Raw genomic sequence first — 144,179 nt, forward strand, 5'->3', positions numbered from 1 at the left:
ACCGTGTGTCGCTGTTCATTTCTACAGAATATATATATTATATATATGAATATATTATATATTATATGATGTCTCCTACGTACTTCATGAGTCCATCTGGAGAAATTAAAACCCAGACCTTTAATGTTCATTCTTTGATAGTTTACAAAAAACGTGGTGGGAGCGGGTGATGTGTGAGACACATGTCTGCAAATACAACGAAAACACTTTCCCTTCTGCTGGAAAAAAACAAAGTTGCCTGTAAATGGCTTTCTCCTCCTCTGGCTACCTGTACTTTCCTGGGAATGGAAGTTTCGTGCCCAGTAAAGCAGCATCACGTAATTAAATATTCTGTAAAACTCTCACTGACTCTATCAATAGTTATGGGAGCTGAGGAGGCCAACCAGCCCCTCTCGGAGTCATCATGCTGTTTCTGAACTCTGGTCCTCATGTATTTTAATGCACACCAACTCAGAGAAGGAGGTAAGATGATTGATAGGAGATGCTGTTGGCCAGTTCTCCAGAAGCTCCCCCACCCCACCCCGCCCCATCCTGGTTGAATTTCTTTCAGTGAAGTTTGTTGGTGCTTCTGTCAGCAACAAAGTCTACATTTCCCATTCTGTCAGTCCAGTGAGAGTCATCCATGGGTGTGGGCTGAGGCCTATTTGGTTTTCGTGCAGAGCTGCAGTGGGGAGTGGTAGATGCAGTGACTCTGGAAATGCCAAAAACGCTGGAAGATTTTTAAGAGACAAGACTTTTAAATCTCCTCATTAGATAATGACTATGGGGGGTGGAGGCCAGGAGGGGAGGAAGCAAGAGATGCTGAACTTAAAGGAAAGGAGAATTGGGAACTCAGTCAATGTTCTAAAATGTCTCATTTGCTCATGGTGGAAATAGTTTGGGCTTGTTCTCGGCAGAATGACTGAAGAAGAAAAGGTTAGAAAGAGCGTTGGGGTGAGAGGCTTGTGTATTTCTGAGGATGAAATCCACCACTTCTCTCTGCCTCTTTCTTGACACGCCTTCTGGTCCCAGTGGAAATCCACATTCAGGGCTGGGGAGGAAATAAATTATTCCTGGGAGAAGGGAGCAGGGGAGAAAAGTCTTTCAGAGTCCCCACTGGGTTCCTTGGAGCAGGCAGGCTTGTGGCTCAGTCTTTGGACTGCTAGAGGAAGTGGCATGTCATCTCCCGGAGGTCAACTTTGCCCACAGTGTGCTGGAGCCTGGGATGAGGTGTGGCAGGACACTCCAGGTCTGTTTTGCTAGGAACAGCTCCCTTGTCCTTGGCTCCTGTGAGCACGCCCAACTCTGCAACAGACATCTGGTTTTCATGTACTTACCAAGCTGCTATGGAAATGCCCAGGCTGCATTGCATGGCAGAAACTGGAGCTGCTTGCTAGGAGGAAACTCCTATTTTGCAAAGCATCCTAAAAGTTGGGCTAGTTTCAGAGTGCTGGGTGGCCCCTCTCCTCTAGAGTGGAGGCTCGACTCCTCCCCATTCTGTTTGGTCAGAGCTTATTGCCCCTTAGGGGAAAGTATCTCAACCTTGGTGGAGGAGTATGAAGACCCTCCACAGCTAACTGAATGGTGACAGGAAATCTTTGACAGCCAGCTCAAGGATCTTAAAGTTTCACTCCAGTGAAAGAGATCTTCCAGGCTTAACCCACCTTGCTGCAGAGGCAGATCTCAGTAGGAGAGCTTCATACAGTTCATGTGTGAGTACCACCACTTTTCTGCCACTCCTGAGAGCCCAGAGCCCCAAGAACTCATTTCCTGCTGACCTGGAGCTTTCTCCTCCCCCTCTCCCTTAATACACTCTCAAGAAAACAACCAGAGGCTGGGTAGAAGCGTCCCTAACTGCCAGTAGTTTAGGACCTGCCTCCCCCCCCCCCCCCCCACCAAGTTTGGCATCAGAGGAGGGGAGAGGGCAGGGCTTGGGGACTAGGCTAAGAAAAAGCTTTGTTCCTTTTTTTTGGATCAACTACAAATAAGCTGCCAAGACAACTAATACCTGTGAGGTTGGGATGGGTGCAGGGCTTCTTTTTCTCTGACTATCCTCATGGGCTCTTCGCAGAAGGAAACCCAAGTCACACTGCCCCCATGTATCCAGATGCATTGGCTAGGATGTGGGAGGGGGATAGCCCAGTCCATTCATTCCCTGTCCCTCCCCTTTCCTCATCTCACAGAGGCCCACACTCCCGAGGTAGAGAAGTAGAGGGGAAAGTTGAGGCAAGGGGTCTCCACTTAGAATTTGCTGGAAAACTGGTGTATAAGAGCATGAAGGCAGTGCCACTCCAGGTCTCCAGGGCATCAGAAAAGATCCCCTGCTAGGAAATCCCCAAGATTTCCCACCCTTATGGTCCCCACACCTTGTTCACAAAGTCACAGCAGCTTAGAGGTGGAGGTTGGCCTGTCCCCTGTACCCAAGAGGCAGATGAGTTCTGCCTCTTGAAAAGAGATATTGCTGGGTGGAAATTTTCCTGCCTGGAGTCCCTGTGGTTCTCAGTGAGCCCTGCTCTCAGCAGCCACAACCCACCTCCACTCTCTTTCCTTTCTTTGTGGTTTAAGGCTGCATTCAAGGAGGGGCTCTCTAATGTTGTTCCTGTCATGTGCAAGAAGTGCTCCTGTCCCCACCCTCATCCCCATCTCCCCATGTGCAACTGTAGTTAGAAACCACACACACAAAAAAATTCTTTGAAAATTGTTCTGCTATTCTTTCTGATGAGAAGAGTTGACAAGACACAGACACATTAAGTTGCATGAAATACAGTGGACGGATCAGCCCAAATGCATCTCATTTGCACTTGTATGTAGCTGGGTAGGGGCTGTGTCACTCAAGCCTCCCTGCCATGCTGAGCTGACTAACTGAATTTTCCTAACAGGCCCCCACTACTGGCCACTTGCAAGGTAAGATTTACCCCAGGCCAGGCAGGCAGGGGCAGGAGAGCTGGAATTTGCCTGGAAGCTAGGCCAGTGGCCGGGTTTCATTTTGCAGGGATGGGGTGCTTCTGCTCAAGAGCACTGAGTGAAGAGGTCTGGGGGTTGTGGGGCTGGAGTAGCCCAGCTTGATGTCTGCTCCTCTGGGCTTCCCTGGTTAAAGTCAGTTAGGGTGAACACAGTATAATGAAGAGTGTCACTGGCCACGTTTCATGCCCACTTGTCCTCTTTTTTTTTTCTTTTTGGGTTACTCCTGGCAATGCACAGGGGTTACTCCTGGCTCATGCATTCAGGAATTACGCCTGGCGGTGCTTGGGGGACCATATGGGATTCTGGGAATCAAACCCGGGTCAGCTGCATGCAAGGCAAACGCCCTACCCGCTGTGCTGTCGCTCCAGCCCCTCACTTGTCCTTCTCTTTGGAAGTTCTGTTCTCATGGTCCACTTTCTCAGTGGGGAGAAAGGCCTCTGTCTATGGATCCCCCTGCTTCTAATCCTGAATCCTGGCCCTGAGCTCCTAGCTTCACCCTGTCTACACAGAGGCCCAGAGAGGAGCTGATGCCCCAGTACTGCTGTCTGCCCTGTGACCCCCCCTCCCCCGCCAGCTGCCCACCCAGTGCCCTGACGCTTCCTCTCATCTCTGCCTGTCTCTGCTGCTGGGCTGCCACTTCCCACTGCATGGGAGGGTGGGAAGCCCAGATACTGGCTCTTAGCTTGAGTTCATTGTGGCCAGGGACGCAGAACAGAGAAGCTGAGGATGTGGGGTCTGCAGGGACAAGTGCCCAGAACCTATGGAAAACCTTGTGGGGTTCCATGAGGGCTTCAGCATTGTATCTGGAGCTGGGGGGTAAGGTGGAAGGGGGTTGTGCTTTCCTGGGCTACCTGCTTATAGTCCTGGCAAAGGTGACTGGGATGCCCACCCTTACCCCCCTAGCTTACCTGCCCAGCCTGCTAACTTTCACCTGCTGGGAGAATAGGGGTGCCCAAGCTGACCACTGCCCAGGTCTTCAAGGAACTGTCACCACCCAGGCCGTATGGAACCAGCTGATGCCTCCAGCTGCCTGCAGTGGTGGGGGAGTCAGCCCTAGGAACCCAGGGCATACTTACTAGGTGTGTGATCACTTAAAGACCCCAGGAGCTCCTTCTGCAGAAGTCCTTTGTTGAAAGTGTGCAGGCTCAGCAGCAGATCCTGTTCCCCCACTCAGAACTCCACCCCTGCACAGGCAAAGGGTATCAGCTGTCTTGCTCCCCCACCCCCCACCCCAGATGCTCACCCCTGGGTTAAAATCAGTCCTTATGCTTGGGTAGGCAGGTTTGCTCTATCAAAGCTTTGGGAGGTAGGGAACGGGGTAGAAGACACTGTCCCTGAAGGTGACCTCATCATTAGCAGGGGTGGTGGATCCCGCCAAGTGCTGGGGTGACACATGGGTAAGGGGTACCTGCCACCCCAGGTAAGGGATTCTGACAGCTAGAGGTGTGAGGTTTCTGTGTCCTCTGCCCCCAGCCCTGAAGGTGGGCGTGACTAGGCAGGGAGGTGCAATAAGGACAGCTGATGGGAGCTCAGGCTTCCAGGGATCATCCTGTCCGGCTACAAAGCTCCCCATTCCCTCCTCATCCTCTTCCTTCTTCATTTGTCTGCATTCGTCCTTTCTAGTCTGTCTAACTTCACAGAGTCGTTTTGCAAAAAAAAAAAAAAAAAAAACCTCCCTGCAGAAGGTTGCGTGCCTTATGTAACCCTCTTACACCGGCAACTCCTCAAGTTATGATTCTGCTACCAATCAGCCGGGCTTTCTGGCTGGGGTGAAGTCGGGTATGGGTCTCCTATTGATGCAGATGGAGGTGAAGGTTTTATTTCCATGGGAGATTTGTAGTCCTCTTTCTCCCAACCCCCAGGTCAAGGCCTGGGAAAAAAAGAGGGTAGGGAACTGATCTTTTCATCTACCACCTAGTCACCTGCAGACCCTCCTCTGTGATAAATGGAGAAAATCTGCAGGGATTAGGCTCATATGTAAATAGTGCTGACCTCCAGTGCCCCTTCTCATTGAAAAGCAGAAGGTCCATTTCAGGTGCTGGCTGCCCAGGGCCTTAGAGAATCCCTCACCCCAGACTTCACAGCAGCAAGGCTGCTTGCATAGCTTTATAAATGCCCGAAACAACTACTAAATAGTTCTAAATTGTCTAAATAGTCAATAAGACATTTCTCAGGTTCAGTCATTTTAGAATCATGTTTGTAAGAAATTTTTAGGGCATAGAGGATTTAGGACTCAGGATTCAGGACTCAGGATTGCCTGAGCAACTTTGAAAGATTTCCTATCCACCCTCCTTCAAATGTTAATTAACACTAGTAAGTAGATGTTGTTTTTCCACTGATGGGATGGGCTTTACTCTGTTGTAATTTATAGAGCCTCAAGACAAAGCTCCTATGATATTTATTTTCATTTCGTTAGTTTCTGGGTGATGCTATACTTTCTGATTAGTCTTATTTAATTTTCCAGACTCTGCAGGCATGCTCTCAGCCTTGAACCTCTAAGTAAAAAACAGACTCTCTCCCTCAGAGACTTCTTCCTGGGCAGTGGGGAACAAAAGTTCAGTCTTACACTCACCCTTGCCCTATCTGAACGGGGTCAAGCGAGGGTGGCACACTTCAGCACCTTTTATTTCAGTGCTGGCACAAGACAAGTTCTTTGAAATGAAGCTATGTTCTATTTCAGTATACACTGTTTTAAAACTATGGTGAGTTTTCTACACAAAATTCAGTCTATGCCCAGCCAGCTCAGTTCTTTTCACTTATGTTCACACATACATGCACCTGCATATCAACTAGGATTATATTACCAGGATTATATTTTTGCAAACTTATTTTTTGAAGAGTAAAAGACAAAAGTATCTTAGAATGCTCTCAGTATCTTTTAAATGTCTGTTTTATTCTGCTTAATGCCCCCCACAGATAGGAAATAACCCCACATCCTATGTGCTACCCCACAACAGATAAACTAACCAATCCTTCTCCTTCTCTTCCATCTTTAATATTTTCCTTCGCCCTCCTTTATATTTTTAAAGGCTAAAATTTCTTTCCAAAAGGAGAAGGAACAAATTCGTTCAAGAATTATGTACACGAAATGCTACTTGTCTAGGGCAATTGCATTGGTAAATAAATGGCTTCCTGTTTATTATATATGTTTTACTGAGAAAATAAAAACGAACTCTAATGCCTCAGAGCACTTCATAATGCAAATATGTCAATTTTTGCTTTGCTGTCCAGCTTCCCACTCCTTGCTACTCACTGGAAATAAATCAGGTTAAGTTGGGATGGAGGTGTTAGTGGGTTCATTGTTAATTATCCCCCCTTCACCCGCCTGACCTGGGGAAGAGTCACTTCCAAAGTTGTCAAGAACTGCCTGTCGGAGTGGCAGGCAGAGAGGCTGTGTCCTCCTGGGGAAAGCACTCAAGTCACTCCGGGATTTCTCAGGTCGCTCAAGTTGCCCACGACTTCCTGTGTCGGCGTCACCAGTGCACACTGCTTGCTCTTCTGTACAGACACCAACCTGCAGCCACATCCCTGCTTATTCTCACCACCCCTAACCCCTTCCCGCAGGCAGGGCTCGGGAAGACGACCCAGACCCGCGGACACCCCCAGGCAACCCCCAGCCCCCAGGGTGGGACAGTCAAAGAGGCTCCTCAAACATTCTAATGTCCTCCTGAAACTTGGGGGCGCCTTAACACACTGACCGCCAATCCCGCCTGCCCACCCCACCCCACAATTTGGACCTAAGCAGAAAGTGGGGCCCCCTTGGCTGGCCAAAGAACTGGACACAGCGCCCCAACCGTCTTTTGAAGATCTAGAGGTCCTGTGCCATCCTTCCTTTCCCTCCAGGCTACAGGGGTCAACAGTCAGAGCCTAGCTCTCCTGAGTGGTGCTCTCTGGAGGGGTGAACACACCACACTGAGAGGAGGACAAGCTGTCCATCTCTGAAGCTTCCCCAAGGCCTTCCAGAAACTTTCCCCAGCACCCCTTCGATATAGGCCCAGTGTAACCCACAAGTTCCCCCATCTGCTCAGAAAACTTTACCAAGGGCCCTCTCTGTTCTCAGTGTCTTAGATCTGGTCCAGCTACTTGCCCTGTCACCACTCCACCTCCCCTTCTGCTCTCCAGGGCTGCTAGGGCCCAAGTGTGTTCGGAGAAACAATCACAGCATCAGAGCCGGCCTGAGCAGATCAGAGGACAGGAAGTGAGGGGAAGCGCAGAAAAGGGAAATTTCCACCTGTTTCTAAAAGTTTCCCTTGACAATTACCAGTAATCCCCATAGACAACTCCATTATGCATATGAAATAGAATTTACTACTGTTCTTGAAAAGCCGTTGTTATTATTATTATTATCTATTTTGATGTCGTTCCTAGGAAGATAGATGAACCATACACCGCGTTCCAAACCATTCTGATCTGTAATTAAATGGCAGGATCGGTTTGTATTCTCCTACGGCTTTTACAGAAGTTGCAGTGATCCAAAGTCGGTTTGCTGTGTCAGAGTGGCATTTTTATTAATGAGAATACAAAAAGCTTGCATATTCTTAGCCCTGCTTGAATTTAGTTGCTAAGCAACCGGTGTATGGTAATTCATCCGCGAAATTTAAATCTTGGAGAAAGGAGCCTGTGGGGTTTTTTTTTTTGCTCAATGGTCGCCTCCACGAGGAAAATAACTCTTGGGGACAGGCGGCAGGTGGGGCGGTCGGGCCAGTGCCCCCAGCACGGCGCTCAGTACCTCGGCGCCCCGCAACCCGGCGGATCCCCGCAGCCCAGCGGCCCGGCAGATCCCCGCAGCCCCCCTTGCTCCCAACGCACCGCTACCAGGTCTGCAGACCCGGCCACCGGCAGTGCAGCTCACGCAACTGCCCCGCCAGCTGCGCTGGGGGCGACCCTTTGAGCCCTGCCCGCTCGCCTCTCTCGGTGCAGGCCCGAGTGCGGGGTGAGGGAGGTAATAATCAGTGGGCCAGAGCCAGGTTAAAGAAGCTTGAGAATCCCCTTATTCCATTTTCCTGCTCGGCGAGACCCGGGAAAGTCGGCGCTTCCCCTTCCGAGATGCAATTAGGCGGGAGGCGAACCCGGAGCCCCTGGGCTCTCCCTACTAACACCCGGACCGAACCCGCCCCGAAGTTATGCGCGTGACCTTCAGGCCCGCGGGGGCTGCAGCGCCCAGGCACCGAGGTGTCCCGGGGACTTGCAAAAGACGGAGGCCCGTAGGGGTCCGCACACTTGTAATGCGGACTCCGCAGAACACAGCTGCAGCAAGGCCGACATCTGTCCTGGTGACTCAGAGGGAGTGACCAGAACACAACTAGGGGAAAGGAGTTCCTTCCTCACCACTGTTCCATAGGCTTCCTTTTCTTTCTTTCTTTCTTTCTTTCTTTCTTTCTTTCTTTCTTTCTTTCTTTCTTTCTTTCTTTCCTTCTTTCTTTCTTTTTTTCTTGCCTTCCGACCGGAACACAACTTCCTATCCTCTGCACCTTGCTTCTGGGTTCCTGATAACCTCAAGCTCTGAACTCTCTTTCAACACCCTTCCCCAGCAGAGATGCCTGAACAAGCCAGGTATTCGGTTTTATCACCCATGCACAGCATCTGTTCTCATCATCTCAGCCAGCCACGTGCATTTCACAAAGGAAGAGACTTGCTTTCATTTGTATCCTTCTGCCTAGAAAAAAATGGAAACAGGTCCACCTTCTAAATCATTAATTTCAAGTTCACATCCAGGGCCAATACTTGTTGCATCTAGTTTACAGTTTGATTAATTACCCTGGAACTTGGGCAAACTCAACTCCATGAGGAGAGACTGTTTCTTCCCTCAATTTAGTTCTGATGGTTCTTACAAGTTATTGATGGATCTTACTCTATTTACATACAAATTGCTGCAAATATGTCCATCTCTTAAAATGCATTTGGTATAAATATATAAAAGTGTCATTTTTGATTTAGCTTGAAGAGGTCGATCATTTATTACAAAAATAAACGAATAAATACAACAATATATTGTTGCTTCCAACAGGATAAATACTTTACAAATATATAATTTAAAAACAAATTTAATTGTTAAAATTATTTAAAATATTACACTTATCGATAAAACTATCAATAATATATACTGCATTTATAATTAGAACCAACTCTTTTCTGAATGTTGAAAACCATCCATACAAGAGATAATGGGCATGGTGATGAGCAAACACCGGAGGCGACAGGGAAGCAGAGAGAATCTCTAAGATCAATAATGAACAGTTCTATTATTTTGGAACAAAGGAGTCGTCCTTGGCTAAATACTTAAAAAAAAATAAAACAGAGCAACAACAGCAAAGTGACTATTTAAAATGCACCTTGAATGATTTATCACCCAGACTTGCAGAAGAAGATGGTTGGGTGAAGGAGATGACAGGCTTGGACAAGTGACTAAGAGCCACAGGAGACTGTGAACTATAAATGGGTCTAATTTGGGATTAGGCAGATTGGTAGAACAGAACTTTGTAGCTGCTTTCCTTTGGGTTGGGGGGTGGGATTGAAATGAAGGAAACAAATGGGTACTTTACGAAGCACAAGACACTTGCGCTGCAAGGGAACACAATGACCAAATTCATTAAAAAGATCTGGCGAGATATAACAATATTTTCATTATTTACATGTGTAACAATGTAAGCCTTAGCACAAAACCTCTGTTATATCTACCCTCTTTTGTTTTCCAACCATGAATTTTATTTTGTAAATACATTCAAAGGGTGATTTTTTTTTAAATGAAGTGCAAGCATGAGTTCACTTTAAAAACTGCAAAAATAAGGAAATAAAAGTGTTCTGGCTTTCCCAGCTTCTCCAAATAAAAGTTACTCTAGTTACTCCTAAATCAGGACTTCTTTCAAAGTAATCAGCAAGATTGCTTTTTAACAGAAAACAGTGTAAAATCTAATGTTAGTTCTTTTGTTGTCAGCCAAATCAAGTAAGCAAACACCTCCTAAAAATTTAAATTCTCTGTTGACTCAACCGCTACCATTCCTGCAGGGAAAACAAGATTTCATCTGACTTACTAGTAGTAACCGCCACAGAAAAATAACCACACCCAACCCTTAGTTTTCCAATAAGGCCCTCTTTGCTGGCCTCAGTAGACCCCCTCCCCAATTGTGATCCTTGTCCCCACCCCCAGCTCCAAATTGTAAATTTGCCTGGCAGAGAGATTACAATAGCAAGAGAACTAGGAGACAAGAAAGCAAATTGTGGTTTCTTGTTTTCATTCTTTTCCTTCTTTCTGTTTAATAAACAGGGTCTTTTTCAGATTTCACAAATCAAAATGATTGTGATTTTTAGTAGGATTTGGTGTTTAAAATAATGCAACCCAATACATGGCCATCTGGCTGGACTTGATTTATGAAAGTGACACAGGGTCTGACGGAAAGAAATAACTTCCTTGTGGCTCTCACAGTTTGGGGGTGGTTTTTAACCCCTGCATGATATCATAAGGAGAGGGAGTGAAGATGAGAGAAGGCAAAAAGTGACAGCTAAATGAGATTAAAAGAAAATTAGTTTACAAAATCATTGCTCTATCACCCCTACCTTTTTTTTCTTCTCCTTCTAAAAAAGTTCAATATGAAAGGACTCAAGTTAGAGCCTTAAGCATCTTTAGTATTCAGTACCTAAGGCACAACACTTTCATTTTCCCACGCTGTAAATATTAATACACTAACTTGATCAATCTGACCACTCTGCAGGTATAATCAAGAGTGATCAGAACCCCAGCATTCATGAAGAAGTTATAGAATCACACAGAAATGAGAACTTTAAGTCTGAGCTGGAGGGTGTTGTGGTGTGGAATAGCAGGATTTTTAAAACTACATTCTTTCATTACAAAAACAATTTCAAAACACCCTACCCCAACAAAAAAAAAGCTTCCTAATGTAAACTTAGTTCCACAGAGCAATTAATGGGAAACAATAAATATAAAAGATGTTTTGGTCTTTCAAACTATTCTTCCCACTATTAGCCCTTAGGAGAGGAGGAAGGGGACTGTAACATGGTGTGTGTGTGTGTGTGTGTGTGTGTGTGTGTGTGTGTGTGTGTGTGTGTGTTGGGGAGGACTAGAGGGCAAAGAGACTAAACTTGAAGGGGCTCTGTACTAATCATTAGTAATCAGTTGGCAAATTTCAACTGCTGATGCAGTCTGATCTGATAAAGATGATAAAGGACACAGGTTTCTTCAAGGAAAGGGTATCATGGAGACAATCTTACCTACAACCACACACTAACATTAAGGGAGAGAAAAACACTGCAAAAATTACGGATTAACAAGGACTGACTATTAGGTTAAATTACTAGAAGTTTCTGTCGCTTTTTCTAGATTTCCAGATAGACCTCAGTTGGGGCAGGTTCCACTTTTCTCAGCTCTATCACTGCAAGATTTGCATTTAAACAATTTTTTCCCCCTAAAGAACTCTTTTCTTCCCACACAGGGTGTATGCATCAGACACAGACTATTTCATTCTAACAAATTTATTTTCTCGATCAGCTCTTACGGAGTCACTACTCAAATTAAATTACAATCAAATGATCACATCAAAAGATACCCTTATTACCTAACAAATGTCCATATTTTCATTTCATTTTGATTTGTGCTCGTCTGAAAAAAACACGTAATACAAGATCTGGGGAAAAATAAATTACCGTTTTGCAGCAGTTCATAAGTATTCTGAATAAAATATTAAAAGAAGTCATTTAATGAAAATATAAAGCAAATATTTTTAGATCAACAATGGATCTAACAATTCTCTATTGCCGTCTTTTGAAAAGTCTGTTTATTAAAACCTACCAAAAACACTGCTTGGAAATGGCAGTATTATATAATCACATCCACGGCACCCATTCAATCAAAGTTGGCAACGGATTGAGGAGAGAAGTCCAGACAAGTGCAGAGGCTGGTGCTTAAGTCTTTCTAAATTCCTTTATCTGAATCAGTCCAGAAATAAAAAATAAAAATATTAATAAAAAAAATATTAGCGGTTGGATCTGTAGGCATCGTCCCCCGGAAAGGCAGCCATGGAGCCAGGCCTGGGGGCCGGCCTCGCTATGCGCCCAGTTCACTTGCTCGCGCCCCTGCTCGGTCAGCCTAAGCCCTCCGTGGCTGGCGACCCTCTTCCGGGCCCAGCCCTCTGCTCTTTTGTGATGCTTTTCTTTCCAAGATTATTTGGACGATACTTCTTTTGGCGTTGCTATTCAGTCTGTTCATTTCAGAAGCTGTGGATTATTATTTTTTCTTCTTGTTTTCTTTGCTTCAGCCTCGCCCCCCCAGCCCCCCTTCTTTCCATTTCACGGTCGATTTGTTTGTCCCCAAATGACTTTAATATGACCAAGAAAAACAGGGTCCCAGAGCACAGAGTCATCCCCTGGTAAATCCGGTGCCTCTGCTGCTTTGCAGGTGGCTCCCAGGAAAGTATGCTTCTGAGAACCGTCGTGGGCAGCCCTTGTTGGCAGGAGGGCATGGAGGGGAGGCTAGGCGCTTCTTTATTTGAGACTAGAGGATGCGGCGTTGGCGGTGTCCCCCGTGGAGCGGTGGGGAAACCGCACGCGTGCAGTTTTGGACCCCCAGGAATCTTCACCCTTGTTTAAAAGCAGAAACGAAAACGGAAACGAAACACCACCACGGTATAATTGCGATTTTCTTTCTTTCTTTCTTTCTTTCTTTCTTTCTTTCTTTCTTTCTTTCTTTCTCTTTCTTTCTGTCTTCTTTCCTTCCTTCCGTGATCTATGAATATAAAAGTCTGGGTACTTCGGGTATGCGTTCCCCCCTCTTTCCTTGGATTAAACACACACACACACACACACACACTCACACACACACACTCTCTCACACACACACACACACATACACACACGTCTCCTTGGTCCGTCTCTCTCTCTTTTTTCCCCTCCGAAGGGCGAGCGTGGCCGGCTGTGGGCTCAGAGCAGGGCAGCGGGCCAGGGGCGGGCTCCGCTGGCTGCGGCGGTGGCGGTGGCGGCGGCGGCGGCGGCGGCAGCGGCGGCGGCGGCGGCGGCGGCGGCTGTGGCGGGCGGTGGAGGCTGCGGGCAGCGGCGGCCCTCGAGGGGGCGCGGCAGCCCCCCCGACCTCACTGCACACTCGTCGGCAGCCCGTGGTGAGGCGGTGGCGTGTCAGCGCTCACAGTGCCCACCTGTGAGTAGACGTCGTCGGGCGTCTGCTGCTGGATGCCGGGCGGCGTCATGCGCTTCTCCTTCTGGCGCCGGTTGCAGAACCACACCCGCACCACCTCCTTCTCCAGCTGCAGGCTGTCGGCCAGGTTGGTGATCTCCTGCGCCGAGGGCTTGGGGCACTTGAGAAAGTGGCTCTCGAGCGCGCCCTTGACGCTCACCTCGATGGACGTCCGCTTCTTGCGCTTGCGGCCTTGCGCCGCGATCTTGTCGATGCTCGTGGGGCTGCCGGTGCTCGAGTCCGCCTCCTCCAGCCACTTGTTCAGCAGTGGCTTGAGCTTGCACATGTTCTTGAAGCTCAGCTGCAGGGCCTCGAAGCGGCAGATGGTGGTCTGCGAGAACACGTTGCCGTAGAGAGTGCCCAGCGCCAGCCCCACGTCGGCCTGCGTGAAGCCCAGCTTGATGCGCCGCTGCTTGAACTGCTTGGCGAACTGCTCCAGGTCGTCGGACGTCGGCGTGTCCTCGTCCGAGTGCGGGTCGTGGCTGTTGAGGCCAGGCCCCGCGCCGCCGCCGCCGTGGTGCGGCGGCCCCTGCGCGTGGTGCGGGTGCGGCGGGTGCGGGTGCGCGTGGTGGTGGTGGTGGTGGTGGTGCTCGGCCAGCTCGGGAGTGTCCCCGCGCACCAGCCCCGGGTGCACCAGGCTCTGGGCGCCGCCGCCCGCGCCGCCGCCGCCGCCGCCCGCGCCCGGGGGCGCGCTCAGCATGCCGTTCACCGTGAAGCCCCCGGGTTGCGAGTAGAGCAGGCTCTGCGGCGGCGGCTGCTGGCCGCCGGCCATGGACGGGAGGTGCGCGGCGGCGGCGGCGGCGGCGGCGGCAGCGGCGGCGGCGGCGGCGGCGCCCCAGCCTCCCGGGTGGCCCTGGTGCGGCGGCGGCGGCGGCGGCCCGAGGTGCGGCGGCCCGCGGTGGTGCAGCGCGGTGCCCGCGTGCAGGTCGTCACGCCCGGCGCCGCCCTTCACGTCGGGGCCCTGCGGCGGCGGCGGCGGCGGCGGCGGCTGCTGGGGGCTGCCGGCCATGCCCACGGCGCTGCCCGACCACGGCGAGCTGGCCTCCACGGCGGCGGCGGCGGCAGCGGCGGCGGCGGCGGCGGCGTGGGGCAGGGCCGTGACCCACTGGTGTGCGTGGCTCAGCATATGGCCGCCGTTGCTGGCGGCCATGGCCCCCTGCATGAAGTCGCTCTGGACCATCTTGACCGAGGCAGGGTCCCCGCGGTAGGCGCCCGAGGTCACGGCGGCGCTGCCGGGCTGCATGCCGCCGCCGCCGCCCCCCGCGCCGCCGCCGCCGCCGCCGCCGCCACCGCCGCCGCCGCCGCCGCCGCCGCCGGCGCCCGCGGCGTCCGAGTGCACAATGGAGCCGGCCGCCAGCAGGCTGTTCCCCGGCAGGTAGGGGTTAGAAGCCGCCGTGGCCATGCCGCTCCGCTCCCGCCACCCCACCGCCGCCACCACCGCCGCCGCGGCCGCGGCCGCGGCCGCCGCCGCCGCCGCCGCCGCGCACCCCCCTCCCCCCCGCCGCCGCCCGCCTCCGCCCCCCCCCGCTTCCCCCGCCCCCGCCCCGGGCCCCGGCCTGCCCCGCAGCCTGCGCCGCCGCCTCCGCCCGAGCCGCCGCCGCCCCCGCCGCCGCCGCCCCCGCCGCCGCGGCTCCCGGCTGCAGCTGCAAGGCCGCTCGGCAGGGCGCGGGGGTCGCCGGCCCGCCTCGGTCAGCGACAGCCGCCGCAGCCGCCGCCGCCGCACCAACAGCGCTCTGGGGAGGGGGGCTCGCTTCCCGGGGCGCGCTCCGTGGCCGCCCCCTTCAGGGGGGGTCGGAGCCGCCCCCCAGCCCCTGCGCGAGCCGCTAGCTCCAGCAGGGCGCGCCGGGCGGGGCGCGGGCCTGCGCTGGGACGGTGTGGCCGGGCGCGCCGGCCCCGCGGCTCCGTGCTCCCCGGGGCGCGCGCGGGCTCGGTCCACCTGCTCAGCGAAGAGTTGCCCCGCGACAACAAAGGACGCAGCCGCTCCTGCTCCTCCCGGGCCAAACTACGGCTGGCCGCGGGCCGGCTCCGTGCCTGCCCCGGCGCGCGCTGCTCTCTCCCGCCGCTCAGGCACGCATCTCACGCGCTGCCCCTGCGAGTAGTCAAACTTTTCCAGTCCTCCAGGAGTGGTGCTGCGGGCTGCTCGCGGGCGCTGAGAGGAGAGGCTGGCTCCTTGCTCTCCCCCTGCGATCCTCTCGTCTCAAGTTTTGTGCAGTCCTAGGAAAACTTCTTGCGATGGTGCATTGCTCAGAAGTTGCTATTGCCGGAGCTCCGGGTTGCCTCTGAAACAAGAGTCCTTTTTCATTCTCCTCGCAACAGTCACAGTCTGATGCGACATCTTTCCTTTTGGGCAGAAATTAGGAAACAAATATAACAAGGAGGAAAAAAATTTTTTTTGAACAGGAAGGGGGGGAAGGTCGAATTGCCGTTACCTTGTTGCAGACAGTTGGGGTTGGTGTTTTAATTTTTTCCCAGCGGTTGTCTGGAGGAGGAGGAAGAAGAGTGCATTGGTGGAGGTGGCAGTGTGTGTGTGCATATAGGGGATCCTTGATTCACAACCAACTCCAAGTGGGCACGTTGCACGGCTCCAAGAATGCCCCGACGGCGCTGGCGCTGGCCGTGCCGGAGCAGAGTTGCTGTGTCCTAGTCCGCGCTCGCTCTCCCTCTCTCACTTTCCCCTCCTCTCTCGCTCTCTTTCTGTTTTTTTTTCCCTCTCTCTCTCTCCCTCTCTCCCCTGCGCTCGCTCACTCTCCCTCTCTCGCCAGCCCGCTCTCACTCGGATCTGACAGTTCGCTCTCTGTCCCTCCCTCTCTGAGCGGGGACTGTCGAATGTTTACCCTCCGCCGAGAGCGCGCACCCACCACCACACTTTCCCAAATACAAGGAAGTCGAGCACCAGAGCCCCCGCTGATTGGCTACCCGCTGGGTGATTGGCAGGCCCGGAATGACTGGCTCAGGACTCGAGGCCCCCCTTCCGGCCGTTCCGATTGGTTGCTTTTTAATTTAGGCAGCGCGTCGTAGAAGCTGGAAATCTGCCGTCCACCCCCCGCCCCCCAGCCTCCCTCCCCCTGGCCACTTTCTCCTCCCCGCTCCTCCCCCGCCACCCCCTCCGCCACATCTTAACTCTTAGTGTCCGGCCAAGCTGTTGGCGTTCGCGCGGAGGCTCAGAGCATTCGCAATAGGTCTGGGAGCGGGGAAGTGGGGGGGGGGGGGGGAGGAGGGGAAAAAGGGAGGGAGGGAGGGAGGGATGGGAGAAATGGAGGAGGGGGGAGAATAAGGAGAATGAAGAGGGAGAAAATCATGAAAAATAGCAACCTACCACTCCACCTAGTGCTGCGTTTGGTGACCGCCCTCCTCGCGCCCCCTCCTCCCCACAAACCCCCCCTCCATCCCACCCCGCCCCCACCCCCAGTGCCAGAGATTTGTAAAGCTCGCGTCTTTGATGCACTGTATACGCTAATACCTATAGGCAGAGGTGTCTGTTCCCAGTGGTTTTAAAGTTTCCTTTCTTCTTCACCAGCGGGCCCTGGTCTCAGTCTCGGCGGCGGCGGCGGACAGGGGGAGCTCCTGTAGCTCAGAGCCCGGGTCGCCGCCACGCTCCTTGGAAAGACGCCACCGCAACTTTCCGAGGCCGCTTCGCGCCGGCGGCGTCCCCCTTTGTTTAAGTGCTCGGATGCCATCGTCTGGGAGCGCTGCAGCCCGAGACCCGCGCGCCGTCCGCGCGTGCGAGACCCACCGCTCGCCGCCGCCGAGGTTCCTCTCCCCCACCCACTCCGCGCCGGCTCCCGCCCTCCCCCACCCCCGGGATTCCAACGAGCAGCGTGTTTGCCCTTGTGAGTTTGGAGGGTGCCGGTCAGCGGAGTCAGGAGGTGTGTTTGAAAAGCAATCAGCCCGACCTTGCCCCATAGCTACATCGTAAGTGTATCCCGCCCGGGCGGTTGCAGGCCTTCGGGGCGCAGTCGGCTCCGAAAGCCGGGATCCCGCTGCCGCCGCCGCCGCCGCCGCCGCCGGCAGGCGTGCGCAGACCCTCGCAACTCGAGCGACGCTTATTTCAGCGCTGCGGGAATTTGGCGCAGACACTCGCGACTCGGCGACGCTTATTCCAGCGTTGCAGTTGTGAGCGCCGGGGCGGCGCGAGCTCGCTCTTCTTTAGGCACGGTGCTGCTTTTTCTTTCTTTCCCGTCTCGGATGCCTTTGACGAGTGCATGAGCTGGCCTCGATTTCTGGGCCCCAGCAAGCCCGAAAGGGTTAAGGGGGGACGGAAGGCGCGAGGGGGGCAGGGGTGGCGGGAGGCGGGGGGGGGGGCGGTTGGGGGATGCGGCCAAGCGGAAAAGCTACACAGAAGAACCTCGGCGAACCAAGAAAAAAGAGAAAGTGGCAACGAAAACAAGGGCAAATTGAACCCTCCTTGGGGATTTCCAATGAGCTACCCCAACTCGGACCTTGCGTAAATGTACCGTCCCTGCTGCGTGTGCTTGTGCGCGCACCCCGCACGCATCGCGGCGCCCAGTCGTGGGTTCGGCGACACCGGTCGCACGGGGGGCCGCCCTGGAAGTGGCCGGCGCGCCACCCGCGGGTTCCGGTGAAACTGGGAACCTAGCCGCCTTTCGTTGCCACGCATGGTTCGGATGCCGGGTGCGGCCGGGCGAGCTCTGCGGAAAGCCGGACCTCTGTGGCCCAGCCGCAGCCACGTAACCTGTGCGTGGCCTCCAGAGTAGTCGTGCCCGGGGAATTTATGTAGGATCTCGTCCAGATCCCGCCTGCCCGCCGGGTGAAAGTCACCACCGTGGGTAGGTTTTAGCAAAGCCACGTAGGCGAAGGCAGCGGAGGAAAAAGCAGCGGTAGCCTGACCCCGGACAGAAGGGATTTCCCCCTCCGCGTGCCCCCAAGGTGCCTCTTTATATTTACAAATGCATTTATGTATCTATACAAGATGAAACACAGATTTCATTGAGGCAATCTGAGATCTCCAGGTGCAGACGTTTGAAGAGTCGCTGCCAAGCACCCCATGTTTTCTTTTCCTGCCGATTTCGCTTGGATCCGACTCAAAAAACCGAGAGAGTCTCGTGGTTTTGTTTACACTGAATGGGGCGCATAGGAACGGAGCCACGGGGCCGCCTTTCATTAATATACAGTGAGGATTTTGTCTAAATTACGGCTATGAATTTCACAGTGCACGCTTTCAAAAGCAGTCTCAGGTGGCCGCCTGGAACGCGATCGTGCCTTCGCGAACAGATCCACTTTCTTCCTTTCTGTTCAAGGAGGGTGTGTGCGCTTTCGGGGAAGCCCCCGGAAAAACGAGGCGCTCCTCGAGAACAGAAATGCCCGTTTGTGCCGAGGTCTGCGGGCTCGGCGCTCACCCCTTTCCCAGTACTTAGTTCTCTAGGCGCTCCTCAACCTCCCCGCCCTCCCCCACCAGCCCCACCCCATTCTCCCCCTCCCTTTGGGGAGTGTGATTGTTTTGTCTGGTAAAAAAATCCAAAGTATATAACAAGGGGAGAACAGTTAGTGCTGATTTTCATTTGCATACATTTTCATATATTTTGGTGAAAATAATAGACTAGTGGAGAGCTGGGCTTAGAGGACTCAGCGTAAGGGGAAGCTTAAGGACGCGTCGGTTCTGGGGAAGTTGAGAATATGCCTTCCCCCCGCCCCCCGTCACCCTGTTTAAAACAATAAAACCTCCTTTATTTTAAAATCTAACCCTGGAAGTTTGCTCGGTAAGTGTTTTTTGGTTTTTTTAAAAAAAATTTCCTTTCCCTGCTTTTTCTCTTTCTCGCCCTCCTTTCCGGTTTATTTACGCTCCTGTAGGTTTGGGGAGCTTATTGTAGTGGCTGGAGACGAGAGAAGGTTCGCAGAGCAACTGCTCTGTAGGAGGGAAGCGAAAGTGTGTTGGGGTTGGGAAGAACAAGTACCTAAACCCGGCTCAAACCTTCCGTGTAACCGGTGGACTCATTCCAAAGCTCGCCACAGCAAGACACTTTACTGTGGGGCTGGAGGAGCTGGGGGAGAGGGAGGAGAGTGTTATTCATTTCTCATGGCTGATTGTGAAGGGGAGAAAGTCGGAGAGGAGAAAGTATGCAGTCTGAAACATATTTCTTGTTTGTTTGTTTTTTTTAATTATTATTATTTTTTTGCCCTGGGTGGTCAGGACTAGAGCGGGGAAGAAATCTCCCTACTGTAGCCAGTGGTTGTTGTGTTGGAGAAGTGTGTGTACTGGGCCTGGGCTGGGGGTAGGGGGTTCCTGCTGAGAGCAGGGGGGATGGAGTGCTGCGGAGGGGGCTTGGCAAAGGGCGGAAGAGAGTTGGAGAAGGAGGAAGGGAGGCGGGGGCGGCAGGAAGGCCTGGCACCCGGGTGAATGCGGCGTCCGGCTGGGGCAGGCGGTCACTTGCAGCCTCCCAGCTCCATGGAAGAAAGTCCACCAGAAAGCGGGGGATTCATCACCGCTAAGCAGACCATCCTACACTTTATTCCCAAGGGAGACTGGAGCCTTCATGTTACAAACTAGAGGTGACTGTTTTTCACTTTTGACTGCCAGTGACCCTTCCCTCCTCAATTGCTGTTTTTTTTTCAATTTTTTAAAAAAGAGGGGTGCGGTTAGATAAACGTGGAGGAAAAGAGCTAGGCCAAATCTAACACTGCCGCCCCCCCCCCGCACCCCAACACTTTACCTTATTGAAATAAGGTGGAGAAAATTCTAAAAGATTCTCAGTTTTGTTCTTTGCCAAATTTGGGGTGAAGAGGGGGTGGAATCAAAAGGCTGGATATCTACTGCTGGTGGGTAGCCAATACGCCTTGCAACTAAAAATCTGTAATTTCTTGGAAAGAGTTTGTGCCATATCAAGGAAATGGCTTGTAAGGAGGGAGGAAGAGATTTAGTTGGGGAGGGGGTAGGAACCCCCAGTTTTCCACCCCTTGTTTACATGCTTGTCAGCATCGCTTTTGACTGGGGTTAACTCTCTGTGCTCCATTGGACCAGATGCCATATAGAGCTGCTCCCTGAAGATCATTTGTTTCCTTGATGGGGAACATTTCTGAGCAGAGCATATTGGTTGCCATAGAGAAAGAAATAAAAGGAAGAACAGTAGTCACATTAAGCTATATGTTTGTGCACTGGGCTTTAGATAAAAGGACCTTGGTTCAGTCACAGAGAAGCAGTCAAACTTGAGGTAGCTAGTGCCACTAAAACTAGCTTTATTTTGTTTTGGACTTTTACAGTTGAAACATATAAACTAATTTTATTGGTTGTTGTTAATTTTATATGACACGGTTTACTGAACAAAATAAACTTTGAAAATGCCCAAGAGTCGCACCATTGACTTGTCAGCAGGGGGCGCACTGACTCGCTTTAGAAACTACTGGGTAAAATGTTTTAAAAAGCAAATCTGCGGCTCCAAACTTGCCCAAGGATCTAACATCCCTACCTTTTTATGCATATTCACAATGTGGACTGGATTCATTGCATAAAAGGTTTAAACCAGGAGAACAATTACCTCCCCATTTACCACCAACCTGTGATCGTGAAAAGGACCCTGAAAAATTTACAGTTCAAAGTGTTCATCCATTACTCTCAGTGAGATGTATATGGGGTTGGAAAAAGAATTGGTCAGTGAAAGTGAAAACACTGTACAAATTAGGAAGTATATATAATAGTACTGATACTAAAGAAGCTGCCTTTCTAGATTTATTGCTTTTTACAACAGAGAAGAAAACAAAAGCGCTTTACAAGGGATTATCTATTAAATCATGAATATTATTTAGCTCAACAAACGTTTGAACTTCTAAATAAAACCCAAACTCCAGATCCAGGATCTCTTTTTACTCTGACCTTTAATGGCAACTGTAATCCTTGATAGGGTTCATGATCTTAGGAAGATTTTGTTTTTATCTTTGAAGGACTTCCGCTGAGGGAAGAGAAGGTACAGAGTGAGGGGAACTGTGGGCTGGAAACTTGTAGGTCCAATTTTGCTTAGCACCGTGGAAGAAAACAGAGAACAAGGTTTTCACCTGGAATATTTTTAGGTGCTACCAATGAAGACAAACTTCATTGTGGAAAACGGTGGAAAAGTATACTCTAGGAAGATTCTAGGAAGTTTCCTAGAATGGTAAAGGGCAAATCCTGGCTGGTTGTGAGGACTTAGTTTTTCCTTAGCAGTCTCTTTCCCAGGAGACGTAGTGAAGCTTTCTTGACCAAGGGAAGCCTTGAAGGGCTGGAAAGGAGAAGCTGCTTTCTGTGGCTCAGATATGAAACATATCTTCGAGTGTGTCATGGAGCCTGCCCAGATGGGGGACATCTCCCCAAGACAACCCTGTTCTCCCTATGCAAGAGGAGGAAAAGACCCCATATTCTGCTTTATTCACCTCCTAGAGCTGATCATGCTCTAGTCCATGACAAGTTTTATCCTGAAATTAAACTTTTTGAAAAATCAGATTAAATGGTATTTAATTCACAAAGGTTAGAAGATTATGGGAATAACATAAGCAGAGGTGACAGCCTAAAATTATTTAAATCCTACGATTTTCATCTGGGAGCTTTTCCATTCAGAGGCACGAAATGTACTGTCAGGTTTGTCTAATTTTTTTAAAAAAGTGGAAAATTGAGGAAAGTGTCATTTGAACCCAAACTTTCATTTTTCTCCTTCTTCTTTAGCTCTCTGAATATTTCAGACAAAAGACTTCTGGGGCAGATCTACATTGCCCATACGACTACCTCAAAATTCTGGCTTAATTTGTGTGCCTGGGGCCAGTAAATGTATTTTAAAATTATAAATGAAAAGGGAAACTTTTTATATTCAGCAAGTCAGCTTGCAAAAACACTACTTAAGCAATTATTGTATCTATTTAGAGTATCTCTCTCTCTCTGTCTCTTTCTTTTAATGAGATCTGTGATTTTTACTATCTTGGCTCTGACTTACTTTCCAATTTGCTGGGGTTGTTTAAAAAAGTAAGAAAAAATTTTTGCTTCTCTTGACATCTATAGTCTTAGGCCACCTCAAGTCAAGAAAACAGAAAATAATATTTCTGCTTAAAGCAACAAGTTCATTTTAGAGCAGATATGGTACAAAACCCACGTTATTATTCTGTAGTGATTTGGAGGTGAACATGTGCAGGCTGGATGTGCAAAGATCCAAAGTACAAGCAGAGCTGCAGATTTTTTTTTTATTGTTAGGGATGGCAAAATTTCCTTCTTTTTTTCAGAGAATGAAGAACATTACCTGGGTCAAATGTGCAAAATACAAAGTGGATATAGACACCTTTGCGCTCAGTTGAGAGTAAGGTGTTTAGCTGCCCAAACAGCACAAAAGCAAATTTGCCTTAGCATGTACGACATAAAATATTAATTCATACTAATTTTAAAATATGTATGTTGGGGCATATTCACAGTCCACAGTCCACACAGGGTGCTACAAAGGAAGGAGCTCTTCAATGGATAGCTTTGGAAAGGAAATAAGGAATTGTTGTTTGGACAGTGGTTTCTTGTTTTTGGTAAGTTTTTTTTTTTTAAGTTTATGGATGGTACCACTACCCCCATGCCTTCGTTATCAGTTTGGCAGTTGATTTAGTTGATGTACAGAAAATGAAGCAAATATAGTTTCTTAGAATGGTTGGAAGGAGAATGATGAATTCTGACCCTATGATTTCTCACCCTAAAGTAACAAGCTTTCTTTTTGATGCTGATAGGACAGCTTTAAACTCCAGGCTATTTCAGATTGTGGACTCTAAGTGAAGTTACTAATCAAGAGCATACTTTTAAAATGACCCGTTTCCAGCACTGCGCTCACTCAGGTTGCTTCTGTGCACCTGACACTTCTAGCAAAGAAAGCTGCCAAATGGCGTGGGAAGTCTTGGTGGCAGGCACTAAGTGAGGGATCGTTCTTGCCTGCCCCTTTAGCTGCTCCCCTGGCTCCCCCCCCCCCACCACCACGCATCGCACATAGTTAAGTGGTCTTCAAAGTCTTCAAATTTAAACTCACAGGGTAGGGAACAGAGAGCTCAGATTGACCAGGGTGATACGGGAATTTATTAACAAAAACCTGAGAGAACAATGTTCCAAGGTCAATTTGTGTGTGTGTGTGTGTGTGTGAACAACAAAGCCCAGATATATTAATTCGGCTTCACCAGAGGGTGGATTGGATTTTTGGATTTTGTGCTCCTAACAGAATTGAATTCTCCATCTTCCCTTCCCCAAACATTTCCTACATGGCACCCCTTTTTTTGGGTTGAAACCAAGTAACTGAATAAGAGTTATTGTGGTGTACCAGAAAACAATTCTTTCGGTTTTGGTGAGAGAAACATCTTCTTTCTCCTTTTTCTTTTCTTTCTTCTTTTTTTTTTTTAAAAAAAACTTATTTTGTCTGTAAAGCTGGATGCAGATTGCTGCTGATCTTTCAGACAGGACAGCTTTTTTTTTTTTTTTGGCTTTCTCCCTAATAGGTCCTAAAGTGGTGTCTTCTCTCCTATGAATGTCAAAGCTCCCAGCACTTCACTGCCCTGCTCCCTCCCATAGCCCACCCACGAACCAAGGAGGGGGGATCTTCAAGAATGTGTGACCATTGTTCCTTTTTAAGTACAGTGCCAATATGCGCTGATATTTGATACTTTAAATACTCCCGATCTGCAGCAATACCCTTCTCCTGAGGAAGTATGAATGGCCTTGCTCACTTCATGCAGCTCAGATGAAAAGTCCCCAATTAAAAGTTACTCCTGGGCTATTGCTCTGGGCACCCACCCCGCCTCTCCAGTTTCCTGTAGGGAGACTGGTTAGCTTGGTAAAACTGAGGGCAGGACCCCAGGCTCGCAGCGACAAAAGTCAGATCCTCATTGAATATTATCGGATGCAAAATGCCCCCTTAAGTCAGTGTATGAATTGTCCAAAGGAGAAGTCAGCAAAACTTTACTTAGAAAACATGTCTTTAAATATCCTAATTGGAACACGAAGATCTCATGGCGGGGTCTGGCAAAAGATTTCTTTCTAGAATGAGAAAGTCAGCTTGGAACTTTTGCTCCAAAGGTGCCCTCTCGGGAATGCCGTCGCTCCGGGTCTCTTCTCTGCACGCTCCCCACCCCCCGCCCCGCCCCCAGGGATTTGTGGTCTTCATAGGCAAGTTCTCCTTGAATAGGCGGCGACTTGAGGGGGCCTAGGGCCAAGGCCCGATTCTTTAGTCTGAATTTTATTTTATTTCTCGCACGGTTTGCATAATAAACTTAAAAGGATCCCATTACTTCCCTTTCTCCCCGAGCACTGCCCTGTAAGCTCTTTCGGGCGGCTATTTGAACACCCAGAACGGGTTTCAGAAGTCGAATTAGCATTGCTTTTCTTTGGAAAAGAAAAATGGAAAGAGCTTTAAAAAAAAAAGCACTGGGAAAAGAGGATAAGGTAAAAGAAATCAGTTAGACACAGAAGCTGGAAAAGAGGAGATGGGACACAGGGGAGTAGAGAGGGAGCTGGGGTCGCAGGGCCACGAAGAGAAAAAAGCCCAGGCACCCTCAAAGGTCACAGTTAGCCGCGCGTGGCCCAGAAAAAAATCGAGTGCGAGTCGCACCTCATCTTTGCGGCCTCACGCCCGCGCCGCGGTGGGAGCGCAGATTCGGAGCTCCGTGTCGCCCGCTCGCCTTTGTCACCGGCTGGGAGCGCGGACGCGGGCTCCCGCGGTGGGCTTTGTTCGGGCGGAGCAGGGCAGGACCCCTCACCCCGCGGTGTTCCTCCCTCCCCGGGCTGCGGACGGTGGGGGTTGGGACAGGGCGACAGGGACAGGCTCCAGAGGAGACCACAGGAGCCCGACTCTGGGACTTTCAAGTTCCTCCGTTCCTAGGCGTAACTGAGCTGCTTTCCCTTCGCCGGGGCTGCGCGGGACCTGGGAGAAGCGGGAAGGGGGCGCCCGCCTTCAGCCTACAGTCGGTCGCGGGGCAGCTCATTGCCCGCGCTCGCGGCGGCTTGCATGCATGCACGCATATGTTTGTCTGCATATGCAGTGTCTGCATGCACGCGTATGTATGCATGCATATAAGTGTCTACATGCACGCATATGTGCTTATGCATGTGCAATGTCTGCATGCACGCCTCTGTGCGTATGCATAAGCAGTGATTGCATGCAAGCATACGTATGGACGCACATGCATTGCATATGCAGTGTATGCATGCACGCGGGCTTGCATGAATGCAGGAGAAGGACCTTGCATTTGATCCCGCGTTCTAGGTTTCCGGCCGAGGGTTTGGCAGCTGCCGGGTGCCGAAGGTCGGTGCTCCCTTCTCCCCCAAGATCTGCATTCGAGGTGATCGGGGGCCGCGGGTGGGCGCTGTGGGCCCACCCTGCATCCTGGGGCCGCTCACGGAGAGCGAGCAGACCCTGCAGCGGAGGCCTGTGGCGGGGGACAAAGAGGCAGACACTCGGAGCGGGCAGAGGGCAGACGCGCACGTGCGCCCACGCGCGCCCCCCCCGCGGCCTCTCCCCGGAGCCTCCTAGCCGGAGTCCTGGGCTGCGCATCTGCCAAGTGGGTCTCTCGCGGAGCCCGCGCCCGCCTCCAGCCTCTGCGTTCCGCAAACGTCGTGTGAATAGGTGTCACCCTCTCCACAGCCCGCCGCCCCCCAAGGTGTGGGCAGATTGCAAGAGTTGCAGCTCGGTTATTGTTTGTCAAACAGGCCCTTTCTCCGGCGAGAGGGGCGAGGGGGCATGTGGCGGAGCCTGGGCGAGGAGCACATTAATCAAAGCATTATTTCCCCAGAGAAGCCGAGCACAAATGAGAGTAAATCCTAATAAAATTGGATCGCGAGGCAATGGCGCGCTTGAAGTCATCTGCGCGGCTCTGAGCTAACTCTCAAATTTCGGAGACGTGGCTCTTGAAAGAGCCCGCGCGTCCGGGGCCTTGGCACCGCCGCGGGGGTGCGGATCCGGCCTGGAGCACGGTCGCCGCGCACGGCTTGGCTCAACTCGCGGCGGGAGACCGGGGCCCAGACACCTCGGAGAGCGGAGAGGCGGTTTTCATACCATCCGCTGCGCTCAGGAAGCACCTTGGTCGGGCGCCCACCCCCTGGTGCGTCCGAGGGCCGGATCGCGAGCCCCTCGGGGCTTCTGCCGGGCCACAGCGGCCCCCGCTTCCCTTCTTGGGCCAATCCGCCTGGTGGCCACGGCCCCGTGGGTGGTGCCCCCGCACGGGAAGGCGAGCGCATCCATCCTGAATCCTGGGACTCCGGCCCGGATCCGCCGCGCTCGTGGGGCCATTTCTTGGGCGGCCCGGGCTCCCTGCGGCCAGGGAAGGGGATGCTTTTGCGGGGCACTGCTGGGGCAGCCGAAGGCGCAGGTCGCCAGCTACACTTAGGGCGCTTTCGGACGTCCGCTCCGGAAAGCTCGGCCCGCACGGCTCCCATCTTCCCGCGCCCAGGGGCCGAAAGTCTCCACCGTAGGCGCAGCTCTCGCGCTCACCGCCACGACGCCGGTCAGTGGAGCCCTGGCGGGAGGCGGGAAAGCGCGCCGCCCCCGGCCCGCTCGAGGCCTCCTCCAGCGCGGAGACTGGAAAGCGGACCGCGACGCCTCTCGGGCGACCCTTGCGACCGCCCGGTACCAGCGTAGCCGGTGAGCACCGTCTCCCCCCCACCCCTCAACCCCCCACCCCCTCCAGGCTCCGGCCGGCCCTCGGCGAGAGGCGCGCAGACACCCGCCGCGCTGCGGGCGCTGCGCGGGCTCCTCCTCCTCGCGCCGCCAGGCCCGCTGCCCGGCCGCCGTTGGGGTGCGAGCGCCCGTGAGAACGCGCGGGCGCCCCCTGCAGGCCCGCGCCGGGACGGCTCGTCCACGTCCACGCGCGCCCGGCGCACCCAGCCTTGCCTCCCGCGCGAGCTCCGGGCGGCCACGGCACGGAGGGGACGGAGGGGCGAAGGCGCGGAGGGCGGCGAGGGGAGGGGCGCCGCCGCTTCACTCATTCCTCCGTGCGCTCCCAGCACCCCCCGCCCCCCCCCCGCCCGCCCCGGCTCCCCTTGGGCCGACCCCGGCGCCGCACCCTGGCCCCCGTGGGCGCGCGCGCCTCCCTCTGAGCCGTGGGGCTCGCCCCGCAGCGCTGTCCGCCGACCGGGTCAGGGTGTGGCGTGTCTCGGGGTGCGTGTGCGGGGGAAGCGGCGGCGGAACGGCGGGGGTTGCTATTTGGAGCCGGGTGCGTGTGCCGGAGGGTGTGCTTAAGGGCGTGCGTGCGTGGGAGCGCGGGGCAGGAGGCGATCCGAGGGGCGCTGGTTCCCGCCGAACCTTTTGATCCATGAGCTCTGAATCCGCAGCCTTTGAGTTTAGCACCCCCGCCCCCCTCCTTTTCCCACCCTCTCTTCTATCCGAGGGTACCACTCCTTCCTTTAGCCTAACTCCCGCCGAAGGCCAGAGCGGTCCCCCCTTGTGGTCGGGGCAGATTCGCTCAAGGTCCTCGTGCATTGGAGAGCCAGGGTCGGGTTAGACCGGGTAACGAGCTCTGAGCAGTGCCAAGACGCTGCCATCGTACAGCTGCTCCCTAGACGGGGCCTCGCTCACGGGGAAGCCTTGTTGCAGGGCTCTCGAGCTGCTGCCTCGCTGTCTTGGCCTTCGGTGTTGCTTCCTGGAGGTGATTTTCGTTTCTGAAGGGCTTGGGGCCAGGTAGGGCGCCCTAATCAAGCCCTCCTAGGTGCTTTGATGGAGCACTGTCCTGAACCCCTTCCTTCAGGACTCCTTCTTAAGCTTGGGGAAGAAGGGAGGGGACTAAAGGGAAGAAACCCACTTTTCTGCTCTGAAATAATGGAACCCCCCCCTTTCCTCCGACCTAGGAGTCCCCCAGTTTTCAACAAAACAGGGCTGCTGGTGATCGCTCACTAGAAAAAAATAAAAGACTTGCGGAAGAAAACTTTGGCGGAATGAAATTCCTCCTGCTTCAAACATTAACTTGTCCTATCCAGGATGTTGAGGGGAAAACAGGGCAGAGAGAATTCACAAAACAAAACAAAATAAAACAACAAATTCTTCCTTGCATATTTTTCTGTCGCTGGGTCTCTGGACTCAGTCACCAAACAGTAGTTTGGATGACTTGAGATTTAGAGTAATGCAAAAAGAAACTTTATCAGTGCTTTTTTTCCCCCTTTAACTCGAATGCTTTGTTCGAGGACTTAAAAATATTGGATATACTAGTGGCATATATTTTTGTTTCTTGGATTTATCAATGTTCAATGATTTGACCGCTGACCATAAATATAAGCCCTCTGTTCCCGGGGATAATACAATTCACATACACCTCATCACCAAGAAGTGACCCACATCATAAGCCAGTATCTTGATTTAATTTTGGTCACTTTTAAAATAAGATAATTTGGAGGCAGCTAAATTTTTAATAAAGAACACCAGTGGTAAAATGTCAATGTTTAACTAGGTAAGCTTTTGTTTTTAGAATCAAACTTTAGCTGTTCTTTGAATTATTTATCATGCTATTTGCCCATAGGCCTTCCGAAGAGAAGGGGAAGGTGAAGGGGCGGGTATCACTCTAATTTATTTAAAGCATATGTTGGCATGAGATGATGAAATTGGTCTTTTGGAAAATGGTGGCGTGGATAAGCAAATTCTTTCAATAAACACCTTTGAAACTATTAAAAAACTAAAAATAAGAACAACTACCCAGTTTGATAGTAAATAACACTGTTAACTAGAATATTGTATAGCAATGCACAGAAGCTCCTCCTCCTTGAGTATAGTACAGTTTGGTAATATACACATATTTATGCATCATGTAAATATACATATGCACAAGGGTAGATGTTTATGTACATAACATAACAACATATATACATACCCCAACTGAATACATTTACATAGAACATGCCCATGTGTGATGTATCAAACTTCTATGATTAACAATACATTTCATAGCAGATAGTCTTAAAATAAGAAGCTAGAAAACCAGTAAATTTTGGTCTTATTAAAAATAAAATTTCTTTGAATTCTGAAGTGTGCCAACTTTAGGTATCACAGAAATCAGTAACATTACTATTGTAGGCATACATTACCCATTAAAAAGTACTATAAATACAGATAATCTTTCTAACATAAAATTAGAAGAACATCATACTTTCCAGTACACATTTAAAATATTAATCTTCTGTCTAAAGTCAAGTATTCATTGATTCCCCCTTGCAAATTAAATAGTGTTGTTTTAGAGCAGAAATTAACTTGCAGATATGTTTTTAAAAGTGTTTTCATTCTATTATAAAAAAACACTTAAATAGTCTAACTTTATGGGCCTTTACATTCAGCAGTCTAATGAAAATAATTTGAACTATCAAAGTAATTTTGAAGCACATATTTGTACTTGAAATGATCTGTATAGCATGGAATGATATATAACTTATTTTCTTATTAGATAGTATTTTGGATATTTATATTTTCCAAGGTTTTTTTTTGGTTAAAATAAGAATTACAGTTAAAATGAATATATTGGCAGGAGTTCAAATGCTCATTTGTGCTGAACAAATGTTCAGAAATGTTATATCTGAATGTTTTACACTGAAAGCTATTTGTCCTACTTGATAAAGGAATCAGAATAATAAGTTTTGAAATTTTCTTGAAACTCATGATAGAAGGAACTCTTGCACATAATTACAGTTATTTTTATTGACATTATAAACTGTTTATTGCCTTTTATGTTTATGTAAATGTATATTTCTTTACTAATATATATATATATATATATATATAGTCTTTATGGTGGCATTTTCCCCAATTTATTTTAATTCATTTCAGAGAATATTTCTGAAATAGATGCTTTACAAATAGTGTCTAAATATTAGTGATGAGCTTATGAAAATCAGTTTAGCTTTTGAGATTTGTTGATTAATCTCTTTAAAACTTTGAAGTTAAAGTGATGGAAAAACCACAAGAGAAAAAATTTTGAAAGACTGTAACTTGGCAGACAAAACAAAACAATGTTTTACTCTAGAAATAATTTACTGCAAAAATAAGTTAGTATTCTGTTTTATAAAGTTTTCTCAGTGCTATGGCAGAGTATAAGTAGACATAGATTATTCAATAATTAAAAAGTGTACAATGTTCATTCAAAAATTGTTTGAGGAGTTATTTATTATAAAAATGTAAAATAATCTTTTCATCACTTTAAAGGTTTAAAGATTATTAATGAAGTGGGCTAAAAAACTGTACTAGAAGACTCAAGTTACACATAGGGAAAGATTTGTAAGAATAAATAATTTGGCTTTCTGTGGCTTCAAAATAGGCAGAACTATAATATAGCAAATAAAAATCCCCAAAATGCAGTCATCCAAGATTCAATTTCATTAAAAAATTTGGCAGTTAAGGAAAAGAAAGAAAAATGCTTATTAAATCAGGGCAACTATAAAATGTTGACAGATCTCAAGTTTCATATCCAACTAGGCTCTTAGAAAACTGCTAGAATATTGGTAGAGTACAAGTTACTCTGTCAAACCATTTTTTCATGGTAAATTATCTTTTCAATATCTTTAAACTTAAGCTCCATAAACTAACCATTTTCTTCCTTCCTTTCTCCTCCCTCTCTCTGTTTAATCCGCCACTCCTTACTCCCCCCCCCCAGCAGTTGGGTGAAGCTAATTTAGTGAGGTTCACAGACATCCCCAAGAGGGGTTTCAGGGATCCAGCCTCAATGTTTAGACATTATCAATGACATACATTGAGGTGGGTTGTATCCGTGCTTCCTCAAAACATTTATTTTCTTTTCTCACCCAGTACTTTTAAAAGAGAGAACCAGGCTATATCTACTGAAGGCAAAATAATTAAGAGAATTGAATTATTTGGAGTATTCTCACATTGCTCTTCTTCCTTCCTTCTTTCTATTGAGAAGAAAGAGAAATTTAAAATTTGAACAATCTGGTTATCTCTTGTGATTAAATTTGTAAGCTATTAACTGATTCTGTCTGAGATTACTTGAGTCCTCCTTCTACCAGTTTCATGAGAAATGGTATACAGCCCTGAATGAATCTCTAGTAGAGACACTTAGCAGATTTAAATAGAGTTGAGGAGGCTGGCTTGCCAGGTTTGGCGGAGTGCATTGATTGAAGGTTATTAGATAATTGTTCATCTTTCTACTTAGCCCCATGAGAGGAGACACATACACATATGATAAAATACTCTAAATTAATGTTAAATAGTCCAACTGGGTTCACTAAAGTTATTTACATTTAGCAATGGATTAAAATGTTTGCATTATAGAGGCGATAAATTAGGAGCTGAGTTTTCTTGGATGCTCAGACTTAGAAACAATTGCTGAATACATTTTCAAGGGTTTTCTAGGGAGCACAATTTTCTCAGTGTAATTTGATGAATTGAAAAGTACTATTTTTTGTGGGGAGGCAGAAATTAAGAGAAAAAGAGAAGATATAGTATTATGTGTTATAGGTGCCTACTTAGGCCCATAGAATATTTTATAGTCATTTTTGATAGAGGAAGGAAGATCCAGCATGATTTAGGTTTAGGTTTATTCTAATGACATTAATAAACTAATTATATGTAAAAAAGGTAGCAGTTGCAAATGTTATTTTAAAAATGGTACTTAGAATCGATATTCATGTTTTGCTTTTAAAAAAATCTGGAAAATTAAGTCACTGCATTAAAAAATCATCAAATTAAATAAACTTTATAAGCCCGAGCAGGAAAAAATAAAAATTAGTGCTTAGACAGAAAGAAAGTATTGCTGATTTTGTATTTGCTGTTATTTAAGAAGGGAGTGACCAGGTGAGAACCATGGACTAATTATGGTTTATATTTGTTTATGAAGTCTTATGATAACTGAAATAATGTTTATTCTATTTATATTAGAAAAAATGTGATAATAAGAACAACTTGATTCCTGTTTTTTAGAGGCACATAAAAACATGGAAATAGTAGTTTTAATCTTTGCTTGCACTGAAATTAAATATGTAGACAGATACTAAATAAAAAGTGTTTAACAACTGGACATAAAGACTTAAGATTGTGCTTTGAGTAGGAACAAATATTAGTCATCGTACTAATTCCCTCCCCTACCCCTATCCGCCAAAAACATATACAATGTGAAATTTTTACAGGATCACTAATCATTCCTCACCTCAGACCCTTTTAAATGACATGATACCATTACTGAATATTTATGGCAAAACAAAATAATAGATTTCTTCGTTAGGAAGTTCTCTTATTACAAAAATTCTGAAGATTTTTGGGAAATAATACTTATAGGAACATTTATTGTGCTTTCTTTCCTTTCTCATTTTAGAGTTAGGGCCTAATTCTCCATGTTGGCCATTGATCACGGTGGAGGCTGTTGAGAGGTAGCCATGTAATTTCTTTATCTTTCACCTGCAAATTACACACATTATTTTGCCGCTCAAAATAAGCATTCCCAATGAGTTGCATTCAGTAAATGCCTTTCACAGCATTAGTACAGAACTGAGATACAAAAGAATATTAATCTAATACATTCCAAAATTCAAATACTTGTGATTAATAAGCATTATTATCTATAAATAAGGCCCTAATGATACTTTGGCAGTGTTGTAAACACAAGAATCAGCAGCAATTATTGTCATTATTGTTCGGCAAGTACTTCCCATGAATACCAATGGGTATTGCTGGCCAGAGACTTGGCAAGTAAGGTTCCTATAAAGAAACAGATGTTGGCCTATCAGGACTGGCTACTGTTAACTGCCCTTAGGTACAAATGCAGAGTCCCTGAAGAAAGACAACCCCCCAATACATCCCAAAAGTGCTGACATGAATTTTTTTAAATGTTTAAAATGCTTGAAAATATAAAGCATGTTGAAAATGAGGCTGTTTTCTGGTACCAACTTTTGTAAACCATTGTATTCAGTGGAAGTAAAGGTCTCATTTATGAGACTTTGGACCCAGGTTAATGAGGAACTCTTGAAATAAAATCAATAGACAACAAAAAGAATTTTCAGCAACACAAATAATCTTTCAAAGAGAACGGGCATATCATTATCTTTTTTTTTTTTACCTCCTCAGGCCACACTGAGTTCATTCATGTCTAAATTGGACCCAACTCTGCTCCAACCCAGTGTGTGTGTGTGTGTGTGTGTGTGTGTGTGTGTCTGTGAGTGTGTCTGTGTGCATGTCTGTGTGTGTGTCTATCTGTTTTGAAACTGTTATAGTGCAAGTTAGAGCAAGTTACTTGCTCTTAGAAAATCTCTCATCGGTCCCTAGCCTAACACATCTATTCTGTACTCTGGGTCTTAGAAGTCAGTGAGGTGATTTCCGCTTGCAGTCTTAGTAATGTCAATGGTTTTCAGCAGCAGCCAAGTTGGATTTTGTGGTGAGGGGAAAAATAAAAACCGACATTTTTCTATTTTTTTCCCTAAGGGATAGATGCATTAAACATTGAATACAAATTTTGAAATGTTATTGACTATTTTGAAATGCTCTTGTGCCAAGGCTTATGCTTTAAGAATATTGTAGGTCTGTATTGTAGCGGTTGAGGAAGCGTTGTCTTGCTTTTCCAAGCCATTCAGAGAAACTCAAAGGAGGAGTGGCAAGGAGACTGGTGATGTGGTGAAGAAACTGCCTCTGTCAGCCACTGTTGTTGGCTGCTGATTGTCTCATGCCACATTCTTTATGCAGAATGCACTGTGGATCAGGGGATGCATGCATGGAGACAGTTGCTTTGGAGGAGACCCTACATAAGCCCTAAGAGATGCAGCTTAATGGTCTAAGGGTAATGGATGTTTTGACTTCTTTTCCTATTTTTTAAAAATTGAATCACTATGAAATACACAGTTGCAAAGTTGTTCATGATTGGGTTTCAATCATACAATGTTCCTGTGCCAGTCTCTTCAGCAGTGCACCAATGCCAGTCTCGTTCCCAGCGCCACTGTTCCCAGTTTCCCTCCCTCCCCCCAAACTGCCTCTATGGCAGGCACTTTTCCTCTCTCTCTCTCTATCTTTCTCTCTTTCTCTCTCTCTGGGCATTATGGTTTGCATTACAGCTACTGAAAGGTTATCATATTTGTCCTTTTACCTACCGTCTTGCTCTCAGAACTGAAACAGACGGGGTTCCATTGTCCACGTGATAGGTAGTAAGGGAACCAATGGGGGAGTATCAATCTATGAGACTTCTCTCTGGGTCTTTCTGAAGATGTTCTTCAACCCTGGACCCGAATTTAGCTACTGAAATAATTATATAGCAAAGTATCCATGCTCAGGTATGCAGGTATATGGAGTGCAAAACCGTTATCAAAAGGAACATCTGGGGTTCCACCCTGTGCCCTTGGAACTCTCCACTTCCATGTGAGGGTGTTCTGATTGGCTGGAGGGAGTTTAGTCCACCACAGTTTTAGTAGTATGTGCTCAGTGTCTAAATTGAAAAGGATAAGAAGCTAATCTCTTCCCAGCTAATCTTTTTTTAAGTTTCCCAGCATAGTGACTCAGGAGAGTGTCTATAACAACAGTGATGATGAATGATGACAATAAAAATAATGACCACATTCTGCTAAGATATTGTGGGCATGAAAGCATTTACCTATTTAAGCTTCTGAAAGTCCTTTGAAGCACCATCAGGGGGACAGATGGGCCCACCAGGGCAACTGGGTACTCAGTTACTTTCTCAAGATACCTGGTAGTAGTATACAGTTTGAATTTTGCGGCCATAGGATTTTTTTGTTTGTTTGTTTTGGGGCCACACCTGGCAGTTCTCAGGACTTACTCCTGGATCAACATGCAGGAATCACTCCTGGAGGGACATGGGGGACTATATGAGATGCTGGGGATTGAACCCTAGTCAGGGTACAAGGCAAGTACCCTGCTTGCTGTACTGGTCCAAACAGTGGGCTTTTATGGACAGTATTTACCTGCTTTTCAAGTCCTGGGAAACCCTTCTCCTTCTTCCTAATGCTGAAGTTTCTGGACACCATCCTGGTTTGTTATAGCTCTGTCACAGTTTGCAAAGCTGCCCTGTGCTATTTGGAAGTGCAGAGTTCTCACCAGCCTCCTAGAAAAGCTAAGGCCTTTTTAAACCTCTTGATTTCACCTGTCCTGCAGCAGACTCATCTCCCAGCCCTCTGTGATTAGTAGAGCAGACCAGAACTCGGCCTATTAACCTGAAACGATGATTACAATTTGGTTTCGGTGGTTGGATGAAGTACTACACATTTGCTCAGGGCCTCAGAAAGTGTGAACGTATGTGGAACTATCAACTCCTTTACGGAATAAGGCTTCTATTTCTCTGTAGAAATGCCGTTGGGAAAAAAAATCACTTACTCTTGGGAAGCACTGTCCTTATACATGAGCCTGATGGTTGTTTGGCTACAGATACCAGAACCTTGTCCCTCGTGTTGTAAAGATTCCACGCCAGTCATCTGGAACCTCCTCACACATCTTGGGGTTCATCTGGAAAACTATAGGGATGAGGCTGGATTAGGTGCCCTGCAAGGGAGGTATGTGAATCTGGGCATTACTCCTGCACTGACCAAGTATGCCAGAGCTTCTTCCGGCTAGAGCAGAAGTATTAGGCTTGCCTCGTGTCTAGGAGGGAAAGTAGTTGGTTCTGCAACTTTGAGGAACACAGTTTATACCCCCTCCTAAAGTGGTGGCATGAAGGTAGGAAAAACCTTTCAGGATGACTTTGCTTTAAGGGAGACTCTCTTTGCTACCAGTCTCCAAAGGGCAAACCCTCATTTGTAAAGGTCAAGCTGAAAAGGAGACTTGGGTTTCAGAAAACAGTTAGTTAATTAATAAGTACTTTACCTCTTTTGAAGCAAGTATTTGAGGCAGTGATAAAAAAAAGTACAGGATGCAAAGAAACAAAGGTCAGCAAAAGAGTCGGAGCAAAGTTAGCATGAATTCATGCTATGCCTGTGAGTGCTGAACTCTGTGGAGCCATGTTAGAAAGTGGCAGAAAGCATCGCAAGATGGTGTTTGCATTCTCCTCAGCAGAAAAAAAAATAATAACTGCAGTTCCAGTAAGTTTTATTAAGCTATTTTAGTTAAAAGCACATTGTTTCAAAGATAACTCTCAATTTTATATAATTTAAACACATATCCTGAGCATCGTTGGTATATTTTACGTCAAAAAATGTTTCAAGAGAAATGTGCTACAATATTTTTCTGTGCTAACAATAATTTAAAAAATGCTAATCTAATCTTGAATTCACTAGAATTTTGTATTCAGAAAGAGCATTGTAGAATACACACACATACACACACTATACATATATATATATATATATATATATATATATATATATGTATGTTTTGATTAGGGGCCACACCCAAGTGGTCAAGCTATATTCCCAGTTCTGTGTTCAGGAATCACTCCTGGCAGTGCTCAGGATACCATATGGAATATGTAATGCTGGATTTGAACCAGTGAAGTTTGCATGCAAGGAGAGTACCTTAAATAATATACTGTTTATCAGCCCCTACACACACACATACACACACACATTTTCTTTTGGCCCACACATGATATGCTTGGGGACTCCTCTAGGCTTTGTGCTCAGGGATCATTCCTGGTGATGCTTGGGGGACCACCCAGGGCCAGGATGGAATCTGAGGAACTGGCATGCAAAGAGCCCTCAGTCCTTTGAGCTATCTCCCTAGCTAACCTTACGCTATCAAACAATTCTCAATTCTGGAAACTGGCATTTTTGTTTTGTTTTGTTTTAAGACAATGCTTGGTGGTGCTCAGGGCTTACTCTTGGCTCCACAGTCAGGAATTACCCCTGACAATGCACGGAGGATCATAGGGGATGGAAGTGATCCATCCCAGGTTGGCCTCATACAAGGCAAGCACTCTACCTACTATACTATCTCTTCAGCTCCTGGAAACTGGGATTTTATTTCCTATTCTTCACTGTCACTGTCACTGTCATCCTGTTGTTCATCAATTTCCTCAAGCAGGCACCAGTAACATCTCCATTCTTCCTAGCCCTGAGATTTTAGCAAGTGCCACAGTGGAGGCTCCTTCAGGGTCAGGGGAATGAGACCCATCATTGTTACTGGGTTTTGGCATATCGAATGCACCACGGGGAGCTCGCCATACTCTGCTATATGGGCAGGATACACTCAGTAGCCTGTCGGGTTGTCCAAGAGTGAGAACTAGACAGTAAGAGGTTGCGGGGCCACAAATGTGGCCGAGCGCTTTGGGGAGCTGGGTTTTATAGTCCCTGGTTCTTGGCCATTGATGGGATAACATGGTGCTGGGGGCAGTTGGTGGGTATAACGTGTAGGTACTGGAAGATGGGGGATCTGGGTGGAGGAGGCCCAGTCTGGATCCTAGCAGGCTTGGAGATCTCAGCCCCGGATCCCGTACACCTGGGTTCCTCTGCCGCTTCCTTCATGCGTGAGGCTCGTCTGAACGTGGAGAGTGGTCTTAAGCATGGCTGTGGCTGGTTCCAGAGGTCTTCAGCTGCTGGGGCACTGCTCAGGGTGGGGAGGGAAACTCAACCCACCCCCCTCCAAGGGGCCCTGGTTAGGACAGCCAGGCATGGGGGCAGGAGACTCTTATTTCCCTTAATAAATTGGAGAGTTTGCAAAGTATGCTCATGTCTGGTTTTTTTCCTCCAGTAAGTTCTCGGAAATCAATATATAGTGTGTGTTCTCCCTTTTTTCTTACTGGGTTAGGCAGTCAAGACGTAGCATATAGATGGCTCAGTAAAGTTTCTTATATTTAAGACTATACAGATTCTTCCATCACTAAGTCACAACTGATTTAGTTACTTGGTTGCTTTCAGTTTTCTCATCTGTTAAATCAGGTTATGAGACTAGGTTGATTTTTAAGTTGTCTGACAATTAAAGGTTTTGTGTTTTAAATTTTATGTCCTCTAAAAACTCCATAGCATAAACAAGATTTAAAAATATCTAGTCATATTTCAACTGATGTGGAACTTGCATGTAAAGACAAGTAAGGGGCATTCTATTATTCAGTGTAAATCAATAACATGAAATTGTACCTATTGATAACATTTGTATTTTCACCTATTACAGAACTGTGCCATCTCTTTGAATACAATACACTTTTATGCACCATTAAAGCATGCTTGACATTGCTTTCAACTACTTGCAAATGCTGAGAAGTTGAAAAACATAACATTTACAAAAGATACATCTGGTGCATATTTATATGTCTTGGTAAAAGGAATCATTTAAATACTGCTGAGCCATCTCCATATTAGGAGAAAAGATATTCCATGTCCATATGTGAAGCTGGTAGTAAAATACATGTAGGTTTAAATTTTTCTTTTGCCCTTTTTACTTGTACATGTTAAAATATGGAAATAATGATTAGTGTTAATTCATGTATGGAAATTGTTGAGTTGTATTTCCTCTGAATTTTAGAGATTGCATTTTAAATGTAGCTTACACTCTAGAAGAGGTTCAGTTTTGAAAGGGGTTAAAAGTGTCTAGCTCCTTTTGGTACAGAGGGTTTTAATCTGGTATCGCAAATTCATTAACAATCTAGAGACGAGCTTCAGGGATTCTGTGAAGTTTCTGTGTTATATGCAAACATTTATGTGTGTGTGTGCATGTGTGTGCTTGTGGTTGTGCATATGGTCTTTTATTTCTCCTGGAAAAAAGCCCAACTTACATCCATATCTCAAAGAGGTTTTTGACTGGTGTATTAGAAAGACTTGGAGACATAAGAAATATTTGGGATTATTCTATTAGTTGTTTAATTTACCTTCTGTACCTACCTGCCTTCTGCAAGTATCTTCTATAAAATAAGACAATTAAACTGGATAATTTCAGAATCCTTGTTCAGCACTAAAATTCTGCATTTTGGAGTCATTAGCTTCCCTCTATCTACCTAAATAAGTCATTAATGTCCCCAGAAATCTTTTCTGTCCATTGCATTCATTTTTACGTCGCCATTGCAAAATTTCTGTGCAGGACCCAGGTGAGGGCATGCTGAATAATGTGCAGAGCTGCATATGCTTGAGACTGGGGGAAAAACACACCTAAAAATTGTATGGCTCTTCGAGGGATGCCATGTGGTACAGCATATGAAATATAACTTGTACCCTCCAGATCACACATGCTTTAATTAATGTTATGGGCTGTGCTTTAAACTGAGTGAAGTGAGAAAATGAAGGTTAAGGACACTCTGTTCTTTGCTATGGAGAAGGAAAAAAGAGCTATGTAAATGAAGGATTCCATATCTTGTCAATTTCTTATCTCTTGTCAGTTGAGTGATTTCTAAATCAGAAGAAAGCTGAGGATCTGTTTTCCCATCAGTTTTGAATCTTAGGAATTTGGAACTGGGTTCTGAGCCAGGGAATAGTCCTGTTTTGAATTCAGACATTTTTCTATGGAGCACAGATGCCAGGCTTACAATAAATTCCACAAGGTTCAGGTTGATAACGAAACCCCAGAAGTTAGGGAGAATTCCTTCTTGGAGGGAGGAAATGTAGCAGTGACTTTCTGACACTACCGCTGGGGAAGAAGACCTTCCAGGAAGCCCCCTGAAACCCATGGTGTTGGGATCTGTTAGGGAAGATCCAATTTAGCAAACTGAATATTATTATAGGGCACTGGTGGCCCCAGGCTATAGGAGATTTTAAAATTTCTCTATATTTGATTTGATGAAGGGCTAATATGTGGAAGGTTGTCTGATAGTTTTATTTTCCACTTAATTATTATGGTATTTTTATAGATGCAACTACAAAATCTGATACAATCTGGAGTGAAAGAACTCTTAATTTGAGAGGTATTAATTGGACAGATTATCTAAGATTTGTTTTATGATCAATCATGTCAGGGTAGCAGCTGTGTATGATACAAATCAGATTTTAACCAAAAATGCAGGCACCCTCTCCCACCTTTTTCTCTTTCCTCAGTTATTTGTATTATAGATCTATTAAAACCCATTGTAACAAGAAGTTAAAGCACTTTCTGAGTGTGACCCTTTAGGGAGACTATTTTTGAGGAGAATTACTTGAATGGGTTATGTAAAAGTTATGATATTTACAGTAATTTCTTTTAAGTCTGACTTCAATCCACATATTCATTATGATGAATATTTATGACACTAGGAAATTAGAGAATAGAGGGATTTATTTATATTAAATAATTAGCCTAATGGTTGACATAACTTTCTATGTCCAAATGAAATGATAAAGACTTAAATATTAAAATATCACAGACTAAATTTTGATGAGGAAGTAGACAAAAGTACTTTTCCCCTGGAAGTACACTTGGTACTCCAGAGATCTAAAGCAGATTTTATCTGAGTTCTCCTGACTGTGGCCCCTTTTTATACTTGTTTCCTTCTTGAGACTTTACAGTCTCAAGCCATGTCTCTCATTTATATGATTTTCACCTTTGATTTCCCTGGGACATTTTTGTTTACCCATTGGGGTCCATGAAGTACCTTGTTGAGGAACTAATCTATAGCATAGTCAAGATAGAAAATTTGTTCTGCATTGAATAATTCCTTAGCAATTAAATAATTGATTATCTTTTACTATCATTTTTCCTTTGCTCAACTTGAATCTCAGTCAACCCCAGGAATAAATCTGGCAAATAATTGTTGCATTTTCATCTTTGAAAGGTAGGGAAGTAAAAGGTTGACTACTCCTGGTGCCATTTTGTTTCCACTGGAGATATGAAATGGCAGATGGTGTCCATGAGAATTCTGAATTAAAATCTGTCCCCTCCATTTCTCTAGACCCCCCACAAAGTGTGGTTCTCACGTCGTTTGGTTATTAACATCTGAGATTTTCTCTATTGATATTCTGGTTGGAAACTCTGAGCATTTCATTGAAAAAGCAAGCATGGTGAAGTTGACTGATTAACAGCCAACTTGAATGTCAGTAACATTTTGTGGTTTAGGTTTACTACAATCCTCTTTGTTCAGCAATAATCTGTTTATTCACATGTGCATTTGATTATGCTTTCTTAAGGAGTAAGGATGTCAGGAATCAAAATAAAACAAAACCTGTGTATCCTTAGTAGAATCTGCCATACATGTCAAAGATACTGTCATAGGAATTCTGTCTTGCCATGAAGTAGGCATGAAATGGAAGGGGATAGAAAAATAACCAAAACCAAAACAAACCAAAACATAAAACTCCAAAAAACATCCAAACACAGAAAGGAACCTGGACAAAATCTTTAGAAATGCACTTTATTCTGACTTAAGGTTCCATCTTAAAGTCCTGGTATTCATATTGCACTTAACACATTATTTATTTGACTGGAAAACTTCACTCATTTATCCTAATTTTTCAGTGGGATTTATTTCAGTGGGGGTATATTGGATAATATTTTGAATAGAATCTATTCTATATAGAACTGGGTGATGGAATTCAGTTGATGGAATCTCACCTTTGAAAGGTTATGCATTTGCATAGATGAAAACGGAGAGCTTTCAATTTGAATTTTAACCTGGGCTTTTCCTAATGAACTTTTATTTTTTCTTTTTGGTGTTTGGACCACACGCTGCAGGATTCAGGATTTACTCATGGCTCTACACTTAGGGATCACTTCTAGTGGGACTTGGAAAACCATATGCGATTTTGGGTACCAAACCTTAGTGCCAGGCATTACCCTCTTTACTATTTCTCCAGCCCTCTGTCTAGGGAATATTTTCAATGTCTTTTGAACTTTTGTATTAATTTTGTTAATTATTTATGTGGATTCTGGGGCCTATTTTAGTATAATAATTATATAACAGGCATGTAGATGGAAATACTTAAATTTCCTGCCACCACTCCTCTTACCCTAAGACCAGAAAGCAAATGATCCAGGACAGGTTTTATAAACTATATCTTTACATTGGGGATGATTCCTTTGCCCCTCTCGGAGAGCCCAGCAAGCTACCTAGAGTATTGAGCCTGCATGGTAAAGTCTGGCAAGCTACCCGTGACGTATTTGATATGCCAAACACTGTAACAACAAATCTCACAATAGAGACGTTACTGGGCCTGCTTGAGTAAATCGATGAACAACGGGAGGACAGTGCTACTCCAGTGCTACATTATAATTAAATTACTTAATTAATTAATTTTTTGCTTTTTTCAGTCACACCCAGTGAAGCACAGGGGTTACTCCTGGCTTTGCACTCAGGAATTACTCCTGGCAGTGCTTGGGGGACCATATGGGATGCTGGGAATTGAACCCAGGTTGGCCGCATGTAAGGAAAAATGCCCTACCCCCTGTGCTATTGTTCTCAGCCCCAGCATTATAATTTTAAATAAGAAAAATGTTCTGCAGTACTTCTAAGAATCATAAAGTTTCTTAATGTCCTTCTTCCTTCCTTCCTTCCTTCCTTCCTTCCTTCCTTCCTTCCTTCCTTCCTTCCTTCCTTCCTTCCTTCCTTCCTGTGTAGAAGTACTGATATTTATTCAGCCATTGGTTAAGCTGATTCAATTGGACATGAACTCCACATTACTTTTTTTTTTGTTTGTTTTTTGGGGGGCTCACACCCAGCAATGCACAGGGGTTACTCCTGGCTGATGCACTCAGGAATTACTCCTGGTGGTGCTCGGGGGACCATAGGGTATGCTGGGAATCGAACCCGGGTTGGCCACATGCAAGGCAAATGCCCTACCGGCTGTGCTATTGCTCCAGCCCTTCGACATTACTTTTTAATTTTTTTTTTAAATTTAGTATTTGTGAGATAAAAGGTAAAGGTAAAGGCCCTCCCGTTGATCGTCGATTTGCTCGAGCGGGCCCAGTAACGTCTCCATTGGAGACTTTGTTGTTACTGTGTCTGGCATATCGAATACTCTCGGTAGCTTGCCGGGCTCTCCGAGAGGGGCGGAGGAATCGAACTCGGGTCGGCCATGTTGGCCGCTTGTAAGGCGAACGCCCTACCCGCTGTGCTATCGCTCCAGCCCTATTTGTGAGATAGACGATTACAAAGCTGTTCATAATTGGATTTCAGTTATACAATGATCCAGCACCCATCCCTCCATCAGTGTACATTTCCCATCACCAATGTCCCCTGCTTCCCATCCACCATCCCCCCAGTTCCCACCACAGCCTCCCTCTATGGGAGGTACTTTCCTTCTTGCTCTATCTATCCTTTTCCTTTTATGCATTATGGTTTGCAATACAGGTGCTAAGAAGTCATGGCATTTGCTCAGAGCATCAAGTATTTTTATTAATACAGTAAGGCTGTAGTAACTTTTTAATTGGTGGCAGTTTTAGGGTGTGGATGTGACTGCTGAGGCTTCCAGAAGTACAGGGAGGTGGGTGAAGTAGCCAATCCTGACTCTGAGAAAGCCTGGAGATTTAAGTCACAAAACCCGTATGCCAGAATTATCAGCAGATAATGTCTTGGTGAGGTTTGTCCTGAGATGGTGGAGTCAGGCTGAGAGTATAGCAGCGATTTTGGATTCTGGGAGCAAGTCTTGGCTGCTGGGGGCTCTGTTTGGGCAGGCACCAGGCTGCTGCACCCCCACTCTGATTTACCATGGTCTGTTCAGCCTTGTGAAGGTCTAAGATTAACTGCAGCTTTTGATCTCTTTTGAGATTTATTTATGTGTCTCTGAAGCAAGGCCAGTAGTAGAGCTTTCATGGTGGCATTGGAGTTGGTTTGTCGGGGTGACTGTCAGTGCTTCCAGGAGTACTGGGGGGAGGCAGCACATCCCAACTCTGAGAAAGCCTGGAGATTTCAGTCGCAAAACCCACATACCCAAATTTTCAGCAGATTATATCGTGGTGAGGTCCATCCTGAGATGGTGGGGTCAAGCCAGGAGTATGGCAATTTTGGATTGTGGAAGCAAGTGGCTGCTGGGGGTTCTGCTTGGGTTGACATCAGGCTGATCTACCCCCTTCGATTTACCCCAGTCTGTTCAGCCATGTGCGGATTCAAGATTAATTGCAACTTTGATCTCTTTAGAGATTTATTTATGAGTCTCTGAAATAAGGCTGATAAATGAGCTTGTATATCTGTATATCTGAGCTGGAGCTGGTTTGTGGGCATGGCGCCCACATACCTAACTTTTGGTCATTTAATTTCCTGGTAAATTTGGTGCATGATTTTGGGGCCTGTCCAAAGGCCTAGTGGCAGTTTTTTAATTTTTAAAATTTATTTGTTTTGTTCACTTAAACATTTTATTTTATTATTTTATTATTTTTGTTTTTTATTTTTAAAAAATTTTTATTAGTGAAACACCATGAGGCACAGTTGTAGATTTACCAATTTTTGTGTATGGGTTTTGATTATACAATGATAAAGTACTCATCCCTCCACCAGTGCCCATTTTCCACCACCATGGATCCCAGTATCCCTCCCATACCCATCCCCCTATCCCACCCTGCCTCTATGGCAGGGTATTCCCTTTTGTTCTCTCTCTCCTTTTGGGTGTTGTGAATCATCATGAGATACAGTTACAGACTTACAAATTTTTGAGATTACATTTCAATCAAACAACGTTCGAGTACCCATCCCTTCACCAGTGCCCATTCTCTACCACCAATGTTCCCAGTGTCCCTCCTGCCACCCCACTTCCCACCCTCTGCCTCTGCGGCAGACACATTCCCTCTTACTCTCTCTTTCCTTTTGGGTGTTCAGGTTTGCAACATAGGCACGAAGCAGCCATCATGTTTGGTCCATACTTTCAGCTCGCATCTATGATCCCTCCAACCACCATTTGCTTAGTGGTCTCTTCTCCATCACACCTGTCTTTTCCCCCAGCTCATAAGTTTGGCTTTCAAGCCATGGGGCCACCCTCCTGGCCTTTATCTCTACTATCCTTAGGTGTTATTCTCCTATTATGTTACTTTATATTCCACAAATGGGTGCAGTCATTCTGTGTCTGTCCTGCTCTTTCTGACTCATTTCACTTAGCATGATACTCCCCATGTTGATCCACTTATCAAATTTTATGGTTTTATCTTTTCTAACAGATGCATAGTATTCCATTGTGTAGATTTACCAAAGTTTCTTTAACCAGTCATCTGTTCTTGAGCACTCGGGTTTTTCCAAATTCTGGCTATTGTAAATAGTTCAGCAGCAATTTTGGGGTATCAGGAAGCCTGAAGGAATCCTGAAAAGTATGGAAAATTTTTCTGGTGGAAGAGATTACCGAAAGAGATTAAGAAATGTTCTTTTTAAATATATGACTTTTCCCCCTAAGGGACAAAGCTAGTAAGTTATCCAAATGAAGTTATGTGAGATTGAATTATCCCTTCGCCTTTGGAATTTATGGATGGTTATTCACTGGACTGTACTAAATGTTTATATCATAGATCCAGGATTTAGAAAGCACAGTTTAACCAATATTCTGCTTTTGAAAAATTGAACAAGAAATTGTACAATTAATTGAGGGAGGAATATTATGTGTCTCTATCCCAAATGGCCAACCTATTTGGATTAAAAATGAGAGATAATTCAGCCTCAAATTCCATTTAAGTTGTTAAGCCGATACTCAGTAAACTAAGAATGCTAAATTAAAAAATAAATAAATTGTATCACTTAGCTGATAGCTCAAAATCAAATATGCCATAAAGAAGTATGAACACTTATCCCAATAAGGAATTTTTCTTGTGATAACATTTGCAAGGAGTTAAAGAGCTAAAAAAGAAAAAAAACTGGGGGTAATTATCTGAGATGAATGTATAACATTTGGAAATGTAAAGTAGGAAAATAAAATGGTGAAAAATATAAAAATTACATTTAAATTAAAAATTCAAATTTATTATTTTTTGGGGGGGAGGTTTTGGTCACATAGATTCTGTGTTCAGGGGACCATGTCTTGTTGGGGATAGAATGGGTGTTGGGTGCATGCAAGGTGAATGCTTTTAACCTGTACTATCCCTCTAGCACTGTATGAAAAATTGTATATATATTTTAGAAACCTGCATTTTTTTGTTGTTGCTTTGGTTTTGGGCCACACTTGGCTCTACTTAGGACTTAGTCTTGGCTTTGTGCTCAGGCATCACTTTTGGCAGGGTTTGGGGGACCGTATGTAGTGCCAGGGATTGAATCCAGGTAGGCTGCATACAAGGCAAGTGTACTCTTGGGCCCAGTGGTTATAAGCATTTCTAACCAGAGTCAGATAATTTGGTCCTGATGAGTTTTCTGGTGTTTTTGATGCCTATATCCACTTGCTTTCAGAGACAATATTCATTTTCTTCTGCTCTTCCTTCCTTCTCTTTCTTTTCTCTTCATTTTCTCTGTTTGCTTTTCTTTCCATTTTTCTGTGGTGCAAGGGATCACACCTACAGTCTCATGCCTCCAAGTCCCATCCCTGCCCTGTAGGTATTTACTTTTTTGTTTATTTTTGGGGTCACACTGGGTGGTCTTCAGGGTTTTCTTCTAGCTCTGTGCTCAGGGATCATTCCTGGCTATGCTCAGGGGATCTCAGGTGGTACTAGGGATTGAACCCTGGTTAGCCATGTGCAAGACCAGTGCCTCCACTGTAGAATCTCTCCAGCCCTTAGCAGTTTTTCTTAGTCTTGGTCTTTCTTCCCAATTGACTCAGGTGACATATTATTATTATTATTATTATTTTTTTTGAACTTATCAATAGGTTTTTTTTTTTTATTTATTTATTGAATCACTGTGGGAAAGGTTACAAAGCTTTCAGGTTTATGTCTCAGTCATGCAAATATCAAACACATTTCCCTTTACCAATACTTATTTTTTACCATGAAGAACCCCAATAAAACCCCACCCCCCACCCCTCCCCGTCCCTGTGAAGCAGATGAATTCTAGTTAACACTCTATCTGCTTTGATTAGATTCATTGTTTCAATAAAAGATTCACCACTATTATTTAGAGTTTACCCCCCCCCCCCCAAATCAGACATGCTGAAAAAGCATTGTGAAGTGATTTGCTTTCTACGGCTGGGTTCAAGAATTAAATGTTGGTTTTGGATTTCTGCTCTTTTACCTATTGACCCTGGAAGTATTTCTACTGAAAGTCAGATAGTTAAGAAATTGGTTTCTGTGTTCTGGAGTCCTGGCCATGCTGGAGAGCCGCTCACGGGGGGCAACCGGTGGCCTCGGTAGGGCGTGAAGGACGGACCGGAACGCCCCCCTTCCCATGAGGTTTTAGTCGCCCCCACACCCCCGGCTCATACCTGCTGTCCACAAGGCTCCCATGTGGCCGCCATCTTTCTTTCCAGAGGGAGGAGGGCGGAAGGGAGCAACACCCTTTCCCCTCTGGGCAGAAATGATTGCCTGGATTAACGCATAGTCCTTTCACTTTTCTGCTCCAAGCTGCTGGGTTCTGCATTAGGTCATTGTGCTTCTGGGGCTGTGGCCGTGCTGGAGAGCCGCTCGTGGGGGCAACTGGTGGCCTCGGTAGGGCGTGAAGGGCGGACCGAAACGCCCCCCTTCCCATGAGGTTTTAGTCGCCCCCACACTCCCGGCTCATACCTGCTGTCCACAAGGCTCCCATGTGGCCGCCATCTTTCTTTCCAGAGAGGAGAGGGCGAATGGGGCAACACCCTTTCCCCTCCGGCAGACTTGATGGCCTGGATCAATGCATAGTCCGTTCACTTTTCTGCTCCAAGCTGCTGGGTTCTGCATTAAGTCCTTGTGCTTCTGGGGCCGTGGCCGTGCTGGAGAGCCGCTTGTGGGGGGCAACTGGTGACCTCGGTAGGGCGTGAAGGACGGACCAGAACGCCCCCCTTCCCATGAGGTTTTAGTCGCCCACACACCCCCGGCTCATACCTGCTGTCCACAAGGCCCCCATGTGGCCGCCATCTTTCTTTCCAGAGGGAGGAGGGCGGAAGGGAGCAACACCCTTTCCCCTCTGGGCAGAAATGATTGCCTGGATTAACGCATAGTCCTTTCACTTTTCTGCTCCAAGCTGCTGGGTTCTGCATTAAGCCCTTGTGCTTCTGGGGCTGTGGCCGTGCTGGAGAGCCGCTCGTGGGGGGCAACTGGTGACCTCGGTAGGGCGTGAAGGACGGACCGGAACGCCCCCCTTCCCATGAGGTTTTAGTCGCCCCCACACCCCCGGCTCATACCTGCTGTCCACAAGGCTCCCATGCGGCCGCCATCCTTCTTTCCAGAGAAGAGAGGGCGAAAGGGGCAACACCCTTTCCCCTCTGGGCAGAAATGATGGCCTGGGTTAACTCATCGTCCGTTCACTTTTCCGCTCTAAGCTGCTGGTTTCTGCATTAAGTCCTTGTGTTTCTGGGGCTATGGCCATGCTCCAAACTTAACTCTGATTTTCAGGGAGAAAGATTGGGTGGTTTACTTCTCATTGATCACTTTGTATATAGAGAGATGTCGCGCGGCCGCGTAAGCGGCCGCGCGGTTTTGAGAAAAAGTCCTCGTTCCCGCATACTCGAGCTGTGTTTGTAGAGGCTTCTGGTCACCAGGGTTCCATCTGGGGGAGGCGGGATGCGGCGCCTACTCCATCTGGAACTTGCCGGTGCTCTCGGCTCTTTTTGGAACCTGTTTTTTCTTTTTTCTTTTCCTCCGGGATCCCGCACCCTCCATGTGTTCCTTCTCTTATTCTGAACCTATTATTATTTTTTGAGGTGGGGTGTAGGTAGGGGGAGATTTTTCTGAAGCAGTGGTCAGTAGAGGTCCAGGAACCACTCCTGTCAATACTTGGTGTCCAGCCTAGCAGTTCAGTGCTAGGACTCGAAGATGTGGTACTACTTGGGCCTTGAAGTCATGATGCTGGACCCTCCAGAGCTATCCAGCTGTGCTTAGGGGCCTCTAGGACCATACTCAGTGCTATTTGGTGTGTGTGTGTGTGTGTGTGTGTGTGTATGTGTGTGTGTAGAGGGAGGGGGCTAAGCTGTGTGGTGTTCTAAGGTTCTCTGGACCCCAAGATCCCAACATTTCTTTCTCACTTGCATGCTTGGTAACTCTTCAGTTGAGATTGCTGTATCTCCCACATAGCCTGGGCAGTTTAGTGCATTAATCTCAGTACGCAGCACCTCTATCCATTATTATGCAACAGAGTTGACTGGTAACAAGAAGATTCCTTCCATAGGAGGTGACATCTGCATGAATGCTGAGTCAGAGGCAGACTGAAGAATTCTGACTAGAGGTCTCTGCTCAGACAATTTGTGTCACCCTGGACAATCCACTGGATTCTTTGTATCTTTATCCTATGATTTTTGTGGAAAATTTTCACTTGAAGGATTCTTGGACTTAGCTATGTAGAGACCTGGAAAATGGCATCAGAACAGGTTAACTACAACACACGTGGTATATGGAAAAATGTGATGGAAACTAGGCCTGCTAGAAACCATGCTGATTATAGAGCACTGTTTTGTTTTAAAGCACAGTCATAGCATCCATTTCCTATTATTTTCACAATGACCCTGAGGTTTAGTGAAGACCCATGGTGCCTCCGTAGGCAACTGTAGTATATCTTTGGACCAGTTACCAAGAGTTTAATTTTGGGGGAAGGAAATACCCAGGAATATTTGGAACTTAGTGGTTCCTTGATCATCTTGAAGGCAGAAAATTGGAGCCTTGCAGTCTCATAGAAAAGAAGTTTTATGTTTCAAGGCAAGTTTGAAGCAATGAAAACTTTTTCCTTCTCTTTCCACTGTGCTGTTGTTGGCAGGGCACTGTAGACTGCAGCTTGCATAGATGACACGCGAGGCCACATTTTCAAAGAGCCTCTGTCCTTTACATATACTAGATTTTTTTTCCTGCAGGGCTTCAGTTCTGGGTGGTGGAAGAGTTATTTGGGTGGAGACACAGATGGGCTTTTCACACTTGCCACCTCACTTTGAATGTGGACATGAGCCAATTTTTGTGAGCTGGGTTTTTCTGAACAGCAGAGGTCCTTAAGAAGGCTTATGTCTTGAGCAGTGCCATCTCTAAATGAACACTGAAAACAGTAAGAAAACTGGATCTGTTTGCCTAGATAATGGAAAGAAAGTGGTTTATTGTTTGAAATAGATCTCAGCAAAGAGAGAGTTCTTGGTGACCTTGCAGTTTGTGGAAGCCTGAGTGATGATCAGCTGCTTGCTAATCATGACATTCCTTTCACTTGGGAATATTTATTTATTTATTTATTTATGTCTAGCATAGACTTGCCCTAAGTAATGATTAAATGTCTCAGAGTTAGTGATTTGGTAATTGAGAAGCTTGAGGGACCTGTGTCTCCACAAGAAGACAGATTTCTTCCTGCCAGTGCTACCACCATTGACTTTAAACAATCTTGTTTTGGCTATTTTCCACCTTTCTCCTTTAGGGAAAGAGAATATTATGCTTTGTGAGAGAGAGAGAGTAACCCTAAATCCCAGAATTTGAAATGGCTGGAGCCTATTTCTTGCTCCCACTGTGTGTTCATTGCAGGTCAGAGGAGGTATGTGCCATTGTCAACACACAGAGATTCTATAGGAGGAAGGTGCCCAACTACACCTGCATCCACCCTTTCACAGCAGAAAGAAGAGACTATGATGTGACATTTGTCCTGGTGTTTAAATCTCCTGCCCACTAGTGGCATCTACCACTGCTCATATTTCATTGGTTAGAAAAGGCCCTATGATTAATTAGAGTGGCAGGTAGTATATCATTCCACTATGATCCTTGAAGGAAGAGAATGAGTTATAACTTGCCCATGACTGCTTCATTATCCACTAAAAGTAACCACAAGGGGAAGAGATTTCTCTCTCTCTTTGATAATTAGTATTGCCTGTGTGAATTTCTCTACCACAGACATTTCTTCACATAAGTTAAAAGTGTTGCTTTATATTTCCACATATCGGCATATATCCCCATGAACCAAATCTTCAACATACTTGGGATCTTGTGATAAGCAGTGCCTCAAAGAATAGTGATGCTTTGAAATGCTTTTAGTCACAATGTTTATGATGGAAATAATACTGAAAAGTTAAAAATCACCCACAGAGAGAAATACATCCTGTACGAAGTTGCTATAACTCTGCCTATCTTTATCTTTTTGAAAGTGCTTTTTAAGTCTTAAGTATCAGGGACACCTCTGATCAGATTAGTTGACTTTGGATGGATAAAGACGTTAAGACTCGGGAAAGACAGACTTCTCAAATATTTTATATGAAAAGTATTTCATTCATTTTGGGGGAATCTGACTATCAAAACAACCTCCCCACCATTTCTACCATCATAATTACCCTTATCATCATCCTCACACACATCACCTGTGGCACCATATTACCAAATGTCCACATTGCCACCACCATGGTTACCCTCATCTGTCATTACACACAGGCACACACACCACACTCACTTGTGTGATGTAGAATGTTCTCTTCAGTCTACAATGTGAGAGGTAGAGCAATTAAGTATTTTATATACAATGCATCATTCAGGAAAAGGTCACAAGAGAAGGAGCAACGTGAAACTGTTTTGCAAACTAGATTAAATCTAGTATAATAAGCCTTTCCTTTTCCATTGGTCTGTTTGATATTCCTTTCCGTGTTTTCTGTGGTAGTTTCCCTATTTACTTAAGCTTGAAATAGAACCCCTAGCTAAAAATGGACATACTTCTCTATCTTTGGTTTTCCTGCAACACTTCCTTGGACACATTCACCACACAGGTGTTCCAATTTGGTGTACACCTTTGATATGCTTGGAAATGACCAGGATTTCAAAAGTTGGGCCTTTTTTCCCCTGCCAAATTCTGCTCAGCAACCAGCAGGGGAAAACTTAGATGGACCAGTTTAAAGTGATGGTACTCAGTGAATCAGAGTAAATTGGTGGCATCATTGCAATCAGCAAACCTTAGCCCAGGAATTTACCTCTTAGCTCTGATTTTGGTGTAATGCCCCAGGCCTCAAGAAATAATGTTTCTAGTAGGCTTTGGATTTTTTCCCATTGCCCACTGAGATCTAGAGACCAAGATTCTGTATGGATTCTGGCTTGTTTGAAGAAGGGTGCCATATTGTACTCTTGCCCATAGTCTATGTCATTTTAACTATTCTGCAAGTTCCCCTCCCCATTCTTCCCCTGCCCCCTATGCATTTGTATCTTTAAACTGTCCTGTTGACTGAAGAAATAATGAAGAAGAGTAATTCTTGCCCAAAGAGAATACCCTTGGGTGTACCCCCCACCCCCACTAAATACACAGAGATGTGATTAAGTTACCAATCCTGGCTCTAATTGAATATTTGCCAGGAATTCTGTACTTCCACCTCATATAATATGTTTTATTTTCTTTGGGGGATTTGTTTTCTGAATCAGTATCCTTCTTCGTGGTCCAGTAATCACCGAATGGAATTCTCTCCATCTTTCATCCTTCAGCATTAGGGGGAAAATAAAGTATCATTTTTCTGGGAAGAAATAAATATCTCAAAAATGAAAGACAATATTTAGTGACTGAAAGGAAAAGAAATCCCCTAAGAATATGACTTTTCTGATGAATCAGAACTGGAAGTAATTAAGGGCTCAGACCATTAAAACAATTGGTACTCATGCCTTGACTCCATTTTCATAAGAAAACCAAACATCTTTTTTAAGTAAATGGGGTGCTGCTAAGCAAACCTTTTAAGTGAGCCATAGATAAGTCGTTTGAGGAAATGCATAAAGGGAATTAAAATATTTATTTTATTGAACTAATATTTTTTGCTGCAGACTAAAGTAGCAAATGGAGTCCATAAATAGAAGATAGATACTATAATGATTTCGTTTTTATTATTTCTTCAGTTTTTAACTATTCATTTTCTAGAATAAAAGTTACCTGCTTACTAAATGCTTATAAGGGCATTTCATGAATATAAAGTGGTGTTGTCTCAGGTTGATTTTTCAGATGAAAACATACTTAGTTTTATTTTACTTGCATTGGTGGATATTATTTTATATATTCAGAATTTGAAATTTCAGGGGATTTTCAGGTCAACTAAATTTTGGCATGTTGTAGAGAATTATGCCTTGCACGTGGCCAGCAGAATTTGATTCCTCTGCCCATCTCGGAGGGTCCGGCAAATTACCAAGAGTAACTTGCCCGCATAGCAAAGCCTGGCAAGCTACCCGTGATGTATTCGATACACCAAACACAGTAACAAGTCTCACAATGTTACTGGGACCGCTCGAGCAAATCGATGAACAATGGGAAGACAGTGACAGTGACAATAGAGAATTATAGTTTTAAGATGATACAATTTAATCATGCTGCCATAGAATTTCCTTATGTCATTTAAAAATGTATTTATCAGAAAGGATTTTAAAAGGCATTATTTAGAAATCAGGGCTTAATATTTTTATTTTACTCTGATGCTGCCTCTTAAATATTTGAATCAAATCAGACTATTTAGTTTTGGTTGTATTCAGTTGACTCATATCTTCCTCAATGGGTGTATCATTGTAATCCTTAAAATAAAAACTTATTTTTGGATTTAAAATGGGAGAAACATCTAGAATGCAGACATATATTCAGAGTGTTACATTTTGCTTAGGGTTCAAGTAGCAGGTACAACAGTAGTTCCATTTTAATGAGTATTTAGTCTATTGCCTGCACAGTTACTATGTGCAGGCAATAGACTAAAGAATTTTTTGTCCATGGTTTCATATGGAGACACTATTGTATTGTAACTGTAATTGCCCTCATTTTACAGGCAGTGACTTTGACAGCTCAGAGAAGGCGTGCAGACTCAAACTGGCAGTGGACAACACTGGGGTGTTTCTGGAACTTCTTGGGGGTGCCCTACATGAGATGTTGTGGTGCTCTCTTACAAAGGTCAGAGACAGGGGTACTTAAAGTTGGTCTCTCAGTTCTGGTGGAATGAGGGGGTGCATAAGGCTATAAGCACAAACCAATTCTAGATTCTCTTCTCCCACACCAGAGAATGTCTCCTGCAAAACAAACCATGCCTTTCAAGCAGACTTTATCGTGGAAAAGCAAACCTGGGCACTCAGTTCAACCCCCAGTGTGCCTTCCCACAGAGTACTTCCAGGAGATCACAAAGACTGGGAAGCTGGCCCATTATTATTAATATTAAACAAATATTCTGACTCCTTTCAGGGCCATATCACTTTCAAAGAGCACTGGTGGGGTGCATGCAGCTGAAGTTGAAGTGGTCTGAATGCTAAATGTAGCCTTGGAACGGAAACCTCTTCTGAGGTTGAAAAGTAGGTAGAATATTCATAGAAATGTAATATGAGAAACGGATACCAAGACAGTGTCAAGACTTAGTTCCCAGTCATAGTTACTCTTTGTGGAACAGCTCCTGGAGGGCAGGGCAGAGGGATAAGGTGAGAGGGCAGAGTAAGGTGGCTTACAGCCTGCTTTGAGAAAGCGCTGTGGGGTGGGGGCGCCCCTTCCCTAAGGAGGAAGGACCAGCTTTCACTAGAATGAAGGGGTGGAGGGCAGAAGGGGGAGGAGTGCTAATGGAGCTTAGATTCTCACTTTCTAAGACCATTTTTGCCTCAGAGACCTGCACTGAGATTGTAGCAATAATAATCTTGATGGAAGATGTCATATTCTGCAAAAATCGAATAATATCTTTTGCATTTTTCTTGAGAGTCTCTTGATCAGGATATCAGTTACAAAAAACAAAACAAAACTAACAAAACAAAACAAAACAAAGAAGGCATAGGCCTCAATGAGTATCATCTTCAGATGCTAGAATTATATCATAAAACTAAACCAAAGGAACATCTGATGACCTAAATTTCCTTTTAAGAATGAACAAATCTCTCACCCACTCTCCCCCCCCCCACTCATGAACGCCAACTCATCTGTAGTTAATCTAAGAATTAAAATTGAGCAAACTGCTACTTAGTTCTTTAAACGAAGTATGTGGCTGGTGGCTCACAGTTGATTGGAACCCTGTGCCAATGAGGTAATGATTTCAGTCCATAGGAGGCTGGTCCACTTCATCACATTCTCTCTCTAAAACCTACGAAGGAACCCTGAAAAAAAATAAGCACTGAGCCCAGTGGCCTTCTGGGGAAGAATCTATACAAATTCCTTACCAGTTGTGGGGCAAAAATGGGTCAGCTGCCTTGACCTAACTTAGACTACAATAAGGATCTCAAGGGGTGGTAAGGAAATGGTACCCAAGAGGCTGTCAGGACCTTCTGCAGAATGTGGAAGTTCTGGCTCTGTGCTAGGAAAAACCAGCTTTGATGTGTATTGGAGGTTCCAATTCAACAAGTTCAAGGGAAGTGTCAGCTCGGAACCGCTGGAGGTTGACTGCTAATTCCAGAGGCAGATTCAGAAGGACTCTTGAGGGGAATTTTGGTGAATTTTTCCTAATTGATTATTTTAAAAAATTGAATTCGTTTAATTCTTGAAGTTTAACATCTGTAATCATACAGCTCCTGGGATTGTCTCTTCCCCAGTCAGACCCTGTAGTCATTTGTCTCAAGTTAGCAGGAAACAGTAGCCAAGAGCTTCAAGAGCCTTGATGTTTCTCACTCGTACTTGTCACATCCTGCTCTCCCTTGTTTCCTATTCTCAGAAATCAGTCTTTTCCAGGATCAGCTCCAGTTCCACGGACAAATCTCACCCAAACATGACTGACACATTGATGTCCTTCCAGGTCACTTCTCGAATTTAGGAAGGAATAATGCCAGTTGAGCTCCAGCCATGCCTAGTGCATTCATCTTTGAAACTGGCTACACCTACTGCCTTTCACACAAAGATTAAATGCCCCTTTCAAGGGCATAAGTCACATCTAACTTTAATAATAATAATAATAAACAGAAAAAAATTGCAGTACCCTTATACCCTCATCACCTATTAGAATGTTTGTACGCATTTGTGTTCAATAAATATTTGTAGAGGACCAGAAGAACGTGCAAGGTAATAAAACATGTGTAGAGTTAGTTCCATTTTTGTCAAGGGCAGTATAAAAATTAAAAAAATGTAGTTTAGAAAACATGATTATAATAGTGTTAATTTGTGATACTTATGTAAAAAGTCACTGCACCTCACCTTCACCAAAGTGCCTGAAGACTCTTCACCACTGTCCCTATGTCAGTGCTTTTCATTTTGCCACTGCTTAATAATCTGAATTTTGTGACCTGGCTAAGGTTTTGTCGCCATTTGATGTCAGTCTTTATAAAGCATCTTGAGGGGCTGGAGATATAGTATAGTGGGTAGGGTCATTGCTTTGCATGCGGCTGACATGGATTCAAACTTTGACACCCTATATGGTTCCCTGAGCCAGGCCAGGAGATTTCTTGAGCTCTGCCAGAGGAAAACCCTCAGCACAACTGGGTGCAAACCCTCCCCAAACAAAAATCAAAACAATAAAACATCTGGAAAAACCTACCATGAACTTACATGCTCTTCCACATTATCATTTAAATTTTTCTAGAGCCTTTTATTGCACAACTTGACTTTAACACACACACATACACACACATGTATTTTTTTCCTTTTATGATCACACCCAGCAATGCACAGGGGTTGCTCCTGGCTCTGCACTCAGGAATTACCCCTGGTGGTGCTCAGGGGATCAGATGGAATGCTGGGAATCAAACCCGCATGCAAGGCAAATGCCCTACCCACTGTACTATTGCTCCAGCCCCAGAAAACGTATATTTTTTAAAATAATTTTTTTGTTGTTGAATCACCGTGATATAGAGCATTACAAAATTGTTCATGATTGTGTTTTAGTCATACAATATTCCAACAGCCATCCCTTCTCCAGTGTAATTTCCCAGTACAAGTGTCCCCAGGTTCCCTCCCACTCTCTATGGAAGGCACCTCTCTTTTCTCACTCTCTTTCTCTTTCTCATCATGTATATCCATTTACCTGCTTTCAAGGTTTAGTTCTTATCCAGAGTGATAATTTCTAACTAGTGTTGTGATAATGATCCCTCTATCTTAACCACCACCCACCTCCCACACCTTTAACCAACCATTGACAAGTCCTCCTGTCCTGTGTTCCCTGGCATAGGGTTTTAGTGCCATACTTTTTTTTTAAATATCTCACAAATAAATGCAGCCACCCTATCTGTCTCTCTCCTTCTGACTCATTTCATTAAGCACGATACTCTTCAAGTCTATCCATTTATACGCAAATTTAGTGACCTCATTTTCCCTAACAGCTGTGTAGTATTCCATTGTGTAGATGTACCATAGTTTCTTTATCCATATGTCTGTTCTCAGGCATTCAGGTTGTTTCCAGCTTCTGGCTATTGTGAATAGTGCTGCAACAAACATAGAAGTGCAGATGGTGTTTCTGCTGAACACACTCATATATTAAAATATCCTGGCAGCTTTAATTTCTAGTGGGCTTTGCTTATTTTCTTGGGTAAATTTCTATAAGAAGAATTGCATGACTCTGTGCTTTTCAAGTTTGCTTATATTGGTCAGTTTTGCAAAGGAGATGCTCACCTAGCTGCCCCAGTCTAGCATATCACCAAAGCTTTCCTCTGATTGTTGGGAGCTCACATTCTTTTAAATATTTGATAATCCATAAAATTCAGAGGAAAATTTATTCTTTAAAACTTCTATTTTTTTAAAAAATTTTATTAGTGAAACACCATGAAGTGCAGTTGTAGACTTACAAATTTTTGTGCTTGGGTTTCAGTTATACAATGATTGAGTACCCATCCCTTCACCAGTGCCCATTCTGCATCCCTCCTACCCCCATCCCCCCCCATCCCACCCTGCCTCTGTGGTAGGGCATTCCTTTTGCTCTCTCTCTCCTTTTGGGTGCTGTGGCTTGCAAAAGAGGAATTGAGTGGCAGTCATTTTCAGTCTATAGTCTACTTTCAGCATGCATCTCCCATTCTTCTCTATCTGAGCTGCCTTTCCCCCCCCTAGCATGTGCGGCTGGCCTCCAAACTGTGGAGTAAACCTCTTGGTACTTATCTCAGCTATTCTTGGGCGTTAGTCTCTATTTTGTTACTATTTGTTCCCCAGATGAATGCATTCTTTCGATGTCTGTCCCTCTCTTTCTGACTCATTTTGCTTAGCATGATACTTTCCATGTTTTATTAACAGTGAAACTTTGGGTCCCCTGAACCCTGCCAGGAGTCATTTCTGAGCACAGACCCAAGAGTAAGTCCTGAGCACAGCAAAACAAACAAAAAAGTAAAACTTAGAGGACTGAGAGATAGCTTAGTGGACTAGATCACATGTCTAGTGATCACATGTCTAGATTAAATCTCTAGACATTTAAGAGTCTAGAGCTTGATTCCTGGTACCTCATGATTCCCTGAACTCTGAGCTGGGAATAGTTTGCCAGTGTGGCTCCAAAGCAATACAAGTAAAACTTAATATTTTTTTCCCTTTATTTTATTTTATTTTTTTAAAATTGTAGATTTACAATTTTTTGTGCTTTGGTTTCAATTATACAATGATCAGATACCCATCCCTCCACCAGTGCCCATCTTCCACCACCATGGATAATATCCCTCCCACCCCCATCCCCCCATCCCCCCGTCTCTGTGGCAGGGCAATCCCCTGTGTTCTCTCTCTCCTTTTGGGTGTTGTGGTCTGCAAAAGAGGCATTGAGTGGCAAACATGTTCAGTCCATAGTCTACTTTCGACATGCATCTCCCCTCCTGGGAGGATCCTCCAAACATCCTTTAAAACTTAATATTTTTTATATGACAGTTTCAGTCATATGAAAAAGTCTTCTTTGCAAAATGTTATTGTTTATTACTATGTGTGTGTGTTTGTGTCTTTTTTTGCATTACACTTGGCGATGCTCAGGAATTACTCCTGGCTCTGCACTTAGAGATCACTCATGGTAGTGCTCTGGGGACCATATACGGTGTTTGGGATCAAATCTGGGTCAGGCAAATGTATCTCTACCCACTGTACCATTGCCCTGCTGCATTGATGCATATATTTTTAAGGACGATATACTTCTATTTCATAGGACTATAGTAAGAGTGAGTTGAAGTAATTTATCTGAATGGTATTAAAACCTCCAAGACAATACACAACCAGGTTGATCAAATTTGTGACCTGGAAGGATGTGGGCTGGAGGAATTGGTACCTCAGCAGAACCCTGCACTGAGTAAGCAGGCACTGAGCTTTGTCAGAGGAGAAATGCGGGGACCTGTGGTGAACAGGTAGGAGGCCATGGCCTGGAGATTTGTTTCTTGGAGGCAGTCAATGAAAATAGAGGTTAGAGATGCACAGGCTTCAGTTCATAGTCTGAGCCAACTAGGACAGAGGAAACAAGGCCAGGGACCCATAGGAACTAAAGGGACAGAACTCAGGGGTGCTTTGTGAGTCAACCAGGACAGTGCTGTCACTATACACAGGGATGTTCTCTGACTGTGGCATACTTGTGCCTTCTAATAAGTCTGGCAGTGACCACACCTGAAAGTTGAGCATACGCCAACTGTGACAAAGTTAATGAGCACAGTCCTTTTGCTGAAGGATTGCAGGAGGTGCTTTGGATCACCACCCTTTAAGGCAGGCTCTGTCCATGGTACAGATGAGGAAACAGACCCAGTAAAACAAGAAAGGTAGAAAGACCCAGTGGTCACTGTCCACTGGCCTGGGAATGTGTTTCTCTGTTCTCAGCTTCCTGTGAGCCCACGAAAAATGGTTATTGCCAAGAGCGAGGCATTGCATATGCTCTTTCCACTATCCTTAGTGGGAGCAAAAAAAATTGTGCCAGTGACCCCTCACCCCAGAGCCCTCTACCCCTGTGTCACTGTTAGGCAGCTGAGGTTAACTCAGGTTAGCATACCAGAGAAGAGACTCCCTAATTCACTACATGACCCAAACATCCCTATCCTAGACTGAATTAGGGCTCTCTCACCCTGAGACTGGGGCGAGGCCCAAGGACATCTGTGGAATGTCCCAGTTCTTCCATCCTAATAGATGGAGAAAAAATAGAGAATGTGACTTAGGATGTTCTCCTTTTCCACAGGTTAGTCTCAGAGACCTCTGCCAACCTCTTTGTCACTGTCTTTGTCCTCACCTTTGGGGGAGTATTCAGTAAGCACTGTAACCCCTCTTATTGTCTGAGGGTCAGTGAGTGATGTGACCAGCATTTTGGGACATGACATTCCAACTTGTTTTCTCTGCAGACACCTTGGATTCTGCACTTCCTGACAGGAATGTGCGGTGGACAGTTTGGGTAACATGGTTCTCAGCAGCTGAGCAGCGGGCAGGTGGAATCAGCGGTACTTGCGTTTGCATGGAAGGAATGTGCACACACTTTGGAAATGCTCTCTCTCCAGAAAAATGGCAGCTTCTCTAAGATGTTGATGTCTGAAGTGGGCAGAAGCTTGGGTGGAGGTGGGAAATAGAGAAATGGCCCTGAGCTTGGGACTGGTCACTTGGGAGTGATGAAGAGTAAAACCCATTTTCTAGCTCTAAAACAAGATAAACAGGAGAAAATAGAATGGATATTGGTGTGGGTTAGAGGAGAATGAAGGCGTCTTACACACAAGAGAGAATGCTTTTTGCTTTTCTGTAGTCTCAATAATTTGGTGTATGGTGAGTCTCCTTTAGAAGAGAATCCCACAATTTTTACTTGTTTATTTTTATTTTTGTGGATGGGACATCCAAGAGGACATTGAATTCCTTTGTTGACTTTGTGTTAAGTTGACTCTATGCTTTAAAGGGGAAAGGGAGGAAACCTGTCAGTACCTCAAACAATGAACACTTTTAAAGTCTGTATTGGAATAAAATTTCAAAGGGTGTTCTTATTAACATTCTTTTTGTTTTATAAATGGAGCCCTGCTCATCAAATATTTATAACTAGTAGCCCAAGAAGCCAACTGGGTGCTTATTGAGACCAGGGAAATTTCCCATGTGTGCTGTGGGATGGCTAGGCAGGGAGACCTTAATTTTGTGACATGCTTTGGGGCTCGGGTGTGAGTCTTGGCATAGTTCTTCCAGCTTTCAACCTCTTTGGGTGCCACTCAGGACTCCCATGTTTCTGGTCCTTCCAGCCAGTTCCTTTGAAGTCCACAGGAGCTCTTTGAGTGGAAAACACACACAATGGGGTGTTGATGCAAATAAGATTCAGGCCTGATGTACGTGTGGGAATAAAGCTGCTTCTCACCCCAAATATTAGCAAAAACTATGTGTGATCATTAAGTAAGAGAGCCCCCTCCACCTTGAAACCCTACAAGCTCCTTACTACTGAAGCTCTAGCATCCATTTGCCCTGGAAATGACAAGCCTATTAATTACCCGAGAGCTTTAATTAAATAACAGATACAGACAGTGCTGGATTGGGACTTTGTTTTTTCCTTTCAACGCAACAATAAAATAAGTATTCTCAATTCTAGGGCAGCTGGTTAAAGGAAAAAAAGTGATAAACATTCCTATCTTTTGAAATATCACTTATCATGTGTGATGATTCAGAAAAGTATCTCTATTAGGCATTGTTAGAGATATTTTTTGGTTGGAAATCCAATGGCTGTTGGAGTATGGGCTGTAATTTGTAGACAGGTTAAGTAAATTAAATCACTCACTGTCTTATTTTTTTTTCTTCCAATGGTTTTGAAAGTTAAAGGCAATTTGCAAAGAAAATGCTCCTTTTGAATTGGTTTGTAATATCTGTTAATGATCTTTTAAAAAATCCACTTATCACAATCCTCTTCCCTAGGGAATTCCAGTGTGCTATCAGAAAAAAAGTTTTGAAGTCTGATATGTTATTAGCTACTGATTTTTTGGAAGTGAAAATCCCTAAAAAAATTTCATAAGGTATACAAGTGCTCAGGACAATCACTTGAATGAATAGTGTCTGTATTTTTCAGGCCTAAAAAGGCAACAATTGAAATGCAGGCTGCCAAATTAGAGGTGTCTTTGAATTGCCTGTCTACCTGCACTACTTATTTCACATGTATATTGAATTTTTCTATATATTTATAGACTGTTGATAAAAACCCCAGTAATGTGAGGAACAATTTGATTATGTGTTTCATGTTTACTTTTTGAAAACACAAGGTGTTACCTAAATACAGGCCTACAGGTGTCCCCATCGGGGAATGAAAACAATGGCTTATTTGAATCCCTGCTGTATCCTGATCTCAGAGCTGAGGCCACTAATGGGAGATACAACAACTAGCAGCCTCTGCGAAGGGTCAGAGTTAGATAACAGAGCAGTGAAACACAGCATGGAAGGGAAGAGCATCTCCTAACCTCCTGCCTCACAGATTTTGCTTGGGAGCAGGGGCGTCTTTGTGATGCGGTATTAGTCAGAGTGGCCGCTGCTATAAATAGCTAATCTTTTATTTTTGGGGAGGAGTTGGGTTTTACTAAAGCATTGGCTACAGGTTAATTATACATTTCATAAGAAAGCATTCCCATGTAGCTAGCTGAAATTTGTTACCTTTTAATCTTTCTTTATAGAATAAGGCTAGAAATGTATGAGCCCACAGTGGGTCCCTAATTATTGCCATTATTGTCATAATTTTATACATTAGTCCTTTAACTTTTTTCTCCTCATGCATTACTCACCTCTTACAAAACTGAAAAGGCTTAACTGAATAATCTCAGTTAGATTAATTTTTCCTCTCTTCTAGGTGAGCTGACTTATTGTCATATCTGTGATTCCTCCTACTTTCTGCCTGGTGACATCAGGAAAGCAAAAATTGAACACATTGATTTTTTTTAACACACAAACTGCATTTAACACACAAACTACTATTCTGGTAGTTTCTCTGTTTACCCAAGATAAAAGAAGTCAAGCTTTGAAATTTTGTTTGAATCCTCATAAGGATGATTGGGAAGAACTTATCCCGAAGCCAACAAATCCTCTAAACTCCATACCCCACCTTTGGGCAAGCAAGAGAATATAGCTAACTTCCCTGACAGATGCTGTGCTGGGAATTTCTGCTTCTTCCTTAACATAACTTGGTTTCTGATATTAGTGTCCCCTTCCTTCCTCTCCCTTGCCTACCCATTCCTTCCCCCCCTCCTCCCTATTTTCCCCCTCTTCCCCTCCTTTCTCCTTTTCTTCTCTTTACTTCCCTCTTCTCCACTCCCCTGTCACCCTCCCCTCCCATCTCCTCTTCCCTCTCTTCCTCTTCCCTCTCCTCCCCTCCCCTCCCTTCTCCTCCCCTCCCATTTCCTTCCTACAGCAACTATTCTTTCATGTCTGATTTTATTCTCTGAACGTTAACTTTGTGAGATATGTCTATATGACTAGGTGTTCTAATTTTTCTTGTATTCTCTTTCAGTTTATCAACAATACATAACACAGTTGGCCCATTTTACCCTAAATTGGCTTGATTTGAGTTTTCAGTATTAGGTTATTTTAGAGTATGCAACTGTAAACTTTTGGGGGGGCACATCTCTGTGTGTGCGCGTGTGTGCACATGTATATCTGCTGGGTATAGACTAAGGGGGAAATTGTTATTCTCTCTCAGGTTTTATTTTAGGCATGGTGGTTTGTAATACTGTTAATGGCAGGATTTCATGCCTGGGTTACTCCTGTCTCTGCACTCAGGAGTTATTCCTGGCAGAACTTGGGGGACCATATGGGATTCTGGGGATTGAACCCAGGTTGGTTGCATGCAAACGCCCTACCTGCTGTACTATTGCTCCAGTCCCCAGAATGAGATTTTTTTTTTTTGCTTTTTTTTCAGGTCACACCCGTCATTGCTCAGGGGCTATTTCTAGCTCTGCACTCAGGAATTACTCCTGCCCATGCTCGGGAACTTTATTGGATGCCAGGGATCAAAGCCAGGTTGGCCCTATGCAATGCAAACACCTCCCCGCTGTACTACTGCTCCAGCCCCATATTTATCTTTTCTGGTTAGTGTGAGATATTAATATACTCTTGATATATAATTTTTATTGAAATATGTATATTACAAATGTTACAAAAAGATCTATTGTTATATAAATGTTACTATTATTGTGACTAAATGTTACTAAATGTTATTATACTAAATGTTACTATTATTGTTAAATATATTCTTATATAAATGATCTATTACTCTGATCTTCACTTTTCACTCTATTTTTTTTTTTACTAAGAGGTCATGGTGTTTGTTCAGGGCATTCAGTATTTTTACCAGGAAAGTAAGGCTGGAGTAGCTTTTTAAGTGGGTGCAGTTTTGGGGTGTGGACGTGGTTACCGTGGCTTCTGGAAGTACAAGGAGGTGAGGGGAGATAGCTTATCCCGACCCTGAGAAAGCCTGGAACTTTCAGTCACAAAATTCGCATACCCATATTTTATCTTGATGAGGTCCGTCTTGAGATGATGGAGTCAGACCAAGAACATGGCGGTGCTTTTGGATTGTGAAGTAAGTGGCTGCCAGAGGCTCTGCTTGGGCTGATACCATGCTAACCCTCTTCCCTCTGATTTACCTCAGTCTATTCAACCTTGCACATGTCTGAGATTAACAGATGCTTTTGATCTCTTTTGAGACTTATTTATGGGTTTCTGAAGGTAGGCTGGTAGAAGAGTTTACATGGTGGCACGAAGTTGGTTCGTGGGGGTAACTGCCAGTGCTGTCAGGGGTATTGGGAAGTGGGGAAAGGTAACCCATCCCAACTCCAAGAAAGCGTGGAGATTTAAGTCACAAAACCCAGAATTTTCAGCAGAGTATGTCTCAGTGAGGTCTGCCCTGAGATGGTGGAGTCAGGCCGAGAGTATGGCAGCAATTTTGGATTGTGGGAGCAAGCCTCTCTGCTGGGGGCTCTACTTGGGCAGGCACCAGGCTGACCCACCCCCCTCTGATTTACCCTGGTCTGTTCAGTCTTGTGCAGGTCCGAGATTAACTGTGGGTTTTGATCTCTTACAAGATTTATTTATGGGTCTCCAGCATGGCTGATACATGAGCTTGTATAGCTGAGCTGGAGGTGGTTTGTGGGAGTGACTCCCACATAACTAACTCTTGGCTGTTTAACTTCTCAGGAAACTTGGTCCCATGTTTTTGGGGTCTGGCCAGAGACACAGCAGCAATTTTGAGGTATCAGAAAGCCTGAAGGCACCATCAACCAGGGTACTGATGCACTTGCCCTGAAGATGCAGATACAGCTTGACCTGTTGGTGGCACCATATCCCTGTATGTGTGTTTTTTTTTTAATGAACCAAAGGTTTTAATTTTAATATAGCTTAAATTACCAATGTTTTATTTTACCAATGTTTTATTTTATTATTACTATATTTTGTTTACGAGCCACATATGGTGATGCTCAGGAATTACTTCTGACTCTGTGCTCAGGGATCACTCCTGACAGTGCACAGGGGACTATATGTGGTACTGGGAATTGAACCCAGGTTGGTCACATGCAAGGCAAGTATCTACTTGTTGTATTATCTCTCTAGTCACAAAATTTTATTTTTATAGTCAGTTATCTCTGTGTTCTGTTGAAGAGAATGATGTTTACTCTAAAGCAATTAGAATATCCTCTTATACCATCTGCTTAGAAGTTTTTATTGTCAATTTACACATGTAGATCTTTAATCAACATGCCATTGATTTTTGTATAAAGCTTGAGGTTGAGATCAAATTAGTCTTTCCATAATATCCCTTATTGTCTGCTAATGGAAGAGCCACTTCCACTAATTAAAAAAAAACTTACTTTATGTAGTGTTGGGCTGGAATGATAGCTCAACGGTAGGGCGTTTGCCTTACAAGCAGCCAACATGGCCGACCCAAGTTCGATTCCTCTGCCCCTCTTGGAGAGCCCGGCAAGCTACCGAGAGTATCTCGCCTGCACGGCAGAGCCTGGCAAGCTACCCGTGACATATTCGATATGCCAAACACAGTAACAACAAATCTCATGATGGAGACGTTACTGGACCCGCTCGAGCAAATCGATGAACAATGGGAGGACCGTGACCATGACCGTATGTAATGTTAAGATCATATTATTCTGTTAGTGTGAATGTTTTTCTGAGGGGTTGCTGATGAGGATTGAACTCAGAATTTCATGCAGGTTCTCTTCCACTGAGCTGACTCCTGGTCCCATGATGGTGCTCTTAAATATTAAACCAATCCTATATTCCTAGACTACACCTAATTTGATTCCAATGTATTGCTTATTTTATTTATGCCTATAAGTGGAATTAAAAAAATAAAATGTTCAGTAGTATTCAGGTATGAAATTTACCTGCGGCTTTTTTTTAGTTATAATTTTCTAATCAGGTGTGTTATCAAAGTTTAGCTGGCTCATAAAATGAGTTTTAAGGTGTGTTCTCTACATTATGTAGAATATAAAACATTCTGTAGAAATTTAATATAGTAATTAAAAATCATGAGTAACTTTGTAACTTTGTAATTTACAGTGGTTCAATTTAAAAAAAAAGGAAAATGAAATTTGTAGTTGGTCCTTAGTCAGGGTCTGCTAAGAGGCAGAAACAAAAGAATTGTTTAGCTCCATATGAGGAGCTTTATTGTAGGAGTTGGTTCCTGTAGTTGTGGAGGCTGAGAAGTCCCATAATGATAAGCTGTCTGAAGAACTGAAAAGCTGGCGGTGTAATTTAGTCCAAGCCCAAAGGTCTGAGGAGAGGGGCCAGTGGTATAAATCTGGGTTAGAGGCTGAGGCTTTGAAACCAAGAACTATGATGTCCCCTGGCAGGAGAAGATGGATGTCCCAGCTCAGGCAGAAAGCAAACACTTAACCCGCTCTCCCCTTTTATTCCACCAGGCCCTCAATGGATTGGTTGAAGCCCACTAGCATTGGTGCGATGATTTCTACTATTACTGGTGAGATGATTCAAACACCAATCTCTCCCATGAGCTTCATCCCAGACACAGCCAGAGATAGTGTTCCATAAGCCACCTGGACTTCCATTAGTCCAGTCAAGTTGCACACAAAAGTAACTATCACAGTAAGTATTTATTGCAAATTTGTTTTCTCCAAGTTTTCTGATGATTTTAAGTTGACTGAAGGCAGGAGACTGATTTTATATGAGAAAGTAAGCAGAAATTTCATAGTCTTCTAGAAAAGAGGCAGGCAGAGCTAAGCTGGGTCAGTGTTCTGTATGCAAACTCAGCCCCCATGTGGGGCCATGGGCATCATCTTGAATGAAGCATGTACTCTCCAGTAGCTTCTCATGTCTAACAAGATATTTGGATTGATGACTAATCGCTATTGCAAGTACTTCCAGTACTATATTGAACAGTAGTGGAGAGAGTGGGCATCCTTGTCTCGTCCCTGACCTTAGGGGGAAGGGTCTCAGTTTTTCCCCATTGAGGATGATGTTTGCTGTAGGTTTGTGGTAGATGGCTTTAACTATATTGAGGAAAGTCCCCTCTATCCCCATTTTGGCAAGAGTTTTCATCATGAATGGGTGCTGGATCTTGTCAAAAGCTTTCTCTGCGTCTATTGATATGATCATATGATTTTTATCTTTTCTTTTGTTGATATGATGGATTATGTTGATTGACTTCCGAATGTTGAACCATCCTTGCATCCCTGGGATGAATCCCACTTGGTCATGATGTATGATCTTTTTGATGAGTTGTTGTATTCTATTGGCTAGTATTTTGTTGAGAATCTTCGCATCCGTGTTCATCAGGGATATTGGCCTGTAGTTTTCTTTTCTTGTGGTGTCTTTGTTTCCTTTTGGTATTAGAGAGATATGGGCTTCATAGAAGCTGTTTGGGAGAGTTTCTGTTTTTTCAATTTCCTGGAAAAGCTTGAGAAGAATTGGCAATAGGTCCTCTTTAAATGTTTGGAAAAATTCGCTAGTAAATCCGTCTGGTCCTGGGCTTTTGTTTTTGGGAAGACTTTTGATTACAGTTTCAATTTCCTTGATGTGAATAGGTCTATTCAGGTACTCTATATCTTCTTGATTCAGCTTTGGGAGATGGTAGGAATCCAGGAATTTATCCATTTCTTCCAGGTTCTCGTGTTTCGTGGCATAGAGACTTTCAAAGTAGTCTCTGATGATCTCTTGAATTTCTTTAGTTTCTGTTGTGATATCCCCATTCTTATTTCTGATTCGATTTATTAGGGTTCTCTCTCTCTGTTTCTTTGTGAGTGTTGCTAGTGGTTTATCTATCTTATTTATTTTCTCGAAGAACCAGCTCTTGGTTTCATTGATCTTTCGGATTGTTTCTTTGTTTTCCATGTTGATTTCTGCTCTAAGTTTTATGATCTCTTTCCTTCTGCCTGATTTAGGCTCTTTCTGTTGATCCTTTTCTAACGTCTTGAGCTGTGAGGTCAAATTGTTTATGTGCATCGTTTCTATTGACTTAAGATAGGCTTGCACAAGAACAAAAGCAATCGGTGCTGGCGCGGATGCGGCGAGAAAGGGACCCTCCTTCACTGCTGGTGGGAATGCCGGCTGGTCCAACCCTTTTGGAAAACAGTATGGACGACTCTCAAAAAATTAGAATTTGATCTGCCATTTGACCCAGCTATAACACTCCTGGGAATATATCCCAGAGAGGCAAAAAGGTATAGTCGAAGTGACATCTGCAATTGTTTGTTCATTGCAGCACTCTTTACAATAGCCAGAATCTGGAAAAAACCTGAGTGCCCAAGAACAGATGACTGGTTAAAGAAACTTTGGTACATTTACACAATGGAGTACTATGTAGCTGTTAGAAAAGATGAAGTCATGAAATTTACATACAAGTGGTACTACATGGAAAGTATCATGTTAAGCGAAATGAGTCAGAAAGAGCGGGATAGACACAGAAAGATTGCATTCATCTGGGGAACATAAAGCAACAAAAAGGGAGAGTAACACCCAGGAATGGCTGAGATTAGTACCAGGAATTTTGCTCCATGAATGGAAGGCCAGCCACAGGCTCTAGGTGAAAAGGAAGCTCAGATAGAGAAGAGAGCACCAAATAAAGGGTGTTGTGAGGACCCTCCCAGGGTGGGAGAATCACGCTGAAAGTAGTCTATAGACCAAACATGATTGCCACTCAATGCCTCTCTTGCAAAACACAGTACCCAAAAGAAGAGAGAGAGAACAAGGGGGAATACCCTGCCACAGAGGCAGGATGGGAGGGGGGGGGAATGAGGGTTGGGGGGGGATGCTGGGACCCGTGGGGATGGATGACGGGCACTGGTGGAGGGATGGGCACTTGATCATTGTATAACTGAAACCCAAGCACAAAATTTGTAAGCCTATAACTGTACCTCATGGTTTTTCACTAATAAAAAAAGAAAAAAAAAGATATTTGGATTGATGAATTCAGATACCACCCAGGAGATCTTAAAACCCAAACCATAGGACCAAACTTTTTTTTTGCCCCTCTTTCTTTCTTTCTTTTTTTTTTTTCCAGACGAAGCCTGATGAGACACACGGAACCAAAATTTTTGTGCCTGGGGACCAGCCTCTCTCACCATTGGTTCTCATTTTGGTTTAAAGTTTGTCTCTGTTAAAACAAGCCTGCTCATTGCAGATGATTCTCTCTTTCTCTTTCTTTTTCTCTTTCTCCTCAACTTAAAGATAGCTAAAATGAAACTGCTCTTCATTCTTCCTTATAGCATTCCTTTTTTCCTTCCTTCTTTTTTCTCCCTAAATATGCTACTTAAAAAGAAAAAAAAAACAACAGAACCTCCTTCTGAATTCCTTTTGAAGTGGGGATGTGAACCCAAATAACCAGGGGTCCCAACTTTAACTCTACACAGAACCCTCTTTTCTTTTTTCTTTTTTTTTTATGTAGGAGTACTGCTATTTATTCAGCCACTGATTAGCTGATTGAATTGAGCATGAACTCCACCTTACTTTTTTTTTCCCCATAATTTTATTTATTTATTTTTCTTCTTATATTTATTTATTGAATCGCTGTGGGAAAAGTTACAAAGCTTTCAGGTTTGTCTCGGTTATACAATGATCAAACACCTTTCCCCTCACAAGTACTCATTTTTCACCACCAAGAACCCTAATATACCCCCCTCCCAACCCTCCCAATACCTGTGAGGCAGATGATTTCTACTTAACTCTTCTCTACATTGATTCCATTCATTATTTAGACAAAAGATGCACCATTATTGTTTAGAATTCCCCTCCCCAACAATCAGAATTGCTGAAAAGGCATTGTGAAATACTTTGTTTTCTATAGCTGATTATGAGAATTATATAATGTTGTGTGGCCGTGATAGCAGCCACGCAATTTTGGATTTCTGCAAAGAGCCAGATAATTACGAGATTGGTTCCTGTGTGTCTGGTGTTATGGCTGTGCTGGAGAGCTACTTGTGGGGCGCAACTCATGACCTCAGTAAGATGTGAAGGAGAAGCTGGTACCGCCCCCTTCCCATGAGACTGCAGTTGCCCCTTCACCGCGGGCTCATACCTGGCTTTCCAATAAGCTCTGAGGCGGCAGCCTCCTTGCTGCTGGGGGGTGGGGGAAGGCAGAAGGGAGCAACACCCTTTCCCTCCTAGGGAGGCATGGTGCCGTAGTTTAATGCATGGTCCATTCATTTTTCTGCCACAAGCTGCCGGGCTCCGGACTAGGTCCTTTGCCTCTTGAGTCATGGCCGTGCCGGAGAGCCGCTTGTGGGGGGCAACTCGTGACTTTGGTAGGGCGCGAAGGACAAGCCAGTATTGCCCCCCTTCCCATGAGACTGCAGTTGCCCCCTCACCACTGGCTCATACCTGGCTTTCCAATAAGCTCTGAGGCGGCGGCCACCTTGCTGGGAACCCTCTTTTCTTGTATCACAAGTTTCCATACAAGTCTCAGCATTTTACTCAGGTCTTCAAGGCTGAAGTGTGTTTCTACATTTCAATCCCATGGCCCATGATCAATTTCCTTTGGGTTTAAAAGATAACCTATAGACTATAGACCAAACATGATTGCCACTCAATGCCTCTCTTGCAAACCACAGGACCCAAAAGGAGAGAGAGAGAACAAAAGGGAATGCCCTGCCACAGAGGCAGGGTGGGATGGGGGGACGGGGGGTGGGAGTGATGCTAGGACCCGTGGTGGTGGAGGATGGGCACTGGTGGAGGGATGGGTACTTGATCATTGTATAACTGAAACCCAAGCACAAATATTTGTAAGTCTATAACTGTACCTCATGGTGTTTCACTAATAAAAAAATAAAAAAATTAAAACAAACAAGCAAACAAAAAAGATAACCTATAAATTGGAAAGGTTTTTGGACTTATGAGAAACATTCAGGAAAAGTTTCTGATGACAGTGAGAAACTTCAGAGTCACTTTTATATCCTAATTTTGACCCCTTAGGTCACTGTTTAGAGTTTTTTAAAAAAAAGTTTCAAAGCCTAGGGCGATAGCTTAAAGGGCTGGAGCACATGTTTTGCATGATGGAGTCTCTGATTTGATTTCTGGCTCCACATGGGCCCTGAGCATTGAACTGGCAGCAGCCCTGAGCACTGTGAGATGTGACTTTGAAAACAAAATAAGATGTAAAGATCATTGTATAACTGAAACCCAAGCACAAAAATGTGTAAGTCTATAAATGTACCTCATGATGTTTCACTAATAAAAAAAATAAATAAAATAACATGTATTAAAAAAAAAAGAAAGAGTCAAAAATGTTGAATTGGGGAGATAGCTCAAAGGGATGGAGCCCAAGCTTTACATGTGGTAACCCCAGTTTGAAGGTTCTATGTTCAATGCTCTAGAAATAGCCTCTGAGAATTACTGGGTATGTCCCTCCTCTGGCCCCCCAACCTAAGAATATATTATGAGGCCAGGGAGATGATGCAAAAGACTGGGGCACATGTTTTGCTCTTCAGAACTACATGATTTTCTTTCTTTTTATTCTTTTCTTTTTTTATTTTATTGAATCACCATGAGATAGTTACAAGATTTCATGTTTGGGTTCCAATCACACAATGACCAAACAGCCATCCTTCCACCAGTGCACATTCCCCACCACCAGTCTCCCCAGTATACCCTTCTTCCCTACCTTCCCCCTGCCTCCATGGCAGGTGATATTCCCCATACTCTCTCTCTACTTTTGGGCATTATGATTTGCAATACTTACACTGAGAGGTCATCATGTTTGGTCCATTATCTATTTTCAGCACACATCTTCCATCCTGACGATTCCTCCAGCCATCATTTTCTTAGTGATCCCTTCTCTATTCCAGCTGCCTTTTCCCCTCAACTCATGAGGCAGGCTTCCAGCTATGGAGCAATCCTCCTGACCCTTGTGTATACTGCCCTTGGGTGTCAGCCTCATGTTATGTTATTCTATACTCCACAAATGAAGTACTACATGGGTTTCAGAACACCAGTGGATGTGGCACCCCATCCTAGATCTTAGATGCTGTTTCTAATACCATTTTTGTGCAGGACCTTTATGGGTGATATGAAAATCTTTAATTTCATACCACATTCCATTCCTACTTGCTGTTGTCCTAGTTCAAGGCCTTGTCACCTCTTGCCAGTCCTTTGGCATTTATGGGACACCTAGACAACCTTATAGTTCTCTGCTCAGTCATTCTTGTGCTCACTCTAAAATGGAAAACTGGCCATGTTAGTCCTTTGGCGGAAACAATTTGAGCATTCTACAACTTTGACAAGGTAAAGGCCTTGTGAGCATGGTACTTAAGTTCTCCTATAACCTGCCTCTTGCTTCCATTTCCAGTCTGCTTTCTTTCCCTGTATTGGTCTTTGACTTTGCCTTCCAAGAGCTCCATCTGTGTGCAGTTCCCACCAAATTCTGGGGTTGGTTCTTCACGTCCTGGCTTCTGTCTATGTTGATCTCTCTTCCTGGGACAAAACGTTTATGTCTTTCTCAAATGGGGTCAAGTACCTGACCCCACCCAGCTGAGCTGACTTTTTGTCTCCTTCATGGTTGGTTAGAAGGTGAACTCTCTACAGACCCAACCCAGGTCCTATTTAACTATGCACATCTATAATTTGCTGCATGCTAAGGGATGCACATGATAATGAACACTCAGAAAGGAAAGCAAAAGGAGCAATAGTGATTAGGTGGGTTTTATTTCATCTCTTTTTTGGAAGTCTGAGAATAAAATAAATAAAATGTCCAAAATATCTTGGTTAGAAAAAGGTAGGAAGACAAAAGCTATGGAAAAAGTTGCAATCTACTCTTCTGGTCTATGAATGAATTCAGTTCACATAACTAAAATTCTCTTATGGCAGATTCTGTTTTTTTTTACAGAATGAATTAGTAACAAGGATTTTCTTTAAAGATCGATTTTTCCCCCCAGAAAAACAAATTTGAACAATTTACTCTAAGAATTCAAATAAAGAAATAATCCTACTTGGCAGGCAATTTGCCCAATATCCGTCCCTCTTTCTCTTTTTAATAAAAGAGTTTACTCAGAGACGCTATCAGAAATTGTGTAAGAGATTCACAGGTTCATTAAAGTCTACTAGACATTCACTTTTACTTTGTAAAATTGGCTGTCCTCTCAAAATGGTATCACATAAAAATGGACTTTCTGGGGCTCTTAGATATGAATGGGGTTTAGTAGCACAGTGGTGCCATTCATTTTATTTGGCGCGTTTATTGCAAGTACCTTCTAAATTTGGTCTTAATTATTTTTCCTTTCACAAAAATATTTTGTGGGATCTTTTTGAATTCTGACTACTTCCTTCTTTCCCCTTAAAACAGAATCCAGGAGTGTTATTTTTGTTCTCTTCTAATTAAAATAATTGCTTGGTTCTTTTTAACTAGATTTGTGCAGTTATTAGACTAATACATGGATAGGTGCCATGGGGTGCTTGAGAAACAAAATGAAGAGTGGTCATGTAGCTTCACATGAAAAAGATTCTGTGGTGCCAAGGACCATTATTTCCTTTCAGCTGGCACTTTATAAGGGCTTTTAGTAAACCTGCCCCCCCCATACCCTTACTAAAAGACTATTAAGTGAAAGAATAGTTCTATTTTCTTTATTAGGTATACAGCGAACTCAGTACAATTTGAAGAGGGGCACTTGATCTGCTGTGCATGGTGCAAAGACATAGGGTCTTGTTTTAATCTCTGCCCTGCTTTATCTTTCAGAATAACTGCAGTTGAAAGAGAAGTCTCCACGTCTTCTCTACCAGTTGATGTTTATCAGAGGACAACAGAGGAAGAGGGGGCAGAGTGCCCCAACAGATGTGTTAATCAAGAGCACCCTGCCTCTAAAAGGAAGTGTTAAGGATAATGTTTTTGACATTAAGAGATGCCTTAAAGTTGATGTGGGAAAAGATTTGGTTAAACAAGACCCGCAGGCTGAATCTGACCTGTCTTTGTAATAAAGTTTTATTGTAACACAGTTACACCCATCATTTGTTTATGTATTGTTTGCAGCTTTTACATTATAACGTGGAGCAGTTGTGGCCTACAAAGTCTGAAAACTTTATTCTATTGCTCCTTGTAAAAAACAATTGCATGGCCCCAGACATCATCTATTCAGTTTGTTCAGTAGAAAATACCTGCTGTATGCTGAGAAATAAATTTATAGGGATTTTTAGAATGGTTTATACCTGAATAGATACTGAATAAAGGTATTTAAATTTTTTTTAAATGTTGGCTTTCAGGCCACACTTGGGGGTGCTCACCTGGTTTTAAGCTCAAGGATCACTCCTGGCAGACCTCGGGCGGGGGAGGGGGGTGGAGACCATATGAGATGCTGGGGATCGAACCCAGGTTGGCCATTCATGTCCAAAGTAAGCACTCAGGCCCCATGAATGAAGGTCTTTAGTAATGTATGTATGTTATGAAAGTATAGAGAGCAGAATTTGAGGTTAGAAGTCAGTTTGGATAAAGGTTTTGGCATTATTGAGTCAGCAGCAGTCTTTTTCCTTGCTGGCTGATTAGAGGAGCATGGTTAGAGTTCTTGTCTAGAATGCACCTTTATTGACAATTTCAGTACTTCATGGTCAACAACAGCATGTACTTTGTTGTACAGGTTGGGGTATCTTTTGTAACACCAGAGGATGATTGAGGGTGGGATAAGAGAATAAGAGTCCAGGTGTTTTCTAATCTCAACAAACTGAATCTGTGGCATAGATATTACCTATAAAAACACCCAACTTAACATTTTCTCTATCTCTAATTAGCATGTAAGGAACTTGCCCTCTTAAGGTCAAATAGGGAGACCACAGGAAAGCAGAAGCTAGGTCTCCTGGTTTTAAGTTATTGTTCTTTCCAGTTTTCCATATGCTCTTTTGCAGTGTTTCAGGAATGTTTATCATTTTAGTTCATTCATTCATTGATTCAATGCAATTATTTCACTCTTCATCATCATTTAGGAGACTGCTTTGAGAAAAGAGCTAAAGATTTTAGGGCGAGTAAATGATGATTCTATAAAGAGAAGTTGAAAAACTCTTAGCAAAATTTTGTTCTTGAATTCCTGTGACTAGAGTCCTCCAGAAGTATGTGGATTCTTCTCTTGATTTCTCTTGTGCTGCCCAAGAAATTGTTCCTTATTGTTATATTGAGAGAGAATGAAAAATGGGAAGTCATTCTGTTTCTTGAAAAACTATTCTGTCATATTTTATGCAGATTGTGTATGTCTAATAAAGAGAGATCATAAAATATTTATAGCACATGGCAACTAAAAGATGGAGCAATCTAGATTTTGGAGATTTGCAGTTAAAATTTCTACTAAGTTCAACAGACTTCACACTGGAAAAATGGTCAGATGTGAGTTATTCAATTAAATGACATATGCTGGAGCGATAGCACAGCGGTAGGGCGTTTGCCTTGCACACAGCCAGCCCGGCCGAGCCAGGTTCGATTCCTCTGCCCTTCTCAGAGAGCCCAGTAAGCTACGAGAGTATCTCACCTGCGTGGCAAAGCCTGACAAGCTACCCGTGATGTATTCGATATGCCAAACACAGTAACAACAAGTCTCAAAGAGAAGAGGAGACGTTACTGGGCCCGCTTGAGCAAATCGATGAACAACGGGAGGACAGTGTTTGTTTTTTGTTTATGTGTACAGGTGTATAAGTAGCATGGCAGTGCCATATGTGGACTTATTTTACTGTAGTGTTAAATAAAATTTTCATTCAGATTATAGTTTTACAAAGGTATGTCTTATAATTTTTGAAATGATGATTATCGGATGTACCTGGAAAAAGCAACTTCCATCTCCAAAATATTGAATTTGCCTCATTGTAGTTGAGTAGAGAAGTGAAGGTATTAGAGGTTTCTAATTATTTTTATATTTTTTAAATAGAGAGACTCGCTTGTATTGTCATTATGTTCAATATTGTTGGCTATTTGCTTTTATGAGGTTTATCTGTGAACCTAAAAGTCTTATACTTCTCTGAAACAAAGATACCAATGAAGTTACTCTTCCATTGTGTAATAGTCACCTGCAAAGACCTCTGAAAGGTGCAATAGAAAAACCCAACCTCATTGCCCAGGCCCCTCTCAGCAGCCACAATTCTACTGACTGAACTTGGAGATGGTGTTATCTGATTCTGCGATTCATCCACAGGACCATGTTACTGACATAGCCAGGATGTTTCTGTTTAAAGAAATGTAATTTGTTGCAGCACATAAAAAGCTATTTCTAACAGGTCTTACTACTGATACAAATAATACTTTCATCTGTAAGAAAATTGAAAATGTTAACTAATTTCACTTTTTTAGAGTAGAGTGAGTTTTCATCCATTTACTGTGGGAAAACCTTTTTGTTCTAATTTAAATATATTAGCAGGTATTCTACTGAAAAATTGTTACCATGCTAGATATGTTTTGTAGACAGTAAATGAATCTCTCAACTAAGTGTAAAATTCCACTGAAATAGATTGTATCTATTTCCTCAGTGTCTTAACCTATTTTTAAGTGATTAAAAATGCTCTTAAAAAAGTTTAAACCTTCAAAAATCTGTAGGAACTCTCAGGGCATTACTACTGCAAATATTGCTATCATTATTGTGGTAGTGTAACTGCCACACACTACATATTTGGTACAGTGTCACAGATATGATGAAGGCTCTTGTAATCCAGAGACTTCCTGGGATGATCCAGGTGGACCTGAAATCTATTTGTCTTTAGAAGAAGGGAAGATTTGACACACAGAAGGGGAAAGGCAGTGTAATTATAAGTAGAGAGATTGAGTGACATGGTCACATTTCCAGGACTCTTGGCATTCAACAGACGACCTAAAGAGGGGACCCCCTAACACTCAGGCCTCTAGAGGGAGCACAGTCTCTCTTGACACTTTTCGTAATAGACAGCACATTTGGGGGCCATAGATATGTAAGATAATAATAAATGTATGCTATTTTAAGCCACCAAGTTTGTTGTAATTTGTTGCAACAGTCACAAAAAAAATTAAAACAGGGTATCCTTTGGGACTATTTAATGCTTAAATCTCAGGACAGAGTCACCAAGTAGCAAGAGAGGGGAAAAGGGAAAGAATCAGAGTGCCTATTTCAACTTTGAATTCATCAAGGGATTTCCTTAAGAGACATTGATACTGTGAATGCCACAATGCCTTTATTTCTTTCTTATTTCTGGGGTGAGCATGGTTAGGCACTAATTTTTCAGATGGCTTTGATGCCTCAGGAGTAAGAGAGAAGCCTCCACCTGGAAGCAGAGAGAGTGCTCCAGGGCACACAAGAAGGATTTCTATGGGGTTGGGTTCTCCAAGGCTGAGGAGTGGAAGTTGGGCTGAAGCAAATATATGATAACACAGATCAGTGTGCCTAAGTCACTTTATAAGAAGTGCTATTCAAGGGCATCGGAAAAGACTGTTTTCCTGTGTTACTCAGAACTTGAGAGCAGGGCTGCCAGTAGGCACAGATTCTACAATCTTTTTTTAAAAATTTTTAAATTTTTTTATTAGTGAAACACCATGAGGTACAGTTGTAGATGAATTCTACAATCTTAAATGCCCACAGTGCTTAAGCTCACCACCTCTGGGAGCTGAATACCTCATCCTATGCACTGAATAATCTCTTCAGTGGAATCAAATCCTGGCTACAGCAGAGAACTTCTTGAATGGCTTTAGTTTTCCTAGTCTTTTACATTATAAAATAGTATTGCATTCACTGTCACTTTCACTGTCCTCCCGCTGCTCATCGATTTGCTCGAGCGGGCCCAGTAACGTCTCCAAGATAACTGCTCAGATATAGAGAAGACAAAACCCTGCCATTTTCAACAACATGAATCAATACAGACAGTATATAATTGTGAGACTTGTTACTGTGTTTGTAATATCTAATATGTCACGGGGAGTTTGCCAGGCTTTACCGTGTGGGCAGGATACTCTCAATAGCTTGCAGGTCTCTCCAAGAGGGGTGGAGAAATTGAACCTGGCTTAGTCGGGTTGGCCATGCCCAAGGCAAATGCCCTACCGCTGTGCTACAGCTCCAGCCCTTACATGGTTCATATGTACATTATTAATTGAATGCATGTCTCTATATGCTATTTTGAGCTTACTATTGAAAGTAGAATTTTATCTTTTACCTATAACTTTCATCCCATTTACCCAAACTCCCTTTATCTTTCTTTTTCTCAGGGCTTATGCCTGTCTCTGTTCTCAGAGATCACTCCTGGTACTAGTCAGGGGACCACATGGAGTACCAGGGATTGAACCCGGATTGTCCCTCTGCAAATGGGTGCTCAACCTGCTGTTCTATCTCTCACCCCCCCCCCCATTAGCTCCTAATGTCCACTAATTGGTCTTGTAGTCTAAGAGTTTATTTTTGTTTGATTTAGTTCATTTGTTTGTTTGAATGCAATACATTTCTCTCTATGTTGCATTGGAGTAAAATCATACGGTATTTGTATTTCTATTTTGGTCACACCCAGTAGTGCTCAGCTGCTGCTATTGGCGTGGTGTTAGGGATTGCTTCTGGTGGTGTTTGCAGGCCGGGAAGGGGGGAGGTGGGTGGGAAGCACACAATGGTGGGGATTGAAGCTGGGGCTCTAACAACCAAGCATGTACTCCAGCCCTTTGAACTATCTCCCTGACTATTTTCACTAAGTCTATACTGTCTGGATTGATTCATGTTGTTGAAAATGGCAGGGTTTTGTCTTCTCTATATCTGAGCAGTTATCTAGTATGTATGTATGACATATGTTTTATTTAATTAACTATTGGGTTATCTCAGTTGTTTTCAACTCTTGGAAATGTTTTTTTAGCACATAAAATAAGGCCTTTTCCTGCATGTGACTGTTCTCTCCAAATATCTGAAGACAGTGTTATCCTTCCTGGGCAAGCAGTTGCTATATTTTCAATACATGTACTGTGGAGGAGTTTTCCTATCCTGACTGGTGGCCACACCAGTCCCCTCTCTGCTCATGTTGCAGTTTTTCTCCCTCCCTCCTTACAGGGGAAGCTCACAGAATGCACTAGAACTACAGGTGTGCTTGCTTCAAACACTGGGGAATTTTGTCTCATTGGTGCTTATATCCCTAGCGCATCTGGAGATTTTTTTTTTTTACAACTACAACATTTGTAGTTGCACTAAATAAACATAGTGTGGACTAAAATATCACATTCTTAAATACCCCAAAGAATAAATTAATGTTCAGGTGGTTTTTTTAGGGAGATCAAAATGCCATCTCTCATAAAATCTTCAGTTTTATTTAGAATTGAGGTTAGTGGGTGATTACTACTGGTCAGTATCAATGGACCATGCTGGCCAGAGTCTGTATTAGCCAACATATGCTGCTGCCACTCAGTTTTCTTACCAATCAACCAAACAACTAACCAATCAATCAAACCCTATTTTGGAGCACCTTATGGATTGGAGAAAATACCTACCAGGTGAAAAGATTCCTTTTTCAAATCTCTTAATAGGTAAAACAGACCTGAATTTGTTTCCTGTTTAAATCAACTCTCCACAGAAAACAAAAGGGAATGTTCTGCCACAGGAGTGGGGTGGGAAGGGTGGGGTGGGGGGGTAGGAGGAATGCTGGGAGCATTGGAGGTGGGGAATGGGCACCGGTGGAGGGATGGGTACTCAATCATTGTATAACTGAAACCCAAGCACAAAAATTTGTAAGGTCAACAACTGTACCACATGGAGTTTCACTAATAAAAAAAATAAATAAACTCTCCAGGATCTTATGCAAGGAGAGCCATTATCGTGAGCTAAAAAAGGCTTAGTTCAAAGGAACTTTCAAAAGCTAATTGGATATCAGACTTGTGGTTCAGACTCAAGCAAGTGGACTTTCTCAGTACCATGGGGTATCCAAAGTGATTTTTAATGCTTTAGGAGAGAAGAAGGATCACTTCAGAATGCTGTGGTTGAGTTAACTGGGCCCAAGGCTGAATCTCCTGGTCTGAAGAAATTGGCCAGGAGTTCATGGTTGGCATTTGATGACTTTGCCACTGTAGGTTCTGCCTGGTGACTTGGTCTTCTGGTGTCATCAGTTAGGGAACAAGGACAGGCACATTCTGACCCAGTCTCTACAGATCATAAACATTGGAGCTTCTTGTTTCAACAGCTCTGCATTAAGTACTTTCTGGGTGCCTTGGGTCAAACTATCAGAGTTTAATTTCATGGTCTTGAGTGTCTGGTCTTCTGAATCAAATATTTCATCTTTCAGAGTAATTATTACATTTTTTTCTTTTGGGGTCACACCCGGCGTTGCACAGGGGGTTACTCCTGGTTCTGCACTAACGAATCACTCCTGGCGGTGCTCGGCTCAGGGGACCATATGGGATGCTGGGAATCAAACCCAGGTTGGCGTGTGCAAGAAAACACCCTACCCACTGTGCTATTGCTCCAGCCTAATTATTACATTTTAACTTTCTTTGATCTCAGTCTAACTCAGTCTACCCAGACCAAGATATTCTTGAGTCCTTAAGGTAGAGTCATACTTACCTTATTATTTTTTTTTTATATAGTTTTGGGGTCATAGCTAGCTGTAATCAGGGCTTACACCTGGGTCTGTGGACAAGGACCACTTCTGGTGATGCTCAAGTACTGATGATAGAAACCCAATTTGTCATATGCAAGACAAATACACTGCCTACTATACTATCTCTCCAGATCAAGTTGGGATAAGACTTTATGAAGCACTATTCAATCTTCTATCCCTAGTTTTTTTTTTAAACCTTAAAGTAACTAAGCCAGAGCTATGCTCTGTTTTAGGGAAATGAAGTGAAGAGACAATGATAAGTGAATCTTGTGGTGTGAAATTTCTTATTTTTATACTCTCCACCCCTTCTTTATTTTATTTTATTTTATTTTTAAAAATTTTTATTAGTGAGACACCATGAGGTACAGTTTTAGACTTACAAATTTTTGTGCTTGGGTTTCAGTTATACAATGATCAAATACCCATCCCTCCACCAGTGCCCATTTCCCACCACCACTGATCCCAGTATCCTTCCCATCCCCCATTCCCCCATCCCACCCTGCCTCTGTGACAGGGCATTCCCTTTTGTTCTCACTCTCCTTTTAGGTGCTGTGGTTTGCAAAAGAGGCATTGAGTGGCAATCATGTTTGGTCTATAGTCTAATTTCAGCATGCTTCTCCCATCCTGGGAGGATCCTCCCAACACCCTTTATTTGGTGCTCCCTTCTTTATCTGAGCTCCCTTTTCCCCTAGCATGTGTGGCTGGCCTCCAAACCATGGAGTAAACCTCCTGGTACTAATCTCGGCTATTCTTGGGTGTTAGTCTCCTATTTTGTTACTTTATGTTCCCCAGATGAATGCAATTTTTCTATGTCTATTCCTCTCTTTCTGACTCATTTCACTCAACATGATACTTTACATGTAGTACCACTTGTATGTAAATTTCGTGACTTCAGTCTTTTCTAACAGCTACATAGTACTACATTGTGTAAATGTACCAAAGTTTCTTTAACCAGTCATCTGTTCTCGGGCACTCAGGTTTTTTCCAGATTCTGGCTATTGTAAAGAGTGCTGCAATGAACAGACAATAGCAGATGTCACTCCGACTATACTTTTTTGCCTTTCTGGGATATATTCCCAGGAGTGGTATTTCAGCTATCCTTTTTCTCTGGCCAGAAAGTTATCTTAATTTTCTTCATTTAAGAAAATATTTCTTTCTATTACCCACAGCTATATTGATTTTGTGTACCTTGTTGTCAAGGCCACTTGTTTGATTTTAGGCTTCTTCTATCTGCTGCTGATACCTACTGCTTTATTTTTTAATTCCTTCATTTCTCTTTGGGTTTTTAAATTTTTTTCCATCAATTTCTTTGTATTTATTGAATTTCTATTCCAGTGCTTAACTGAGTTCAGTGCACATGGAGAGGATTGTTGCTCTGAAGTCATCCTTGGGAAGCTTTGAGAATTCTGATGTACTTGTAGATTTATGTCCCCATCTCTTTGGGAGAGCAAAACAATGGGCAGTGGTTGGGGGTTAGATCTGGAAAAAGGCAGTGGCGGTAACCAGGAACCAGGCACCAAGATACATATCTGCTCAGTAGATATGATGAGAAGGAAGACAGAGTGTGGAGTCTGTTTCCTTGATCACATCTCTGTGCACTGTGCTAGATAATTTTATCATATTCCATATTGATCTTCTATTTGACCAATCCTTTCTATTCTCTCTGGTTGGTTTTCTGTGCTATTTATCCAAATGCAAGTATTAATCAGTATATTGTATTTTATTTCAGTATTCTTTGTTAGGACAACCAAAAGGCCTTGGAACTTAGCTCAAGGCTTCCAAGAAAAAGTATGTGGGGGCATTTCACAGTTAGACTGAGAAAAGTATATAGAAAGAAGATCTATCCTTTGTCTCATGACACCTGGGAAATGTGCAGGGGAGCCTCAAGTTCTTGGAAAACCAGTGTTTGAGAGGATGGTAGGGAATTTAGTCACAGCTTAAAGATTCCCTATATAGATTCCTGGCAGCAAGGATGGATTTCATCTCCTCTCCAAGACTAAGATCTAAGGTAACACCAGAATTTAGCTATGACTTAGTAAAGACAAAGCTCCAGGATTGAATTTCTGCCAAGCTTGAAGAATATGCTAAGGGTGGAACTCTGAGTTCCATGTGGAAGCTTTAAATTAAAAACTATATAACATTATAAAAAATGGTATGGAACAAGATTCATTCCATCTATGTGAGAGGATGAGTGGAACCTCAGGAGCATGATTGGTGCTAGGGAGAAGACCCCCTGTTTGTCTGCATTTCACACCTATCTTTCTTTCTTTCTTTCTTTCTTTCTTTCTTTCTTTCTTTCTTTCTTTCTTTTTTTTGCATTTCACACATTTATGCTCTACCAGCAGAGGATATACCTCAAGGTTGAGTGGTGGGATGGGATGTTGGAAATAAATTTTGGGCCCTCTGGCTCACTTCTGTGACAGCCCATTGATCTGTCTTCCTAAGAAGTACTCTTGGTTCTGGGAAGGATTTCATGGTACTGTGGATTCAGGTGGAACACTCCAGAAGGATGTCTTGGAAAATATTGCTGAACAAAGCTGAAATGGAGGAAGAGAAATGAACAACTAAGTGTTTATTTTGGAAATGGTTATAATTAATCCAAACCATTCCCTGACTTCTTTTACACGTTCCCAGTGTTTGGATTGTCCATTTAGTTCACTTCTGTTCATTTGGGTAGCAGGCTTGGGCTATGGTTGCTTTTAACTCTCACAATTGGCTTTCTGGCTTTGGATCATTCTCTAGCACTAATGTGGGACCTGCTCCAATCACTTCAAGTATTTATGCATCACATAAAATGGTGCAGAGCACAGGAATTACCTCACAGGGTAGAGTGAAGGTCCATGGAATGGCTTGATATGGGACAGTCCATAGAATGGGCTGCACACTTGGTGAGAATGCTTGTGTGCGCTACTTAATGTTCAGGCTCTGGAAATTCCTGGATATGTTCCTCCACAAATTTCAATTTTCTTTGCTGACAAGCTCTCTAGTATGTTAAAGTCAGCACTGGTCAGCATCTCTATATGCCAGACCAAGGACCAAGCCTATCTTTCTTCTGAGATCAGTGAGTACCTCTTTAAGGCTCTCCTTTAATGGCTATTGAATAGCTTGTTTTTATTTGCATTTGGCTGGAGGTGAGAACATTGGCTTCAATTCAGTTCAATGATGAGAAACTGCTTTCAAGGAAAAACAGGAAAGTGACTTGAAAGTCAACATCCTCCCCAAGTAAAAGCTTCAGAAATGGTCAAGTGGTTTTGCAAGACTGAACTCCCTACCAGGGAGTTTCATTCCACTTAGAGCTGGAATAAACTTTTAAAAATGAAACTCCTGAGGTAAAGGTGTGACTCAAGTAGTAGAGCACATTCATCGCTTATGTGAGGCCCTGAATTTGACCCCCAGTACCTCATGCATGCCCTTTGTTACTCTAGTACTAGCAGGGTGGCTCTGGTGGCCTTTTAGCACTACTAGGTCGAGGACGATGGGTCATGGCCCCCACAATAAAAATAAAACAAAGATCCTATCATATTTTCTTTATTTAAATATATTTCCTTTATGGAGTTCTTAGTTTTCCTATTGATGATGGTGATTCTCGTCCTCATCTCAGTGCGGGTCTGCCCACCTAGTCTCTAGAAAAGGGTTTTCCGTGACAGTTGGTTTCCCTCTGCTGCTCAGCCGAGATCTATTTCAATGAGTTCCTTTCCTTAATTCATTATGCTAAAATCATATTTCTAGGGGACAGAGATGAATGCTATGTGCTTATCTGATTAAGCTGCCTGTTTTTTAAAATCTACTTTTCCAGAGACTCTTTTCCTCCAATAGACATTCAATGACACAACACATTAAAAATTATATCTGTATTAGTGGCTTCCTTGCTTGTATTTGTGTAGCATGATAGGTGTGTGTGTGTGTGTGTATGTGTGTATGTGTGTGCGTGTGTGGTGTGTATGTCCCTTGTTAAGGTTGCAGCTTTGAAAAAAGCAAGATTGGATACATATTTTGTTGGTCAGTTAAAAACTTGAAGAGTTATTCTTTTGTCATGGACAATTCATAAATTCTGACTGTTAGGTCACTTTCCAAATATTTCTGCTTCTCAGGCCAGGTCCTGAGAAATAGGACTTTAAATGTCTCAATCCTTGTCCACCACTCTCATCGGGAACATTGGAGCTCTTTGCCTCTGCTTTACCAAAAGAACAATATCTCCCCAAGAATCATATAGTAATCCCTGGCAATGTGAATGCATATGTGCATATCTTTAATATTTTTTTTCCAAATGATGACTTGATTTCTGAGAGTGAGACTGAACTTAAGGATGTCTTTCATTAAAAGACATAAATTTGGTAATAGGGACAAAAAAGAGGGAGATTATTTTCCAAGGGATGGAAAGATAGTGTTTGAATTTAGGAGTTTCACTTCCTTTCAAGTTTTACAGTGGGCCTTGAGAAATATCACTGAGAATAACCAAGGCACTTCCACAGCTCAGTTCACCTACATTGTCTCCTGAAAGGGCTGGGCATGCCTTGATGAACCAGTTCTTCCTCCCAGGGTCAGAGAGGGTAGAAAGCAGTGGAGTTTTACTAGGAGGTTTACTTTGAGAAAGATTTATCCACTTTCCTGAAAACTGAGGTGCTTATATCACAGGTAATGAGGCCTCGGTTGCCTTAATACTAGCAATGCTTTTTATATTTTTGTGGTGGTTGTTATTATACGAGCACTCACCTGCTTCACAAGACTTTCAAATTAATTTGCTGAGACAAATGAAATAGATATTTGTTATCTCCACTACACACAGGAAGATACTGAGGCTCTAATGGACTGGAGTAGATCTAAGATGACCCAACTAGCTATTACACGGCTGATGGTACAGATCTTCAGGTTTTTAGGGACAGAGAAAGAGGTCTATAGCTTGGGACCTACCTTGATGGAACTCCCAGTGATGAAGGGAGCAGAGTTACCCATGAGCCTGTAGGGACCCCTGAGGGTTGGGTGTGGAGAGCTCCCTATTCCGCCCTCACTTAGTATCAATCCAGCCTCTGGTTGCTGCAGTTCCAGTGCTGGCTTCCATTCTTGTTGGTATCTACAGCTTCCCAAATGTTCAGACAAAGGACTCCGAAAGGCATCTGGTCAAGCTTTGCAAGGGGAGAAAACTTATCCTCTGAGTCCCGAAGCCCTGAAGTCAGGGATTTGATTATGCTTATCATGATCTCAGCTTCCACTGCTCCAAATGTGATTAGTTTTGTAATTAGTTAATGTCATTACCTGTCATCAAATCCAGACAACATTGGCCTCCAAAACCTCCTGTGGCAGCAAAAGCCCAAACCTGACATCTTTCCACTGTTTTACACAGAGTTTTCTTTAATAATCCTGCCAACTGCCCCTCCTTCTCAAACCACAGGTCTAAAAAGTTAGGAGAAAGATATATTTCTTGTATTTTTTTTCAGGCAATTTAAAATATTTCGGTCTGCTTCCCAAAACTTTTTCTCACTCCAAGCAAAGCACAAATATAATCTTTTTAGAAAATCTTATATCCCACTCTATTTTCCTTCTTATATATCTTGGCTCTATTTTGCTTTGGGCATAATGACCAAAATAAGAATCAGTTTACTGTAGGGAAATACTCTGCTAAGGAATATTTTTACCTTATATGAAATGCTTCTTGTCTCCTGTCGCTTACTGTTAAATATTAGACACATGGTTCTCTTCTTTTCTCCTAGTAGATCACTCAGCACATATTCTTTGGATGCCTGTTTTGTGTTAGTCTTTGGTACAACGGAGAGGAGACTCTCCTTTGCCTTTCCTGCCCTCCCATAGCTTATATTCTAGTATGGGAAGGTGCATTTTAGGTAATAAAATTTTAGAAGGAAGATAAAAAGAGCGTGGGCTGGAGGTATTTCATTGGTCCCTCAGGAGCCCCTTCATCACTTCCCCTCTGCAAAACTTAGGGAAGAAAAGATCTTAGAGACATGTGAGAGACTTTTTGTCTTCAGGGTCTTGCTGGACCAGGTTCGAGAAAGTGAAGAGGACTAGGAGGAGAGTCCCCCAGGCCCCAGGACAGCCCAGGATGAAGCTGTGATTCTGTGAGACTAGCTCCTCACCAGTGCCTCTTCAGGCCAAAGAGTGATAACTGCTCATGTATGTTGGTTTTCTTCATCCCATGGACACCTCTGCGGACAGACCCTCCATTTTCCTCCCCCATCCCCCACTGGCCCACGTGAACCAACCATCTGTTCCCCAGCAGCACGCTGGTCTCCATAGTGTAAGTTATCAGACAGTGCCTGGATCAAATGCTGTTTCTTCCATGACTCTAGCACTTGGGTATTTGCTGTCTCCAGTGCTCTTCCAAGCCAAGTTATCATTGGCATTGAGGCTTCCTCGTTCCCTTGTATTCAATTACTTGATAAGATAGATGATTCTTCATCATTGTATGTGATGAAAGAAGGGCATTTTCCTTGGATGCTTGATCAAGCTTTAGCCCTTCCCGTAGAGAGTTTAAGGAGGTGGCAAAGTAATGCCCCTTCATACACTAGGTCCCCAAGCTCCCAACAACCTCGAATATAGTTTTACAGAGGCTCAGTTTGGGATCTGAGATTCAACAGTCCTGCCTCTGCCCTGTCAGCTCTATCCTCTTTCTCAGCTCATGCAGTTATAGGTAATTTCCTGTCCATCAGCAACTTATTTATTTATTTATTTATTTATTTATTTAAATTCTTCTTTTTGGGTTATACCCGGTGATGCACAGGGGCTACTCCTGGCGCATGCACTCAGGAATTATTCCTGGCGGTGCTCGGGGGACCATATGGGGTGCTGGGAATCGAACCCAGGTCAGTCGTGTGCAAGGCAAACGCCCGACCCACTATGCTATCTCTCCAGCCCCGCCATCGGCAACTTTTATTCCTCCTTGATTATAACCTGATGGAAAAGTTTCTTTAGAAGCTGCTGCCGGTTTTGCCAGTTTCAGGAAGAAGGGGTTTCATATCTTATTTTTAAGGTTGTTATATTCACTTCTACATTTTTTTATTATGAAAAAAAATCACACTGACCACAGAAAATTTAAATTATAAGAGTTAAAAAATATTTTATGATCATTTGTGCATTTTTGAGTTTTCTAGGGTTGGGACTTTTTCTTCAGCATATGTGTTCGTCACCAGATTAATGCTATGAATAAGTCCCTTTTTATTTTATCTGAAGAGCTTGTAAAGATTTCTTGGACTCTTTTGCTGCCCATTTCACACTTCCCTGAACTATTTGCTAAGCCAAATCACGTGTTTCCCTGGTCTGCATTTAAGTTTATCGACTAGATTTGGCATATGAATTTGGGCTCTGTGATTTGCAATTGGTAGGGATCTTTTGAAAACAGGGATCTAAGAATTCCTTTGACTGGAGCACATGCCACGTTTGTGGGTGGTTTATATACTTATCAGTTTCCTTCTTGAAGTTTCTGATGGATGCCATCCGGTCAAGGAGCTTTGCTCCGCTACTCAAGTTTTCCAGGTTATAGTGCTTCCCCCCACGAGACCTGTGTATTTTAAGGCCACACAAGGGCTTCTTGTGTAAAAAGCCCTTAAAATACGAAGTTCCCCATTTCCCTAGATGATATAATTGATACAGAAAGAAAAAAGAAGTAACAACTTCATTGGTAGTTTCAGGAAGGAGGGTTTTTCTGAACTTGATAGTTGGCTTTCCTTAGAAATAGTACCAGAAGATTTCATGTGAATTGGAGCTACTCTCTGGGGGGAATTTATTGACACAAACCACTGAGTAGATACTTTTCATGCACACATTTTTTTGGTCTATAATAGATGAAATAAGGATAATATTCTTCATTTGATAACGTGCTCAAGAATCATTCAATATAAATTTTAAGTTTAAAACTCCCCATTTTCAGCAACCTATTAAAAACTACCAGTCTGCCTAAAAATTATCCTCAGGAAACCAGCTTGGAAGAACAGAGGGTGAAACATGAATGAGCTATTTAGCTTTTCTTGGAAAATGGTATAATTCTCAGAGGAATGAAAGGCCAAGCATTCCCCAGATTTTTGTCAGGCACATGTGCCAGTCCACAAAGTGCCAAACACAGAATATGGATGGATTTCAACTTCAGTCATTCAGGTGTTTGTGGCACAGAATAAACACCACCCAGAAGGCAAGATCCTGGGTTACCAGAAGACCCACAGTACAATTTAATTTTAGAAAACATTTTCAGCCTCTTCTACAGGGGGATAACTAATTAGTCATTCAATTCATGTAAGTAGAATATTCGACTAAAATGAAGGCTTGCTTCAACTAAAGTTTGAGACTAATTTTTCAAATAAGTTTTTTGAATTAATTTTTCTTCTGGTCAGGCAGAGCTAACATGAACCCGAAGACATGTTTTTGTTTTTGTTTTTGCTGGGGTGGAGGTTGGGGAGGCCTCCCAAGCAGTGTTCAGAGGGCCAGGGGGCCTTGCTGCCATTTCCTGCTGACCAGTTTGGCTTGTGAATGCTTGGACTCAGGGATGCAGAGCTGTTCAGGCCTGGGACCACCAGGGCCACCATGACTGTGCTCAGAACGCCATATGGTGTTAGGAATGGAAACTGAGTGGGCACAGTAAGAGGTCACAGCAAGAGCACAACACCTGTACTATCTTCTCTGCCCCAGACATTTCTATTTTGATCATAGCCTATTTGTTGAGTTGATATCGTACACTCATTATGTTAGATGTCCTGAAATACATGAACTCAGTATGATATTTGCTATTTTCAGTGAGTTGTCAATCCAACCAATGAGAATGGGAAAAGGCATAGGAAATAATGAATGGATAGCATAAGGTTTATGTAAAAATGTGAATAAGTATGCGGCAGAACTTGTGAGTAAAGAAGACTGGACTATTTCAAAGCAAAGACGACTGGACTATTTCAGAGAAGACTTTAGTAGCAGGGTATAGTCTGGGAAAAGTGGAGGCAGAGAGATGGTTTAGGGTCTAGTGAGGTAGCTCAAAAGTAGGGTGCATACCATACAGATGTGAGGCTCTGAGTTCTATCTGAGCCTGGCCACACATCACCAAGAAAGTGACTGTAGCACTACTGTTATCATCCCTGATATTATAAGAGCTGTGACCGCTGCCACACTGTAGCCAAGTGTGTATGAGGATCACAACCAAATTGTGTAACCCCTAGATGTTGCAACAATAATAACAACGAAAGGGAAAGGAAGGTGGAAAAAAGAGAGATGGTGGACTAGGCTGAGATTATCCAAGAGTAAAGTTACTTATTGCAAGAAACATAAATATCTGTGGCCAAGTATTTTTTTTTATAAGACTAAGGGCTTTATTTGCATTAGAAATCAAGTTTTGGGGCTGGAGTGATAGCATAGCAGGTAAGGCATTTGCCCTGCAGGCAGCCAACCTGCGTTCAATTCCCAGAATCCCATATAGTCCTCCAAGCACTGCCAGGAAGAATTCCTGAGTGCATACGCCAGGAGTAAACCCTGTGCATCACCGGGTATGACGCAAAAAATAAAAAAAAAAGAAATCAAGTTTTAACAATAAGTGCATGTCCAGGTATTTTAGATCTCATTATGGATATGAGCAAGATGAATTATAGGGGAAATTAATTTGCAGCAGATCAGGCTGAAGGAAACTGCTAAACTGGGATATCTTGGGGACACCGAAGAGGTTAGCCTGTCTGATTCCCTTGTGCAGATTAAATTTATGGGCACTCAGTTCTGTGACACTGTGCACATTCCTCATTGTGCAATGAGTGAAGAAAAAAATGGGAACGTTTGGTTGTGAAAACACAGATTCAGCTGGATATTTTCTGAGCTTCAAAGTCAAAGAGGAAGGGTTAAGCGTATCAGAGTGTTTGCTGTTGCAGGCACTCCAGTCATTTGGTGTCTCAGTCAGAGAGAGTCTGCACTATGGGTTCCCTGGACATGAAGTCACTCAACTGGAGACTGTACTTCTCAGTTACCTTTTCAGGTCACAAGAGTATGCTTTGTCTATGAAATATGAGCAGAAGTGATATATGCAAACTCTGTTTCAGAGTTTTACTGCAGACGACTCTTTCTAGACCTCCTCACTTTCTCCTCTCTCAGGGACTGGAATTCAGAGGTGCTGACAACCTCATAAAACTGAGATGCACAGCACCCTGCAGGCTGAGGGAGTGGAGCAAAGGAGATAATGTGGTGCCCTCAATCACAATGTGAAAGGAACAATCCTATAGGCCTAGGCGCTGCAGTCCTAGAGAGTTGTGAAAATAGAAAGCAAATCGAGTATATGAAGTCTATTATTAGGGTTTGTTTAAAAAAAGTACTTAGGTTTGTAACCTGAATAATAGGGTACATTTCTGATTTGGGAAGTAGAGCACTGATTTTATAAAGTCAGCCTTTAGTCTTTATTGTTCCTGATTTTCTTATATCACAAATATTCAGTGAGCACCAACTATGTAGCAGCAATTTCCAAGTTGCTGATAACAAATGAGATGATCATGTCCCCGTCCCCCCCCCCCAACACTTTATATGAAAAGCTCCCACAACAAAGCCTGTGATATAGTAGGGAATATAGACAAAAAAACAAGTATATAGACTACTTGTTTAAAGTAGTAAAATAAAACTAAATCTTCTACAGAATAGGACATGGATTGAATGGATTGAAGCTAAGGCATGAACCTAGGTCTTAAATAGAGAGAAATGATTGGGAGAATGCTGCTTTAGTAAACAGGGCTAGGAGAAGCTTCTGTCTAGAGGTGATTTTCAGCAGAGCCTGTAAAGGAAGTCAGGAAACCAGGCAAGCAATGAATAAGGACCACACTATTTCCTGCAGAGGAGAATATTTGCAGAGACTCACAGACAAGGAATGATGAATGGTTGGGGTTCCATTGGAGATAGGCAGTATGCAGGTGGTTGGGTCTTGGCTTTAGTCTTAGGGCAACCGACAGCTACTAAGAGTTGAAGGAAGGTGTGTGTGTGTGTGTGTGTGTGTGTGTGTGTGTGTGTGTGTGCGCGCGCACTTGCCTGTGTATATGGGCAATTCCCTTGATTAGTATTTTAAAATCACTCTTGTTGCTTTCTGAAGAAAAGACTTTGACCAAGTAAAAATTTCTGTGTTTGCCCAAAACAGTGGCACATTCAGAAATACTATTAAAAATCATAGAAGAAATTATCTGCTTATATAACTAAAATTTGAATTCAATTAAAGGAAAGTACAAGTCAGGACTTTTGATAGTTAACTGGAAAAAAGGGTTTCTCAAGCAATGTGTTGTCTGATTCCCAGAAGATGGGCTTGCTAAGTTGACTGCTAGAACACAGGTTATATTCGTAGTTTGGGGTTGTGGGTGAGTGTTGTAAAGAGTGTCTCCCCAGAGATGATGGGAATTGTTATTCCTGGGGTTGTAAGAGTTGCTCTGAAGGGGTTTAGAAAACTTCTAAGGGACCAGCTTGAGGAATTTCTGCCTCTGGCTTAGAGACAGCAATGAGGGAAATATAAATATTCTTTTTTTTTTTTACAGTTGTAGATTTAAAATTTTTTGTGCTTGGGTTTCGATTATACAATGATCAGATACCCATCCCTCCACCAGTGCCCATTTTCCACCACCATGGATAATATCCTTCCACCCCCATCCCCCCATCCCCCCCTGCCTCTGTGGCAGGGCAATTCCCTGTGTTTTCTCTCTCTCCTTTTGGGTGTTGTGGTCTGCAAAAGAGGCATTGAGTGGCAAACATGTTCAGTCCATAGTCTACTTTCGACATGCATCTCCCCTTCTGGAAGGATCCTCCAAACACCTTTTATTTGGTGCTCTCTTCTCTATCTAAACTGCCCTTTCCTCTAGGATACCCGGCTGGCCTCTAAGTTATGGAGTAATGCTCCTGGTGCTGATCTCAGCTATTCTTGGGTATTAATCTCTTATTTTGTTACTTTGGAAATATAAATATTCTAATTTAGAAAACCTTCTCAGGCCACAAAAGCTACCTATTTTTCCTCAGACTAGTAAAGTACATATTAAAAAGTACCATTTTCTTCAAATATTACATTTTTTAGGTCAGTTTTGCCTCTGAAGAGCAATATCCCTCAAATAAAAAAGTTATTTTTTAGAAAGAAAATGATAAAGCACCCAGTCTTCTTGTGGTCCATACAATTAAGCACCCAGTCTTCTTGTGGTCCATACAATTATTACTGGGGCAATCTTTCTCAGACTGTATGGCCTTCCCATCTGCTGTAGTGTACTATAGTTGACATTCAGTCATGTGTAGATTTAAGGTGTACAGCATGTGGATTTGATACTCTTATATTGTAGATTTGTAAGATTTTAAGCATTTTTTTCTCAGAAAAACAAAATCAATTTATCTGGCTTTTTTTTTGGATCAAAACTGATATCAAAGGTCTGAAATAGTTCAAAAATATTGTGAAACTCCCTTTCATTGGGTGAGTGCTTTTTTTTTTTTTTTTTTTTTTTTGCATATCTAAGCTTTCTAACCAGAAAAGAAGTCCAAATGTCTGCTTTTACACATCAGGAAATCGTTAGTGTGGCTGATCTCTTCTTACAGACCTGTGGAGGAGGAAAACTTTTCTTTTTTTTTCCCTCCCCATGGCCCTCCTCACCCCAAAAGATTCTGCCAAAAAATGGGCCCAGAGAAACTGGGGCATGCCTGACAGCCCCTGGAGAAAGATGAACCTCCAGGGAGCAGCCTGGGAGCAGGAGGAGGGAAGAAGGAAGCCTGGAGTCAAACATGCGTGGGGTTTCCTAGGGTTTCCTAAGAAGATTTCCTTCTGCCTTCTTCTTCAGCTCTAACACACCCATCCCTGAACCTCACCCTCTCTTCCCTGCCTTCCTGGAACAAACCTAGGACTCCAGACCTGATATGCTGATTTTGAATCAGTGTTTGACTTTGCTGGCCTGACTCTCAAACCAGGAACCCGGAGTTCCCAAGTCTTCGTTTCTGTCTTGTTGAAATTGACAGGGAGGGTTCACAGGATGAAAGAGAGTGGCTTGTGAGAGTTAGTAGCCAAGAGGAAGTGCTTGGGAAGACTCACAGGGCTGATGTACCAGCCAATCCCTTCCTGGGCTGAGATGCTAATTGAATGCTCTCTTCCCGCCAAACTTAACTATGCTTTATTATGTAATGCAAAGGCAGCAGGCATTCAGGGTAAGTGTGACCAGTGGTTCCTCAGTGAATGTCTGTGGAGTTCACGGGTGAATGAATGAATGTGAATGTCCAGACATGCTTCTGATCTTTTTACCAAGTTAGTTCAACACTTGCCTCTGTTTCAAAGTATACAGTGATGGATATTTTCTAGGAGAAGGCTCTTTATTTAGAAAAGAAGTTGGACCTCTGATAAAATGTTGTGGTGTGAAGAGACAGGCTAAGAACAAAAAGTGAAATACTATTTTGGGCAGAAAGATTAAAGGTCATTTTGGGAGTTTTTTCTGAGTAAAGCATTTTTCTGAGTAAAGTAAAGGAGAAAATGGAAATATGTGTGTTTATGAGTATTTAAAAGATGAAATAGGAGGAGGTAGAAATGTTGGTTGAATCTATAAAATTGCCATAATTTGTGGGAGCTTAAAAGGCAATTTCTTTTTAAGGGGAAAATTCCTAATTTTTTGCACATAAAAGTAGGAGAATTGAATGGTAAATCCTTCCCCTCGGACAAGACCCCTGAAAAGAGGTATGAAAAAGAGTTACTGTTCTGTTTCCATTCATGTCTCTTGAAAGCCTGTGGGTGTGAAACTGCCCTGGAACACTCAGTCCTGGGTTTCAAAGCTTGCCCGGATGACTTTTCAGAAATGATCTTTTGTGGAGCTTTGTTTTGTCCAGGTCGCCCTCGTTTTGTTCGACTCCGGCTGTATCACTCTTCTGCCGCTGCCATTAATCTACCCTGTCTACTCCTTCCCATTCAGAGGCACACTATACCCTCTGCCCTGCTCAGGGAACCCCAGGACGAGGGGGCTGAAAGACTCCGGGTTGCAGCCTGAGAAGGAAAGAGAGGGTTTCTGGCAGTCCTGATGCGCAGGCTCACCTGCGTGCTGTGGGGGTCTGGGAAGAAGAGCTTTCAGAGGGCGCATAAGGAGGTGCAAACAATACGAAAAGGCTTTGCGCATCTGTTGGGAGTGAGAGCAAGCAGAAAAGAAACCTGACACGTGAGCTGTAGGGCTGAGTTATGAGGCACCAGGGAGTGAGGTCTGTGCAGCCTGCAGATGAGACTGCCTTTCCATTTGCTCAGCTGTGGTTTGATGCGTTTGCTTATCCTTAGGTAAGTAGCTCCATGTGGTTCAAGGATTGCCAAGATGGAGAGATAAATAGCAAAAGATACAATGATCTGTAAAAAAGGAACTAAAACCAGAAATCTGTTGTTGAATGGTAATACAGATTTGGTTCCCATCTTGATGTCTCTGGGCTGGAGAGATAGCACAGTGGGTAGGGCCTTTGCCTTGCTCACAGCCGACCTGACTGACCAGGTTTGATTCATCCGCCCCTCTCAGAGACCCCGGCAAGCTACCTAGAGTATCTCGCCTGCAAAGCAGAGCCTGGCAAGCTCCCTGTGACATACTCGATATGCCAAACACAGAAACAACAAGTCTCATAATGGAGATGTTATGGCCTGCTCAAGCAAATCGTAGAACAATGGGAGGACAGTACTACAGTGCTACAGTGCTTGATATCTCTATGTTTAATTATATATATTTTTAATATTTTTTATTGAGTCACCATGAGATACAGTTACAAAGCTTTCAAGATTCAGTTTAAGTCATACAACGATCAAGCAACCATTCCTCCATCAGTGCACATTTTGCATCACCAAAGTCCTTAGTATCCCTCCTGCCACGCCCACCCCATCCCACACCCTGTCTCTGTGGCAGGCACCTTCCTTATTACTCTCTCTCTACTTTTGGGCATTATGGTTTGCAATACAGATACTGAGAAGTCATCATGTTTGGTCCTTAGTCTACATTCAGAACACATCTCCTATCCCATGTGATCCCTCCAACCACCATTGACTTAGTGGTCCCTTCTCTATCCCAGCTGTCTTATCCCCCTGCACATGAGACAGGCTTCTAACCTGTGGAGCAACTCTCCTGGATCTTGTCTCTACTGTCCTTGGGTGTTAGTCTCATATTACATTATTTTATATTCCATGAGTGAGTGTAGTCATTCTATCTGTCCCTCTCTTTCTGACTAATTTCACTTAGCATGATGCTCTCCGTTTCTATCCACTTATTAAGCAAATATGTTGACTTCATTTTTCCTAACAGCTGCATAGTATTCCAATGTGTAGATGTACCAAAGTTTCTTAATTTTTTAAATTTTAATTTAATTTTTATAACAAGTCTCACAATGGAGATGTTGCTGGTTCCCGCTTGAGCAAATTGATGAATAACAGAAGGACAGTGCTACAGTCCTAATTTTTATAAAGTAGTTCACAATATTTGATTACATTTAATATTTGAACACCAATCCCACCACCATTACACCTTCCCACCACCATATTTTGGACGTTTTCATCCTCAACCCCAATCCCTGCCCCAAAGAAGAACCAAAATAATTTATTTTGTATTGTTTGTTTGAATAAACTGCTGAAAATGCTCCAAAAATGTTTTCTTAGAGCAGAGTGTGTGAAGATTGTTTTATTTCACCTAGGGTCCATTAAGCCTTTCTATAAGAGATTACTAATATGTTATTAAGGGTTGACTCTTGTGTGCTTCTTCTGTAAAAAATATATTTCCCTCAAAGATTGGTTGCCTTCTACTTTAAACCCCATCAAATGTGGTGTTCTACTCTTGGAGTATGAGTAGTGTGAGGTGTGAAATGTCTCATCCGCAGCCGAATGGTCCAGGGATAGGTTTACTCATGTGTGAGGCTCGGTTGGAGCCTGTAGAGAACAGCCGTGATCATGACAGAGATTGAGTTCTGGGGATTTTTAGCTGCCAAGGCTGGGTCCCTTGGGTACCTGCCTCACCCGCTGTCTTCTATGGTGCCCCAAATGAAACAGCCTAGAGCAGGGTCTGGTGGCATGGCTATGATAGTGTTTTATGCTCTCTTCCAAGAGAGAAGGACAATGCGTCTCTGGATCATGGCCGTTGATGAGATTATCTGGCGTCAGCCAGAGGTGATTTGTGGGCATGACTGCCAAGTTGCAAAAAAACAGGGGAACATGGGTGGGGGGTCCATTCCTGGTTCCGTTGAACTTGAAGTTTTCAGCCACAAGTACCACATACCTGGGTTTTCTGCAGATTTACTCGTGGATGAGACTCAGCCCGAACATTACCAAAGTTTTCTTTTTTTTTTTTTTATTAGTGAAACACCATGAGGTACAGTTGTAGATTTACAATTTTTTGTGCTTGGGTTTCGATTATACAATGATCAGATACCCATCCCTCCACCAGTGCCCATTTTCCACCACCATGGATAATATCCCCCCACCCCCATCCCCCCATCCTCCCCTGCCTCTGTGGCAGGGCAATCCCCTGTGTTCTCTCTATCCTTTTGGGTGTTGTGGTCTGCAAAAGAGGCATTGAGTGGCAAACATGTTCAGTCCATAGTCTACTTTCGACATGCATCTCCCCTCCTGGGAGGATCCTCCAAACACCCTTTATTTGTTGCTCCCTTCTCTATCTAAACTGCCCTTTCCTCTAGGATACCCGGCTGGCCTCTAAGTTATGGAGTAATCCTCCTGGTGCTGATCTAAGCTATTCTTGGGTATTTATCTCATATTTTGTTACTTTATATCCCCCAGATGAATGCAATCTTTCTATGTCTATCCCTCTCTTTCTGACTCATTTCGCTTAGCATGATACTTTCCATATTGTACCACTTGTATGTAAATTTCATGACTTCATCTTTTCTAACAGCTACATAATACTCCATTGTGTAGATGTACCAAAGTTTCTTTAACCAGTCATCTGTTCTTGGGCATTCAGGTTTCTTCCAGTTTCTGGCTATTGTAAAGAGTGCTGCAATGAACAAACAAGTGCAGATGTCACTTCGACTATACATTTTTGCCTCTCTGGTATATATTCCCAGGAGTGAGTTTTCTTAACTGGTCATCTGTTCTCAGGCACTTGGGTTATTTCCAGATTTTGGATATTGTGAATAATGCTGCAATAAACATACAAGTGCAGATGTCATTTCTATTGTGCATTTTTGCATCTCTAGGATATATTCCCAGAAGTGATATTGCTGGGTCATATGAAAGCTCAATTTCTAGTTTTTTTGAGGAATGACCATATTTTTTTCCAAAAAGGAGGAACCAGTTAGCATTCCCACCAACAATGAATGAGAGTCCCTTTCTCCCCACTGCACCAACACTGGTTGTTCTTGTTCTTCTTGATGCATGTTAGTCTCTGTGGTCTAAAGTGATATCTCATCTTGTTTGATTTGCATCTCCCTGATGATTAGCGATGTAGAACATTTTTTCATGTGTCTTTTGGCCATTTATATGTCTTTTTTTGAGGACGTTTCTGTTCACTTCTTCTCCCCATTTTTTGATGGGGTTGAATGTTTTTTTCTTATACAGTTCTACCAGTGTCTTGTATATCCTGAATATTAACCCCTTATCTGATGTACATTGGTAAATAATTTTGCAACATTCACTTTTAATAGCTCATAAAGAGACTTACAGAAGCCCTCAAAAGATAAATGATATGCTGGGCTACAAACTGGTAACAATCATTCCCTACTAATTAGTTCTTGAACATTACAACGTGTTGTGTTGTTCTCACTCCACACCCAGTGGGGGTTCCGAAGGGGCTGTGCTCATCACTTTCTCTATGCACGTGTGAACACACAGAAGGTAACTGTCTAGTCTCTCTCACTGGTATGAAAGCCTCTGGCTGGAGAGATGTTGCTCTCTCAACTAGTCTAATCACTCCTTCTTATGGGTTAGGAGATTTATTGTTGGGTTCCAAGATCAAGAGAGAATCAACCATCAGCTATAATAGATCCTCTGTACATTCTCAGCAATATTTAGAGGTACACAGACACACACAAAAGAAGGCAGAAAACATTTTTTTCTGAACCTTAATTGAATAATAAAAGTCAAAAATTAATTTTTTAATTGAGTTTTCATAAGATAGTTACAAAGCTGTTCATGATTGGGTTTCAGTCATACAATATTCCAACACCCATCCCTACACTAGTACATTTCTCACCACCAATGACCCCAATTTCCTTTCTGCCACTGGCCACCCTCAACCTGCTTCTATGGCAGGCACTTTTCCTGTCTAATCTCTTCTCTCTCTCTCTCTCTCTCTCTCTTTCTCTCCTTTTGGGCATTATGGTTTGCAGTAGAGATACTAAGAGATTTTCATGTTTGTTCCTTTACCTTCTTTAAGCATGCAGTTCTTATGTAGAGTGATGATTTCCAACTATCACTACCATAATGATCCCTTCTCTATCCTAAATGCCTTCTCCCCCAGCACCTGAGGCAGGCTAACCATGGACCAATCCTCCTGGTCTGTGTTTCTACAGTCCTTGGGTATTAGTCTTATACTATGTTTTTTATATCCCACCAATTAGTGCAATTATTTTGTCTGTCCCTCTTTTTCTGACTCATTTCACTCAGCATGATACTCTTCATGTCCATGTCCATTTATAAGCAAATTTTATGAGGTCATTTTTTGTAACAGCTGCATAGTTTTCCATTGTGTAGATATACCATAGTTTCTTTATCTGGTAGTCTATTCTCGGGCATTTGTGTTGCATCCAGATTCTGGCTATTGTGAATGGTGCTACAATGAACATAGAAATGCAGATGGCATTCGTGTTCTGTGTTTTTGCTTCTCCAGGGTACATTCCCAGAAGTGGTATTTCTGGGTCATATGAAATCTCAATTTCTAGTTTTTTGAGGGATGCCCATATTATTTTCAAAAACGGCTGGAATAGTCAGCAAGAAATTAATTTTTTAAAATTTTAAATTAATTGGTTTACATTTTTCAGTTGGACAAATTTAACAATGAAACTTGTTCACATATGATAAAATAACAAATTATCTTATATACTTTTAGAGTATAATATGGTTGCTGTTGTAAAGATAGTTGTTACTCATAAGTATATAATTTTTTTATGCAGTACTGTTTCTATATTCAATATTCTTGCTTTAAATCTCTTTGATTTATTTAGTACTCATGGTGAGTCAGTATTTTTAAAAGCATCAAGGAACTAAGTGTTTTGAACCCAATACTAGCAGCCCCAGCCTCCAATAAACTTTGAACTGTGTGGTCTTGGACAAGTTACCTAACCAGCTGGGACTCCAATTCACGGTCACGGTCCTCCCATTGTTCATCGATTTGCTCAAGCGGGTCCAGTAACGTCTCCATTGGAGACTTTGTTGTTACTGTGTTTGGCATATTGAATACAACACGGGTAGCTTGCCAGGATCTGACGTGCGGGCGAGATACTCTCGTAGCTTGCCGGGCTCTCCGAGAGGGGTGGAGGAATCGAACTCAGGTTGGCCATGTTGGCTGTGTGCAAGCCAAACGCCCTACCACTGTGCTATCCAATTCACCACGTCTAAAATAAGTTTGTAAATCTAGAGCAGTTATTCTCAAACCTGAGTGATCTGAGATCACCAGAAGGAGTAATTGAAGCATTATAGGACCTGCTCCCATTCACCCTTCCTCTCCTCCCCTGCTAGTCTCTGATTCAGAGACTGAGTTTGGATCCATGACCTTTAATTTTTTTCCTGAGACAGAAATTCCCATTCACCTTAATGTGAACAATTATACAAATTTAAAATGTTGGAAACATATTACAAGTTGTTACCCAAGTTATTACACAAGTCAAGATTGTCCAGAAAATTCTCTTTTTAAATTTTTTTTTATTAATGAATCACCATGAGGTACAGTTACAAACTTTTGTGCTTGCATTTCAGTCATACAATGATCGAGTACCCATCCCTCCACCAGTGCTCATTTTTCACCATCAATGGTGCCAGCATCCCTCCCACCATCCCCAATCTCTCTCCCCTCCCCCCACCTTGCCTCTGTGGTAGGGCATTCCCTTTTGCTCTCTCTTTTTGGGTGTTGTGGTTTGAAATAGAGGTATTAAGTGGCCATCATGTTTGTTCTATAGTCTACTTTGAGCCTGCATCTCCTATCCGGAGTGGGTCCTCCTAGCACCCTTCACTTGGGGTCATGACCTTGAATTTTAAATTAATACCCAGTGCTGCTGCTGCTGTGCTCCAGGAACCATACTTCAAAATGGCTTCTGGATGAATTCTAGAAAATTCTATAGGGGATGAGGTAGAAGTAGGTAACAAGTTGACTAATAGCTATATTAAAATTTTCATGTTTGATTTGAATGGGAAATGATTTACCAAAGCGTTACTAACCCTTAAACCATTTTTTGAGTTCACATCTGCATGCTCAATTGACACCTATGGTAAAACAACAAAAAAACCACCACCACCGAAAAAAAATCTCAATTACAAGATCTGGTCTAGACAGCTCCCCTCGTGGGACAGAGGAGGACACTGAACTGAGCAATTACTTAAAATGAGACTTGTCAAATTTGTTCAGAGTGACCAGACAGCTACATATATTGACCTAATGTCACTCTTCCTGGAGAACTGTTGCAGTGATTTTATGTGTCATTCGAAATACTCACATACTAATGCTGCCTTCATGCTGTAATCACCATTCTAGTCAGATGTCATTTTTAGAAGCCCTTGGGGGATTTGTATCCTTTAATTGCTCTTTAATACTCAAACCAAGCATTTTCTAATTGGTGTAAATTGAACAGTGCTCTGATGAAAACAAGGAGTGGGCACTGATCAATGATTCTTTGCATGTCTATTGAAAAGCCACTGCCATTAGATCAAGTAACAAATCCTTAACTCCATTTGAGTCAGTGGAAACACCAGCTTGTAGAGCCGACAAATGCAATTTCTACTTGAGTCATCAAGATCGAGAAGCATGAAGAGAATTATGATGCCAAAATCTTAGTTTTTGGGGAAAAGGTTCAAAAATCCATCACAAAATAAAATCTTTCTGTTCCAATTTCAGAAATCACATTCAGGAAACTTATAGGAAAATTCAATTTAAAACTCTGAGTTTCTGTCCTCCAGAAATTTGGTGCTTTTTATTCTCTTCGTTTTTCTAAATTGGAAATTATATATATTTTTTGTTAACTAGTCAATCCATGTTTTACCCTTCCTTCCTTCCTTCCTTCCTTCCTTCCTTCCTTCCTTCCTTCCTTCCTTCCTTCCTTCCTTCCTTCCTTCCCTCCTGTCGGAGTGTTTAGTTCATCTACTCATACTGCGATAGGATGATATGAAACAGGTGTTCTTTTTGGCCTTTTAAGTGATTGAAAAAATTCAAAGCACTGTACTTAGGACATCCAGGAAAAATTTATTTTCATAAATGTGTCATGCCCACTTTTCACTCTAGCTTTCTTCTGGCAACTTTCTCCAACTGATTATTTATTGCTGGTATGAAAAAAAAGGAAGCAAAACAACAGACCTATCACATCCCACTACACAAATCTTCAGTCTTACTTTGGTGCCCTGGGCTCAAGAAACTGCACTTCAGGGCTAGAGCGATACTGTAGTAAATATGGAGCTTCCCTTGCATGAGGCCAACCTAAGTTTGATCCTGTACCCTGAGCATCGCCAGGAGTGATCCTTGAGCATAGAGCCAGAAGTAAGCTTTGAGTTTCACTGAGTGTGTCCCCAAAACAAAACTAACAAACAAACAAAGACTGCCCTGATATTGGTGATGCAAAGGTTATGTGGTTCTTTTGTTGTTCATTTTGGGGACATACCTGGTAGTGCTTACTCTTGGCTGTACACTGAGCGGTAACTCCTGGTGGGGTTTGGGGGATCATATGCAGTGATGGGGATAGAACCAGGTCAGTTGCATCCAAAGCAATCACATTACCTGTTATACTATCTCTTCAGCCCCTGTATATTTATTATTAGTCTTTCTGGTTTTTTATATAATATGCTGATTCTTGTTTGGAGAGTATTCAAGTTTATTTAAATTTGAGTTTTATAAAAGTTCATTGTAGAACACTTATAATGAGAACAGTGGTTTAAGGAGTGTCAGCTTGTTTTAAATATTTGTTTAATAATTTGGATTGAGGTTAGTTTCTAGTGGGGAAGCTTGCTTTTGATTTACACAGCCAAAATAATGAGTATTTTGCTTAATTTTCAACAATATAACCAAAAGTAAGGAGGGGGGTGGTTAGACTAGGATCAGCCTAGCATGAGGACTACAGACAAAATGATAGTCACTGGATTTTTGGGGACGGGGCGTACACAGGGTGATGCTCAGGAGTTATTCCTTGCTCTGTGCTCAGGTTTCTTTCTTTTTTTTTTTTAATTGTGAGATACTGTTACAAGCTTTCAAGTTTGAATTTCAGTCATACAATGATCAACACCCATCCCTCCACCAGTGCACATTCTCTATCACCAATGTCCCCAGTATACCCCCAGTTTCCAACCCTCCTCCTGCCTCCATGGCAGACAATTTTCCCCATACTCTCTCTCTCTCCTTTTGAGCATTATGGTTTGCAATACAGATATTGGGAGATTATCATGTTTGGTACTTTATCTACTTTCAGCACACATCTCCCATCCTGAATGATTCCTCCAACCATCATTGTCTTAGTGGGCCCTTCTCTATTCCAGCTGCCTTCTCCTCCAGCTCATGAGAAAGGCTTCCCAACTATGGGACAATCTTTCTGGTCCTTGTGTCTACTGTATTTGGGTGTCAGTCTCATGTTATGTTATTTTATATTCCACAAATGAGTGTAGTCCTTCTGTGTCTGTCCCTCTCTTTCTGACTCATTTCACTTAGCATGATACTCTCCATGTCCATCACTTATAAGCAAATTTCATGACTTCATCTCTCCTACCAGCTGTATAGTATTTTACTGTGAAGATGTACCAAAGTTTCTTTAACCAGTCGTCTGTTCTTGAGCACTCGTTTCCAGATTCCGGCACATTTTCTTGAACAGTGCCGCAATGAACATATAGATGCAGATGCCATTTCTACTGTGCTTTTTTGAACCCTCGAGATAGGGGCCGAAGCGATAGCACAGTGGGTAGGGCGTTTTCCTAGCATGTGGTCGACCTGGGTTCGATCCCCGGCATCCCATATAGTCCCCTGAGCACTGCCAGGAGTAATTACTGAGTACAAAGCCAGGAGTAACCCCTGAGCATTGCTGGGTGTGACCCAAAAAAGGAAAAAAATAGATTGAACCCTCGAGATATATTCCCAGACTTGGTATTGCAGGGTCATATGGAAGCTAAATTTCTAGTTTTTGAAGGAATGCCCATATTGTTTTCCAGAAAGACTGGACCAGTCAGCATTCCCACCAATAGTGAAAGAGCATCCCTTTTTCCCCACACCCATCCCAGCACTGGTTGCTTTTGTTCTTTTGAGTGTGTGCCAGTCTCTGTGATATAAGATGGTATCTCGTTGTTGTTTTTTTTTCTTAAATTTTTATTAGTGAAACACCATGAGGTACAGTTGTAGACTTACAAATTTTTTGTGCTTGGGTTTCAGTTATACAATGATTGAATACCCATCCCTCCACCAGTGCCCATTCTCCACCACCACCAGTCCCAGTATCCCTCATCCCTCCCTCCCCCCATCTCCCCATTCCACCCTACCTCTGTGGCAGGGCATTCCCTTTTGTTATCTTTCTCCTTTTGAGTGCTGTGGTTTGCAAAAGAGACATTGAGTGGCAATCTTGTTTGGTCTATAGTCTACTCTCATCACGCATTTCCCATCCTGACAGGAACCTCCCATCACCCTTTATTTGGTGCTCCCTCATTGTTGTTTTGATTTGCATCTCCCTGATGATTAGTGATGTGGAGAATTTTTTCATGTCCCTTTGGCTATTTATATTTCTTTTTTGAGGAAGCTTCTGTTCATTTCTTCTCCTCATTTTTTGATGGGGTCGGAGGGTTTTTTCCTTGTACAATTTTACTAGTGTCCTGGATATTAATCCCTTATGAGATGGGTATTGGGTAAATATTCTTTCCCATTCTGTGGGCTCTTTCTGTATTTTGGTGACTGTTTCTTTTGAGGTGCATAGGCTTCTTTGTTTGATGCAGTTACATTTATTTATGTTGTTTCCACTTGCTTGGTCTGTGGAGTTTCATCCTCAAAGATACTTTTAGCTTTAATGTCATGAAGGGTTCTGCCTACATTTTCCCCATGTACCTTATGTATTCAGGTCTGATATTGAGATCTTTAATCCACTTTGATCTGACTTTTCTGCCTGATGTTAGACAGAGATCATAGTTCACTTTTTGCTGGTCGCTATCCAGTTTTTCCAGCACCACTTGTTGAAGAGGCTTTCTTTGTTCCACTTTCACATTTCTTGCTCCATTGTCAAAGATGAAGTGATCATATAGTTGAGAGTCTGTGACAGAATATTCAACTCTATTTCATTGGTCTGCGGGTCTGTTTCCAGGTTTTCTTGTTTCGTGGCATAAAGATTCTCAAAGTAATCTCTGAGGGCCCTTTGAATTTCTGTAGTTTCTGTTGTGATGTCCTCCTTTTTGTTTCTAATTCAGTTTATTAGTTTTTTTCTCTCCCTTTCTTTGTGAGTCTTGTTTGAGGTTTATAGATCTTGTTTATTTTCTCAAAGAACCAGTTCTTGACTTCATTGATCAGATTGTTTTTTGGGCTTCCATCTTGTGCTGAGTTACAAGACTTGGAAGTTTGTTTCTTAGCCTAAGCTGCTTTAATTAATGTACCATGGCATTTGTATTTAATTGTGTTTATCTGCATTCTTCTCTGAAGTTGCTTCTTTGCTAGTTTTGGGGTAGGCAGACTTTTTTCCACAAAACAGAATTATTTTATTTTAGATAATAAAACCATTCAATTTTTAAGTAAAAACCTCATAATTAAAAATGAGGAAGTCCATAAATAAGGGGAGTAATTTTTAATATCTCAAATAAAATAATTAATTTAAAAGAAAAAAATACATGAACAGGATGTTGCATTTTTAAATCCAGTGCTTGTCTGTAAGTCAGTTGTCCAGTCTTTTACTTTGAGCCTGTGTTAATTTTGATGATTTAAGTGTGTCTTTTGTAAACAGTAGAACACTGGATTTGACTTCTGATTCATTCATGTTTTTTGTTTGGTGAGTCCAATTATTGAATGAATTTAGTCCCTTGAATTTTGAATGATGCATTGCCTTCTCTTTGTGTGAAGTATGAATTATGAGTGCTAGTGTAATTTTCATTTCTTTGGCCTTTCATTAGCTTCTGGAATAGTCCTTTCAGTTTATCTTGCAGTATTGACTTAGTTAGGAGTGCTCATGAACTTCTTTGTTTGTCAGTGAAGTTTTGAGTCATATCTTCAAAATTAAATGCTAATCTCACCGGATAAGGCACACTTGTTTGGATACCTATTTCATTCAATGTGTTTGTTGGTTTTATTGTGCTGTTACCTTGTAGCCCTTAGGGTTTCATTTGAGAAATATGCCGTGAATTTTAAAATGGTAAATAGGTAATATTTTGTTTTGCCCTTGTTGCTTTTAGGATTATAGATCTATCTTTGGCTCCTGGCATTTTAACTGTGATATGTCTTGGTGATTTTCCCTGCTTGGGTTTATTCTGTCCAGAACTCGTTAGGCTTCTTGAAAGTGGGAGTATAAATTGGGAAATGAATAGTTATAATTTCTTCTATCAAAGCTTCTTCTTTGTTTTCTTCTCCATTGCTTCTGAAGCCCTATAAATAAGACAGTTCTTGTCTTAATGATTGTCCCATAGATTTATGGTATTTTCTTCATTATTTTAAAATTATTTTCAGGGCTGGAGTGATAGCACAGCGGGTAGGGCATTTGCCTTGCATGCGGCCGACCCGGGTTTGATTCCCAGCATCCCATATGGTCCCCCGAGCACTGCCAGGAGTAATTTCTGAGTGCAGAGCCAGGAGTAACTCCTGAACATCGCCGGGTGTGACCCAAAAAGCAAAAAAAATTTTTTTACTTTTTTTTCTTTTTAAAGATTCCTTGCATCTTATTGATGAGTGCACTGATTAAATCTTCTGCTTGACCACAACACCCAAAAGGAGAGAGAGAACACAGGGGATTGCCCTGCCACAGAGACAGGGGGGATGGGGGGATGGGGGTGGGAGGGATATTATCCATGGTGGTGGAAAATGGGCACTGGTGGAGGGATGGGTATCTGATCATTGTATAATTGAAACCAAAGCACAAAAAATTGTAAATCTACAACTTTAAAAAAATAAAATAAAATAAAGGGGAAAAAAAAATCTTCTGCTTCTGTCACTCTTCTGCTTCTTTCCTCTCCTCTGGTGTGTGTATTTGTGTGTGTGTGTGTGTGTGTATGCGTGCGTGTGTGTATGCGTGTGTGTGTGTGTGTTTGGTTTTTTGCTCATTCCTGGTTCATCTATGATGCAAGGGATTGAACTCTTGTGGGCCAGTTGAAGGCAAGCACTCTGCCCTCTGCCACTATACAACCTCTCTAGCCCTGTTTGTGAGTGTATGTGTGTGTGTGTGTGTGTGTGTGTGTGTGCATCTGTATGTTTAGTTCTCCTATCATGATTTTCAATTCAACAGCTTCCAATTGAACTGAAGTTTCAATGGAAGTTTTCTTATGCTTTCTCTTTTACTGCTGAAACTTTCTTTTATTGTTTTCTTGAATGCAGCCAACAGTCAAATCATTTTTATTTTGAATTCTTCAGTGGGGAAAGTTGAGAGATTTTGTGAACTTGGAGTCCTTCCCAGTTTCTTGATATTATCCATTAGTGCAGACGAATTTCCTGACTTCTTCACTGTGCCTGGTGTGGAACAATAGGCATTCTCCTTCTTGTACTTCAGGGCTACTGTTCTCTGCTTGTTTGTCCAAAGGCTTGGATGGATGGTATATTGGTGCACACACATGTGTGTGCATGCAGTGCTGGATTGGTGTGTGAACATATAACGCCCCCTCCTTCTTGTCAGAATAAAGAATTTAACAAAAGAGAAAATAAAATAAGAATCATATTAAAATATAGGACAATTATAACTAAAGGTAGCAGGTATTTGGTTGGGAGTTTTATTTTTAAAATCAAATTATACATTAATACTAAGCTTATTATATTAGTGCTTTACTTATTGTTGGAATCAACTTAGGGAGAAAGTTAAAGAAATTATATCACAAAAGAAGGCTAAACTATGAAAAAATTCAAGAACATAAAGTCTGAGAAATATCTTGTCTTTTTAAAATATTATTGAATATTTGTGAGATAGACCATTACAAAGCTATTCACAAACAAAACAAACAAACTGTCCTCCCATTGTTCATTGATTTGCTCGAGCAGGCCCAATAACGTCTCCACTTTGAGACTTGTTGCTACTCTGTTAGGCATATTCGTAGGTCACTCCTGGGATGGCTTGAGTGATTATTTGGGTTGCCTGGAATCAAATCTGGGTCGGCCATGTGTAAGGTAAGCACCCTATACACTGGACTGTCCAGCCCTTTGCTTTTATCTGAGAGGTTAGGAGTAGACAGAGATGAGAATAAAACACAAGTGAATAGCATAAGAGTTATCACAAAATACTCTGTGTCACAGTCATTTTCTAAATACTGACATATTATTACTTCAACTGTTATTAATATATTAGTCAAGGTGACATTAGTGAAAACAGTATGTCTAAGAAATAAAAGTTGCATAAAATTTTCATGGAGGTCCATGAAAGACTTTTTATAAATTTTCAAAAGTTAAAAATTTTAAAATTAGAAATTTTCTAATTAGGTAATGGACTTGAATCCTGTTATAATTATTTTATTTTGGAATATTATTTATTTATTTTTTTTGTTTTGGGGCCACACCCATCTATGCTCAGGGCTTACTCCTGTCTCTGTGCTTAGGGATCACTCCTGGCAGAGTTCAGGGGACCATATTTGGTGCCAGGATTGAACCTAGATTGACCACTTGCAAGGCAAGTGCCCTGCCTACCTCTGATCTGGGAGGTTAATTAATTAATTAATTAATTAATTTTATTAGTGAAACACCATGAGGTACAGTTATAAACTTACATATTTTTGTGCTTGGGTTTCAGTTATACAATGATCAGGTACCCATCCCTCCACCAGCGCCCATTGTCCACCACCACGGGTCCCATCATCCCTCCCACCCCCCATTCCCCCCCTCCCACCCTGCCTCTGTGGCAGGGTATTACCTTTTGTTCTCTCTCTCTCTCTCTCTTTCTCTCTCTCTCTCTCTCTCTCTCTCTCTCTCTCCTTTTGGGTCCTGTGGTTTGCAAGAGAGGCATTGAGTGGCAGTCATGTTTGGTCTAAAGTCTACTTTCAGCATGTTTCTCCCATCCTGACAGGACCCTCTCAACACCCTTTATTTGGTGTTTCCTTCTCTATCTGAGCTTCCTTTTTCCCTAGCACGTGTGGCTGGCCTCAAAATCATGGAGCAAAATTCCTGGTACTAATCTCGGCCACTCCTGGGTGTTAGTCTCATTTTGTTACTTTATGTTCCCTAGATGAATGCAATCTTTCTGTGTCTATCCCTCTCTTTCTGACTCATTTCGCTTAACATGATACTTTTCATGTAGTACCACTTGTATGTAAATTTCATGACTTCATGTTTTCTAACAGCTACATAGTACTCCATTGTGTAAATGTACCAAAGTTTCTTTAACCAGTCATCTGTTCTCGGGCACTCAGGTTTTTTCCAGATTCTGGCTATTGTAAAGAGTGCTGCAATGAACAAACAAGTGCAGATGTCACTTCGACTATACTTTTTTTGAGTCTCTGGGATATATTCCCAGGAGTGGTATTGCTGGGTCAAATGGGAGATCAAATTCTAATTTTTTGAGAATTGTCCAAACTGTTTTCCAAAAGGATTGGACCAGTCAGCATTCCCACCAGCCAGTGAAGGAGGTTCCCTTTCTCGTCACATCCGTGCCAGCACCGGTTGCTTTTGTTCTTTTGGATGTGGGCCAGTCTCTGTGGTGTGAAATGATATCTCATTATTGTTTTGATCTGCATCTCCCTGATGATTAGTGATGTAGATCATTTTCTCATGTGCCTTATAGCCATTCGGATTTCTTCTTTGCGAAAGTTTCTGTTCATTTCGTCGCCCCATTTTTTGATGGGGTTGGTGCTTTCTTCTTGTGGAATTCAACCAGTACCTTGTATATCCTTGATATCAACCCCTTGTCGGATGTGTATTTGGCGAATATCCTTTCCCATTCTGTAGACTTTCTTTGTATTTTGGTCACTGTTTCTTTTGAGGTGAAGAAGCTTCTTAGTTTAAGATAGTCCCATTTGTCTATCTCTGTTTTTACTTGCTTGGCCAGTGGCGTGACATCTTTGAAGATACCATTAGCTTCAATATCATGGAGGGTTTTGCCAACTTTGTCTTCATTGAACTTTATGGATTCCGGTCTGATGTTGAGGTCATTAATCCATTTTGATCTTACTTTTGTGCATGGCGTTAGACAGAGATCTGAGCCCACTTTTTTTGCATGTAGCCGTCCAGTTTTGCCAGCACAATTTGTTAAAGAGGCGTTCGCTGTTCCATTTCGTTTTTCTTGCCCCCTTATCGAAGATTAGATGATCATATGTTTGGTAGATGTCAGTATATTCAACTCTGTTCCATTGGTCTACAGTTCTGCCTTTGTTCCAGTATGATGCTCTTTTAATTATTACTGCTTTGTAGTAGAGCTTGAAGTTAGGGAGGTTGATTCCTCCCATTCCCCCCCTCCCCAAGAATTGCTTTAGTTGGGGGCTTATTGTTCCATATAAATTTCAGGAGTGTTTGTTCCATTTCTTTGAAGAATGCCATGGGTATCTTTATAGGGATCGCATTGAATTTGTATAGTGTTTTGAGAAGTATTGCCATTTTGACAACGTTAATTCTCCCCATCCATGAGCAGGGGCTATTTTTCCATTTCCTCGTGTCCTCTTTTATGTCCTGAAGTAGAGTTTTGTAGTTTTCTTTGTACAGGTCCTTTACTTCCTTATTTAAGGTGATTCCTAGGTATTTGATTTTCTGGGCACAATTGTGAATGGGATTGTTTTCTTCATGTCACTTTCTTCTCTTTCACTATTTGCATATAGGAAAGCCATGGATTTTTGTGTATTGATTTTATAGCCTGCCCCTTTACTATACAATCTATTGTTTCTAGGAATTTCTTGGTAGAGGTTTTAGGGTTCTCTAAGTATAGTATCATATCATCTGCGAATAGTGAGATCTTGATTTCTTTCTTCCCTACCTGGATGCTCTTAATATCTTTTTGTTGCCTAATCGCTATTGCAAGTACTTCCAGTACTATATTGAACAGTAGTGGAGAGAGTGGGCATCCTTGTCTCGTCCTGATCTTAGGGGGAAGGCTCTCAGTTTTTCCCCATTGAGGATGATATTTACTGTAGGTTCTTGGTAGATGGCTTTAACTATATTGAGGAAAGTCCCCTCTATCCCCATTTTGGCGAGGGTTTTCATCATAAATGGGTGCTGGGTTTTGTCAGATGCTTTCTCTGCATCTGTTGACATGATAATATGATTTTTTATCTTTTCTTTTGTTGATATGATGGATTATGTTGATTGATTTCCGAATGTTGAACCACTTGGTCATGGTGTATGATCTTTTTGATGAGTTGTTGAATTCTATTTGCTAGTATTTTGTTGAGAATCATCACATGCGTGTTCATCAGGGATATCAGCCTGTAGTTTTCTTTTCTTGTGGTGTCTTTGTTTCCTTTTGGTATTAGAGAGATATGGGCTTCATGAAAACTGTCTGGGAGACAGTTTTTTTCAATTTTCTGGAAAAGCTTGAGAAGAACTGGTAATAAGTCCTCTTTAAATGTTTGAAAAAATTCGCTAGTGAATCCATCTGGATCTGGGCTTTTGTTTTTGGGAAGACATTTGATTACAGTTTCAATTTCCTGGATGTGAATAGGTCTATTCAGGTACTTTATATGTTCTTGATTCAGCTTTGGGAGATATAGGAATCCAGGAATTTATCCATTTCTTCTAGGTTCTCTTGTTTCGTGGCAAACAGACTTTCAAAGTAGTCTCTGATGATCTTTTGAATTTCTTTGGTTTTTGTTGTGATATCCCCATTCTTATTTCTGATTCAATTTATTAGGGTTCTCTCTCTATGTTTCTTTGTGAGTGTTTCTAGTGGTTTATCTATCTTATTTATTTTCTCGAAGAACCATCTCTTGGTTTCATTGATCTTTCAGATTTTTCTTTGTTTTCCATGTCGTTGATTTCTGCTCTAAGTTTTATGATCTCTTTCCTTCCGCCCGATTTGGGCTCTTTCTGTTGATCCTTTTCTAAGATCTTGAGCTGTGAAGTCAAGTTGTTTATGTGCATCCTTTCTTCTCTCCTGAGATATGCTTGCAGAGGCTATAAATTTTCCCCTTAAAATGGCTTTCTCTGCATCCCATAAGTTCTGGTAGCTCGTGTCTTCATTCTCATTTGTTTCCAGGTATCTTTTGATTTCATCCTTGACTTCCTTCCTGATCCACTCTTTGTTAAGCATTGAGTTGTTTAATTTCCAGGTGTTTGATTTGGTTCTCCGTATCTGTGTATGATTCACTTCTATTTTCAGTGCATCATGGTCTGAAAAGATTGTTGATACTATTTCTATCTTCCTGATTCTATTTAGGTATGTTTTGTGGCCTAGGACATGGTCTATTTTGGAAAATGTTACGTGCGCACTGGAGAAGAATATGTATTCTTTCTTTTTGGGGTGTAAAGCCCTGTATAGGTCTATAAGCCGTTTCTCTTCTATTTCTTTTTTCAAATCCAATGTTTCCTTGCTGAGTTTTGTTCTTGTTGATCTATCCAGAGGTGATAAGGCGATGTTGAAATCTCCAGCTACTATTGTGTTGCTAGCAATGTCCTCCTTAAAATCTGTTAGCAGTTGTTTTAAATATTTAGCTGTTCCCTCATTAGGTGTGTATACATTTAAGAGTGTGATTTCTTCCTGTTGTACATATCCCTTGATGAAGAGAAACTAGCCTTCTCTGTCCCTTCTAATCTTTTTCAACGCGAAATTAATGCTGTTGGCTACCCCAAACTAGCTTTTGAGGGAGCTCTTTGCTTGCAGGATTGTTTTCCATCCTTTGACTTTGAGTCTGTGTTTGCTCTGGCTATTGAGATGAGTTTCTTGTAGGCAGCAGAATGTTGGGTTCTGTCTCTGAATCCATTTTGCCACTCTGTGTCTCTTAATTGGTGAATTTAGACCATTGACATTGAAAGAGATTATTGGAATGGGGTTTTGTGTCATCTTTCTGTAAGGGTCTGTTGTGGTTGTAGGGTTTGTCTTGTTTATAGTAGCCCCTTTAGCTCTTGTTTTAGTTTTGGTTTTGAGTCTATGAAGTTCCTGATCTGCTGTTTCTAGAAAATAGTGTACCGTTTCTTTGATTTTGAGTGAGAGTTTAGCTGGATAGAGTATTGTTGGTGAAGCATTCATTTCAGTGAGTTTTTTCACTATATCTCGCCACTGCCTTCAGGCTTGGAGGGTTTCCTCTGATAGATCTGCTGTGAATTTAAGGGGTGCTCCTTTGTATGTGATTTCCTTCTTTGCCCTTGCTGCTTGCAGTATTGTATCTCTATTGGCAGCATCAATCATTCTAACTATGATATGTCTTGGAGTGTTTTTGTTAGGGTCTCTTTTAGCTGGTACCATTCCGGCTCCTTGAACCTGAATGGCTGCATTTTGGAGCTCTGGGACTTTTTCAGCAATGATTTGTTTAACCATGTTTTTTTCGTTGGGATTGTTTCCCTGAGCTTCTGGTAGTCCAATGACTCTAATGTTGTTCCTCTTGGAATCATCTCCTAGGATTCTGATTCTCTGTAGAGCTATTTTGAGGTCCCTTGCCGCTGTTTCTTATTGTCTGTTGACTTGGTGCAGCTGATCCTCCAGCTCACTGATTTTGTCTTCAGCTGCGGTCATTCTATTGTTGAGAGAAGAGACTGAATTTTTCATTTCATCTACGGAATCTTTTAATGTGACATTTCTGCTCTCATTTCTTCGCGTAATTTGTTGGTTTTTGTCATGTTACTGGATATCTGTCTGTTTCATTGAGTTGATTGAGCATCTTCATGACTTTGTAACTGGATTCTTTGTTAGAGAGGTCTGTTAGGTGAGCACTATCAACAGAGTCTCCTGGATTCTTTTCATTGTCCTCCCCATGTGGTGGAAATTTGCGTTGTTTGTTCATATTGCTGTGTAGGTTGGGGACTAGGTTCCTTAGTATGGCTAAACTACCTGCGGCTGGCCGAGTGAGCGTTGGCCAGCTGAAAAACAGACCACACCCACTTCTACAGAAGCCACGCCCACTTGTGAAGAGGCCACGCCCTCTATGGGAAGGTGATCAGCGCAGTGTGAGGAGTGAAGAGGGGAAGGCAGAGGCTCAGAGCTGCCTTTCTTCAGGGGTCTCGGAGGACCCCTGGTGTCTTGCCGGAAGAGATCCAAGTCCTGGGATCAAGTACCGGCGGATGAACTGACCTGGGTTTGGGAGGAGATCAGCGCAGCGTGAGGAGTGAAGAGGGGAAGGCAGACGCTCAGAGCTGCTTTTCTCTAGGCATGGGAGGTTAATTTTTAAGGATCAAAATCTTTTCCCTCTATCAAGGAAACAAACAGTTTTCTAAAACTTATTTTATGGGTAGGAGAGTTCAATATTTGTACCAGTATTATACTATTCTGCTTTTAATAGTTCAAAATTATGAGGCATTCTTACATAGGTCATATTATGAGAGACACACAGAGAAATATGGCATATTACAAAATAATTTACAGTTCATTCCTCTCAATTCTGTTTTCAGTAAAACTCAATCATTAGTGGACACAACCAGTACCAGGAAGCTTTGGTTAGTATGCAACGAGTTATTAATCAGTTCATTCAGTATTGGAAACTCAGTTCCATCAAACTGGGAAAAAAAATGAAAAATCTAGGACAGCACCAAACTCCCATCTTTTCTGAAAGTGCCAAGCAAATATGAGTCTTATGCATGCTCTGAGGAATTAAGGTTGACCCGTCCCAAACTCCTATTGTTCTGTTTTCCAGATTCTCCCTTTGGCCTTCTGAGGTCATGAAGGAGCGGTAAAGATGACATTCTCGTCATAAACTACTTATACTCATTATTTATAGGATTGTCAAAGTTATCTTCCAAATTTTAACTCTGTAGTTTAGAAAAGTCAAAACAAGTTTTCTCTGTGAAAAACTTTTCCGTAAATCTTACTTTGGCTGGCCTCCCTCTCAAGACCTCTGTGGAGGAGTTTCTTCTAAGGGAGTTGCAATCTGTAATTGTTTCACTTTAGACCCAAGTACTTTTCTGCCAGCAGCTTGTCTATAGTGTAGTCTCTATACTGACGTCTGAGGAGTAAATAACATTTAAGTCTGGTAGGACAGGGACTGGAGCAATAAAACAGCGGGGTAGGACGTTTGCCTTACACGCGGCTTGACCCGGGTTCAATTCCTAGCCTCCCATATATTTCCCTGAGCAATGCCAGGAGTAATTCCTGAGTGCATGAGCCAGGAGTAACCCCTGTGCATTGCTGGGTATCATGCAAAAAGAAAAAAAAAGCAAAAAAAAAAAAAGACTGGTAGGACAAGCTAAAATATATAGATGGAATCCCAAGGAGAAGAGCAAGTGCTAGTACCTATAACATGTAGTGAGCAATATAAATTTTAAAAGTTACACTGACAGCAAATGCCACAAATCTATAAAGTCTCTGTATTTCAAAACTATCTCAGAGAGAAACTTGAGTGCCCAGACCCACACAAAGGGTCTCAATGCTCCTTGTCATGCTCTTGCCCAATATTTGTTCAATCAGCATCATCCTTTCAGGCTTCCTATTGACGTAAGGATGTGAGGGTAATTAGCTCCCTGCTGAGTCAGGAACTGGGTCCACATGTATTCTGACCATCACAGCTTGGAACCAAGTATAAACCTGAGCTTGGTCAATCACTGGTCAATTAACCCAATTCAGGAATAGGCTAAGTGGTCTGACAGGGGTGATAAGTGATGTCGGGGCCTCTCCCACATTGGACTGAGGGTCTGTCTCTCTCTTTTTTCTCTTCTTCTCCACCTGCCCTCCCTTCCCTCTTTCCTGACAAATGGGATTCCAGCATGCAGTCACAAGATCACCTTACTGACACACAGTGGTAAGTTTGGCTAGAAGGGGAACATCTGGGGAGACTTCCTGGAGCAATCTCAGGAGGCTGAATGAGATAATCAGGTTTTGTAAATTGGGTTGACTAGACAATGAAATATTTATTGTGATTCCTCCTTTTATTTTTTGAAGTTCAAAAATCCTTTCCATCCCTGGGCTGCAATCTGTGTGCATGAGAGGAATTCACAATTAGATTAGAAGTAGCCTCTACCACTTACTGACGACCCCAACTTGTGCAGACAGAAGGCAAGTTATCCTATCTGCAAAACGTGCTCCATTCAATAATTTTTCTCTTCATGAAACAGGAAAGCTGATGAAACAAAAGAAAACCATCCAAAATCACAGATGGTATGGTAGTCTTCCATTGCTTTTGTTCTTGGTATAAGAAAAATTTTTCTTACAGTGGCAAACATAGAGGTAAAATAATTTTGAGAGCATCTTAAAATAGGTCATATGAATGATATTTTTCACAATATTAACTTTGATTTTTTTTTGTGGAGGGGCACATCTGATTGTGCTCAGGGCTTACTCTTGACCCTGAACTCAGGGATCACTCCTGGTGATTCTCAAGGGACCATATGCGGTGTTAGAGATTGAACCCAGCTCAAATGCATGTAAATCAAACACTTTATCACTGTACTGTATCTCTGGCCTAACTATTAACTTTTTAAAATTTACTTGAGTATCTCCTATAAGCAAAGAAAGATTGTGAGATTTTTTAGATAAATCAGACTCAGATCCAAATGCTGGTTTTTCTTTGAATACTTAGATGTTGGAAGAAAAACGTCACTGTGTCTGACTTTTGTGGTTAATGATCAAGTACATTTTTCGAGTTTATTCAGATGGTCTTAAGTGTGCCTTCAAGCTAAGTCACATATCAGTGGGAAAACACTATAGATTTGTTATAAAAGAAGACTTCAAACTTCAGCTGATGGCAAATAGCAGTTTTTATAATATTTTCACAATAATTAGGAATTTTGCCTTTAAATATTTCAATCAATCAGTAATTACAAATTAGTAATTACCTATTCATTATTAATAAGTATTCACAGAGACAGAGTTCTCTGTGTGGGTATGAAATAAAGTCTTGGGTCTCCTTACCTGTCTGTCTTAGCTCTGCCATCTCAGAAGGATACTCCAGTTCCAGTTAGATATCCTTGGTATTTCCCGAACCTGTGTACACTGCTACTTCATGTTTTCTTTACATTCAAACTGTGGGCTCCAAATGTTGCTCTTGGTCCAATCTGGTGCATCTCTCATGGAATCTTCTGCCTCCATCTTCCGTTCTTGATATTTTTCTCATGAACCTACTTTCTGGGGCTGGAGGGCTAGAGAGATAGTACAGGTTTAAGATGCTTGTTTTGGAGGCTGGAATGGTAGCACAGCAGGTAGGTCGTTTGCCTTGCATGCGGCCGACCCAGGTTCTATTCCCAGCATCCTATATGGTCCCCTGAGCACCACCAGGAGTAACTCCTGAGTGCAGAGCCAGGAGTAACCCCTGTGCATCACGGGGTGTGACCCAAAAAGCAAAAAATAAAAATAATAATAAAAAAGATGCTTGTTTTGCATGTGGCCAGCCCTAGTTTGATCCCTGGCACCACATATGGTCCCACAAATGAGCATGAATAGTCTGGAGTGGTCCCTGAACATTACCCAGTGTGGACCATCCACCTACCCCAAATATGCATGTAAACATATTCTATGCTGAGAAAAGCATCTGTTCTTGGCACCCACTTTTGGCTTTTTCATGTCTCTAAAATACTGTTTCTCTTCTTGGACAACCACCGACTTTTTACTATGTGTCTCCATGGGAGCCCCAGGTTGGATGGAGAGAATGTAGACACGATCTAAGACTTTCCCAGTAAACTGTGAGTGCAGGTACTGGGGAATCTAGTCTGAAGTGGAGCATCTATCTTTATTATGTGTCAGCAGATGTCAGATGAATGAGCAAATGAACTCAGTAATCTGTAGACTTTCTAACTATGTTTCAAGTCTTCCTAGCACTGGATAATGTAAAAGAAACAAAAGCCATTTTACTTGTCTTTACAACTGTGAAGTTTCCTCAAACTATCTTTGTGATGTTTTCAGACACAATAAGGAGTTTTCCCTCTGACCAGAAAACACCCCCAGTTCATACAGATAGGAACTTCCCTAGAAACATCTGCCTGTCATTGATTTATCATTCAGAGTGATCACCCCAACACAAGTGAAAAAAAAATGGCTCAGGACTAAAGTTTTTTTTTTATTTCTATTAAATTCTATGACATCTGATCTTGAACAAACATTTGCTGTCAATATTTGATAAAAAGTTAGTTTCAATCAAGCAAATAAAGCATTAGAGAAAATAATTTCATTCCTTTGCTAAACTAAATCCATTAAGACTCTAACACAAGTAGAACTGAGGACAAAGGATATTTAAAACAAAACAAAACAAAACAGTGAGACCATTGCACATTTGCATTTTAAAATTAATTGCCGCCCTAATTATTCATCAGTAGAAGCATAAATTAAGCAAATATAACTTATAGTAAGCTTTTAGACAACCCACAGGATTCTGTCCTCCAGAGTAAATTGTCATAATGGTTCAGTGTGACAGTTTATTTTGCAGTTTTTCTATGATGGAGGAAATAGAAAATTGGACATGGAGCCATATGGAAATGAAAGAGACTTCAGCAGAAGAAACAGATGCAGACAGGACCTTTTAATTTTGCCAAGAAAGAGGTGAAAAGGTAACAACCAAAAATGAATTTTGAATCCAAGTTGCTGCCTTGGAATTCTTACCATGTTGCACATTCATTAGTATTAAGTGCAATTCCTGGCCCCAACATGATACCAAACGGTGAAAAATAAAATTATATGTAAAGTTGTTACTCATCTTGCCTAAGATTAATCAACTTAAGTATTTGCTCTGTCTGCTTTCCTTCACCATGTCGACAGAGCTGTAGGCAGAGAGCACAGCTGGGATATTTTCTCTTTCACATAATCAGGCATACATTGTTGGATTTTCACTCAAAAGCTTACGAAACAACACTTTGATACGACATGACAAACCACTCTGAATCTCAGTGGCTTAAATGAACCATCTTGGTCAGCTGAGGTTCTGCTGAGCTTGTCAAGTTTCATTTAAACAACTTTTTCCAGGTATGCTCTGCAGGTAAGGGTGTGTGTGTCCATGCGTGCATGTGTGAGTGCGTGAGTTTGTGCATGCGTGTGTGTGTGTGTGTGTGTGTGTGTGTTTGTGTTTAAAACTCTGGTTCATGCTGGAGGTCGAGTTCAGTTCTTTTTGCACTCATGTCTTATTATGCAGAGCATCACCTGATGGTCAGTAATTCTCTGGCTCATACTTTCCAAAATGAAGTGTACAAATCCTTATGGTCTAGGCTCCAAATTGAGTACATGGTCCCATGTTTCCATTTTTCACTGGTCAAGGAAAGTCCAAAGGTTAAGTGCAACATCAATGGGATGTTGAGTAAGTAAATTACTTCCCTGGAGGTCAGAGTATATGCAGAGGGGAGAAGAACGAACATTTGCTGAAGAGCCATTTACTCTGCCATGACTATGTTTAAAGGAAGACCTCTGTTTTATTTATTTATTTATTTTTCATTTTTTATAATTTTATTTATTGAATCACTGTGAGAGAAGTTACAAAGCTTTCAAGTTTAAGTCTCGGTCATGCAATGAAACACCCGTACCGTCACCAGTGCCCATTCTTCACCACCAAAAACCCCAATATGCCCCCATCCCCGACCCTCTCCCTACCTGTGGGGCAGATGCTTTCCACATTACTCTCTCTCTCTACTTTGATTACATTCAATATTTAGACACCAGACCCACAATTATTATTTGGGATTTTACCCAAACACTCAGATCTGCTGAAAAGGTAATAGTAGACAATTTGTTTTCTATTGCTGGTTATGAATAACATATGATGTCGCATGGCTGCAGTAGTGGCTGCGTGATTTTGAAATTCCGAAATGTTAACACTTAAATCTGGAGGGATTTCTGCCAAAACCTGCTGACTTCCGAGATTTGTTCCTGAGTCTCTTGGATCATGGCCATTAAGCAGCTTGATCAGGAGCCAGAGAGGCCATTCATGGGTGGCGACTTGTGGTCTTGTTGGGGCGGAGAGGAAAGGGCTGGCTCCACCCCCATCCTGTGAGGCTCCGCCTGTCTTGTCACCGCAGGCCCAAACCTGACTGTCCAATGGCCTCTGGAAGATGGCAGCCACCGAGTTGCCAAGGGGGTGGAGTCCCCCCTGGGGTGGCCCAGTGATAGTAACTTACTGGAGTATGGACACATTTCTGCCAAAAGCTGCTGGATTTCGAGATTCGTTTCTGAGTCTCTGGGATCATGGAAATTAAGCAGCTTGATTTGGGGCCAGAGAAGCTATTCGTGGATGGCAACTCGGGGTCTCATTGAGGTGGGGAGGAAAGGGCCGGCTCCACTCCCATCCTGTGAGGCCCCATGTGTCTCGTCACTGCGGGCCTAAACCTGACTGTCCAGTGGCCTCTGGAGGGTGGCGGCCACCCTGCCGCGAGGGGGTACAGGCCAAGACATGAAACCTATTTCGACCTGGGGTGGCCAGTACTGCAGGGACTGGACGTATTTCTGCCAAAAGCTGTTGGGTTTTGAGATTTGTTTCTGAGTCTCTGGGATCATGGCTGTTGAGCAGTTCGATCAGGAACCAGAGAGGCCATGCCTCCAATTATATAGTTGAGTCGGAAGTGGTTTGTGGGTGTGTCTCCCACACACCTAACTTTTGGCCATTTACTTTCATGGTAAACTTTTGCCCATGTTTTTGGGGTCTGGCCAAAGATTCAGCAGCAATTTTGGGGTATCTGGCAGTTTGAAGGAGCCATCAGGCTGCTGATGCAGTTGCCTCACAGGTACAGATTGACCTGCTGAAGGCACCATACTCCTGAGGCCTCTGTTTTATGATCTGGACTTTTTACGCATGAATTAATGAAAGTTGACCACGTTTTCATCATGTGTCTGTTAATTATGATGTACTTAGTCACCTAGAGATATATTCTATCAGATAGATTTGTGAAAGATTTAGAAAACCTTGACTTGGAATGGGCTGGAGCGATAGCACAGCAGGTAAGGCATTTGCCTTGCACGCAGCCAACATGGCTGACCTGAGTTCGATTCCTCCGCCCCTCTCGGAGAGCCTGGCAAACTACTGAGAGTATATCGCCTGCATGGCAAAGCCTGGCAAGCTACCCATGATGTATTCGATATGCCAAACACAGTAACAATTAAGTCTCACAATGGAGACGTTACTGGGCCCGCTCGAGCAAATCGATGAACAACGGGAGAACCGTGACCATGACTGTGACTTGGAATGAATCTCTAGCAATGCCAGCCTGCTGTGGTCCTGTTGACTCTTCATGATGTTTTTTTAAGGGTTGAAAGTAGGTTCTTGAGAAAAAGGTCTGTAGATCTTATTGGGCTTTGAGACCATGCATTGATGTGTCTGCACAGATCAGAAGGGCAGGAATTTTGCCTCAGCAGATGTGTGCATGACTTCACTGTTCCGATTACAGCATCACCTCTCCCCTGTCACCAACAGGCAACTCACAGCAAAGGATGTTTTTCTGATCATTTTGCACTCATTAAGTGCAGCTGTCACAACAGTGGATGTGAGGATGCATGCAAAACTTTTCTGCCACGTCAAAATAAAGCTGAAAAGCTTTTGAAAAAGAGCTGAAACCTTTGAAGCTCATTCTCAAAGAGTATTAGAAATATTGCCTTTTGTCGTTGACAATTGAAAGTGTTCCCCTGCAATACAAATTAAATCTTTGCCCAGGCTAAAGAAGCATCATCCATCAAAATTTTGCATCCAAAAAGCAGTTTGCCAACCAGTTGGGGGTACGATTGCCCTATTTCTCATTCCTGAATGACCTGGAAGCTTTTTACCCATTGAACTGGCTGATTTCCTGCTAATGGGTTTTAGTGAGGTGGAGGAGTTCTCTGATTCTTTAAGACATGTTGTAAGAGTGAAATATAAGTTGGATGCCCCATTCAGTACTTTATTAGAGAATCAAAATGAATTCTGGAGCTAAACTATGCAAGTCTTCCATGATGAGAGAATGCATTGCTCTAATTTGTGGATCTGTAAGGGAAGTAGCATTGCTCCACAGTAACATCATCTATGTAGCACCTCCTAAACTTTGCTCTCTACCTTTTGATGAGATGAAATATTGATCCTGGCTTTTTCTTTTTTTAAATTAATTTAATTTTTATAAAGTTCTTCACAATAATTGATTACATTTAATATTCGAACACAAATCCCACCACCACTACACCTTCCCACCACCATATTTCAAATGTTTCCATTCCGAACCCCAAGACCTGCCCTCAAAGCAGCACTGAAGTAATTTATTTTGTATTGCTTGTTATGAGTAATCTGCTGAAAATAATCCAAAAAATTTTCTTAGAGGAAAGTGTGTGAAGATTGATGTGTTTCACTCAGGAGCCATTAAGACATTATGAGATTAGTAACATGGTGTTAAAGGTTTAGCCTTGTGTGCTTATCTCTATCTATCTATCTATCTATCTATCTATCTATCTATCATCTATCTATCTATCTATCATCTGTCTGTCTATCTATCTATCTATCTATCTATCTATCTATCTATCTATCATCTGTCTGTCTGTCTGCCTGTTTATCTATATTTGCCCCTAAGATTGGTTGTCTTTCTTACTTTAAACCCTATCAAATGTGGTGTGCTGCTCATGGTATATCAGTGGTGTAAAGTATCAGATGTTGTGCGGCTGCAAATGTGGCCCTATTGGCCAGAAATAGATTCTCTAATGGGTGAGGCTCATCTGAGCATGTGGAGAATGGCCTTGGGCATGGGGGAGATTGAGTTCTGGAGGTTTTCGGCTGCCCAGACTGGCTCTATTGGGGTGGGGAGGGGAACACACCCATTCCCCTCCAGGTTGCCCTGAATGAAACAACCTGGTGTGAGATCTGGAAGCGTCCCCGTGGCGTATTGTTCTGGCCTTTTCTTCTTGCAGAGGACTTCCACCTGCTCCTCTTGGCTGGGTAATGGACCATTGTATTCGCTGCCCAGTCAAATTAGGAGTATGATGGTGATTACTCCATTACTGTCATAGCATCATCTACTCATATTCCAAGTCGGACTGGGACTCTTTTTTGGGGGGGTATGGTGCAGTGTTGGCAACACCCAGTGTTGCTTGGACCTTACTCTTAGCTCTTTGCTCACAGGGCCATCTATAGGTTGTTCTGAGGATCATACCAAAGTTGAAGCATGGAGAACCAGTGCCTTACCCTCTGTGCTGTCTCTCTGGCTTATCTATAGGCTGTTCTGAGGATCAAACCAAAATTGAAGCATGGAGAGCAAGTGCCATACCCTCTGTGATATCTCTGTGGCTCTAGACTGGGATCTGAGAGCAATTATAGGATTTATTATTGTATGTGTGGTTCTCATCATGCAACACAGGACAAGCCTCACAAAATGGCAGAGGCAGTGGGAAGAAGAAAGGGAGAATGGACGGAAGTAAAGAGAGTAACCACACTGGACAATTTCAAGGGACGGCAGACACATATTGTGGCCAGATGTCTAAACAGAGATATAGCTGTTTTAGTCTCTATTTGTTCCCGTCCCATACCTTCTGTTTCACTCCAAGGTATGAATTATAGCTTCCTGGTATTGTGGGGGTGTATTTTTGATTTGGTATAAGAAGAGAAGCCTTGTCTCCTTGGTGAACAATCATTCAGAATGGAAAACTCACCTTCTTAAATATTTTTTACCTTTTATCTTCACCTGAGTTCCTCTTTTGAAAGAACCTTAGAGGAGCAGGAGCCATGTAACTGGCTAAGTTTCAGTTCTATTTTGACAAGTAGAGAAAAGCAGGAATAGTGATGTGGTGACAGACATTGAAAATCAGTGACCAAGCAGTCCACACATTAAGTCCTTCTTCCATGACATCATGTGATGCATTTGCATAATCCCAAATGACATGTGATGGGGTCTGGTGAAGATACTGACTCTGCATTTTGTATTATGGAATTCTACTTGGGTAGAAAATAGAAATTGAGACTTTGTCCTTGCTACACTGGGGAGAAAATCCAAATATGAAAGAGTAATGGGAGGTTTGGAAGGGACTATGGATGAAAACCTAGAACCCTCTTAGAATTAACGTGTTGGACACTGACCAGAGGTGTGAAAGGAGATCAAAAGAGAAAAGCAACAAGTGAGAATAAACATCCTGAAGATTGTTTCTATGAGTCCAGCAGGGAAATAAATTGTCTATACTCTAAATTGTTCTACCTCAAACAAGTGAGGACCTCACTTACTGTGTTTTTATTTGGATATTTTTATTTGGGTGAGTGGGGCTTCAAACTGGTGGGAAAGCTCCCAAGTGGCGATTCTTGACCAATGTGACCATCAGATCAGTGAAAAGACCCAGGGGTGTGATGTTGCTCAGCTCTTCAGTGCTGAGGATAACTAGGTCACCCAGGTGGTGCAGGGGGCCTCCAGGATTTCACCCAGTGAAGCTCAGGGGGTCACATGGATTTGGGAATCAAACAAGACCTGGGGAAAGCCAGGAATACACCCTAACAACTCTCTTATGTCCAGGCCCCTGATTTGCTATTTATTTTTATTTATCCTTTGGTACATTCTGATCCATCAGAGAAAAGAAGTTATTATCAATATTAATATACCTCCCCCAAATCAATTTTCGTATTACTCTGGATTTATTTGATTGCTTTGTGACCTTTCATCAATAAATCCAGAATCGTTGGTTGAGTGCTTGGTGTGTATAGGAAACCTCCCAAGGAATGCATTTGTCTGAGTTGTACGTAGATCACTCCCTTCTTCTTCCTGGATTGTCCTTTAAGCTGTCCTTAAAGGTTCAACTGGAAGTCGAGCTCTTCTCCATTGTTCCTTCTCTTAGGCATTTGCTATTTTCCCTGCCTAACTTAATTAGGAATTTTTATTCATTCATTTACCTGCTTTTTCCTCCTGAAGGGAGGCTCTCCTGATACTGGCTCAGTGCCTACCTTGCAATGGAAATGCAAATATGACAAATAAATACGCATAAGGGCCAGCACAGAATTAATAAACATCTCCTTTTTCTCAAAGGCAAGTTACAATATATACAGAAAAGTACCCAAACAAGACACTGTCCTAAGACCATTATTGTCAATTGTGGAGGTTGTTTTTATGGTTCTTCATATGAGAGGACATGCAGATTGGAAGAGCAGAAAGAAGTCAAGTGGATTACCGAAGAAATGTAATCAACAACCTCACAATTCTTAAAAGATGTGTTACTACTCTAGGATGTGTGTGTGTGGGGGGTGTGGGATATGGGAGTGGGAAGTGTATGGTGTAGGTTGTATGTGTGTATAGTGTGGTTTATATGTAGTGTGTGATGTGACATAGCTTTAACCTGAGCAGCAGGAAATTTTGGTGTCAGTGCAGGTCTAGCAGGTTTGTGTTGAGTTGATTTGGAATATTCTGATCTGTCTCATTTTGTTTCTGTCCCCATTTGTGCTCCCTGAAGCCAAAATGATTCTTCACTTAATCACTTAACTTCCTGTTAGTCGTCGATTTTCTCGAGCTGGTGCCAGTAACGTCTCCATTTGTCCCTGTCGCGTGCTAGTGTAGCCCAATGGCATCTGTTCGCTCCGGGAACATGAAGGGCCTCAAACCAATCGTTCATGATCTTGATGAAGAAGTCTGACCATCTGGTAGGTGGGCGGCCACGCGGTCTTTTGACATCCCGTGGAATCCAGTTGGTAACAGCTCTAGTCCAGCGGTCGTCTTTAAATCTCATTATGTGACCAGCCCATCTCATTTTCGACACTTTGGCAAATGAGACAGCGTCCCTGATTCTTGATCGTCGACAGATGTCAGAACTCCTGATTCTTTCTCTCATTTGAGTGAAACGTGATATTCCAAGCATAGCTCTTTCTATTCTTCTTTGGGAGACCTGAATAGCGTTCTCATCCTGTTTGCGTAGGGCCCAGGTCTCTAAGGCATATGTTAATGCAGGAAGAATAGTGGAATCAAAGAGATGTGCCCAGAGCCGGAGGTTCTTCGTCCTCTTAGCTATTTCTTCGACGTTCTTGAAGGCGTTCCAAGCCGCTCTCTTCCTCCTGCGCAGCTCGGGTGTGGCGTAGTTGCCGACCATCTATCTTCACTCCCATTCCTTCCCATTCCAGTCGTCGCATGATGTTCTCGAGGGTGGCACTGAAGAGTTTCGGTGAAATGGTATCACCCTGCCACACCACTCTCTTGACATCAACGATCACTTCTTTGTAGAATGGTGAGATCCTGGTAGTGAATTCACAATACAGCTCACGGAGGATCCTGATGTATTGGGCTTGAATGCCCTGATTGGCTAGGGCTTCAATGACCGCTTCCGACTCAACAGAATCAAAGGCCTTCTTTAAATCAATGAACGTTAAACAGAGCGGCATCTTGAACTCCCGAGAAACCTCAATGAGCTTGGTTATCGTGTGGATATGGTCGATGGTGCTGAATCCTTTGCGGAACCTGGCTTGCTCGCATGGTTGTCCTTCATCTAATGTTCTGCCAATCCTATTTAGGATGACTCAAGTGAACAACTTGTAGATGACAGACAATAGGCAGATCGGGTGATAGTTGCCAATGTCATGGATGTCTCCCTTCTTGAACAGTAGTACGGTCCTGCTGGTTTTCCATTGGGATGGAACCTTGCATTCAGACAGGTAGCGAGTGAAGAGCCGAGCCAGTGTATTGATGAGTACTGATGGCAGGTTCTTCAGGTGTTCAGGTCTGACCTTGTCTGGGCCGGGTGCTGTTTGTTTCTTTACCGACGAAATGGCGTGTTGGATTTCGGAAGGGAGAATGTTGGGAACGACATATCCATCCTGTGGAATTTGGTATGTCGGCAAGTGGACATGGCTATCGAAGAGATTTGAGTAGAAGTCATGGATAATCTTCTCCATTGCCGTTCTGGAGGATGTGATGGATAATCTTCTCCATTGCCGTTCTGGAGGATCCATCAGGATGTCGGAGGGCAGTCATCTTGGTCTTGTAGTTGGCGAAGGACAGGCGGGCTTTACGAATACTTTTCCTGGCTTCTGCCGCATCTACCAGTACTTCTGCTCTTCTCTCTTTGAGGTCTTCCTTGATCGAGGACTTTAGCTTGCGGTTGCCTGAGGCATGCGCCAAACCACGCTGGCGAATAAGCTCAAGAGTTTTCAAAGATAGGCGATTTTTTGTGGCTATCTCTCTCTTGGCGTTCCTCGCACATTCATGGAGGTGCTGAACTAGTCGATCGTATTCCTCGTCAATGTTGTCAACAATGGCATCTTCCCATGTTGCCGCAATAGTACCAAAGAGTTCCCAGTTGGTGGTCATTCTGGGAGTTCTCTTTTTGAACTTTGCAGCCCTTTCTCCCTGGTCTGTGAAGTAGAATTTTGTACGAAGGAGATGGTGGTCCGATCCCGTTCAAAATTTTGGGACAACAGTGATATCGGTCAGGCAAAACCGTCGATTGAATATGATGTGGTCTATTTCGTTGTGGAATCGTCCACCAGGAGACTCCCATGTCCATCGTTTAGACTCTGCCTTCTGGAACTGTGAGTTACCATGAATGGTCTTGGTCGACATGATGAACTCAGACAGTCTCTCACCCTGTTCGTTCCATTCTAGGCCATGGGTCCCGATGTGAAGTTTTTCAGCTGATCTTCTTGGTCCTATCTTGGCATTAAAATCACCCACAATGATCTTGTAGAAGGTGTGGTCTTCTTTATAGAACTTCTCTAGCTCCATGTAGAACTTCTTGATTTCTCTTTCATCATAATGAGATGTTGGGGCATAGACAACGAAGATAGAAACTGCAGGCAGTGAGTCACATCTATTCAAATGTAAACGTCCGATTCGGGTTGTTAGGCATTTGAATGAATCAATGCTCTTGGCCAAGTTTGTGTTGACAAGGACACCGACGCCTCCAACACCTCTTTTATTGCATGTTCCGAGGAACAATTCTTCTCCAGTGTCGAAAACGGCATGGTGAGATTCGTGCCTTCTTGTCTCGGTCAGACCAATGATGTCGTACTTGATCACTCGCGCTTGTACCATCAGGTCCTCGATGGATGCATCTGATGCTAGCGTATGTGCATTGAAAGTACAGATGATCATTTTTGTCTTCCTTCTTTGTGGCAGCCTAGGTCGGCCTTGAGATTTTGTCGGCCTCTCCTTTCTCATCCTTCTCAGTGCTGCCATGTCGGTGAAGCCTTCAGGGTCAGGTGAATGAGACCAGTTGTAGTTACTGGTTTTGGCATATCGAATACACAACGGATAGCTTGCCAGGCTCTTCCGTGCGGGCGGAATACTCTCGGTAGCTTGCCAGTCTTTCCGAGAGGGATAGAGGCTTTTGGGGTGACCTCTAATCACCCTTGTAGGTGTTACCATATTTGAACCCTATCAAATACGGTACGACAATTCCGGAAGATGGGTATTTAGTGTCTTATGATGTGTTGCTGGTCCGTAAAGCGTCCTGAAGTGTGGCGACGGCTGGGTAGTGGAAGTAGTGTTCCCATTTGTGCTCCCTGAAGCCAAAATGATTATGCTGTGTTTTTCCTTAATCCTAGTCCATTATCTCTACACCTCCATGCAATGACAGTAATTTATATAGGTAGTGAAGACTGTGTTCCACCTTAGTCTTCATGCTTCTCTTAATACCATCATATACATAAATGTGTACCTTCGTCATATTTCCCTTCCTCTTGTTTCAGATGCTGGGTGACCCGAGGTCCATACTTGCTTGATTATAGTGATTGTTGGGGTTGTGTTTAGTTGTGAACTGTGTGCACATTCTGGTGTTAATGTTCACAAAAATTACTGCACTATTCACACACTTGGCTGCTGGGGATCAAATTCCTGGTCATAGTGTTCACATGTCTCTTAGTTATAGAGTTTTCTATCAGGTTCACATGTTAGTGGTGGTATTTAAAAGCACCTAGATGCTTACAAAGACATCACCCACTACATTATGCTGCCAGAGATCACAGAGACCAGAACTGCAAAATCTATACTGGACATATCTGAGCAGCAACTGGAAATGGAGCACATGACCTCACACTTTAAGGCAGGGTGAAGTTGCCACAGGGCCATTTCCTGAGGACATCACGATCACGATCATCCTGTTGTTTGTTGATTGTCTCGAGTAGGCACCAGCAATGTCTCCTTTCTAGCCCTGAGATTTTAAAAGAGCCATATTCAATGCTCCTTCAGGGCTAGGAGAATGAGACCCATCATTGTTAGTGGTATTTGGCATATTGAGTATGACACGGGAAGTTTGCCAGACTCTGCTGTGCAGACAGAATACTTTCGGTAGCTTGCCGGGTTCTTCAAAGTAAAATCAAGATAATAAGATGTCGCGTGGCCACAAATGCGGCTGAGCACTTTCAGGAGCTGGGTTTTATAGTCTCTAGTCTTGGCCATTGATGGGACCACCTGGCGCCGGTGGCAGCTGGTGGGCATGAAGCCTACCTATTGGAAGATGGGGGATCTGGGTGGAGAAGGCCCGGTCCTGATCCAAGCAGGTTTGGAGATCTCAGCCCTGGGACCCGCATACTTGGGTTCCTCTGCTGGTTCCTTCATGCATGAGGCTTGTCCGGACGTGTGGAGAGTGGTCTCAGCATGGCTGTGGCTGGTTCTGGAGGTCTTCGGCTGCTGGGGCTCTGCTTGGGGCGGGGAGGGAAGCTCAACCAGCCCCCTCCAAGGGGCCGCCATGAGGACAGCCAGGCACGGGGGCAGGAGACTCTGCGCTGTTCTCTCCCAGGAGCTGGGTTTTATAGTCTCTGGGTCTTGGCCGTTGATGGGACCACCTGGCGCCAGTGGCAGCTGGTGGGTGTAATGCCTACCTACTGGAAGATGGGGGATCTGGGTGGAGAAGGCTCAGTCCTTCCCTGAGGACATACATTTTTAAAAGTAGGATTCAAATTTTAGTATGAAAAATTTAGTATACTTTGAGACATTTAAAAAGACTGTCTAAGAATTCTTGAGGATAATTCAGAGCACTCCGGGGTGCTCTAGATTGATTATAAAACCAAGATTAAATTTTAAATGGTTAAAAAATATTTCTCCACCCCCATCTCCACCAATGTCCACCACAGTTTTTAATAACTATACAGTTATTGGTTAATTGACATTGTGGTAATCATTTAGAATGTGATCATTTCTCATATCAATTCATATGCTGTATACCCAAAACAAACATGACATTTTTTGTCAATTATGCTTCTATTAAAAAATGCTGGCTTGGAAGAGGTGTCTGAACCTTGCTAAGCATGTAATAGAACCAACCCAAACCCAAGAATTTAGGTCAGGAACTACATAGTATATTAAGGACCACCCCAAAATCCAGAGATTGGAGAATTTATTTTCTCATTAACAAATGTTTCAGAATGTGTACTGTCCCTAAGTCCCTTCTTTGAAAGATGGAAACTTGAATGCGCAGTTAATTAAATGTTGTATTTATTTGTAAGCCTTGAGTTTTCAGAGACCTCTGGGAGGTGGAAGTAAGTTTAGAAATCAAACAAGGGGAGAACTGATTGTCCTCATCTGACCACTGAAGGAGGAAAACTGTTTGCTGAAGATACTGTGGAGGTGCTGGAGGGTCCCTGTTGCCCAGATCTTCTTCCTGGGCCATAGCATCTCACCTGATTTATTGACAATGGAGTGGAGAGGAACAGACAGAGCTGTCCTCCCTCCAACTTAGGTTGCCTGGCTTTCAGAGGCATCACTTCTTTCATATCTTTTGGTGCTTCAGCACTTTTTTGTTGCGAGAGGAGCTGTGTCATGCTGGAATTCTCGTCACAACACACGAAAAAAGACAGCTGTGGCTGTGGCATTGGATGTGTGCAGCCCACAAAACTGTAGTTTTCTTGAGCAAAGGCATTGATGGAGGTGGGTTTGTAGTGCAAATTTCTATGCCAGCTGGGTTCTGGGAGAGCAGGGGGTGGGAAGGAAGGAGGGTATCTGTGGCTTGTGGATATATACTTGCAGGCAGATGAGGGTAGCACTTCTGGGGAAACTGAGGGAGAAGAGGGATCGATGGAAATTCAAGTTCTCTGGATCACAGGCCGAGTGAGAACAGGACCCAGTGCAAAATTCTCTCATTCCCAATTTATAGATGGGTAAATGTTATTGAGAAATTCAGTAGCTTGATTTTACAAGAGAAAGTAGGGTTTTCTCCAAATAACAAACACCTGTTACCAGTGACAAACTTATCATCTATTTGGGTCTGGCTAAAGGCACAACTTATGCAATTACCAAATGACAATTTTAGCATTCTTTGTCATTAGAGGTCTCTTTTTTCAACTCTCCTATCTGGCAAGAACAAAACACTCATACCTGAATAAAAGGATTCCTTACTTGCATGGTCATTTTGTTAACAATGCCCTGAATTGCTGGCGAAGATTTCTGGATTGGCTTTGGGAAGTCTTGGCAATGCTACTATATTCTTATTATGAATAAAAAATTTAAAGCCAAGCTGATAAACATTTTTTTTTCACGCTGAATTCATCAGGAATACATTAACATTTTCTAAAAGGTAAAGACAGGAAAAAACGAAAGAATTGAAAGGAGAACATTAGGATGTATTTGGCCATTAAGATTCTGGTTTCCATCAGCTCCTGTTCATGAGCCAGAATTTCACCCCATATAACTAACACTCAGGGAACTAGCTTGAGGAATAATTATCACTCCTGATGAACAGAATATGAGTGTGTTCCCGTGTGTGTGCACAGCCATTCATCTTAAGAAAGAAATCTGGAGTGAAAGCTCACAGCATATTTTGCATAGGTCCTGTAAAAAAGATCCAGGCAAAACAGGCTTTGCAACATTAGTTATGATCATATATGGAAAAAGTAGTTACTTTCTGTGGTGACATATGGCTGAGTTGGTACAATGCCCAGGAATCTCAGTGTACCCACCCCCCCTCCCCAGAAGGGTGAGCCCTGGCTTCATCCTTGGCCCCGTCATCACCGGGACCAACAGCACAGGCAGCATGTGGAGAGATCACCGGTGAAGTGAAATTGTATCCATGTGTGTGCCAAGCCCAAAGCTTCGTTGGGTTCAGCAGTTGGCAGGTGCTACTGTTCCTGTCTGTAACAATGATTTTCCCTAAATCAGGGAAGCCCAAATTCATCTCCTTAAAATTCGAGGCTGGTGACATTGCATAGTAGGCAACAATGGCAGCAACAATGACAAAAACTCAAGAGCACTTATAAGGATGGTTCTGTCTTTAAATGACACAATTTTACCTTGCTGTGATAAAATTCTATTACCAGAAAAATATTTTCCAAAATTTCTAATATGGCCTAAGTCAATAGCTTAGTATGAAAAAGACAGATATGTGACCACTAGAATACATGATATTCATTCATTGATTTCACCACTACTCGAGTCAATTAAACCTCCCTGAGTGCTAGCTTTGTGTTCAGCAGTGAGAACACAAAATGATGTTTATCTTCAGTCTCATTGGGAGGAAATGGGCAACTATGCTACTAGTGATGCATGCTATACAGTCTATTTCTTTTGTTTTGTTTTTTGGGCCACACACTGAAGTGCTTGGGGCTTACTCCTGGCTCTGAGCTTAGGGATCACTCCAGGCAGACTCGGTGGAACATATATGGTGCTGGGGATCAAACTGGGTCATTCATGTGCAAGGTAAGTGCCTTACTCACCATATTCACCCTCCCTACCCTGCTCCACCACTTCCTGGATACTATATAATCTTGGATAGAAGCTCTTTACAATGGACCTTGGGAAGCTGCGGATGTCTTATGCCTTGTAAGTGGCATTGGGAGTTTAATGGAGATGGGAAAAGGCAGTGCCATTTTTAAAATTTATTTTTAATTTATATTTATTTATTTATTGAATCACTGTGACATAGACACAAAGATGTTCAGGATTAGTTTTTAGTCATACAGTGTTCCAACACCTATCCCTCAACCAGTGTACATTTCCCTGCATCAGTGTCCCCAGTTTCCCTATCATTACCACCCCACCTGCACCCCCCTCTGCCTCTATGGCAGGCAGTTCTCTCTGTCTTTCTCTGTATCTCTTCCTTTTGAGCATTGTGGTTTGCAATACAGATACTGAAAGGTTATCAGGAATATACCTTTACCTAATTTTAACACTCAGTTCTTGTTCAAATGATTATTTCCAGCGATTATTGTCATATTGTACCTTCTCTATCTTACCTACCCTCCATCTTCCAAACACATAGGGTTGATTCCAACCATTGAGAGGCTGCTAAAATCTCAGGGCTAGGATGAATGCAGAGGTTACTGGTGCCTGCTCAAGCAAATCAATGAATAAGGGGATGATAGTGATACAGTGATACAGTGAATATAGATTGAGATTAAGAATGAAACTAGGAAGCTGAAAAGATAGTACAAGGGTAAAGGGGCAGGTCTTGTTGTATACAGCTAACTCTGGCATTGCATGGTCCAGTGAGCATCTCTGGGTGTAGCTATGGAGGTCCCAGAGCATCATAGACGATTCCTGGATAATCCCCAGAACTGTAAGACCTGAGCATCATTGCCTCTTTGGACTTTCACATTGAACTGCTGACTCAGTTGACTGAGAATATCCAGGAGGGACCCTGAGGCCTCCTGAACCTTACTTGGGAGGACTCCTTTCCTTCCCATGCACACCAAAACAAAGAAACAAGCAAAACAAAACAAAATGAAGTCTGAAGTCAGGGAGGGGCCCAGACAAGACGGATCTCAAGTCACTTCTTCCACGACCACAGCAAATGTACACCAACATTTAGACTATTTTACACAGAAATTGACCTAAAACTCTGACAAAGCTTCTACAGCAAGGGACAACAGATGTACAGCTAGCTGAACTGAAGGCAGAGAGACATCCTCATTGTGGAAAAAACCTCATCAAAAGGTAGTAAACTGTTACTGAGAGGAGATTTCTAAGGCACAGAACGTTTTTTTACCTTGACAAGAAATTATAGGGTATCAACAGAGGTCAGAGTCACCGATATTAGTGGGAGCATTTTGGATCTCAATTTCCATTGTAAAAAACTCAGAAGTCAAGTTCTGGTGGAGATCTTTACCTACCTCTAGCAAATAGTTGAACTTTCTAGGGCCAAAGAGACAATTAACAAGATCCATGAATATTTTCTGGTCACGCATGTGGCTCAGTGGTAGAACACTTGCCTTGCATGTGTGTGACCCTGGTTTTGATTCTCATTTGGGTGCCTGGGAATGAGTTTGCTGCATGCAAGGCAAGCATCTTACCTATTGTGCTATCTCTCTGGCTCCCCCAATTTCAAGAAATAATAAAGAAAAAGAAAGAATAAAATTAAGTGTAGACTAAAGGATAAAAATAGGCTTTTAGGCTGAAGAGGAACCATTTCCACAACAAATGTCGCTCTCTCTAGAAACTTTGCTCACTCTCAATCCAGAAAATTTCTGTTGAAATCATTCCTGATTTTCTCTGTTACTTCCAGATCTTTATCCCAGATATGCTTTTGGCATTTACTTAGTTGCTCCAGTTTCTCAGTTAGGCTCTCTGCCCCAAATCAAGGGAGGTTGAGGAGCATATGCATTGGGACTAAACAATGATTTGGGTTAAAACTGGGAAGTGTGGCTCCCTTTGTAATGTATAGCCACACTGCACCTGCTTTTTTCCTTGGAACATACAGGGATGAGAAGTCTCATTCTTTATGCCTTCACCCATTCATAAATACTCAGGTGAACCTTCTGCTGTCAAGCACTGTCTTAAGCACAGGATGGCACTGATAACTCTGGAATGAAACTTGGCTCTCGAGATGAATTTTTCTGAGGCCTTTTGTATCAGTTCTTTGTTTAACCATAAAAGTCCAGTGGCAGTAATAGACAAGTACATCGCAGCCCCTTGCCAAGGCTACCTTGTAACAGCAGACCAAATATCCATGGCCAGGTATCTAAAGTTGAATTTATTGTCTCTCAATTTGGACTTCTTTGCACTTAGAATGTTTTCTGTCTCAGATAAGATTTCAATATTCAAATTACATTTTCCTTGTACAGCCAGGTTATTCAGATTTACCAGATGCTAGTCGAAAGAAAAATACTTTTCCTCCTTCTAATACTTGTAATGAAGTTTTCCCCCTTTAATAAGAATGGTACACCAGTCACAATGGTTAATAAAACAGAATGTGCAAGGGAGCCAACCTGGGTAGTTTTCTCTGCAGAACTCTCTATTAGTGACTTTCAGCAGGCGTTCTGAAAAGTTCACCTCTGAAAATTAGTGATTATTTTTTCTTTCCTTTCTTTTTAATTTTTTTTAATTGAATCACCGTGAGCAACACTTACAAAGCTTTCATGTTTGAGTTTCAGTCATACAATGATCAAACACTCATCCCTCCACCAGTGCACATTTTCCACAACCAATGTCTCCAATGTATGCCTCCCCCCAACCCCTCCCCCTGCCTCTATGGAAGACAGTTTCCCTCTTACTCTCTCTCTCTACTTATGGGCATTGTGGTTTGCAATACAGATACTGAGAGGCCATGATGTTTAGTCTTTTATCTACTTTTAGAACACATCTCCCATCCCGAGTGATACTTCAAATCATCATTGACTTAGTGATCCTTTCTCTATCCCAGCAGTCCTCTCCCCCAGCTCATAAGGCAAGCTTCCACCATGGAGCAATCTAACTGGTCCTGTATCTACCGTCCTTGGGTGTGAGTCTCATATTATGATATTTTATATTCCACAAATGAGTGAAATTATTCTACGTCTGTCCCTTTCTTCCTGACTCACTTCATTTAGCATGATACTCTCAATGACCATCCATTTATAAGCAAATTTCATGACTTCATCTTTCCTAACAGCAGCATAGTATTCCACTGTTTAGATGTATACCAAAGTTTCTTTATCCAGTTGTCTGTTTTCGGGCACTTGGGCTGTTTTCAGGTTCTGGCTATTGTGAACAGTGCTGCAATGAACATACAGGTGCAGATGTCATTTCTACTGTGCTTTTTGCAACTTTGGGATATATTCCCAAAAGAGGTATTGCTGGATCATAATGGAAGCTCAATTTCCAGTGTTTTAAGGAATAATCATATTGTTTTCCAAATAGGCTGGAACAGTTGACATTACCAACAACAACAATAGAGAGTCCCTTTTTCCCCATATCCATGCCAACACTGGTTGTTCTTGTTCTTTTTTTTTATTTGTGCTAGTCTCTGTGGTGTCTCATGATATCTAATTGTTTTGATTTGCATCTCCCTGGTATGTGGAACTATGTGGAACACTTTTTCATGTGCCTTTTGGCTATTTGTATTTATTTGTTGAGGAAGCTTCTGTTCATTTCTTCTCTCCATTTTTTGATGGAGTTGGAGGTTTTTTTCTTGTAAAATTCTACTAGTGTCTTGTATATCCTGGATATTAACCCTTTATCAGAAGGGCATTGGGTAAATATTTTTTCCCATTCAGTCAACTCTCTCTATATTTTGGTCACTGTTTCTATTGAGTTGCAGAAGTTTCTTAGTTTAATTTAGTCCCATTAGTTTATGTTTGTTTCCACTTTCTTGGTAAGTGGTGTTTTATCCTTAAAGTTGCCTTTAGCTTCAACGTCATGAAGGGTTCTGTCTAGATTTTCCTCTATGTACCTTATGGATTCAGGTCTTTTTAGTGAGTTCATTAATCCACTTTGATCTGACTTTTGTGTCTGGCATTTAGACAGAGGTCAGAGTTCATTTTTTGCAGGTAGCTGTCCAGTTTTCCAAGCACCACTTGTTGAAGAGACTTTCCGTGTTCCACTTCACATTTCTTGCTCCTTTGTCAAAGATTAAATGATTATATATTTGAGAGTCTGTGACAGAATATTCAACTCTGTTCCATTGGTCTTCAGGTCTTTTTCTAGTCCAATATCATGGTATTTTAATTACTACTGCTTTGCAGTACAGTTTGAAGTTCTGGAAGGTGATGCCACACATTTTCTTTTTCCCAAGAATTGCTTTAGCTGTTCGTTGGGATTTATTGTTCCATATGAGTTTCAGGAGTGTTCTATTTCTTTGAAAACTGTCATGGGTATCCTGATAGGGACTGCATTAAGTCTGTATAGTACTTTGGGGGAATATTGCCATTTTGACAACGTTAATCCTCCCTATCCATGAGCAGGGATGTGTCTCCATTTCTTGGTGTCCTCCTTTATTTCTTGAAGTAGTGTTTTGTAATTTTCCTTGTATAAGTCCATCACTTCTTTAGTTAAGCTGATTCCAAAGTACTTGATTTTCTGAAGCACAATTGTGAATGGGATTGTTTTTAAAATGTCTCTTTCTTCTCTTTTTCCCCCCATTTTTTATAATTTTATTTATTGAATCACCGTGAGAGCAGTTACAAAGCTTTCGGGTCTAAGTCTCAGTCATACAATGAAATACCTGTACCTTCACCAGTGCCCATTCTCCACCACCAAAAACCCCAGTATATCCCCATCCCCCACCCTCCCCCTACCTGTGGGGCAGATGATTTCCACATTACTCTCTCTCTCTCTCTCTCTACTTTGATCACATTCAGTATTTCGACACCAGACCCACCATTATTATTTGAGATTTTACCCCAACACTCAGATCTGCTGAAAAGGCAACAATAGACAATTTGTGTTCTTTTGCTGGTTATGAATAACATATGGTGTCGCGTGGCTGCAGTAGGGCCATGTGGTTTTGAAATTCCGAAATTTTAACACTTAAATCTGGAGGGATTTCTGCCAAAAGCCACTGGGTTTAGAGATCTGCTCCTGAGTCTCTGGGATCATGGCCATTGAGCAGCTTGATGAGGAGTCAGAGAGGCCGTTCATGGGCGATGACTTGGGGTCTCATTAGGGTGGGGAGGACAGGCCCGGCCCCCATCCCCATCCCGTGAGGCCCAACAAGTTTCATCACTGCGGGCCCAAGCCTGACTGTCCAATGGCCTCTGGAGGATGACAGCCACCAAGTCGCCAAGAGGGAGCAGGCGGAGGGACAACACCCTTTCCTCCATGGGGTGGCCCGGCGACAGTAACGTACTGTGGAGTCCAGATGCATTTCTGCCAAAAGCCACTGGGTTTTGAGATTTGTTTCTGAGTCTCTGGGATCATGGCCGTTAAGCAGCTTGATCAGGAGCCAGAGAGGCCATTTGTGGGCAATGACTTGGGGTCTCGTTGGGGTGGGGAGGACAAGCCCGGCTCCACCCTCATCCCGTGAGGCCCTGTGTGTCTCGTCACTGGGGGCCCAAATGTGACTATCCAGTAGCCTCAGATGGATGGCGGCCACTGGGCCGCCAGGGGGAACAGGCCAAGGCACGAAACCTATTCCCACCTGGGTTGGCCCAGCACCGGTAGCCTACTGCAGAGACCAGACGCATTTCTACCTAAAGCCACTGGGTTCTGAGATTCGTTTCTGAGTCTCTGGGATCATGTCCATTAAGCAGTTCAATCATGAACCAAAGAGGCCTTGCCTCCAATTATATAGCTGAGCCAGAGGTGGTTTGTGGGTGTGTCTCCCACATACCTAACTTTTGGCTGTTTACTTTCTTGGTAAACTTTGCCCCAAGTTTTTGGGGTCTGGCCAAAGGCACAGCAGCAATTTTGGGGTATCTGGAAGTCTGAAGGCGCCATGAGGCTGCTGATGCACTCGCCTCACTCTTTCTTCTCTTTCATTATTCGTATATAGAAAAGTCATGGCCTTTTGGGTATGGTTTTGTAGCCTGCCACTTTATTATATAAACCTATTGTTTCTAGGAGTATTTTTTTGTAAAGTCTTTGGGACTTTCTAGGTGTAGTATAATGTCATCTGCAAATAGAGATAGCTTGGCTTCTTCCTGTTTTTTTTTTTTAATTTGTATTAGTGAAACACCATGAGGTACAGTTATAGATTTACACATTTTTGTTCCTCGATTTCAGTTATACAATGATTGAGTACCCATCCCTCCACCAGTACCCATTCTCCACCACCACTAATCACAGTATCCTTCACACCTCCCCATCCCCCCATCCCACCCCACCCCTGCGGCAGGACATACCCTTTTGTTTTCTCTCTCCTTTTGGGTACTGTGGTTTGCAAAAGAGGCATTGAGTGGCAATTATGTTTGGTCTAACGTCTACTTTCAGCATGCATCTCTCATCCTAGGAGGATCCTCCCAGCACTCTTTACTTGGTGCTCCCTTCTCTATCTGAGCTGACTTTTCCCCTAGCATGTACAGCTGGCCTCCAAGCCATGGAGTGAACCTCCTGGTACTTATCTCTGCTATTCTTGGATATTAGTCTCCTATTTTGTTACTTTATATTCCCCAGATAAATGCAATCTTTCTATCTCTGTCCCTCTCTTTCTGACTCATTTCACTTAGCATGATACTATCCATGTAGTACCACTTGTATGTAAATTTCATGACTTCATCTTTTCTAACAGCTGCTTGGTACTCCTTTGTGTAGATGTCTCTGTCTCTGTATGTCTCTGTCCTTCCGTTGTTCATCGATTTGCTCAAGCGGGCCCAGTAACGTCTCCATTGTGAGACTTCTTGTTACTGTGTTTGGCATATTGAACCAAACTTTATTTAACCAGTCATCTGTTCTCGGGCACTTGGATTTTTTCCAGATTTTTGGCCCCTTCCTTTCCCATCTGTAGCACTGTCCTCCTGTTGTTCATCAATTTGATCAAGTGGGCACCAGTAACATCTCACAACAAACTATGAGACTTGTTGTTACTGTTTTTGGCACATTGAATACATCACAGGTAGCTTGCCAGGCTTTGCTGTGTGGGCGAGATACTCTTGGGAGCTTGCCAAGCTCTCTGACAGGGGTGGAGGAATCGAACATGGGTCGGCTGTGTGCAAGGCAAACGCCCTAACCACTGTACTACCACTCCAGCCCTTCCCATCTGTATGCCCTTGAAATATTTTTATTGCTAACTGCTATAGCAAAAGCTTACAGTACTATATTGAATAGACATGGCGAGAGTGGGAAACTTTGTCTTGTAACTGATTAGAGGGAAGGCTTTTAGTTTCTCCCCATTGGGAATAACACTTGCTTTGGGCTTGTGGCAGATGGATTTGACTATACTGAGGAAAACTTAAATTCCCATTTTGTTGAGAATTTTCATCATAAACAGTTGCTCCATCTTATCAAATGCTTCCTCTGCATATATTTATATGATCATATGCTTTTTATCTTTTCTTTTATTGATATTATAGATTATGTTGATTGACTTGCAAATGTTAAACTATCCTTGCATCTCTGGGATGAATCCTACTTGGTCATGGTGTATGATCTTTTCGATGAGTCATTGGATTCTGTTTGCTAGATCTTTGCGTCTGTGTCCATCAGGGATCACTTGATCACTTGATACCCTGTTACTCATTGATTTGCTTGGGCGGGTGCCAGTAACATCTCCATTTGTCCCTGTCGCATGCTAGTGTAGCCCAATGGCATCTGCTCACTTCAGGAAAATGAAGAGCCTCAAACCATTTGTTCAGGGTCTTGATGAAGAAATCTGATCATCTCGTAGGTGGGTGGCCACATGTTCTTTTGACGTTCCATAGAATCCAGTCGGTAGCAGCTCTAGTCCAGTGGTTGTCTTCAAATTGTCCAGCCCATCTGAATTTTAATGCCTTAGCAAATGAGACAGTGTCCCTGATTCTCGATTGCCAACAGAGGTTGGAACTCTGGATTCCTTCTCTCACTTGACTGAAGCATGGTACTCTAAGCATAACTCTTTCGATTCTTCTTTGGGAGACCTGAATAGTGTTCTCATCCTGTTTTTGTAGGGCAAGGTCTCTGAGGCGTATGTTAGTGCAGGAAGAATGGTGGAGTCGAGGAGATGTGCCTGGAGCTGTAGGTTTTTTGTCCTCTTAGCTATTTCTTTGGTGCTCTTGAAGGCATTCCACGCTGCTTTTTTCCACCTGCGCAGCTCAGGTGCCAGGTTGTTCTTCATGTTGAGTTGTCGACCTAGGTACACATAACTGCTGCATTAGAAGATGTTCATTCCATTGAGAGCAAATGGAACGCCAGAAACTAGTCCGTTTTTCATAAACATTGTCTTTGTGAGATTCGGTTGCAGTTCAATCTTTCCACACTCACGGTCGAAGTCGACCAACATTTGTGCCACTTGGCTAATGTTTGGTGTTATTAGAATGATGTCATCAGCGAAGCAGAGATGGTGTAGTTGCTGACCGTCTATCTTCACTCCCATTCCTTCCCATTTCAGTTGTCCTATGATGTTCTTGAGGGTGGCACTGAAGAGTTTCGATAAAATGGTGTTGCTCTGCCGAACCACTCTCTTGGGGTTGATCATCTCATGGATGATCACTTCCTTGTAGAATGGAGAGATCCTGGTGGTGAATCTGTAATACAGCTTACAGAGGATCCTGATGTACTGAGTTTGAACACCCTGTTAGGCTAGGGCTTCAATGACTGCTTCAGTCTCAACAGAATCAAAGGTCTTCTTTAAATCATTGAACTTTAGACAGAGTAGCATCTTCAATTCCTGAGAAATCTTAATGAGCTTGGTCACCGTGTGAATATAGTCAGTCAGGTTGAATCCTTTTTGGAACCCAGCTTGCTCTCATGGTTGTTCTTCATCTAGTGTTCTGCCAATCTTATTCATGATGACTTGAGTGAACAGTTTGTAGACAACAGAAAAAAGGCAGATGGGGCGATAGTTGCCAATGTCACAGATGTCTCACTTCTTGTACAGTAGAATGGTTCTGCTGGTTTTCCATAGAAATGGAACCTTGCATTCAGACAGGTAGTGTGTGAAGAGCCGATATCCTTCATCAGGGATATTGGTGTGTAATTCTCTCTCTGCAGTATCTTTGTCTGCTTTTGGTATCAGGGTGATATTTGCTTCATAAAAACTGAAGTGTTTCTGATTCTTCAATTTCCTGGAAAAATTTGAAAAGAATTGGGAGTGTGTCTTCTTTACAGATTTGGAAGTATTCACTAGTGAATCCATTTGAGTCAGGACTTTTGTTTTGAGGGAGACATTTTATTACCATTTCAATTTCCTACATGGTGATAGGCCTCTTCAGTCTCCAGGTTCTCTTGGTGCAGCCTCGGGAGGCTATAGGAATCCAGGAATTTATTTATTTCCTCGAGATTTTCTTGTTTTATGGCATGATGTTTCTCAAAGTAATCTCTGATGATCCTTTGAATTTCTGTATTTTCTGTTGTGATGTCTCCCTTTTCATTTATAATTCTGTTTATTAGGGTTTTCTCTCTCCCTTTCTTTTTTTGAGTCTTGCTAACAGTCTATAGATCTTGCTTGTTTTCTCAAAAAACCAGCTCTTGGTTTCATTGATCTTTTGTATTGTTTTTTGGGTTTCCAGGTCATTAATTTATGTCTGAGTTTTATTATTTCCTTCCTCCTGCCTGGATTGGGCTCCTTTTGTTGGTCATTTTCCAAGATCTTAAGCTGTAAGATTAATTTACTTGCGTGGATTCACTCTTCCTTCCTGACACATGCTTATAGAGCTATAAACTTTCCTCTTAATACCGTTTTTGCTGTATCGCATAAGTTCTAGTAACTCGTGTCTTCCTTCTCATTTGTTTCGAGGAATCTTGATTTCCTCTTGATTTCCTTTATAAACCACTGATTGTTCAGTTGTGAGGTATTTAATTTCCAGGTGTTTGATTTGATTTTCTGTTTGTGTTTGTGATTCACTTGTATTTTTTGTGCATTGTAGTCTGAGAAGATCGTTGATACAGTCTCTACCTTTTTCATTTTTTGGAGGTATGTTTTTTGGTCCAGCATGTGGTCTGTCTTGGAGAATGACCCATGAACACTTGAGAAAAGTGTGTATTCAGCTTTTTGAAGATGAAATGTCCTATATATATATATATATATATATATATATGTATACATCAACTGAACCTATTTCTTCCATTTCTTTCCTCAGATAAAGTTTTCCTTGCTGAACTTGAGTCTGGTTGATCTACCTAAAGGTGATAAAGCAGTGTTGAAATCTCCCACTAGTATTATGTTGCTATCAGTGACTTTCTTCAGGTCTATAAATAGTTTTTTTAAAAATATTTTGTATATGCACTCATTTTTTAAAATTATTTATTTATTTATTTATTTTAGTTCCAGAAGGCAGAATCTAAACGATGGACATGGGAGTCTCCCGGTGGACGATTCCACAACGAAATAGACCACATCATATTCAATCGACGGTTTTGCCTGACTGATGTCGCTGTTGTCCCAAAATTTCGAACGGGATCGGACCACCGTCTCCTTCGTGCTAAATTATACTTCACAGAGCGGGGAGAAAGGGCTGCAAAGTTCAAAAAGAGAACTCCCAGAATGACCACCAACTGGGAACTCTTTGGTACTATTGCGGCAACATGGGAAGATGCCATTGTTGACAACATTGACGAGGAATACGATCGACTGGTTCAGCACCTCCATGAATGTGCAAGGAATGCCAAGAGAGAGATAGCCACAAAAAGTCGCCTATCTTCGAAAACTCTTGAGCTAATTCGCCAGCGTGGTTTGGTGCATGCCTCAGGCAACCGCAAACTAACGTCCGAGCTTGCAAAGCAGTGCAGAGATGCGATCAAGGAAGACCTCAAAGAGAGAAGAGCAGAAGTACTGGTAGATGCGGCAGAAGCCGGGAAAAGTATTCGTAACGCCCGCCTGTCCTTCGCCAACTATAAGACCAAGATGACTGCCCTCCGACGTCCTGATGGATCCATCACATCCTCCAGAACGGCAATGGAGAAGATTATCCATGACTTCTACTCAAATCTCTTCGATAGCCATGTCCACTTGCCGACATACCAAATTCCACAGGATGGGTATGTCGTTCCTAACGTTCTCCCTTCCGAAATCCGACACGCCATTTCGTTGGTAAAGAAGCAAACAGCACCCGGCCCAGACAAGGTCAGACCTGAACACCTGAAGAACCTGCCATCAGTACTCATCAATACACTGGCTCGGCTCTTCACTCGCTACCTGTCTGAATGCAAGGTTCCGTCCCAATGGAAAACCAGCAGGACCGTACTACTGTTCAAGAAGGGAGACATCCATGACATTGGCAACTATCGCCCGATCTGATCTGCCTATTGTCTGTCATCTACAAGCTGTTCACTCGAGTCATCCTGAATAGGATTGGCAGAACACTAGATGAAGGACAACCATGCGAGCAAGCAGGTTTCCGCAAAGGATTCAGCACCATCGACCATATCCACACGGTAACCAAGCTCATTGAGGTTTCTCGGGAGTTCAAGATGCCGCTCTGCTTAACGTTCATTGATTTAAAGAAGGCCTTTGATTCTGTTGAGACGGAAGCGGTCATTGAAGCCCTAGCCAATCAGGGCATTCAAGCCCAATACATCAGGATCCTCCGTGAGCTGTATTGCGGATTCACTACCAGGATCTCACCATTCTACAAAGAAGTGATCGTTGATGTCAAGAGAGGGGTGCGGCAGGGTGATACCATTTCACCGAAACTCTTCAGTGCCACCCTCGAGAACATCATGCGACGACTGGAATGGGAAGGAATGGGAGTGAAGATAGATGGTCG

The 144,179-nt window shown here is 43.1% G+C and overlaps 2 protein-coding genes and 1 long non-coding RNA gene across 3 annotated transcripts; 2 read left to right on the plus strand and 1 right to left on the minus strand.

The window, feature by feature from the left end:
* Positions 1-8,881: 8,881 nt before the first annotated feature.
* On the minus strand, positions 8,882-14,627 carry POU3F3 (POU class 3 homeobox 3). Its single transcript, XM_056128425.1, has one exon. The coding sequence runs from the start codon at positions 14,541-14,543 to the stop codon at positions 13,041-13,043; it is 1,503 nt and encodes a 500-aa protein (XP_055984400.1). The 5' UTR covers positions 14,544-14,627; the 3' UTR covers positions 8,882-13,040.
* A 3,130-nt stretch (positions 14,628-17,757) lies between these two features.
* On the plus strand, positions 17,758-66,554 carry LOC130037394 (collagen alpha-1(I) chain-like). Its single transcript, XM_056129245.1, has 6 exons — positions 17,758-17,829; positions 18,312-18,508; positions 18,950-19,025; positions 25,336-25,554; positions 25,984-26,709; positions 66,502-66,554. Exons 1-5 carry the CDS (start codon positions 17,758-17,760, stop codon positions 26,704-26,706), a joined length of 1,287 nt encoding a protein of 428 aa, XP_055985220.1. The 3' UTR covers positions 26,707-26,709; positions 66,502-66,554.
* Positions 66,555-66,572: 18 nt separating this feature from the next.
* Positions 66,573-74,016, plus strand: LOC130035772 (uncharacterized). The gene is made up of 2 exons (XR_008794261.1): positions 66,573-66,685; positions 73,761-74,016. It is a non-coding gene; the product is annotated as an uncharacterized LOC130035772 (long non-coding RNA).
* Positions 74,017-144,179: the final 70,163 nt, after the last annotated feature.

This window comes from Sorex fumeus, unplaced genomic scaffold (genome assembly GCF_029834395.1).
Source record: "Sorex fumeus unplaced genomic scaffold, SorFum_2.1 ptg000006l, whole genome shotgun sequence".
Classification (NCBI taxonomy): domain Eukaryota; kingdom Metazoa; phylum Chordata; class Mammalia; order Eulipotyphla; family Soricidae; genus Sorex; species Sorex fumeus.

What these genes read in the sequence shown, in the direction of transcription:
- POU3F3 (XM_056128425.1), bottom strand. Translation starts at nt 14,543, where the DNA reads ATGGCCACGGCGGCTTCTAACCCCTACCTGCCGGGGAACAGCCTGCTG.
- LOC130037394 (XM_056129245.1), top strand. Translation starts at nt 17,758, where the DNA reads ATGGTTCGGATGCCGGGTGCGGCCGGGCGAGCTCTGCGGAAAGCCGGA. An exon ending in TGTGGCCCAGCCGCAGCCAC is followed by an intron (nt 17,830 to 18,311) that starts GTAACCTGTGCG and finishes TGAATTTCACAG; the next exon opens with TGCACGCTTTCAAAAGCAGT. An exon ending in TCTGTAGGAGGGAAGCGAAA is followed by an intron (nt 19,026 to 25,335) that starts GTGTGTTGGGGT and finishes CCCGCGTTCTAG; the next exon opens with GTTTCCGGCCGAGGGTTTGG.